This window comes from Canis lupus, chromosome X (genome assembly GCF_011100685.1).
Source record: "Canis lupus familiaris isolate Mischka breed German Shepherd chromosome X, alternate assembly UU_Cfam_GSD_1.0, whole genome shotgun sequence".
Lineage (NCBI taxonomy): Eukaryota > Metazoa > Chordata > Mammalia > Carnivora > Canidae > Canis > Canis lupus.
In genome coordinates this window covers 39,187,796-39,331,974 of record NC_049260.1, presented here as the reverse complement: position 1 = coordinate 39,331,974, position 144,179 = coordinate 39,187,796, and the positions used below count along the sequence as shown (strand labels likewise).

Below are 144,179 nucleotides of genomic sequence, written 5' to 3'. Positions count from 1 at the left end.
GAGGGCACCTGATGTAATGAGCACTAGGGGTTATACACAACTGATGAATCACTAAACTCTTTGTCTAAAACTAATAATACCCTATATGCTAATTAATGGATTTTAAGTAAAAAAAAATAAAATGATTAAGATCCTAGTTAAAAAGTTTTTTTTTTTTAAAAAAAAGAGTATTTGGGGGCAGCCCGGGTGGCTCATCTGTTTAGCGCCTGCCTTCGGCCCAGGGCCTGATTCTGGAGACCTGGGATCGAGTCCCACATCGGGCTCCCTGCATGGAGCCTGCTTCTCCCTCTGCCTGTGTCTCTGCTTCTCTCTGTGTGTCTCTCATGAATAAATAAATAAGATCTTTAAAAAAAAAAAAAGAGTATTTGGCACATAATAAGCCCTCTATGCAAATGTTAATGACCACTATTAAGAGCAGAGACATTGCCAATTTTATTCAATCCAATGTCATTAACAGTGCCTGGCACATATTAGTTGCTCAGTAAGTGTTTGTAGAGGGACTGAACATTTGACTCCAACAGATTAGTACTTTCTTCTACTAAGGTCTCTAACTAGAAGGTCCACTGTAGCTTTCCCATCATCCAGAGGCTCAGAAAATACACACTTAAAAAAAAAAGATTTTATTTATTTATTCATGAGAGACACAGAGAGAGAGAGAGGCAGAGACACAGGCAGAGGGAGAAGCAGGCTCCATGCCGGGAGCCCGACGCGGGACTCGATCCGGGGACTCCAGGATCGTGCCCTGGGCCAAAGGCAGATGCTAAACCGCTGAGCCACCCAGGGATCCCCAGGAAATACACACTTGATTCCTTTCATCAACATGTGTCAAGAATGATTCCAGAGACACATTTAGAACCTCCACTTCTCAAGATCCTCGACCTATAGCGTGCACCTTTCAGACTTGCAAAGGATCTCTTACTTATTGTTAAGACTAAAAATTTAGGTTGAGCAAGTAGAAAAGATGATGAATTCGTATTTATAGGTCCTCTAATTTGGGAGGGTCTAGAAAATGTTTTTTGTAAGCTACTTCATTTTTTTCAAATATTTACAATTTTGATGGCTGTCTTTTAGAAACACTGCTATTCAAATTTTCTTCAAATCAGCCTCAGTGTGCTTGAATATTTTTCTTCCAAAATTCCCAGCTGCGGTGTCATTCAGTTAATTATTTCCCATCAGAAGGGGTGGTATATAGGTAACTTGATTAACAAGTAAAAAAGTACACGTTATCTAGTAAGAGGGGAGAAAATGTAAAAGACAAAGAAAAATATCTAGTTTCATCAAATCTACCTATGTCCTTTTTCCCAGAACAAGCTGTGCAGAACCAGGCTGGAGCACCCTGAGCCAGTACACTTGTGAGAAGAGAAGTCTTATTCAAAGATCTAACTAGAAAAGCCTACTTTAGAGCAAACTGCTGGTTGGAGCTAAATTTATGATGGATTAAAGGTGTTCGCCAGACCTTCCCTCCTTTCCAAACACAGAATCATGCATAACCACAGACTGATAAAGAAAACATTTACACACACACACACAAACGCGAGCACAAATGGCCATTTCGACCCCTCGAATCACCTAGCCAAAAACAGATGATGTGGATGACTGCTAAAACAGCTCTTTCTGAAGATACTGATATTAAAATGGAAGTCATAACGAATGACCACTGAATTTTACACACTCTGGGTGTTCAGGATGCTCTCCGCATGCTGGGCATTAATTCCTGCTCAGCTCACTTCCCAAATCTCCACTGAAGCTAACATGCCAGCAGGCCCCTGAGCTGCTGAGGCAAGACCCTTGAGGAACTCAGAACTTACCCAGCAGATTGCACCATTTGCTCAGCTCTAAGGTGCCAAGGGTTGGAACACAGTGGTAAACTGAGGGAAGAAAGATGTGTGCCAGACAAGTTAGGGAGATTGCCAGATCCTCTAACTGCTCCCAAGCAAAGGGTTTGAGTGAGGAGGATAGGGAATCAGCCAGGGAGGCTGAAATAGGAACGCAGAGTTACAGAAACTAAAACCCTGAAAATGGGACTTCTCTGCAGGGCTGCAAAGTAGGTCCCTTGTTATCACTCTAAAAGTCCTGCATTTCTTTTTTTTTTTAAGTCCTGCATTTCTGAGGGGGTCACACTGATGTGCACATGCTGTTACCTTTGACTCCGTCTTGGTCTTTTGAGTCCTAGACCTCTCTATGAGAGACAAATCACCCTGAAATTGCTTCCTAAGGGCAAGCCATGAAGAGATGGGAGGAGGATGGCCTGCATGCAGGTAGTAGCAAAGGGATAGGTGGGAGCACCCAGGAAAGGTGAAGTGATATTTTAGATTAATGCAGCCACCAAGACAGTGGCTCAGGGTATGAGAATGGAACTAATATTTATGGGGGCACCTAAAAATTTTAAACACTCTCCTCCATGGAATGAGGTGATAGCCACTGTGGGATCTGAGCAACCATCTTTCCACTTCTTCTTTCTTCCCAGAATTCTACTGAAGGAAACTCAGATTTCCCCCACAGCCATATCCCATAAAACTCCCCCAGTATCTCTCTGAAAACTAGGGAAGGAGAGGGCAAGGTATATTTCCAGACTCCAGGCTTTTGACATCATCCAGAAGGAGAAAGAAGCCAGCATCCATCAACCCCACTTGTGTTTTCAATTACACATAACAACTCCTGGCTCTGGTCTGCATCTCCTTCTCCTCACCTCCCCTGACACTATATATTGTGGTTTTATTAAGTCATCAATATCATGGCTTACTCTTTGTCAGAAATTATAGCCCAACTCCCTCTACTTCTTGTCCACTCTGGATGAAATTGGTTCTTACTCTGCAAAGAAACTTTCTGTGATTGAAAACTTCCCTTGCCCTATCTTGAGAAGTCAGCATTCACTGTCCAGAAACACCATTGTACCTTCTTTTAAATAAATGGGGATAATGGTGTAACAGGGTATGAAGTGGGGGGAATTAGCCCAAGTAGGGGAAGTGAAGACCCACTGGTAATTTAGATCTGTGTTTCCCCAACTCTAACACATGGAACAATCATCCAGAGATTTTGTAAAATGCAAATTCTGGTGAGGAGCCAGAGATACTGCCTTTCTCACAACTCCCAGGTGATGCTGATGCTTCTGGTCCACAGACCACACTAAGAGTGGCAAGGGTTTTGGGCATTGTTTTGCAAAGAGGAGTTAAACATCTGCCTTTGTCCCTGTTGCCAAACAGTAGGCTGTTGTGTCCAAAGAGGCTTGCAAAATAGGGTTTTGCTTTCTCTCAAATATGTGGGAATACATACAGTCCCTGTTCCCCCTACAATGGGATTTAGTGTTTGCCAGAACCTTTTAGGGCTTTGATTATTGTCCTGGGTAGAGCAGCCTCCCCAGAAGGAGGTCTGTGTTCATGGGGTCTGTGGCACCTTTGGGTCACCTTCCAGGGGCAAGCTCTGGCATTAGCAGCCCCTGGAGGTTACCACCTCCACAATGGAATGAGGGGCCCTGCTGTGTCGAGTTATGTTTCTGATGGGACCAAATGCATTTGGGCTCTAGAGGCCCTAGCAAGACAGTTGACAGCTGGCCCTGAAGCCATGGCCCAAGAGATAGGACCTGTGTGAGCCAAGACACCCCACCCTGAAGGCATTCCCAGCCTCCATCTCTGAGACACCTATCTAAGGTCATTCCCTCAACATTGTCCCCAACTCTGCCTTCTTCTCTGACAAAAACTTTGCCCAGAAGGACTATGTCCTGCAAATAATAAGAAAAGCTTTCACCCAGGGACACCTGGGTGAAATAAATAAATAAATAAATAAATAAATAAATAAATACATAAATAAAATCTTAAAAAAAAAAAAGAAAGCTTTCACCTAACAACATTCACACTGAGCTGGGCCCTGTTTCTAAGTGCTTTGTATATAATAACTCAATCTTCACAACTAACTCATGAGATAGTGTGACGACTTTATTTTATTTTTAATATTTATTTATTTATTCATGAGAGACACAGAGAGAGAGGCAGAGACACAGGCAGAGGGAGAAGCAGGCTCCTCGCGGGGAGCCCAATGTGGGACTCGATCCTGGATCCTGGGATCATGCCCTGAGCCAAAGGCAGACGCTCAACCGCTGAGCCACCCAGGCGTCCCAGTGTGACAATTTTAAAGCTGGATCCCCCACCCAAATTTTTGACAGCCCTGCTCGTCAAGAGGTGGAATCTATGTCCCCTCTCCTTGAATCTTGGTGAGCTTATGACTATTTCAACCAATAGAGTATATAGCACAGTGACACTACGTAACTCATTAAGTCATGCAAGGCCATGTAGCTTCTGTTTGGCTCTCATGGGACACTTACTTCCGGGTGTTATTTCTTGCCAAGCTGTGAGAAATCCAAGCCACATAGAGGTACTCTTCTCCACAATCCCATCCTTCCTTGAATATATCCCAGAAGTCAGACATGTAAGGAAAGAAGCCTGTAAATGATTCCACACTCCCCACCCCCATCCTTCAAATCACTCCCCAGCCGAGACCCCCAACGTCAGGGAACAGATCTGAATTGTCTTCATAATGCCTTGTTTGAATTCCTAACCCATAAAAGTCTGTGACTATGATAAAATGGTTGTTTTATACCACTAAATTTGAGGAGGCTTAATCTAGCACAGATAGGTACTATTGGTAGATCCATTTTACAGAGGAAAAAACTAAGGCACAGAAAGCTTTAGCAACTTTCCCCAGGTCACATAGCAGTGGGGACTTGAACCTAGTCAGTCTGGTATCAGAGTGTGTGTTCTTAACCTCTATGCTATACTGCAAACAATGGCTGATTCCTCTTCTCCCCCATAGATCCTTGTTTATCTTACCTCCACTAGCCAGCTTCAAGATCTCTTAACAAGGAACTCTGCTGACAAAGGCTGGTCCTGTTCTTAGCTCCATCCCCACAGCCTGAGGAGAAAAGCAGAATCCCAGGCAAATTCAGGCTTTCAAGCTTGGAGAAGTATGTCCTATGTCCTAAGACACCTCCCTCACCCTCTCACTGGGACACCAAGGCTATTTTCCCCTCTTCTGGAGGCTGGCTCCACAGAGAGGGCCTTGGGGCAAGAGACAAGGCCTTCATTCTAGCACAACTGAATGGGAGGGATCGTTTCCCTCCAATGATGTCCATGGGTGACTTGCCTGACCAGCAGGTGCCCAGCATCCTCCTGCCACACACTGAGAACAGGCCATTTCCTGGATGTGCTCCCCTGCTTTCCCTTCCTCCTAGACATACCATTAGTGACTCCATGGGTGTCCAGAAGCTTATAATTTGATATTTTTTAGGGCTTTTTATCCCCCCCAGGGAGTCACATGTCCACAGTAAGAGTTTTTTTTTTTTTCAGGAAGAAGGGAGACTGGGGTACACAGTGGAAGGAAGCTGAAAATCTGAGGAGACAGATCTACAGGAGAGGAAACAGTGATTGAGGAAGAAAGGACTTCCTGTTAGCCCAGGGCTTTGTGGTGCCTTAGACTTAAATGACTTGGGGTGGGGGGGGGAGTCCTTTAAGAAAAGACTACAAAGTTGCAAATACAAAATTTGGTTGAAAAGTGAATACTTATTAAGAATAAAAAATAAGTTGTTAGCAAATGACAAAATGTAAAAGGCTGGTAAGTACCACATATAAAATCCAAAATAATACCGTTGTATTTCTATCAATTACTCACTTGACATACCTCCTTACTATTTGCTTGCTTGTTTATTTTTATATATTTTGGGCTGTTAACCTGTATCAGTTATCTATTACTGCCAAAGAGCCTAAAAGCTTAGTTGTTTGAAACGACAATGATTTATGATTTCTCACGATTCTGTGGGTGGGTGTCCTGTGGGTCTGGACTGGGCTGACTCACGCAGTTATAGTCAAGAAAGGTAGGATGGTCCAAGATGGCCTCACCCATGTCTGAGGCCTTGAGGCCGGAAGTCAGCTCAGCTTCTTTCTCCCTACGGTTTCTCGTCATCTAGCATGGTCTTCCTTACCTTATTACAGGAGCATCCCAAGGGGGCAAACAGAAGCTGCGAGGCATAGGATACAGTGTCACTCCCACTGTAAAATCAAGTCACAAGCCCAGGGTAGATTCCCATAGATTCCACCTTGTCATGGAGGAGCTACAAAGTCACTGCTAAGAGATGTGACCACAAGGAGGCCTGATGCTTTGGGGCCCCTTATTCTAAAAATCAACCATGATGCCGTGGATCACTTTGCCAGACTACTAGGATTTTGCAAAATACTTTCCAATAGAAAGAATGAAAAGATAATTGTCATCCTTCTAGCTCAAGCAATTCAAATTTATTATTTTTTTTTATAATTGATAGTTTAGAAATGTTCCTTTCAGCTCCACAACTCATGTAGTATGTAAATTTTTAGGATAGTCATCAAATTTGGGAAAACCTCTATCACATTTCTTTCAGGGCGTTTCAAGTTTTCTTGTTCAGTTATTGAATGTTTAATATTCTTTGCATTGACAACACTCGTATGGTATGTTCGCACTGTCTTATTGTGTGTCGTGTGGGGAACTGTTTGTTATCTTCATGGATGTCAGGATTTCCTGTCAAGTCAACAAGGAATTTAAATTTTTTCCAATGTGTTCTTAGAACTCTTTTCTCTTCAGTAATTGGATTATCAACAATCCTATTCATTGCTTTTATTAGGAATTTATCTCCGCCTCTTAAAGAGCAGCCCTATATTTTCATATCAATCACAACACCTGGTTGATCAGTTCTGTGGGTAGTAGGATTCCTCCTAGAGGCCATTCCTACATTGGGATAGCTAGAAATAAATACATTCAAAAGTGGCAAAGTTGAATTTTACCTGAGCCCTGTGCTCCTGGAAAGTAGAGATGGTTAATAAATCTCACCACGCTTTTGTGTTAGGGGGACACAGCTTATCAGAAAGAATGCTCCTACCCCATATAACCGAGACTCATGGATGCCCTCCTTGTTTACCCATGACAAGGCCAGACACAGACCTTCCCAATTCCCATTCTTTGTCTCATAAATTATCAGCTGAACTGTTGTCCTCACTGATCAATCAGAACATAATGCCTGTTAACCAAACTTTGGGTAAGGTTTTTGCCTTCCTCCCAGCTTCTGAACTTCGGCTTACCACCAGCCTGAGACAGCATACAGCCACCCCTGGGTAAACCAGTAGAATATTCTCTGAGCTACCACGATCTGTTCAAGCCACCCTCCCATCCCTCTTCCCCAAACTCAGTTCTTTCTAGCTCAGTTCTTTCTTGTTTACTCCTCCCTGTGAAAGAAAGCCCTATTTGCTCAGCTGGGGTTTGTTTTTTATTTGACATAAATGACTGATAAACACATTACTATAGCCCACTAGACCCGAATTGTGTCCCCAATTCAACTTCCCTTTGCTGAATTCCTAACATTATCTATGACAAAGATTCCCTCCTTGAACAAACCTACTCAGGCTCCCTGAACTTTTCAACTGGGTCTCAGTCTTTTGACTTCTGTGTTTATCTCTGCATCGTCCACTTTTAGCAAGAATCCTGCTAAGTCACTTTAGCCAGAATCCCCCACCCTTCATATCCGATCGCCCTCAACGAATGATGAGGCTCCTTAAACCTCCACCAGCCCTCCCCAGGGCTGCAGAGCACCCCAGCCTGCCGGCAGCAAGAGTCCTGATAGGTCAGTTCAGCCGGAATCCCCCTGACCCCTGGCATTTCTTCTTAGCAATGTGCCATCCACAGATACACCCCGCTTCCTGCTCCTTGGCTACAAATGCCCACTTGCCCGAGCTATATTCAGAATTGAGCCTGGTTCTATATGGAAGTTTCTGTTCCTCTATTGTAGTAGTCCTGAATAAAATCTGTTTTCACCACTCTAACTACTGTCCAGCTCTGGTTTTTCTTTGACACCTGTTGCTTGCTATTCCAAAGCTACTGGACACAAGAAGTGGAACGGAGGAGTCAGAGTGGAAAGGGATAGCAATCATAACTAACTCAAGTTCAATCTCACAACCCTGAGATCATGACCTGAGCCGAAATCAACAGTGGAACGGCTCAACCAAATGACCCACCCAGGCACCCCACCAATTCAAATTTTAAAAGCCTGCATTTAAAAAACAAAAAACAAACAACAACAACAACAACAACAAAACAAACCAACACATGACTTAAGGGGGGGGTTGGAATCCAGGTATTATGGGGCCTAAAGCTTATACATTTGGAGGCCCTCTTTAAGAAACAGAACACAGGGGATCCCTGGGTGGCTCAGCAGTTTAGCGCCTGCCTTCGGCCCAGGGCGTGGTCCTGGAGTCTCGGGATCGAGTCCCACATCAGGCTCCCTGCATGGAGCCTGCTTCTCCCTCTGCCTGTGTCTCTCCCTCTCTCTCTTTCTCTCATGAATAAATAAATAAAATCTTTAAAAGAAAAAAGAAACAGAACACAGTATTACAAATACAAAATTAAATTTGAAAGTACATATCTATCTATCATCTATCTATCTATCTATCTATCTATTCATTAGAGACACAGAGAGAGAGAGAGACAGAGACACAGGCAGAGAGAGAAGCAGGCTCCTCATCAGGAGCCTGATGTGGGACTCGATCCCAGGACCCCGGTATCATGACCTGAACCAAAGGCAGATGCTCAACCGCTGAGCCACTCAGGTGCCCCTAAATATTTCTTTAGAATTAGGAACTAACTATATCCCATCAAATTACAAATGTAAAAGCATATACTTATTTTTTTATTTTATTTTTTTATTTCAGACAGAGAGTGAGAAAGAGAGTGAGCACAAGCAGGGGGAGCATCAGGCAGAGGGAAAGGGAGAAGCAGGTTCCCTGCTAAGGAGGGATTCAATCCCAGGACTTTGAGATCATGACCTAAGCCAAAGGCAGTCACTTAATCGACTAAGCCACCAAGGTACTCCACCATATAAATTTTAAAGCATGTAACATAAATATCACAACACTTGCTAAATAAATACATGGACTTAATTAATTAATGGACTGGCCCATTTCCAAAGCACATTAGTTGTATTATTGTATTTGCTGCATCATGAAGTACTTCCTAATAGGAGAAAGCTGTTTTGACTAGGCCTCAGTGAGAACCAAATCCTCCACTCAGAATTTCACACATCTGACTAGCTTCTGCCTTCATGCATTTCAAACTTTGCTTTCCTCATTACTGTTAAAAGACAGTTCTCCAAAAAAAGCTAAAATCATGACATATACTGCTATAAAAATGATCATGTGTGAAAGATTTATTTAACTTAGTCAGTAAGGATTCAGGCAGACATCACAGCTGATTCAAAGGTAAAGTAAAAAAGCACAAATGTAATAATATGGAGTAAAAGAATATTGACATGAATATGCAAACGAAGGCAGAACTGTTTTTTCTACAGCGGCGGAGTGGGGGAGATCAGTTGAACCTCTATAGGACAGGACAGATTTTACACATCAATGACCAATAATTATTTTGTATTGGAATCGGTTATTTACAACTTCAAGATTCATAAAATAGCTCTGATAGAATCTGAATCTCATAACCCTAGAGCGTGTCCTTTAGATGATGCGTAGTTTTCCACTGAGGCACACTTTTCGACTATGGTCTCCTCACTTGTCATCAAAAAATGATCTTAAAGAAAGAGTTTTCATGATCACAAAAATAACATCGGTCTCACTAGGTTTGGCCCGACTGTTTACATAGGTGCAGCAAGAGGGTTAATGTGCCATATAATAGGCCTTAAGTTTGCTGGAAACTTCATAAGGAATCTCAGACTAGACTTTTAAAAGCTTCTTATTATTTGCTGTGTGGAAGCTGGGAAACCACACCAAGAAAACTTTCACTGCAGGTTTCACCTGCAGTACCTATAAATTTGAGCAAATGCCTTTTTCTCAAGGTCCCTGGATTCATCCAGAGTTTCCTGGGGTTGCCAGGAAATGACCTTCCTCACCACCTATAAGGCGAGGTACCAGATACCAGGCCAGTTTTCCCCTGAGGACCTCATGAGCATTGGCTCCATAAAAACCAAATTAAGTTCCTTGTAATGGGCAGGTCACCCCTGATTAAATGAGCATCATTCTCAAGTACAATTTAAGGAAGGCCTTGGTTGCACAATTTTTTTTTCTAATTATATCCTTGTTAAAAAAAAAAAAGAAGAAGAAGACAACAACAGATTCTTACTGTATCTATGCAAATAATCATGTCACCATAAAAAGTAAGAGGACTAGGGACCCCAGGGTGGCTCAGGGGTTTAGCGCCGCCTTCGGCCCAGGGTGTGATCCTGGAGACCCCGAATCTAGTCCCACCTCGGGCTCCCTGCATGGAGCCTGCTTCTCCCTCTGCCTGTGTCTCTGCCTCTCTCTCTCTCTTTGTGCATCTCATGTATAAATAAATAAAATCTTAAAAAAAAAGTAAGAGGACTCAGTAATGGTTTTTGAATTCTGAAGGGAGTCAGGCAGAGAGGATTAAAGATCTTTCACAAATGTTTCATTTCAGTCTTTTGCAAAAGCAAAATCTGCCAAACTGTTATGGGTTTGTTAAAAAAAATTGAACTGAGTAAATTTTAAAGATCTTATTGGTTTTATTCAACAAATCATGAGCCTGGCAGCGTCGCATCCAGCAGACGGAACGGAGCTCCAAGGAGCTGTGCAAAATGAAAGGCTTTTATAGGCAGAAGGGAGCAGGGACAAGGAAGTTATACTAGCAAAAAGTGGATTGGTTGTGACAAGGTCACTTTTCTTTAGAGGATGGCAGGGACCTATCAGGCAGATGACCTTCCTTGTGCTGATCACATAGCTCCTGATTGACTGCTGTAAGATTCCATTTCTGGGAGATCTGAAACTGTATTTTCTCAGTTTGGTGGCATGGCGCCCATTTTGAGCCTACTGTATTGTTTTTAACAGGTTACAGATATCTTAAGAAGAAAAAAAGGGGCTTCCTTATAAATAGAAAATAGAATGCTGCCTCAGTCTCTTTGGGCTGTTATAACAAAATGCCAGAGACTGGGTAGCTTATAAACAATAGACATTTATTGCTCACAGTGATGGAGGCTGGGAAATCCAAGATCAAGTCACCACCAGATTCAGAATCCGGTGAGAGCCCACTTGCTTATAGATGGCCATCTCCTCACATGGCAGAAAGGGCAAAGTAGCTGTCCGGGTGCTCTTTTATAAGGGTAGTGATCCCATTCATGAGGGCTCTACCTCGTGACCTTACCACCTCCCAAAGGCCCACCTTCTTTTTTTTTTTTTTTTTTAATTTTTATTTATTTATGATAGTCACACACACAGAGAGAGAGAGAGAGATAGGCAGAGACACAGGCAGAGGGAGAAGCAGGCTCCATGCACCGGGAGCCTGACGTGGGATTCGATCCCGGGTCTCCAGGATCGCGCCCTGGGCCAAAGGCAGGCGCCAAACCACTGCGCCACCCAGGGATCCCAAAGGCCCACCTTCTAATACCACCAAATTGGGGGTTAAGTTTCAACACATGAATTTTGAGGGGACACAATATATTTGGACTATAGCAAACATTAAAATAGCATCAATAATATTCCAGACAAAACTATCATCATCCCTCATTGGTGCACTCAGTTGTATATAATAAATTCTTGATTCTCTGTGTCTTGAGTTAGAGTCTGTCTCCTGATTAACTCAGCCCACTGGCATGGTTTCAAAGTTTTCTAATTGATGCCACAGGCGACTTGTGCCTAAGAATCTATTCTTTGAAGTACTCTGTACAGTCCTTGTCCGTGGGGCTCTGAGATAGTACTTTTTTTTTAAAAGATTTATCTATTTATTTGAGAGAGAGAGAAAGAGAGTGTGAGACGGTGAGGGGCAGAGGGAGAGGGACGGAGTCTTTTAAGCAGACTCCATGCTGAGCATGGAGCCTGACACAGGATTCGATCTCATGACCCTAAGATCAGGACCTGAGCCAAAACCAAGAGTCAGACACTTAACTGACTGTGTCACCCAGATGCTCTTGAGACCGTCTGTCTATGTTAAAGTCAGGAACTTTGGCCTGTGCTGATTGCAGAGCCTTCAGAGAAGTATTAAAACAAAACAACTCCCCCAAAAAAGATCTGTAGATGATGCAGACCCAAAATGCATGAATTTATTATTTTTTCTGTTTTCATATTTTATTTTTTTAAAAATAATTTTAATAAGTTTATATTGCAAAGGGCATTGTTAGTAATAATACTTTTTGTCTTGTTTTATTATTTTTTTTATTTTTTTATTGGAGTTCAGTTTGCCAACATATAGCATAACACCCAGTGCTCATCCCATCAAGTGTCCCCCTCAGTGCCCATCACCCAGTCACCCCAACCTCCCCCCACCCACCTCCCTTTCCACTACCCCTTGTTCGTTTCCCAGAGTTAGGTGTCTCTCATGTTTTGTCACCCTCACTGATATTTTCACTCATTTTCTCTCCTTTCCCCTTTATTCCCTTTCACTATTTTTTATATTCCCTGTATGAATGAGACCATATAATGTTTGTCCTTCTCCAATTGACTTACTTCACTCAGCATAATACCTTCCAGGTCCATCCACGTCGAAGCAAATGGGGGTATTTGTCGTTTCTAATGGCTGAGGAATATTCCATTGTATACATAGACCACATCTTCTTTATCCATTCATCTTTCGATGGACACCTGAGGCTCCCTCCACAGTTTGGCTGTTGTGGACATCGCTGCTATAAACATTGGGGTGCAGGTGTCCCGGCGTTTCACTCCATCTGAATCTTTGGGGTAAATCCCCAACAGTGCAATTGCTGGGTCGTAGGGCAGGTCTATTTTTAACTCTTTGAGGAACCTCCACACAGTTTTCCAGAGTGGCTGCACCAGTTCACATTCCCACCAACAGGGCAAGAGGGTTCCCCTTTCTCCACATCCTCTCCAACATTTGTGGTTTCCTGTCTTGTTAGTTTTCCCCATTCTCACTGGTGTGAGGTGGTATCTCTTTGTGGTTTTGATTTGTATTTTCCTGATGGCCAGTGATGCGGAGCAAAATGCCTGAATTTAATTTACTACTGATAATTTTCAAAAGTGAGAGATCTGACAAAAGTTCATAACAAGAATAATGCAACTGACAAAGAAATGTGTTTATTTATGTGGCATAAAAAACAGAATAATAAGGCCAATCCAAAAAGTTTGCGACAGATGTTTATAAGCATTGTGATTAAGGCTGTTATTAAGGAAGATAATAAGCACTGTATCTGATTTATAAAATTGGATAAACATATTTTTAGAGAAAAATATGGAGGCAGAATCTATTATACAATGCCAATATAACATAAGTTGTATTAGGTCTATATTTTATATATATATAATATATATATATATATATTATATATATATATAATAATCCTGAAGCATAATACATAATGAATCCATCAAGCATATACCAAGAATATCAAGTAAAGCGAATCCATGAATCTGCAGCAGGTCCTAAACATCTGCCATATATATCACACTCTGTAAGTAATCCTATGGGCATCCCTACTTGAAAACTGCTCACCTAGATTCAAATGTAAAACTAAGGGCTGTGGCCACATAAGTATTTTAAATAACACTCAAAATGATGGCTGATAACACTCTACTGTTATTGCCTGATATCATCACCCAAAGCAACCTGGGAGCTGTAGGAAACAGAATCAGATTCCTAAAGAACAAGGGTTTTGACAAATCTCTAGAAACTTCCCAAACAATATCCAAATTCTAAAATACTTTTGTGGAAAAAAAATTACCTATGCATATTTAACCTAGAAAACGCTGTATGTTTCTTCTGCTTTGACAACTCCTCCATGCAACTAATCAATAGTAACGCATCAAATAAGCTTAATTATTTCTAAGACATTTTTTTCATAAGATGAAGAACAAATCTTTATAATTTTCCAGGGGCTATTAGAAATATCTGAGAGATAGTTTTAGGTATAGAAAGATATCCTGAGGGTTTTATTTTATTGTTTATTTAGGATTTGCTTAGGGAAGGCAAAAATCAAAAAAAAAAAAAGAAAGTTATCAAACTAGATTTACACACCTGATCACAATGGGATCATGGGTACCTAAGAAACCAGTTACTTATTTAACCAAAGTGACAACATTTTTTAAATGTATAGATTTTAGCATGCCTGTAAGACAACCAGCTAGTGCAGTCGGTAGAGCATGAGACTCTTAACATGCCTATAAAGAATTTTAGCTTTTCAGTAAGTGAGGAACTTTTATTTTAAGTGAACAAAAGCGTAGCAAACTGTTATCTAGGCAGAGTACAGAGAAAAAGTAGCTATTGATGCTATAGGTAAAGGCAAAAAGTAAATCAAAGAAGCAGTGAAAGCTGAGAAAACTTTGCTCAGAGTTTAATCCATTTCATAGCTTATCTGACTCAAGGATTATAAACTGAGGCAAATAAAATTCACTTTCCAAATTTTGTATTTTGTTAAGTTTGTTCATATTCTGGAATAAACCGACCTTTAATTTTAAGGCAGATCTCAGAGGGTTTATGGATCCGAACTAATTTAGTAACAATGCTACAATGCTGTTAAAATGTGATGTGTTCATCACTGGTGTCTTTAAGAATTTACACATTTAAACAATTTCTCAAGGGCACCTGGGTAGTGCAGTTGATTGAGCATTCGACTCTTGATTTTGGCTCAGGTCATGATCTCAGGATCCTAGGATTGAGCCTTGCATCAGGCTCCATGCTGGACATGGAGCCTGCTTAAGATTTTCTCTCTTTCCCTCTGCTTCCCCCCACCCATGCACTCGCTCTCTCTCTCTAAAAAAACAAACCAACAACAATTTCCCACTTTCAATTTCCAGCGCAGTAAATATCATTAATAATAACCCAGAAAAACAACAAATGACCTTCTGGGGGTCATTCTGGAGACTCTCCCTCTCCAAAAATACGAGCAAAAAACTAAAACTTTGAAAACTGCTGCTTTTAAGACAAAACTATTTTTCTTGAAACACAGAAGCACATATAAAAGTGTATTTTTCTGAAACTACTTCTCCTAAGTATAGTTTTAACCACCTATATTTATTAAAAATATGAGGGCTCACTTGGAAACCCAGAGTTGGTATAAATATTATTTTAAGCTAAAGACATCTGAGAGTCAATATGTTCAGGAAAAAAAATAAAAATAAAAAATAAAAACAAAAATTTTCTCAGAGCTTCCCTTATCTACCTAAAACAGGAACTTCTGGAAAATAAGACTGTCATAAATTCCTCTTCAGGTTGGATCTATTCCCAGAAGGGAGAATGCTGACAAGATCCACCCCAAATTCCTTCTCCAGAGGAGTTTTATAGCCCACAAGGGAAACTTTCATACCTGTGTAGACAAACATCACTACAAATTCTCTTACCTCCTTTTGTTCTGAAAATCCACTTCTCTTCCCAAAAATCATTTTTCTCATAAATGCCTTTGTCTCCCTCCCCTTCACCAATCAAGATGGCATATAAATCCCAAACTCTAACCACACCTTTGAGTTACTCATCACTGAGTTGTTCCACTTGCAAGTGTGTTGCATGCACAAATAAACTGTTTTTTCCTCTGTTAATCTATCCTTTGTCAATTTAATTTGCAGGTCCCAGCTGCAGAACATAGGAGAGTAGAAGAAACACTTTTTCCTCCCCTCTGTAACTATTAACCAAAGTAATTTCTATGTCACAGAGAAAACTGCAGGAGGAGTGGGAATAACTGGGAAATGCCATCACACACGAAGATTTTAATAGATGTGTAGAGCTCATGACTAATAACTTTCTATGGCCACACACATTCTTTTTTTAAAGATTTTATTTATTTATTCATGAGACACAGAGAGAGAGAGAAGCAGAGACACAGGCAGAGGGAGAAGCAAGCTCCTTGCAGGGAGCCCAACATGGGACTCGATCCCAGGACCCGGGATCATGCCCTGAACCGAAGGCAGATGCTCAACCACTAAGCCACCCAGACATCCCCACACACATTCTTTATACAAACTGAGTGTGGCAAAAATGAACACATTCCTTAACAGACTCAAAGACACGGCCTCTCTACAAGCATATAAAAAAATAAGAAGCAAAAGCATATAAACTAAAAGTTATGCTTCATAAGCAGTGTTTTAGCATTCTTACTTAGAAATAATCTAGGCATCCAGTAAATATCCATTATTTCAATTTACTATCAATCCAATTTTTGAGCACCCTAAAAATCTTCAAGTGGACATACTACAAAGCATAGTTTCTGTTGAAACAAAATTTGTGAGAATAATGACTCAATTTGGTCATACACAAATTTATGTTTTTATAAGCTTAAATATTAAGCAGAAGAAATGCTAGTTTATTTGGTTGTAAATCTCTATAAGTGAGAAAGAACATAAGCACATAGAATAAAGTGTGTACTTACATTCTACTTAACTCTGATAAATCAGAGAAGATGCAGCTGTTTTTATTAAACCAAAAATAGTAAGCTAATCTTATTTACCAAAGATTTACCTAAATTAAGAAATTGAGTTCCTAAACATTTTCTAGTTAGTTTCTGTAAGAATTTTTTTTATCTAGCACATTTAAAAATTAGAACTTCCATTTTCTCATTTTCTAGTAAATTAGAGAATATTCAATATACCGAAGTGCTTACTTACTTTAATAAAGCAATCAGAACAGAGGTCCTTTGAGAGACTTTATAATCCAGTTTTTCTACAGGGTTAGGTAAGTCAGTTAACCTTCTACCGGACAGGACAGAACTTGCATGTCGTTAGACAGGAATTATTTTGCATAGGTTGTCTACAATTTATCCAACAGAATCAGAAACTGATAATCCAGAGTGGTGTCTTCTAGACAATGTATAGTTTTCTATCAAAGTGCAAATGTTTTCTTACACTACCCATGTAATTCAGGTGCTGGATACCAGAATATGTTCACATATTTCGTTCTAAAACTTCTGTATCACCAAGGTGTCTACACAGTGGATGGTAGAGGCCATTTCTATGCCAGGATGACTAGCAATAACCATACACAGAAGTGACTTTATAGAATTTATCAATTTTTGGGCGCCTGGGTAGCTCAGTGGTTGAGCGTCTGGCTTTGGCTCAGGTTGTGGTCCCAGGGTCCCGGGGTCCTGGGATTGCGTCCCGCATCAGGCCCCCTGTGAGGAGCCTGCTTCTCCCTCTGCCTATGTCTCTGCCTCTGTCTTTCTGTGTCTCTCATGAATAAGCAAAATCTTAAAAAAAAAACTCATCAATTTTTATCTTACTAAACCCAAACTAAATCTAAGCCCAACTCAACTTGCTCTCAGTTGGATCCTCAGAATTCTGATTGATGTTGCTCGAACACTACCTGACAACACAACATGAGGGGAAATGTCAGGGAGTGACATTCGCAATGAGACAGACAGAAAGGTCTCTGATGTTTGGTATGATGCCTCAGCTTGACTGGCCCACAGGGTACCCAGAGATTTGGTCAAACATTATGCTTGGTGTGTCTGTGAGGATGCTTCTGGATGAGATTAACACTTGAATCCACAGACTGAGTAAAACAGATGGTCCTCCCTAATGTGAGTCGGCCTCACCAAATCAGCTGAAGACCTATAACACAAAAACTTTGAGTGAGACCCTCAGAGTGGAACTTACACCATCAGTTTTCCTGGCTCACAGGCTTAGGATCGGTACTGAAACTATACCACCAGCTCTCCTGGGTCTTGGGACTTTTCATTTCCATAATCATGTGAGCCAATTCCTGATAGATAGATGATAGATAGATAGATAGATAGATAGATAGATAGATAGATATTGTTTCTCTAGAGAACCTTGAATAATATACAAGGTCTTAACCAATTACAGTTAAAATATCTTTTTCAAATTTTACAAAAATATAGAACAATGTATTCCTAAGGCCCATCCAAGAGCATGTGCATGTGAGGGGCTCCTAGAGAGGGCCTCTATAGAGCACCTATAGTGAAATATTCATTAGCATCACAGTCAATCCCTCTTTATTTCTATTCATCCTTCAAAATTCTGACCCTCAAAGAAGGCTTACCTGACTCTCAGATGTCCCTTTTCCCCTTCCAAACAAAAGAAATGATTGTTGGGATGCCTGGGAGGCTCACTGGTTGAGCATCCACTTTTAGCTCAGGTGGTGATTCTGAGGTCCTGGGATGGAGTCCTGCATCTCCTTCCCTGTGGGCAGCCTGTTTCTCTCTTGGTCTGTGTCTCTGCCTCTCTCTGTCTCTCATGAAAAAATAAACACAATCTTTTAAATAAATAAATAAATAAATAAATAAATAAATAAATAAATAAATAAATAATAAAATGCTCACTTCCCATGCTACATGTATATCACATATGTAGAGGCCACTTTTATTTTTTTAGAAGATTTTATTTATTCATGAGAGACACAGAGAGGCAGAGAGAGAAGCAGGGTCCACACAGGGAGCCCAATGTGGGACTCGATCCCACACTGCAGGATCATGCCCTGGGCTGAAGGCAGGTGCCAAACCGCTGAGCCACCCAGGGAGGCAACATTTAGACAACAGGGGTGAGCAATGGAATGTAAAGAAAGGCAAAAGGGCCTGGCTAAATACACACAGACCCATCCAGCGACCCCCATCAAGATATCCATAGGCCCTAACTGACTAATGGGCTACTTACAACCAGGCACAGTTACCAAAAAAGGGAGAATTCAATATGTCCTCATACCTCCTCACCTTCCCCCTTGAAAAACTGCCGCATCCTCTGCCTGGTTGCCCACATCCTCTCCTTTGCTTTCCCGCCCACAGCTCCCTCCAGGTGGATTCAATAAACTTCCATCTCCTTTGTTCTGCCTTGGGTGAACGCTTTCCACCTGCCGTAGCACTGGCTTGCACCTGCTCGTGGCTCCACCTTCAGGGGCCCCCAAGCGATCAGGAGAGACCTCACATTGGGTGTCCCATGCCGGGAGACTTTACGGCTCCCTACATTTGGGGGAACCCCGCACGAGGCCCCATTGCCGGTCAGGGGCTCTCCCCAGATTCTCCAGGAACTTCCCAGGGCTTTCCCTGCGTGGACCGACTCTAGTGGTCCTGAGGAGCCCAGGCCGGCCGGGGGACTCTGGTGAGGATCCGCTGCTCGAGGGGTGTCCGGCTGTACCGGCCTGGCCCGCAATGGTGAGGGATTTCCCCTTTTGTCCTCCGGAGGGATCAACGCCTCCGTGTCCCTTGTCTTTCAGCCCTCAGGCAGCCTAACCCTGGCACCTTCCAGAGAATTGAAGGTCTCCGGCCAGGGCGGCTGCCTGGTGTGGCCTGAAGGGCTGAGGGCCAACACGTCAGACTGCCTACGCCTGTGAGGGCCAAGGACTCCTTTCGTCTGCTTTCTACCTGCGGGCCCAGGGCTCTGCTCCAGACCTGTGTCCCCCTGGCAGCAGAAACAAGCCCAGGGCGAATCCGCACACCTTATAGACTAGGTCGAGACACTTTCCCCGACGCTGGCTGCGTCTCTGCCTCTGTTTCCCGCCTTTTCCAGCCGCCATTTTGACCCGCGGCTGGGTAGTGCGTCCGCACCCTCCTCATCCTGGCCCAGTCGGGCCAAACTGGTGTCTGGCTCTACCTGTTGCCGGGGATGCCCCGGGGGGATGCCCCCGCCCAAGCTCAGCCATTTGCCGTCGCCATTCGCCCAGGCCCTCCTGGTGGGACGCCCACAAACACAGTCGCCTCATCTAAGGTCGGGTCCTTTTGCAGGTCAGCAGGAAGGCCTGACTGAAATGTCGACCGCAAGCCGGGACTCCATTCCCTTTGGCCGGACGCCCCTTCGGGAACGCGCAGCCAGTCTTTCCCACTATAGGACAGACCCCCTCTGTTCCTTGGACTCATCCTTGAGCTCTATTCTGAAAAGCTGGAACACATTTGACCCACGAGGGCTGAGGGAAAAAAAAGTCTCATCTTTTTATGTTTCCTGGCCTCATTACAAACACCGAGATCGAGAGTTACGGCCCTTCCACAGAACTTTCTTATCATACTATTTTCCAGCTTGACCTCCTCTGCTGGAACTCCTACAAATGGTCGGAAGTCCCAGATATGCAAACCTTTGTGGCATTGTCCCAAAACCCCAACCCCCACAATAACTGGAAACAGTGTCTTGCTCTGTTTCAGACCCCGACCTAAGGGCCTCTTGCAGAATATGTTTGGCCATGAACCAGGCTAATCAGCGCCCCTCCCTGACCTTTTGGATGACGATTGTCTAAATAGGCCTCCTCCTAATAAACCCAGGTTGCTGGAGGAAACACAGGCCATCGCTAATGAAGGGGATGCTGACTCTCTCTCTGATCCTCCTAACACACCCAGGTTACTTGTGATATGTGGGGGCTTCTCCATCATTCATTTCCTGGGTTAATGGCTAGGATAATTGGAGCCAACTGTCTCTGTTTGGTCTACCTCCAGAAGGACTTTAAGGAATAATCCTAAGCAACTGCCAAACCTCCTCTTGTTTCAGGGAAGTTTCCGACATGGACTTGTCTATTTCCACGTGGTGGTACAAAAACATGGCATCTGTTCATCTCCTGGAGCTGAGGAGCTTTGGAACCAGGAGTCCTCTTCCTCTGCCTCTGAGCTTTTAGGCACCTCACTTATTCTGCCTTCCGCTCCCGCTCCGGTTTCTGCACGTTTTGCGTGCTGCCTGCATAACTGGCTCCTTTTAACATCCTTGGTGCCTCCAGCACCATTGGCTCCTCCTACCCTCCCTGTCAAGGAGAGAGCACCCCCTTGGACTTACACCAGCTGATGTGCGAAACAAAGAGAAAATAAAAACTAAATCTCCTTACTACTGACAGCCCATTGACAAGTCCCTCAAACACGCAGAGTAACATTACTCTAGAAACTCAGCGGTGCTTTCTTTTTTATATTTTTTAATTGGAGTTCAATTTGCCAATGTTAATACTTTGTAAGGGCAAAAGGCAATCTTAGCTTGATAATACTTGACTGAGGGCAAAAGGCCATCTTGGCTTAACATTACCCCGACTGCCCAAGATCCTGTGAATCTACTTTAAAATATACAAATTCCTTTGGAAACTTCCTTTATCTCAACCCTCCCCCAAGTTGGCAATCATCCCCCAAGCATATGACCCACCGATAGACATCTGAAGGGTCTCATGACTCAGGCTTTATTAGGCAGTAATAAATGACCTTTTCCTAACAACAGCTAGCCCCCTCAAGGTCCTGAGAACCTTGTTTCCAAAATACCTCAGAGGCTTGTGCTTTCCCTAACCCCCTCCTAACTTGAAATTATATAATCAGTCACCCATCACAACCCCAGCAAAGTTCTTTCTGCCCACAGGTCCTGTCCCGGTGCTTTAATAAAACCACCTTTTTGCATGAAAACATCTCAAGAATTCTTGCTTGGCCTTGAGCTCTGAACCCCAACATTTTTCTGCATCACCACCCGCTTCAGATTTCCCCACCCGTGCCCCAGGTAAAAACTAACAATCAGAAACAAACTGATTGACTTTTAAGTGGACCCAGCTGAAATATAGTTCAGTATTTAAACTAATTTAAGTTTGCTGCTTTAATTAAGATAGATATGTCTTTGTAGAGTTATCAGAATTAAATAGGAAACTTTTATTCTACCAAGTATTACTGAAGGTCAAATAAGCTTGTATTATCTGTGGCAATTTGCTAGCAAAAAGATGATTTAAAATGATAGTTAAGGGATCCCTGGGTGGTGCAGCGGTTTGGCGCCTGCCTTTGGCCCAGGGCGCGATCCTGGAGACCGGGATCGAATCCCACGTCGGGCTCCCGGTGCATGGAGCCTGCTTCTCCCTCTGCCTGTGTCTCTGCCTCTCTCTCTCTCTGTGACTATCATAAAAAAATTTAAAAAAATAAAATGATAATTATTGGTGTCTCAAGGTTTTCATGGGTAATTGTTTAGATAGCTTTCAAAGTCTTTGATAATCTGACACTTTAAAGTTTTGCTTGGTTGACAAATTGGATTGAATTCTTTGGACATCTAAGTCCTTTCCAAATGAGACAAAATACTAAAGCGTTGATTACTGAACATAGGTTTGTGTTTTTGATTTTTTACTGCAGAGAAACTAAGGATACTTAGGTCTGTTGGAAAACATGCTTTGTGCCTTATTGATAAAATGTATTAATAGGGATCCCTGGGTGGCTCAGTGGTTTGGTGCCTGCCTTTGGCCCAGGGCACGATCCTGGAGTCCCGGGATTGAGTCCCGTGTCAGGTTCCCGGCACGGAGCCTGCTTCTCCCTCTGACTGTGTCTCTGCCTCTCTCTCTCTCTCTCTATCATGAATAAATAAAATCTTTAAAAAAATGTATTAATAAATTTGCCATCTGAAGAATTCTGGTGTAACAGACAATTCACAATTGGTTCCTACTTAGTTTTCACTGGAGACTAAAGTTTCTAAGAGTTAAAATTCTGCTAAACATAATTAAGACTGATGGAAATAAGGGAAGCAACTCTGTATGTGGGAAAGTAAGAGATGTGTAAGAAATAAGGAATGAGAATACATTTTTATTGGAGGAAAAAGGAAGTGATTTTGTCCTAAAAAGAGACTGGTTGTTTGCAGAGAAATGGCTTGGGACAAATTCTGAATGCAGGGGATCCCTGGGTGGCTCTGAGGTTTAGGACCTGCCTTTGGCTCCGAGTGTGGTCCTGGAGTCCTGGGATCAAGTCCCACGTCAGGCTCCCTGCATGGAGCCTGCTTCTCTCTCTGCCTGTGTCTCTGCCTCTCTCTCACTCTCTCTCTCTCTCTCTCTCTCTGTGTCTCTCATGAATAAATAAATAAAATATTAAAAAAAAACAAATTCTGAATGTAAAAAGAAAAAATTGTAGGCTTGTGAAGGGAACTCTTTGGAAAGGAATTATATCTGTGGTCAGGTCAGACTAAGATTGAAATGAATGAATTTTTAAAAAGATTTTATTTAGGGCAGCCCTGGTGGCTCAGCAGTTTAGCGCTGCCTTCAGCCCAGGGTGTGATCCTGGAGACCTGGGATCAAGTCCCACATCAGGCTCCTTGCATGGAGCCTGCTTCTCCCCCTGCCTGTGTCTCTGCTTTTCTCTCTCTCTCTGTATCTCTCATGAATAAATAAATTAAATCTTTTTATAAAAGATTTTATTTATTTATTTATTTATTTATTTATTTATTTACTTATTTATTTATTTGAGAAGGAGAGCATGTGTGAGAGAGCGTGCACGAGCATGGGAGAGGGGAAGGGCAGAGGGAGAGGGAGAAGCAGACTCCTCGCTGAATGAGGGGCCTCATGTAGGACTCAATCCCAGGACCCTGAGATTGTGACCTGAGCCAAAGGCGGACACTTAACTGGTTAAGCCACACAGGCACCCAAAATGAATGAATCTTAAAAATACACTATTACAGCATTGAAATTCTGCTTTTCTCTGTTAAAAACAGTTTTTTTGAATTGTTGGTCTACTCTTGATAAGAAAATATGAACAAAGGTTTTTTCTCTTTGCCCAGAAAGAGCTTCTATGTTTGTCTTTATCAGGTCTTTGATGATCTATAATCCTATTTAGGCATATGCTTTATAAAACTTTCTGAGATTTTAGCAAATTTCCAAGATTTGAATTGTAAATGAAGTCTCTTTTGACTAATTAGGCTTGTTTATTTTGGTATGTTGTGTTCTAGTATAAGGTCATCACTTGATATTCTAATTATTAAAATGTTATGTGTCACAGAAATAACTGAATTTCTTTGTCAATTGCATGATAATGAACTCTTATATCAGATCTTCAATCATGTCCATTTGTGAGTCTTTTGTCATTTATACTTATTGTTCTGATGCTCTTGCAAAACATGTTCCATCTTTAAGGAGATTCAAAAAAGGACTTTTAAAAAATGTATTTATTTGAGAGAGAGAGACCATCTGGGTGGAGAAGGGGCAGAAGGAGAGGGAGAAGCAGACTCCCCACTGACCAGGGAACCCAATGTAGGGATCGATCCCAGGATCCCAGGATCATGACTTGAGCTGAAGGCAGACTGAGCCACCCAGGCACCCTGAGGACTTTCAACAAATACAGGTTTTGATATCTTTAAAATCGTAAAACTAAAATGAGTAAGAATTTCCAGGAGTAACTAAAAGGGTGTATTCAAACTGAATAAGAATTAGTAACATAGGACTAAATGAATTGAGGAAGATGATTATAGTTATTATGACTCCAGTTTGAAACACTGCTGATTCTCTAATGTTTGCTCTTCCAGATTAAGGAAATTTACTCTTAAGATATCTATGACTTACAGAAATGTGATAAAGTATTCATTTGTGAACAAATGGAAGCATTGAACCTTTCTTTCTACCTGAACCCTCTGAAATTCAAAAAGTCTCAGTGAGTATTCTTTCTTCCATGGCAATCATAGTTATTTACATAAGTTCAATAAGAGTCTGTTCTCCTTGTAACAGGACACCATTGGAAACACTGGTTATTTTACCAAGGCTTTGGCTGGAATGTTGTATTTGAGAGACGTGCAGAGACTCAGATATGACCAGACAGCTTTAAGGAACTAAGATTGAATTTATCAAGCCAATAGAACCCCTTGGAAATGTTGGTCTGATCCCTTGCTTACAGAGTTCCCGGCAGCCTTACCAGGTGGGTGAAGAATGACACTTTCTGGAAGGTGCAGGAACCTCAGGATATTTTGGAGACTTCAAGAAGAGGAATTTTCCCAAATCTACAGGTAATGTGGGCATGCCTGATGGCAAGTATTTGGCTTGGCTCCTGGCCTTGAGAGACAACTGAAAGTTCAGTGAAGTTTCCTTATAAAAAGTTCCAGCAAAGCAGATTTTAAAAGATCTATATGATCAATCACTATTCTTGCCGAGCTTATGTAAATAATGAGGCCAAGCTTTTTAAAATTGGACTTGTTTTGCAAATGAATTAGTCTTGATTTGGCTATCTCTGGAAATAAGGATGATTTTATTATTTAAAAAAAATTTTTAGAGAGAGAGAGCAGGGGAGGAGAAGAGGGATAGAGTGAATCTCAAGCAGGTTCCACTCCCAGCACAGAGCCCAAAGCGGGGCTCAATCTCATGACCCCAAGACCATGACCTGAGCCAAAATTAAGCGTCAGATGCTCAACCAACTGAGCCACCCAGGCATCACCCTGGAAATAAGGGTGATTTTAAAGAGAAGAATTATGAGGGCGCCTGAGTGGCTCAAATGGTTAAGCATCTGACTCTTGATTTTGGCTCCGATCATGATCTTGGGGTTGTGAGATTGAGCCCCACATTGGGTTTTTTGCTCGGTGGGAATCCACTTGAAATTCTCTCCCTCTCCCTCTCCTTCTGCCCCTCCCCTTGTTCATGTTTTGTCTCTCTCTAAAAATGAATAAACAAATAAAACCTTAGAGAAAAATTGTTTCAATACATACCTTTGTGAATGTTAAATTCTAGTTTATCATGGTTGTCTTTGAATATTTATTGTTTGCCTAAGCTAAAAAACTTGAGGTAAACTTCAGAAAAATGGCCACAATAGATCATGTATAGGCAGTCTTCATACTTCTTATTCCGTGGCGATAACAACAGAACCCCATGGCATATGATTATTTAAACAGCTGGAAATTGGAATGGACTCCCCAACAATTGTATAACTCAACTAACACCTTGAATAATTCTGTGTGGCTGGGATGACAAAATCACTCCTTAAGAGCCAGGGTGCACCCCACTTCATGGGGTTAACTGCGGACTTGTGGAAATAATGGATGGCCCCACTTATGCTTGGATTGGATGATGCACTTGGGGATGCCCATATTCCCAGACAGGTCTTCTCCCACTTGCCAGTGATTCTTCATTATTATCATATTGTTAAGGCTAGTCCTCAAAGAGGGCTTCTCAATGGTTTTATCCCTTAGGTGGTTTGTCCTAGGAGCTGCCTCTACTGATGTAAAATTAGATAGAAGCTTTAGCCAAGTTTACAGCAGCTGCCTTAAACCAAATGCAACTCGTAGTCACCCATAAATTTAAACAAAATGGTCTTTTATACCATCCTGACGGCAACTCACGTCCATGCTTTATTAAAACAGAATATTATAGGGATGCCTGGGGGGCTCAGTGGATGAGCATCTGCCTTCTTCCCAGGGTGTGATCCCGGGGTCCTGGGATTGAGTCCCACATCGGGCTCCCCACAGGGAGCCTGCTGCTCCCTCTGCATATGTCTCTGCCTCTGTGTGTGTGTGTGTGTGTGTGTGTGTGTCTCATGAATGAATAAATGAAATCTTAAAAAAAAAAACAGAATGTTATGTATATACTCCAGATTACCACAGAATAGTGACAGTTACTAGAAGATGTAAATACTCATATTGGCACTTTAAAGGATCCCTCTCTTTCCTTTAATGATTGGTTCAACTCCAAGACTGGTGGAAGATTTCTGTCAACTACGAAAGGACTCTTATTTGGGCTTCTTTTTCTGTTATGCTAATTATATTTTGTTGTTTTCTCTCATGTCTCTCCACCTGGTGCCAAGACTCCTTCCCCCTCCCTAATGTAAGCCAATAGATGATCCTCTCTGCTCAAGAAGACTCCTGAATGTTATCAACCCTAGACACAACAGCCTCTGCCTTTTGTAATTCCTACATATAAATTCCCAACTGATTAGTGTTGACCCATGGGTAGGGACATCTCTATGCCCCTAGTTGTGCAGGAAAAAATTACAGAAGAGAAGACCTTCCATCCTCATCCACCTTCAAGATTTAAGGTCATAATTGTTCAGAGGAGAACATAGAGGCCACTTTTTTTCCCTCAGAGATGTCTGGGTGATTTCATTTTTTAAAAATGTAAATTCAGTTGGCCAACACAAAGTACATACTTAGTTTTAGATGTCCTGTTCAGTGATTTATCAGTTGTGTATAACACCCAGTGCATCACATCCCATGCCCTCCTTCATGCACATCCCTCCACCCACCTCCCCTCCTTCAACCCTCAAGCAACCCTTTGTTTCCTATAGTTAAGAGTCTCTCATGGTATTTCTCCCTCTCTGATGACTTCCTTTTTTTTAAGATTTTATTTATTTATTTCATGAGAGACACAGAGAGAAAGAGAGGCAGAGACACAGACAGAGGGAGAAGCAGGCTCCATGCAGGGGATGTGGGACTCGATCCCGGGACCCCAGGACCACACCCAGGCTGAAGGCGGGTGCTAAACCGCTGAGCCACCAGGGCTGCCTCTGATGACTTCCCATTCAGTTTTCCCTTCCTTACCCTATGATCCTCTGCACTGTTTCTTATATTCCACGTGTGAATGAGACCATGTGATAATTGTCTTTCTCTGATTATTTCACTCAGCATAATACTCAAGGCTGCTTTTAGATGACAGGCTTGAGCAATGCAATGAAGAGTAAGGCAGAAGGGCCCACAGTGACCCCCTGGCTGAATACACACAGGCCCATCAGGTGATCCCCCTTGTAATATCCATAGGCCCTAACTGACCAATGGGCCACTTACAACCAAACACAGTTACCAAAAAAGGGAAGATTCCATGTGTTGCCATACCTCCTCATCTTCCCTCTTTAAAAACAGCCCCCACCCACTGCCTCGGTGCTGACAGTCTCTGCTGTCCCACCCGCCACTCCCTTGTGATGTATTCAACCAACTTCTATCTTTGTTCTACCTTGGGTGAATCACTGCCCACACCACTGGCTGGCTTCCACCTGATGGTTGCCCCACATTTGGGCCCTCATCCAATCAGGAGAGACACCACAATGTACACCTTGGATTCTTGTGTTTATTACCCTCATTTACCTTATTAGATTGTAAGCACTTTTTTTTAAAGCTTTTATTTATTTATTCACGAGAGACACACACAGAGAGGCAGAGACATAGGCAGGGGGAGAAGCAGACTCCCTGCAGGGAGCCTGATGCGGGACTCCATCCCAGGATCCTGGGATCACACCCTGAGCTGAAGGCAGATGCTCAACCACCCAGGCGCCCCTAGATTATAAGCTTCTAAAGTGAAGGTACTGAGTCTTATTTCTGTCCATATCCTCAGTGTCTACTGAAGTGGGGCCTCAATAAACTTGAATAAATGAATAACAAATATGGCAAATTCCCATGGCCAACCAGAGCTCTCCAGCGGCAACTCCCCACCACTACATCCCACCATACCCTGCCACCCCTATAGTTCATTCATTCTCCTTCCCCTTTCACTGCACTGGTCATCGCCTAAATACACTCTTCTGTTCTAGTTATCTATTGCTGCATGACAGACTAACCCCAGACTTCGTGTAGAACACTCATGGCCATTTGTTATAACCTCTCCCAGTCTGGGGGTTGACTAAGCTTAGCTTGGTAATGTCTCACTCAGAGTCTGTGATGTAATCGCAGACCAATAATTGCTGGAGGTGAGAGCATCTCAGAGGCCTCTTGGCTCACAGGTCTTCATCTGGGCTGCAAACAAACAGCTGGGCCTCCTCAAACCTCATTCTCTATTTCCACGTGGTCTTTCCAATGTGGTGGCTTCAAGGTAACCAGTCTTCTTGTATGATGGCTCAGAGGTCCAAAGGTGTATCGAATTTTATGACTTAGATGAGGAAGTAACACTTCCGCATAACAGCAGAAATGATTACTGCAAAAGTGTCAATTAGAGTCCTGTTCCTTAGAAGCCAGTCTATATTCAAAGAGAAGGCAGTCAGACTCCACCTCTTGATGAGAGGAGAGCCATTGAATCTGTGGGCAAGTTTTCAAACCACCAGCCCATCCCCTTGCCCAGTCTCCCAGAGACCTCACTCCCTGATAGGAGGCAGGGGCCAATCAAATCATCTGACTCCTGAAAGCATCTTAGTACCTGACAGCCTCTTAGCTGACAACCTTCTCTCCCTGTAACCATTCGGCCAAATGAATGTACAACAGTCTTCAGAAAGCTTTTAAGGAAGAAGATGTCAGCACTTTCTAAGATTTTTCAGTTCAGCATAGCACAGGGAAACTCACACTCTTCCTATCACCTCATATGACAACCATTCCAAGCACACATGACTGGGGCTCAGCTATCTTGCAGATAGAACTCTTACTTTTTTCGTCATAGAAATGCACACTAATTTGCTTAAGCTAGGAAGGAGTAAATACTTGTACTGCCACATATCAATATATATTTCAATAAGAGTAAGTAGGTTTAAAGTGACCAGAGAACAGTCTAAGCCTGAAATGGCCTCCAAGAATAACTTCATTTGATGTTAATTCAGTTTGATTTTTGCTTCCATCTAAGGACACCTGCTCTGTCAGCCACATCCTGACAGGAGAGCCTGCTCTGTTCTTTAACCTTAAAGCACTTCAAAACATTCTTTCATTTAATACTCCCAAGGGCTCTGTAAGGAAGGTATATGTCTGCAATACAGAAATAAGGAAAATGAAGTTCAGAGAGTTTAGATAATCTCCAGTTTCCTCAACTCATACTGGCTGAGCTGAAGAAAGATTCATTTCTGTCTGACTCTATTTGTGTCCTACGGCTGCTGTAACAAATGACTATAAACTTGGTGACATAAAATAACAGAAAGGTATTGTCTTACGGTTCTGGAGGCCAGAAGTCTGAAAGCAAGGTGTCGGCAGGGCCATGCTCCCTTTGAAGGCTCTGGGGTGTGAGTGGGGAGGCCCTTCCTTGTCTTTTCCAGCTTCTGGTGACTGCAGGTATTCCTTGGCTTCTGGATGAATTGCTATAATCTCTGCCTCTGTCCTCAAATGGCCTTCTCCTCTGTGTCTGTCTTCTCTTCTGTCTCTTATCAGGACACTTATTGGATTTAGGGCCCACCTGTAGAATCCAAGATAACCTCCTCATCTTAAGATCCTTGACTTCAATTATATCTGCAAAGACCCTCCTTCCAAATAAGGTCACACCATGGGTTCTGGGGTTAGGACATGGGCATACGTTTTTGGAGACCATCATTCAGACTCTTCCCCACCCATAGGCCACACTCACGCAGGTGAAATCAAAAGAGATATCCAACCTTTAGCATGACTGCTGAGATCACTGGTGCCAGTGCTGGACAGACTTGGGTGCCAGGCCTCACTCTACCTCCTACCAATAGCTGAGTGATTCTGGGCAAGCTCATTAACCTTCCTGAGCCCTAGTTTACTTGTTTGTAAAATGGGAATAATAGGTACTTACCTCATCATGTTGTCGAGGGGGTTAGATGAGCAGATGCTGTGCTGGGTGCTACCTTCCAAATTTGCCTAGGATTCAGCCACTTCTCACCACCTTCTCAGCTACCACTCTGTTCCAAATCAGTATCATGTGTCACCTAGGTGTCTGTCACAGCCTCCCACCGGCCTCCCTGTTTCCCCCATCCCTTCCCTCAATCTAGTCCCCCACATAGCAGCCAGAGGGATCTTTTAAAAATGTAAGTCAAATCACACCACTCCTCTGCTCAGCTACCCCTCTCCATGATCAGCATCAGACTTTGTATAATCTAGCCCTCTGCTACATTTCTGGCCTTGCTTCCTACCACCCCACTCCCCTGCTTGCTCACTGTACTCTAGAAACACTAGCCTCCTTCATGCTCCAGGCCTCTACCAAGTCTACTCCTGCCGCAGACGATTTGCACTTACTGTTTCTCTTAATAGCTACATGGCTCACTCTGGCTCATTCTTTCACTCTGTCCAGGTCTCTGCTCACATGTCACATTATCAGAGAGGACACCTTGTTGTATAAAAAATAGCAGCTGTCGTGAGTTGAGTTGTGTCTTCCCAAAAGATTTCTTGATGTCCCATCTGTCAGTACCTGTGAGTGTGACCTTATTTGGAAATTACATCTTATAGATGTGATCAAATTAATATGAGGTCATATCTCATCACTGTAGGCCTTAATTCAATATGGCTGATATTCTTAGAAGAGAAGAGACATGAAGACACACAAGGGAGAACACCACGAGACAACAGAGCTAGTGATTAGAGTGATGTGTCTACAAGCCAAAGAACACTAAGGCTTGCCAGCAACACCAGAAGCTCAAAGAAAGGCCTGGAATAGATTTTCCTCTAGAGCCTTCAGGGAGCATGTGGCCCTGCCAATACTTTGGTTTCAGACATCCAGCCTACAGAACTGCAAGAAAATAAATTCTCATTGTTGTGAGCCACCCGGTTTGTGGTAGTCTATTATTAGAGCCCTAGGAAATGAATACACAGCCTCCCGCAGTCACTGCATTTCTTTACATTTTCTTTTTCTTTCGCATCATTTAACATATTATAACCCTGTTTGTCAGTCTCCCCCAAACTAGAGTGAATGCTCCAGGAGAGCAGGGACTTTGTTTTGTTTCCTTCTGTGACTGCTGGTACTTAGAACAGTGCCTAGTATATAGTAAGTGCTCAATAAAGTCTTTTTATGTAAACATATTACTGAATATGGGTCAGTAGAGCCCTTAGCATGTTTTTGGCACACAGCAAGTTCTCAGGAAATGATAATGACTATTGGTTGCTTTCATTATTCTCACTGAGGCCCTTTCCCTCAAATATAGTCTTCACATACAACTCCCTAACCTACTAGCCTTCAGTCCTTGGCTTGTCTCCACTATGCCTTCCTCAAGATGGCAGGATACACTCAGAATTTTCAAGGAACGATTACAATGATGTCTTTTTCACTCTATATCCTCCAATGCTAGTCCACAGAGCCCTAAAATCCGAAAGCTACAAGTCCCCAAAGTAACCATAACACTGTCACTGTCACTTACTGTTACCGTCTACCTTTTAAGCAAACCTTTTTTAAAAGAAGGGTCTCTCTCTGCCCCTGGCAGAGTACCCCGTGCTCTCGGCTATCTCAGGTCAGTGGCGCGTAGAAGCAGACCCTGAGATGAGGATTTGGGTACCAATGACTCATTAAGGAAGTGCTCCCAGGAGAAGCCAGGAAGGGAGTAGAAGAAGCAGGATGACAAAGGGGAGGAAACCAAGCAAAGGTACACTTTCATGGGAAGTCCCAGACTCAGCCAGATTTCCAGAAGGAGCTCTAGAGTGTTAGTTGCACCTCTGAGTTTGCTCTGTCTAGTGACAAGGGAGCTGGGTTTTGTTTGCCCTCACCAGCCCATCATAGCTGCCTGGCAGTGGACAGGGTGCAAGTGGAAACCCCAGGCCCTTCCAACTAGTGATGTGCTGGAACCAGTTTGCACTGGCTCCTGAGAGGCAATGATTCCCAACTCCAAATTCAGCAATGTCATGTCAGTAGCTCAAAATCAGCCACTGTGGGAGTATTTACACCATGGAAAATGGTAGATGATACAAACCAGGACTTTGTGTTTTTTTAGGGATTTTTTTTCCTTTGGCTGGTGGTGTTTTTACACAGAAAGTTGTTAAACATTTACCAACTCTGTACAAATGAGGTGACTCTTATGTCCAGGAACGATCCCCTGAAGGTCCCAGGTGCCAATCATTATCTACAAACCCTGCAGGTGCTGAGGAATGGGCACAGGGCATTAGTAAAAAGAATGGAGGGAGTCTGGTGGGGTGCCAACAGTGTTCAGTATACCAGCACAAATCTACTCTGCTTCAGTATGGGCCTGCCCTGACTTATTTCTTCCCTGAGGGGACAACTAGCCAAATAGCTAAGGCTCCATATCAAGCCACGGAGCACCTTTGTTACTGAGCCTCTAAGCTGGACTTGACGTTTTGGGGGACTGAGTCAAATCTGCCCCTGACCCCTATCAACTCCTCTGGTTGCATTTATTCCAAGGTTTGATGGCAATGAGTAGGAAGGGAGTCTTCTGAAAGCCTGTACATTCTTGGTGCCAATGATGACTCACTGTCTGATCCAAGGCTTTACAGTGACGGTACCTTGCCCATTGACAAAGGGGGCAAATAGAATCAAAATCGTGGAGGAGAGAACAAGGAACAATGTACAATAGTCACAGCCATTGACTTACACCCTTGGTGACTAGTTCTATTTCCATGGAAACAGAGAGCAGAACAGGAAAAAGAAAGACTTTTTAGAAGAATAGAGGGTTTTTGTGTTGTGAGTTGCTTCTTTAAAATAAAGCCAGCAAGGTAGCTCCATTCTCTCTCAGTGCAGCCCTGACCTCTGCACTGTTTTCCGGAGAAGCCAGTAGACAAGTGGGACAGAATGGCAAGAGGGCATCCGCCCACCCATAGGCCTCCCACCAGAGAGGCGGCTTGAGCTAGCAGGAGACCACACAATGTCAGCCCTGAAGAGGCAGGAATGTTCAGGAAAAAACAAAAACAATTACTACCGAGGAAAACAAAGCCTTATGCAAAGAGCTAGCAGCTTTGTATGGGTCCCTTTGACTTAAAAAAAAAAATTAAGTCGGGTGGGCGGTTATGCATCCAATTCCTGATTTCAGCTCAGATCATGATCTCACGGGATCCAACCTTGGGTAGGGCTCGGTGCTCAGCAGGGAGTCTGCTTGAGATTCTCTCCCTCTGCCCCTGCCCCCACGTGTGCCACAAGCTCTTTCTCTCTTTCAGGTAAATAAGCGAATCTGTTTTTTTTTTTTTTAATGGTGTATGTGCCTTAGAGAAAAAGCAACATCCCTCATTGAAACATCATTTCGAAATTATGTTTGAAGTCTGAAATTATAATTGCCAATTATTACCAATATATTATGGTAATAGTATTTTGAGGTGCTATTGTACCTGCCCTCTGCTGCATCCTTTTGCTGGGCACTCTGGGGGATACACTGGCAGAGCAGACTAGCCATGAGGCACTGGATTCTGTTTTACATGTTGGCCTCACTCCAGAGACCAACCGTATCTGTGGACATTCTATCCCTTGGTATCCAGCTGGCACATGGAGCTCTCTCCTGAGCCATCCAAGGGGCAGCCAAGCATCCACCTCTCCGCTCACATGTCTGATTCACTTCATCCAAGTTTCATTGAAAGAAACCATTTTAAGAGAAGTGAAGAACCCCACAGCCCACACACAACTGCCCTGGAGAAAAAAAAGTATGCTGGAGGAAGGAAAAAAAAAAAAACCCACCAAGAAAAGTGATGAGTGCCTTGTGCTCTTTTTTTTTTTTTTCAGAAAGTCTAGTTTGCCTTGGTAACCATGACTCATGGTTGCCATAGTGACGAGTCCAGTTGCTAAGGAAACCTAATTTTATAGGCAGAACCTGAAAAAAAAAAAAAGAGTTCTACAGGGCCTTTAAGTTGGGGCTCTTGAGTTTTACTTAGTGATGGAGTTCTTCCAGAAGCAGCCTCTGGGATGAGGACTCAGGCAGAAGTGATTCATGCAGGAGACAGGAGATGCTCCCAGTAGAAACTGCTAAGGGAATGGGAGAGGAGCCAAATACAGCTGTGGGTTTGAGAGTCACTCAGCCTCAGCAGATCCCCCAGGAAGTTTCCAGGCTAAAAAGCTCTTCAGGGTTTGGGAGAACTGGAGGCAAGTAAGCTGGACTTCTGTATCTCTCAGACATTGGTCAAGGATCGTTCCAGGGATGTAAATCTCCAGGCCCTCCTGGCCCTAGTAACCAAGGGGAGGATGTCTGTAGAAGGTGAAAGGCACAGGCCATGAACAGCAAAGCCCACCAAAGGGCTGAGTAAAGGGGTCTGAGGGCTTCAAGAGGCCCATTACCAGTGTCCAAGCAAAACAACATGAAAACCAGGTTAGGGGGAAACAGAACTAGGATCAGGCAAGTGAGGCACCTGCCTCAGGCACGGAATTTCAGGGCATGCCAAAATCTCAGCAATGAAGATAAATAATACTTCAATGTAATGTTTCCAAAAATCAAAATTATGTGGAAAAAAATCCATGAAGCAAAAACAGCAATATTTTGCACAAAGACAGAATCCACCTGTACCTCACTGCCTCAGCGTAATCCAGGCTCTCAGGCTTTATTGACACTGATAGGTGCCTGGCCTGTGGGCTGGAGTTTGCCGATTTGATTTTTTATATTTCAGCATTAAAATACCATACATCTTGATTGCTGAGTGTCTTTGGCACCCCCTTAAATTTTGCACCAACCTAGTCCCAGCCCCTCGCAGGTGAGACAACCTCCTGACAAGTGGGCAGCAGGCAAGGACTCCTATCCTGGGACACTTGCCCCCCTCAACACAGGTGCACAAATGCACCCTCAAATTCTCCCCTTTCCCAATCTCCAACCCTGATTCTTCATCCCAATGGAATAAAAAGTTTTTTTTTCTTTTTATTTCCTTTTTAAAAATTTTTATTGAAATTCAGTTAATTAACATATAATGTAATGTTGGTTTCAGAAGTAGAGTTCAGTGATTCATCAGTCACGTGACTGGTGTGATTCATGTCATATGTGATTCATGTGATCATTCAGCTCCTCACATCATGTGTCCTTCTTAATGCCCATCACCCAGTGACCCCACCTCTCCACCCACCTCCCCTCCAGTTTGTTTCTGGAGTTTGTAACTAAGAGTCTCTCATGGTTTGTCTCCCTCTCTGATTTCGTCTTGTTTTATTTTTTCCTCTCTTCTGCTATGATCTCTGTGGTAAAAATGTGTTTTTTAATGTTTTCCATTAAGCAAAGAAGACTTATAATGCATTTTTTGTGCATTTTTAAATCCTCCAGGGTGGGGAAAATGAGATGTTAGTCCGGGGGTACAAACTTCCAGTTATAAGAGGAACAAGTTCTGAAGCTGTGAGGAATAAATAGCGATTATAACTCACAATGCTGTATTGCATACTTGAAATTTCTATAAGAGCAGATCTGAAATGTTCTCACTGTAATGACAACAATAGCAAAATGATAATTATGTGAGGAGAAAAGCTGTAACCCTGCTGTAGTAAACACGTTTCAAATCATCACATGCACACCTTGAACTTTCAGTGTTTTATGTTAATTAGATCTCAATAAAGCAAAAAAAAAAATCCTCTAGGCTCTGGGAAATCCCATCTCCCTCACTGGTCATTCCTTCCTGGAGGGGCTTATCCTTCACTGAGGTGGCTGACGCCTCCTGGTTTGACTGGGACATTCTGGGATGTAATGCTGAACAGTCCCGAGTCCTGGGCAAACAGAAAGATTGCTCACCCTGCTTGTAATGCTGCTTCTCTAGAAGGCAATTGTGTCTTTTCTTCAGAATTTGGACCCCAGGAGAGGATCTCTGCTCCAGTCACTATTCCTGCATAACATACCTCCCCAAACATGGCGATGGAAACCAACATTGTATTCTGCTCAGAGAATCAGCAGGATTCTCTGTCTATTGTCAGGACTTACACAATAGACAACAGAGACAACTTTTCCCTGCTTCCCAGTCTCTGGAGTCCCCACTGGAAAGACTCAAAGGCTAGAGTGACTTGGCTCTTGGCTGGAACCTCAGCTGCCCTGAGCTCCTCCCCTGTACTCTCTGCATATGAGTTTGAGTTTCCTAAGAGCATGGCGCTGGTTCCAACAGTAAGCATGCCAAGGGACTAATGTGGAGGAAGTGCAGAGTAGTAGGGGCGCCTGGGTGGCTTAGTCAGTTGGGCGTCTGCCTTCAGCTCAGGTTATGATCCTAAGGTCCTGGGTTGGGCTTCCTGCTCAGTGGGGAGCCTGCTTTTCCCTCTCCTTCTGCCCCTCCTCCCTGCTCATGCTCTCTCTTTCAAATAAATAAAATAAAATCTAAAAAAAAAAAAAAAGAATTGCGGAGTAGTTTTATGATCACACCTCAGAAATCATGTAGCATTCCTTTCTCCACACTCTATTGATTGAGGCAGTGAAAAATGTCCACTAGGTTCAAGGGGAAGGGACAGAGACTCCACCTCTTAGGGGAGTAACACAGTGTGGAAGAATGTTGGGGTGGAAGTTACCATCTCAGCCATCTTTAGAAAATGCAATCTGGCACGGTCAGGTGAGTAACAGGGTGTCTCTAGAAGCAGTGAGGAGGAATATGAGGAGAGCCACCCCAAGGCTCCTGGGTGACTGTCCTGTGGAGGTGGGAAGGAGCACAGGGATAGAAACTCTGGGTAGTCCCTAGGGCCCTTAGGCTGCTCCTGGACACCTGAACGATGACTGAGAACTGGGAATGGGGAGCAAATTGTTGTATGTAGTGAGGATTCCCAGTCTCCAGGAGCTCTGATCTCTCCCTAGCCCATCCCCAGATAAACTCTTCTGTTACTAAATTGTGTCTCCTCACCCACAAATTCTGATGATGAAGCCCTGACCGCCAATATGGTGGTACTTGGAGGTGGGCCTTTAGCAGACGATTAGGTTTAGAGGAGGTCATGGGGATGGAGCCTCCATGATGGAATTAGTGCCTATATAAGAAAAGGAAGAGTGTTTTCTCTCCACACACTCATGCATCAGGGAAAGCCCATGTGAGTGTATGTTTTGGGGTCTTTTTTAGAGATTTTATTTATTTATTCATGAGAGACACAGAGAGAGAGGCAGAGACATAGGCAGAGAGAGAAGTAGGCTCCCCACAGGGAGCCTGATTCGGGACTTGATCCCAGGACAGAGGGATCATGACCTGAGCTGAAGACAGATGCCCAACTGACTGAGCCACCGAGGCACCCTGAATGTATGTTGAAAAGGTGGCCTCTTCAAGCAAGGAAGAGGATCCTCACCAGAACCTGACCGTGTTGGTTCTCTATTCTTGGGCTTCCATATTCCAGAATTGTGAGAAAAATAAATGTCTGTTGTTTAAGTGCCACCCCCCACCCCCATTCTATGGCGTTTTGTTATGGTGGCCATAGCCAACGAAACAACTCCTTCCACAGAGCTCCTGCTTATGGGAGTGAAGTAAAGGCATTTGTGAATCTTTCCCAAAGGGCCAACAGTCCTAAATTGGCTATATTGGTGAAGACCTCTACTTCAATATAGCCACCAACCCCTGGAAGGGACCCCAGAGCCACCAGTTACCAGCCACAGGAACTCCAGGCTTGGTTATCCAGGCCCCTGGGTGAAGAGCTCCCTGCTACGGTGCTTTCTGAGGGGCAGAAGCTAGGAGTCCTCCCTTTCCAGTGTTCATTCTCTGTGGCCTTCCGTTCCAAGGCCTAGTCAGTGCCTGATGCCTAAATGTTTCTAAGAACTAGATCACATGCTGTTGAATACACATAATTTGCAGGAAGAAGGAAAAGCAATCAGAGGCCTTACTGGAACTGAAAGACATATATATTTAAAGTTCATTGACAGTAAAAGTATCAAAATCCCATTGTGTGGGTGTTTTCAAGGCCAGATTAAGATCCTTGAGGGCAATTTTAGAAATGTGAAGTTCTGCTTCTTTAAACACAAATACTCAGGGGACAGCACATATCCCGTATGACTTTAATTCTTCTGTTAAAGCTGGGAAAAAAAGAAAGAAAAAAAGAAAAATGTTTTTGCCCTACATTTCAAGTCTGAATAGTGAGGAGAAAGAACAACCCACAATATGGTATAATAATAACCAACTAGAAGAAAGGAACAGGAAACAAACAGGCCTTATTAATAGTTTCTACAAATTAGGCTTGTCAGAAAGAGTTAAAAGAAATCCAGCGTGATCTGCTGGTACATCTACCGATTTTCCAATAAAATCTGTATTTTTATATTTGTTCCTATACTGGAAAGTAAAGCAACAGTTGTGCATATTCATTTCATGGTTGTCATTGTTGTCCAGCTATCCGTTCTGACCCCTTACAAATGAGCTGTTTGTTCTTTTTATATTAGATTCAGACTTCCATTAAATGACTCCATGTTCACAAAAGAATCAATGAACACTCAATCTTGTAATGGGTTGGAATTCCATCTAAAGATTAGGGGTAAGGGTAGGGGTGGGGGTAGGAGTAGGTTAGGGGTAGATTGCTACTGATCTGTTTCCCATAATGGAGTTCCAGTGAGTCAATAGTCTAGCCTGTACGTTAGAAAGAAGGCTACAGGGACACCTGGGTGGCTCAGCGGTTGAGCATCTGCCTTCACCCCAGGGCCTGATCCTGGAGACCCAGAATCGAGTCCCACGTCGGGCTTCCTGCATGGAGCCTGCTTCTCCCTCTGCCTGTGTCTCTGCCTCTCTCTCTCTCTCTCTCTCTCTGTCTCTCATGAATAAATAAATAAAATCTTTAAAAAGAAAGAAAGAAAGAAGATTACACATTTTTCTGCTCCCAGCACCTATGCCCCTGAAAGGTGCATCGCAGACCCTTGCATCCAGAGATGGGGTCAATTCAAAAGTATTTGTGCATCAGAGCCTGCTATCTCCTGCTTCCCCTAAAAACCTACCTGCCTCCATGTGAATAAGCCCAGGCCTCAGAGACACGTGACCTAGTCACCCCTGTTGCCACAGCCTCCACCATCCAACCTCTAGAAGCAGAGCCACCGGCTAATGGGAAGCCAAGTACAGATGCACAAGTGAACCCAACTGAGACCAACAGAAGGACTGCCTTAACCACCGTCCCCCAAGTCACTAACCCACAGACTTGTGAGGTAAATAAATAGTTGGTGTGTTAAGCCGCTATGTTTTGGAGTGGTTTGTTCTGCTAACCATCAGACTCTCAAGTTTTTATTAGTAAGAAGTAACAAAGGGCATGTGAAATCCAGTCCCATTCTTGTCACCTTAATCTCAGGATAAACATAATTGCCATCACTTTTGATTTTTAAAACTACCTTTCTCTTGCCTCTTCCCATAATGACACCGAGCATCGGTAGTTAGGTAGTTAGGTTCATTGAAAGGAGTGACTGGGGCACCTGGGTGGCTGTGGTTGAGCATCTGCCTTCGGCTCAGGTTGTGATCCTGGAGTCCCAGGATCGAGTCCCACATCGGGCTCCCTGCATGGAGCCTGCTTCTCCCTCTGCCTGTGTCTCTGCCTCTCTCTCTCTCTCTCTCTCTCTCTCTCATGAATAAATAAATAAAATCTTAAAAAATAAAATAAATAAAATAAAATAAAATAAAACTGGACAAGGCAGAGATGAACATGAAAGCCCCAAAGTCAAGGCCTTGTTGGGGACAAGATTCATTCAGAAGAACCTGCCCGACTGGAGTTTGGTCCAGGAGAGACTCTGGGTCAGTGGTTAAGGTGAAGAACGTGAAAATGGGTGCTTTCAGCTTCTGTTTTCCACCCAGCATGCACTGGGCCCCACGTTCCAGAAGGAAAGAATGAACCCATCAGGCCTAACTGCTTGTCCTTGGAAAGGCCTGGTTACAAGATGAGTCCTTGGCTGGCATCTGGACACTTGGATTTGGGAAGGTTTCTCACTATTCCCAGAACACATAAGGGCGGCGCACTGTGCCTCAACTGTACAAACAGTATTGTTTGTGCTGAACTGCTTTCCTTCCAGGAGGCTGGAATTCATATACTTGCCAGACGAGGGGTGCGTGCATGACCAGCTCCCAGTAAAAACCCCGGGCAAGCTCTAAAGAGCTTCTGAGGTTGGGACCATTTCACACGTGTTGTCATAATTCATTTGTGACTCCACTGGGAGAGGATTCTTAGAAAACTGCCCCTGGACTTGGCCCTGTGCATATTTTTGCTTTGTTGATTGTGCTTTGTATCTTCTCCCTGTGATCAATCAGAGAGGAATACAACTGTCTACTGAGTCCTGTGAATCCTCCCAGTGAAGCTTTTTTTTTCCTTTGAAGTGTAGTTGACATACAATATTACATTAGCTTCAGGTATCCAACATAGTGATTCTGTATGTGACCCCATGCTCGCCACAAGCATAGCTACGCTATCTGTCCCCATACAGCCTTATTACATTATCATTGACTAGATTCCCTGTGCTGGACCTTTCATCCCCTCATCCCAGTGACTCAATCATTCCACAACAACGCCTGTACTTCCCACTCTTCTTTACCTATTTTGCCCATCCCCCACCCACCCCCCCCTAGAAATCACCATCCCAGACAATCACTGGTGGTCTTGCTCCCCCCGCCAACCCCACACTTGGAATTTAATGCTCTGTGATCACCATCTTGACCTTCTTAATAATTTAATCTTTGCATTTGTATTTCCTAAGTGAAGTTAGGACAGTGGAACATGTTCCAGAGCTTTGGAGCCTCCCATCTCTCTGGGATGGTTCCCACCCCCACCCCACCTCCAGGATCCGTGCAGGACTTAGGAACCAGGTTGGGCACATGCACTCTTGGCTCTCCGGGCAGAGCATGGTGGCTCTGGTCCTTGCATGGACTAGTGGCATCTCTGAGCGTTTAGTGGTGACTCAGAGGACAAGCCTCTCATTCATCCCCAATCCAGATACTGAGCAGGGTCAGGCACAAAGGTCACAGTCCTTTGGGGATCACTCCTTTTCCTCTGCTCCGGATTGAAGCAGTGGGTCCGTTGGCAGGGGAACTGTGGAGGTGGACTTCCCCACCTGGCCCAGCTGCATGTCTGTTCCACAGCTAAAGGGAGAAGGCACCATAGGATTTGTGCCCAGGGGAGGAGGACTTTACATAGCAAATAAAAACAGCATGACAGGTGAAGAGAGACTATGAAAGAAAAGAAAAAACTTTATATTTTGGTATCTTTAGTGGCACTTTTTCCTGCTTTTTAAAAAGTTCATAAAAGGCTGCCTTTGCTATTATTATTATTATTATTATTATTATTATTATTATTATTATAGCTGACACACAATGTTACATTAGTTCCAGGAGTATGGCATATGATTTAACATCTCTATATATTATGCTATGTTCACCATGAGTGTAGCTACCATCTGTCACCATGCAACACTATTATAATACCTCTGACTATATTCCCTATGCTGGACCTTTTATTCCTGTGATTTATTTATTCCATAACCAGAAGCCAAATCTCCCACTCCTCCTTCGCCCATTTTGCCCAGCTCCCCACTCTCCCCCCCACCCCAGCAATCACCAGCTTGTTTTCTGTATTTATAGATCTGCTTAACACTAGTTTGAAAAGATTTATGTGCCCCTATGTTTACTGCAGCATTATTTACAATAGTCAAGATATGGAAGCAGCCAAAGTGTCCATGGATAGACAAATGGATAAGGAATATGTGGCATATGTGTATATATACATATTTATCTGTATATCCATAGTATGTGAAATATAATGGAATATAATGCAACCATTAAAAAGAATAAAATCTTGCCATTTGTGACAATATGGATGGATCTAGAGGGTATTACATTAAGTGAAATAAGTCAGACAAATACCATATGATTTTACTCATATGTGGAATCTAAAAAATCAATTCTTCCTGCTTTTTGAACAAGATGCCTCACATTTTCAATTTACACTGGGCCTCACAAATTCACTTTATCTGAATCATCTCCTCTCATCCTCCCAAGTGTCTCCCATGCTTTTGAACTGATAGTCTGCAACTGTTTTTCAACTTTTTCAACCATGACTCTAGTAAGAAGTATGTTTTACATCATGATCCATACGTATAAATGAATCAAATGTTTCACTAAATAATACTGTTACTACAAATCATAAAGTAAAAACCTAAAGTTAATATCACATATATTTTATGAACACTTAAATATCATACCAAAAAATGCCAATAAATAGTATAAAAAATCAAAACATGGAGGAAAATGTGTTTAATGAACTTGGCAGCCCAGATCATAAGGGGACAAGAATACATGCAGAGCAAGAGCACTGCTGAGCCAGTTTCTAACTAGCTTCTTTTTTAAGCTAATCATAACCTAAACTGATTCCCACATAATTAATGGGGCACTTTCTGCGATTTGAAAAACACTATGTTAAAGCAACACTTTCATATCTCTGACCCCAAAGTCACGTAAAATGTTATTAAGTGTTCCACAGTTAAAGGGTTCAATGGGCAATAAATGTAGGATATGCTGCATATTCATTACCTTCCTAGACATTCACAATGCATACTACCATATTGTGGCCTCTGAGAAATCCCATAGTGGTAAGAAATATGTATGATTTTTTAAATTCAGTCTTTACCAACCAGTAGCATATAATCCTTCCTATGTAATTATTGGGTCAAAGAGAAAATAAAACCACAGTATGTGGATATTCAAGAGTGAGAATGACACTGTATCTCAGATTTTATAGAATAGGGTGGAAATTATCCTCAGATGTAAATCCATAGCCTTAATAGATTCTGTTATTTAAAAGTGGATTTTACAGTATTAAAAATTTAATGCAAGAAATTTGTCAGGAGATAGCAAAAATGATCCTGGGGAAATCAAGATGATAGACATCATAGAAAATCATAAATAAGTTAATTGAAAATAAGGAAAATAGAATTGTTCTAAAAAAATTAGACAAAACTTTACAAAATACAACTTTAGGAAGAGACGAAATACAAATAAATAGAAGTATAGTGGACAAAAAAAGAACACAGATATGTGGGTTTAACAATCCTGATGACATGGAGAATTTTCTGGAAACATAAAAAAGAGAGAAAATACAAACAGACCAATAACTGATAAAGTTCACAAGGAAGCACCTTCAAAGGAAGGCCGGAGCACCAAATAGTTTTGATGTAGGAAAGATGTTAGGGTTCGAAGCCGATGGCCAAAAAGAATTCTTGGGACATCTTTGGTGCAAAAAGGTGGTTTTATTAAAGCACAGGGATGGGACCTGTGGTCAGAGAGAACTGCACTGAGGCCCTGAGGAGTGGCCCATTATATACTTTCAAGTTGGGAAGGGGTTAGGTATAGTGTAAGTCTCTAAGGAATTTGGAAGCAAGTTTACCAGGACCTTGAGGGGGCTTGCTATTTTTGGGAAAAGATCAAAGATCATTTATTACCCTCTAATAAAACATGAGTCATGAGACCCTTCAGATGTATATCAGTGAGTCATATGCTTGGGGGATAATTGCCAACATGTATGTTGGGGGAGGGCAGAGATAAAGGAAGTTTCCAAAGGAATTTTTATATGTTAAAGTAGACTGACAGGATCCTTGAGGGTGGGGCTAAGATCACCTTTTGCCTTTAGCAAGTATAACCATGGAGGCAGCTGAGTTCCTAAGAGGAATATCACTCTGCCTGTTTCAAGGATTTGTGTAAGGGCTGTTAAGTAGTAAGGAAATTTAATAATTTTTCTTTTGCTTTGTTTCCCACATCAGTTTCACCAGCGAGTCCTTTTAAACTCTCAATTAGCTAATTTCTAATGCTTCATAAATTGCTCCAGGAACTAAGAAACAAACAGAAACAGGAACCTATTCAGTTTGTCTCATATAACTAGAATAAATCTGACACTAAATCTGACAAATACAGCTAAAATTCTATAGATATAGACCATGAGCACTTTTTTTAAAAAGCCAAAATGCGTAAATACGTTAAAGGAAAACCAAACTCAAAATGGAGTCACTTGTCCCTCATGACAGCAAACCAAGATTTAACAAGTTTCAATCTCTCCCAGGAATGTGACCTTGTAACAATCAATCTGAAATTTCCTGGTCAGCATTAGGGAGGTAATTTGCATGATAAAAACCTTTCTGTCCCCCCCACCCACCAAAAGAAGCTATCCTTGCCTGAAACAATCCTTTCTCTTGCTGACAACTTCCTTGCCTCACCCTTCTGGCCTATAAAAAACTTCCATTTTGTGCAAATCTTCAGAGCATCTCTCTACTTGCTAAATAAGATGTTGCCTGATTCCTGAATTGCTTAATAAAGCCAATTAGATCTTTAACTTAGTTAAATTTTGTTCTTTTAACACATATAAAGTCAAATGCAACAGAGTATTAAAATAATAACCTAGCATATCTGTAGTTAATTAGAGTTTGTTCCAAGTCTACAGGATTTAATTTATAGTGGGAAGTCTATAAATAGCAAGTCCTATCAATAGGTTAAATAAGAAAGCTCACCACTAAAAATGTTTTTAAAGCATTTTAATTAAGTTCAAATCCAACTCATGATTTTAAATATCAAAACCCTTTAAGACTGAGAATCAAAGGATATTTCCTTGATATCAAAAGTTCTTAACTTAGGGTTCTAGGGGGCCCATGAATAGCTTAGGGGGGTGACCCCATGAAATCCTATGCAAAATTGTGCCTGTGTATCTGCAAGTATGTTTTAAATCATTTATTTATTTATTTATTTTTAAAGATTTTCTTTATTTATTCATGAGAGACACAGAGAGAGGCAGAGACATAGGCAGAGGGAGAAGCAGGCTTCCTGTAGGGAGCCGTATGTGGGACTCCATCCTGGGACTCCAGGATCATGCCCTCAGCAGACGGCAGACATTCAACCGCTGAGCCACCTAGGCATCCCTGCAAGTATTTTTTAGAAGTAAAATTCATAATGTTGTGCCCAAGATTGCGAATCCGAGAAGCCACCAAAAAGCCGACACCGATGCAAACACACGAGGGTTTATTTACAAGCTCGAGCTTGGGTCCAAGTATACCCGACACAGCAGAGCAGGGACTTGGACCCCGAGGTGGGTTTCAGCTTAGTTTTTATAGGCTGGTCTAGGGGACCTCCAGAAGGGGCGGAGCAATTCTTCAAGTTCTGTTTACATTTTGATATGGGGCCTTCAAGGGCTGTTTTCTTCCTGTAACTGAAGTAAGGTAAAGTTCAGCTCTTATTCACAGGGGCCTGGGGTGGCTGTACTTGTGATAACGCTGAACTCAAAGTGGAATGGCCTTAATTTTCTCGGCCTCCACATTTCCCCCTCTCAGAGGAACCTAAGGAAGGACCCAATCATGGGTCCAGGTTGCTCTCAGAGTGAGCCAGGGGGAATGATTAAACCAGGATTCGAACCAAGCTTGTTGCTGTTCTCGCTCCCATTTACATTTCAGGGAAGAAGCAACATCTTACTTTTAAGGCAGCACATAACCATCCCCACCCCACCCTTTGTTGTAAGAAGACTAAGTCTAATCCCCTTCTATTTTGAAAGACAACCTCAGACTAGGGAGCCTTGGAGGTGGGAAATAAGTGAGAACGGCGCAGTCTTAGCTTTAGGGGATGGTCCTTGTCTGGTTGGCTTTTCCATTCTGGAACAAAGTCCTTGAGAACGGCGTGTGCGTCAGCTGGCCGGACGTGGGTGTAGTGGACCCAGGGAGTAATCCTGTCGACCTTGAGAGCGGTGGGAGTGGTCAGGATCACGATGTAGGGTCCCTTCCAACGAGGCTGAAGGGTCTGGTGTTGGTATCTCCACACATATACCCAGTCACCTGGCCGATATCGATGGGGGTCCGGGGGTGGCCCAGTCTCGTAGAGGGCCCTCAGCTTAGGCCACACCTGCTCATGGGTTCGTTGTAACATTTGGAGGGAGAAAAGAAGTTGGTGATCATCAAATTCAGCAAGCACCTCAGGTTTTAAATTGGGGATAACAGGTGGAGGAAGACCGAACATGATCTCATGATCTCATAGGGAGTCAGTCCCATCTTATATGGGGAGTTCCTCACCCTATACAGGGCGAAGGGGAGGAGTCACCCAGTCCCCGCCAGTCTCCAGGGCTAATTTAGTTAAGGTCTCCTTTAATGTTCTGTTCATCCTCTCTACCTGTCCTGGGCTCTGGGGCCTATATGCACAATGTAATTTCCAATCTGCCCCAAGTACTAGTGCCACCCCCCGTGTTACCTAGAGACGAATCCTGGGCCATTTTCTGACCCAATCTTAACAGGAAAACCATACCTCGGTAAGAGGTCTTCCAGCAGTTTCTTGGTCACGGTCTGTGCTGTTTCATGTTTGGTGGGAAATGCCTCTGTCCATCTTGAAAAAGTATCTACAAACACTAGTAAATACCTGTATCCGTATTTTCCAGGTTTTACCTCAGTGAAGTCCACTTCCCAGTAGGCTCCTGGGCGGCACCCCCCCCCCCCCCGGAGCCGGGTGCCTGGGTTAAATCCATGGGCGGTGGCATTAGTTAACTGGCATGCGCGGCAGCTCGCCACAATCTGTTCGATCTTTGCTCGAGAGTCTTTAATAGTGATCTTTGCATGTGTATGAGGTCTCCCATCTTCCTCGTTCCCATGTGAGTGCTCCGATGCATTCTGGATAGGACTCGCCGTCCTAGTTCCTCTGGCAGGATGATGCTGGAGTCTGCGGCCCTCCACCAGCCAAGCAAGCACTGGGTCATGGGCAAGCGTTTGATCCAGTGTAAATCAGCATCAGTATAGTTGGGGGTGTCAGGCAGGGTCGGTGCCCCCGGAGCAGGTAGCGTGGTTGCTAAGACCTGGGTCACCAGAAGGGCTGCCTCCTTTGCTTTTAAATCGGCTCGCTGGTTTCCCCTGCTACTGGCGTGTCTGCCTTTTGGTGCCCCGGACAGTGGATGATGGCCAGGGCCTTGGGCAGCCGGAGGGCCTTTAGGAGTTCAAGAATCTTCCCTCTGCTGTCAGGAGCCCTCTCTCTCTGTAAAGGGCTCCGTGGATGTGAGCGGTGGCGAGGGCGGACCTGCTGTCGGCGTAGATGTTTATGCGTTTACCTTCCCCCATGGCCAGCGCCTTGGCCAGTGCGGTCAGTTCTGCCGGTTGAGCAGATGTTCCAGCTGCCAGTGGCCCCGCCCAGACGGTCTCCGTCTCCGTGGTTCCGGCTGCCCCCGCATGTCTGACTCCTTCTTGGACAAAACGGCTGCCGTCCGTGTACCAGGTGACGTCCCATTCGGCAGTGGCTGGTCCTGGAGATCAGCTCTGACTCCGTGCACCTGTGCCAAAATTTCTTGACAGTCATGCAGAGGGGGGGTCCCAGTCTGGGTTAGGGAGTAGCGTTGCCGGATTCAGGGTTGTTGGTGGCTTAAATAAAATTCTGGTGGGGTTTAGCAGCAGGTTCTGATAATGGGTCAGACGGGCATTGCTGATCCAGCGGTCTGGGGGCTGTTTGAGTACCCCTTCAATAGCATGTGGGGGGGGTAACATGAGTTCTTGCCCCATGGCCAGTTTGTCTGTATCCTTGACCATAGTGGCCACCGCAGCAATAATTTTTAAGCATGGGGGCCATCCAGCGGCCACCGTGTCCAGCTTTTTGGAGAGATAGGCTATGGGTCTCTTCCAGGGACCTAAGTACTGGACAAGGACCCCTTTTGCCACCCCATCTTTCTCGTCCACATACAGGTAGAAGGGCTTGGCTAGATCGGGCAACCCAAGAGCCAGGGCAGACAGTAAGGCCTGTTTAAGGTCATTGAAGGCTCTGTTCATGGCCTCTGTCCATTCAAAATTTTGCTGGTGCCTGGTGGCCGCTTGCACCCATGAAGTCTTGTTTGCCAATTTCCCTTGGGGTTGTAATACATCCGAATGTTGTGCCCCAGTGTCCACTAGGAATTCAACAGGTTGCCCCTCCACTTTAAGAGTTACCCTGGGCTCGGGGAGGGGTGCCGAACCCTGACTCCCCTAATTGTCCAGGTCCTCCATTTCCAAGATCTTGGCAGGGGCCTTAGATCTTTTGTTAGGGCAGCTTTTTACCCAGTGGCCCTCTTCTTCGCAATAAGCACATTGGTTTTTGTTCAGCTTAGGGTGCTCCCGAGGGGGACCAGGGCCATCCTCCTTACCGGTCCCTGAAGCCAGCTTCTTGAGGTGCCTCCGTCTTTCCTGTGGGCCGTCCATGGTTGTGGCCAGCAGGATCTTGGCCAGGTTTCGGGTCTGCCGGTCACTTAGTTTGGTTTGTTGTTCTTCCGGACTTTCTCTATTATTATAGACTCGTTCTGCCACTATCACTAAGTCCTGCAAGCTCTTCTCTCCCAGCCTCTCTACTCTTTGCAATTTCTTTTTAATGTCCGGAGCGGCCTGGTTAACAAAAGCCATGATAATTGCGGCCTTTGTTTCCGGGGCTTCTGGGTTCATAGGGGTGCACTGCCTAAAAGCGTCTATGACTCTCTCTAAGAAGGCTGCTGGACTCTCATCCTTACCCTGCCTCACATCATAGACCTTGGCCAGATTGGTAGGCTTGTGCGCGGCAGCCTGGAGACCTGCCCCTAGAGTCTGGCGGTGGACCCGGGGTCTCTCCTTACCTTCAGCTGAGTTGTAGTCCCAGGTGGGGCGGGATAAAGGGAAGGCAGCATTTATGAGGTCTGGGTTTTGAGTCGGCTGTCTGTCCTCTCCCAGGACAGACTTCCGGGCTTCCACCTGAATTCGTTCTCTCTCCTCGGTGGTGAAGAGAACCTGTAAGAGCTGTTGGCAGTCATCCCAAGTAGGCTGGTGGGTAAAGAGAACAGTATCTAAAAGCCCGATTAGATCTCTCGGATTATCAGAGACCTTTGCATTTGGGTTTTCCAATTATATAAATCACTGGTGGAGAACGGCCAATAGAACATTAGCTGTTTGCCAGTCTCATCGGGGGGCCCCATGGCGCGGAGAGGAAGGGCGGTGGAGTCGGCTGGCCCGGCATTCGGAGGTGGGGCCGTCCGGTGGGTCCGACTGCGTGTCCCCGCTGCTGGCCCGCGCACAGGGACTCCCTTGTCAGGGAGGGGTGGCGCCCCTTCTGCAGCCCCCGGTGTCTCCAATGGAGGGGCGGAGGCTGGAGGGGGTGCCCGGTAGGGCGGCGGGAGAATTAGGTCCTCCGGGGAGGAATCCTGGAAGACCGGATAAAGGGGCGCTTGGGGCGTAGAGTCGGTCTCCTTCTTGGCTTTCCGCAGGGCTAGAATCTCGGTGGGTCCTGCTTTGGGGGATAAAAATGGTTTTAGCCTAGGAGGGGGATTTTCGGTCATGTCCTGCCAGGCCAGGATGTAGGGCACCTGGTCAGGGTGGCCGTCCGGTTTGTCCCTGAAGATCACGGCCTTAACCTGGAAGATAATAGGTAGGTGGAAAGTTCCTTCTCGGGGCCGTCCCACGCCAAAGGTTGGCCATTCTGATATGCAATAGATTTGAAATCTCCATCTCCTTATGTAAACAGTTATGACAGTTAACAAAGACACAGTAACACAGACAAATGCACAGTTAACAAGGACATAGGAACACAGGCCAACGTTCCAGTGCGGCCGCAGAGACAAAACAGAAAGCAACCCGAAGGGCTGGCAGTCGGCCCTCCTTACAGATGAGGACCCCACCCTCCTTACAGGTGAGGACCCCGCCCTCCTTACAGGTGAGGACCCCCGTCCTCCTTACAGATGAGGACCCCGCCCTCCTTACAGGTGAGGACCCCGCCCTCCTTACAGGTGAGGACCCCGCCCTCCTTACAGGTGAGGACCCCCGTCCTCCTTACAGATGAGGACCCCGCCCTCCTTACAGGTGAGGACCCCGCCCTCCTTACAGATGAGGACCCCGCCCTCCTTACAGGTGAGGACCTCCGTCCTCCTGGTGGGGGCAAGGGACGTCTCCTCAAGACCCCCGGTCGACAGCCCGCCAGCGCGTCCGCCTAAGCCAATGCCGACCTAATACAGATTGGAAGTCCTTCAGGTTAGAGCTCTCAGAAATATGCGCGCAAAAGGTGGAAAAAGTTGAGGGCACTCACCACGCGTGAAACCCTCCGGATGGGGTCCTGGAGGTTTCTTGGATCCCGGACGAGCCCCCAAATGTTGTGCCCAAGATTGCGAATCCAAGAAACCACCAAGAAGCTGACACCGATGCAAACACACGAGGGTTTATTTACAAGCTCGAGCTTGGGTCCAAGTATACCCGACACAGCGGAGCAGGGACCTGGACCCCGAGGTGGGTTTCAGCTTAGTTTTTATAGGCTGGTCTAGGGGACCTCCAGAAGGGGCGGAGGAATTTCTCAAGTTCTGTTTACATTTTGATATGGGGCTTTCAAGGGCGTAGAGCTCTGTTCTTATTCTAATAGGGGCTTCCTGCCCTTGGCTTGGGCTCTGTTCTCATTCTAATAGGGGCTTTCTAGGACGTTAAGCTGCAAGCTGTTTTCTTCCTGTAACTGAAGTCAGGTCAAGTTCAACTCTTATTCACAGGGGCCTGGGATGGCTGTACTTGTGATAACGCTGAACTCAAAAGTGGAATGGCCTTAATTTTCTCGGCCTCCACACATAAAACTGTCATCAGACCCTCAAAGGTGACCCCAAAAAACAAACAACCATTACTTTCTAGGACACTTTTTTAATCTCAATCCAATTGACTTTATACTCAACTGAAATAATGGGAGACATTTGTATCAATAGCAGAAACAAAATAATGATGTTCACTACCCACTGTTAATTTTAACATTGTAGAGGCTGCTTTTAGGCAAACAGGCTTGAGCAATGGAATACAGAAAGGGCTGGCAGCGACCCCCTGGCTGAATATGGACAGGCCCATCAGGCGATTCCTCATCAAGATATCCATAGGCCTTAACTGACCAATGGGCTACTTACAACCAGGCACAGTTACCAAAAAATAGGGAAGATTCCATGTGTTGCCATACCTCCTCATCTTCCCCCTTTAAAAACAGCCCCCACCCACTGCCTCATGGCAGACAGCCTCTTTGCTGTCCTGCCTGTCTGTCCCTCCCTTGTGCTGTATTAAATAAACTTCTATCTCCTTTATTCTGCCTCAGGTGAATTCTTTTTGCCACCCACACCCCTGGCTTACACCCAATCATTGCCCCACATTTGGGGACTCTTAACTGATAATGTTGGAAACCCCACTTAGACACCACAAACATGACTCTAGGAGCTCTGACCAAGGCAATAAATAATATGTAAAACAGAAATAAGAGCTATAACTACTGAAAGGAAGACACCACTTTATCACTATATAATGGGCTACCTGGACTCTAAGAAAATCATTTAAAAAATATTGGCCACACTAATCCACAAATTATGCAGGGTAGATCATCACAAAATATCTAGTTATCAGTTTGAAAATAGAATTGGAGCATCCCAACATAATAGTTGTTAAAACTTAAAATAACCAGGAATAAACTTAACATAAGTCTAAGAAATTCTGTGGAAGATTCCCAAGCATTGTTGAGATAACATTTTAAGGGCCTGAAAAACATACCATTTTCCTAGATGACAGATGATGATGCCTCTGTAGTATATAGCTGTCAATTCTTCCCCAATTAATTTAAAAGTCAAACAAAATTCCAATTAAAGTCCCAATGGGATTTGGTTTTGAATTTTTCAAAAAGACTTTTAAAGAACACCTAAATTAATAATAGGGAAAAAAATATAAAAACTATAGGGAGGGCACCTGGGTGGCTCAGTGTTTGAGAATCTGCCTTTGGCTCAGGTCGTGATCCCCTGGGTCCTAGAATGGAGTCCTGCATCCAACTCCCTGCAGTGAACCTGCTTCTCCCTCTGTCTCTGTCTCTGCCTCTCTCTGTGTCTCTCATGAGTAAATAAACAAAATATTTAAAAATAAATAAATAAAAATAAAAACTATAGGGAAAAACTTTTAACGCTAATAAAAAAAAAACACAAAGAGAATTGATAAATTATTTACCCTTTCAGATATTAAGACATTATAAAACTATAACAATTAGAACACTATGTTAGTGATAAAAGTGCAGACACATTCATCACCAAAAATAAACAACTAATCCAGAAGTTTCCTAGTATAATATGCATAATGAAGGATCACATGTCAAGAGGAAGGAACCACTTATTGAAGAATCTGATAATATTCTCATTATTTTGAAATAATAAGATTTTTTACCACTATTGAATACAGCATGCTAGATACAAAATAGATATTGCTAGTCTCATTTTACAGTCAATGAAATCGAGGTATAGGTTATCAGACTGAGTCAGTGGTCAAGCAAAATTGCAAATCCAGGTTGGCATGAGTCCAATGCAAAGCCAAATATATTTCATATGTATGGAAGAGTTTTATTTCTTTTAAAATGATATAGGCATCTACATTTCTGGTAAGATGGAGTAGACACATTTTCCTTTATTCTCCTGCTAAGTATAACCATAAACCTGGGGCATTATTCATATATATATATATATATATATATATATATATATATATATATATAGTTTTTAGACACCAGAAGCTAGAGAGAAGACGAACCAGCTAGTGAACTTGGGACTCAAGGACCAACACAATAGAGAATTCCTTGAGTTTTCTTTTTGCCTTATATATCCCAATCTTCATACTGAACAGGCTCACAACAATAGATACAGACCCCCCCCAACCAAAAAAACCTGCATTCCCTACCCGAAGAACTAGGAAAGGAATAGCCAAGCAAGACAGAAAAGTTTTAGAGGATAACGTATCTACTCTAGGCAGACACTACAGAAAAATCTGCACCTCCGCTCCAACCCCCACCATTAAAAAAAAAAAACTAGAGGAGAGTCCAGACCTCCACCCCCACTAGACTATAAGGATGCACCCTAACTCCTATGGCAGATAGTGTCAGACAAAGCCTAGTGGAGGGTCAGAGCTTTCACCACCACTTGAGCAGAATGTTGGTAGAAGTATGGATGTTAGGGGCCCCTGGGTGGCTCAATGGTTGAGCATCTGCCTTTGGCTTATCCCAGGGTCCTGGGATCGAGTCCTGCATTGGACTCCCCACAGGGAGTCTACCTCTCCCTCTGCCTATGTCTCTGCCTCTCTTTGTCTCTCGTGAACAAATAAATAAATTCTTTTAAAAAAAGAAGTATGGTTGCTAAAGTTGCTGCGAGTGAGGACTGAGAAGGACATGAAACTTGAGAAAAGATGATTTTTGTTATATGGAGCAGAAAACTTAGCAAAGTTATACCAATGGTTGTGTGGAAAGTAGAACTTGGAAGTGATATTACAAGAACTTGCAAGGGATAGTAGAACTCAGACCTTTAGCTGAGGAGATTTCCCAACAAAATATTGAAGGTGTAGCCTGGTTTCTTCTTCTGTTTCCAGTAAAACGTAAGAGGAAAGAGATAAATTGAAGAAAGAACAGTTAAGCCAAAAGGACTCAGCACTTGATAATTCAGGAAATCCTCAGCTTTTCCAGATTGCAATGGATGTTAAAATTAGGAGATTCACTGTCAGGAAAGCATGCTCTGGAGAGGAGGCCAAAGGTGTGGCTGGAAGGGCTTTTACTAGTACTAGTACTTAAGAGATTGGGTGTGTAACTCCTGGATCCCCTCAACTATCTCAGCAGAAGCCAGGATATAGATGGATGATCCAGAAAATATCTGTGGATAACCTTCTTGTCTAAGGGTGTGAACCCCTGTGATGTGCCCAGGAAATTCACAAACTCTTTGAGAAGGTGACTGCTGCAGAAATACTACCAGCTTGGAATGAGTGTGGGAGAGACAGGACAAAATGAAAGAAAGCCATTGGACTCTCAAGACTCTACTACTCAACTGCAAAATGTACTATCCTTCAAGAAACAGTGAAGAAGGGATGCCTGGGTGGTTCAGTGCTTGAGCATCTGCCTTTGGCTCTGGATGTTATCCCGCATCGGGCATCCCTGGAGAGCCTGCTTCTCCCTATCCCTATATGTCTCTGTGTCTCTCATAAATAAATAAATAAAATTTTAAAAAGAAGAAGAAACAGTGAAGAAGAACTTCAAAGACAGACCCCTAAGTTCAGAGGGCAGAGCTTTGGGCCCAGATATCAGAGCTATAGCATAGTGAGACAAGAGCCACAGGCCCAGGGGACGATGCCTCAAACCACTGAAGATTATTCCCAGCCCTTAAAGCTTAATGAGATTTGTGCTGGCTGATTTTTGAAGTTCCTTGGGACCAGTGACCTCTTTCTTTCTTCCATCTCTTCTCTTATCTATAGGAATGGGACTATCTATAACTGTTGTCCTATGCCTATCCCACTATCGTACTTGGGGATCAGACAATTTGTTCTTTAGTTATACAGGTCCAGAGATGGAGAGGAATTTTGCCCCAGGATGAAGCATATCCAGAATCTCACTCATACCTGAATTAGATTATTTAGATAATGAGATTTGGGTTTTTTGAGCTGGTGATATTTATATGAGATTTTTCAATTTCAAGTGAATGCTATAATAGGTTGAGGCTTTTAGGAATGTTGATATGGGGTGAATGTATTTTGCACGTGGGATAGATATTAAACTTTGAAGGGTAGAGGGCAGGCTGTAGTGAATTGAATGGTGGCTCCCAGCAATCTTATAAATGTTAATCCCCAGAGTTTATAAATGTTACTTATGTAAAACAAAGACTTTGCAAGTGTGATTAAATTAAGGATTCTGAGATGGGGAGATTGTCCTAGATTATCTGGATGGGCCCTAAATGAAATCACATGTATCTTTAAAAAATGAAGGCAAAGAAAGACTTGATAAGACACACAGAAAAGAAGGTGATGTAATGATGGAGCAGAGAGAGAGATCTGAAGATGCTGGCTTTACAGATTGGAGCTATATGGCAACAAGCCAGGGAACACTTACAGCCACCAGAAACTGGAAGATTCTCCCCCAGGGCCTCCAGAGAGAGCACAGCCCTGCTAACATCTTGATTTCAGCTGAGTGAAAGTGATCTCCTACTTCTGACTTTCAGAACTGTGGGTGAATAGATTTCTATTGTTCTAAGCAACCAAGTTTGTGGTAATTTTTTCACAAATTTCACAAGAAACGAATACACTTGGTGAGAATGTGTGCTCTCACTACCCTTATTCAACATAGTGCTGAAAATCCAAGCCAGCACAATAGGGCAAGAAAAGGTAATAAAACGGACACAGAGGGGCACCTGGTGGCTCAGTGGTTGAGCATCTGCCTTCAGCTCAGCTCAGGTCATGATCCTGGGGTCCTAAGATTGAGTCCCGCATCAGGCTCCTGCAGGGTGCCTGCTTCTCCCTCTGCCTATGTCTTTGTCTCTCTGTGTCTCTCATGAATAAATAGATAAAATGTTTTTAAAAATAAAAAGCAAAAAAAGAATAAAAGGCATACAGATTGGAAAGGAAGAAATAAAACTCCCTATTTGCAGATGACATGGCAATCTATGTAGAAAATAAGGAATCTACAAAAAAAATCTAAGAATAAGTCAGTTCAACAAGGTCACAGGATACGTGATCAACATACAAAACTCAATTGTGTTTCCATATATTAGGAATGAACACATAGACACAAAATTTAAAACACAACACCATTTGCAATTGCCAAAAAAAATGAAATATTTAGGTGTAAATATAGATAAATAAGTACAGAACTTGGATACTGAAAACTACAAAATTTATTTAAAACAAAAATCTAAATATATGGAGACATACACTCTGTTTGTAAACTGAGAGACTCAGCATAGTAAAGAGGTCAATTCTCCCCAAGTTGGTAGGCAGGCTTAAAGCAATTTCTATCAAAAATCCAGCAAGATTTTTTTTTGTAGATATTGACAAGAATGGTCTAAAATGTGTATGGAAATACAAAAGATCCAGAATAGCTAAAGCAACTTTGAAAAGGAAGAATAAACTGGGAAATGTCACTCTAGCCAATTGCAAGACATTATATAGCTACAGTAGTCAAGACTGTGTGGTAGTAGCAGAGGGATAGACACATAGATCAATGGAGCAAGAGAAAATCTAGCCACATACAAGTAGAGAGATCTTGTGCACCCCTCATCTGTTTTTATCTGGGTGACAATTCATATCTAGAGTAAAGAACTCTCAAAACTCAACAGTTTAAAATTTTTATTCTTTTAAAGAATAAAGAAGGGGAAGAAGGCATGAGGAGACATTTCATCAAAGAAGATATATAGATGTTGAATAGACATGTGAAATGATATTCAACATCACTAGCCTTTCAGGAAGTGCAAAATAAGACCATGATGAGATATCACTGCAAACCTATTAGATACCTAAAATAAATAATAATGAAATGCCAAATGCTGGCAAAAATGTAGAGAAACTGTATCTCTCACACATTGTTGACAGGAATACAAAATGGCACAGCCACTATGGAAAACAGTTTGGCAGTTTCTTAAAAAATAAAAAAAAGGCGGGGGGGGGGATGCCTGGGTGGCTCAGTGGTTGAGCTTCTGCCTTTGGCTCAGGGATTGATCCCAGGAGTCCCACATCGGGCTTCCTGCATGGAGCCTGCTTCTCCCTCTGCCTGCATCTCTGCCTCTCTCTCTCTCTCTCTCTGTGTCCCTCATGAATAAATAAATAGAATCTTAACAAAAAAAAAAAAAAAAGAAGGAAGAAGCAAACACAACTACCATATAGTCCAGCAATTCACTCCTGGACATTTATCCCAGAGAAATGGAAATTTATATTCACACAAAAACCTGTACACAAATGTTTATAGCAGTTTTAATACTAATAAACAAAAACTGGAGACAACCCAAATATCTTTCAAGGGTGACCAATTAAACTGTAGCGCATTCATGCTATGGAGTACTACTCAGTAATGCAAAGGAACAAACTATTGATACATACAACAACTTGGATGGACTCTAGAGTGTTATGTTGAGTGAAAAAAGCCAATCTCAAAAGGTCTCATACTGTATGATGCCATTTACATAACATTCTCAAAATGATAAAATTATGGAGAAACAGATTAGTGGTTGCCAGGGTTAGGGACAGAAATATAACTATAAAGGAGTAGCAGGAGAGAGAGCGTTGTGGTGATGGAACAGTTTTGTATCTTGATTACAGTGGTGGTCACACAAAATCTACATATGATAAAATTACAGATCCATACACACATACATTGTACCAATGCCAATTCCCTGGTTTTCGTACTATACTGTAGTTACGTAAAATGTAACTATTGGAGGAAACTGGGTGAAGGGGGCACAGGATCTCTCTATGCCATCTTTGCGATTTTTTGTGAATTAAGAATTAATTCAAAATTAAAAGATTCTTAAAAAGGAAAAAACACAGAAATCAATGAAGAAACAATGTAGTATATCCATGCAATGGAATACTACTCAGTGATAAAATGGAATATACCAGTATGCACAACAGCATGTATGAATCTCAAAAACATCAGGCTAAATGAAATACACTTTACACAGAGGATTGTATTTTGCTTGATTCCATGTAAATGAAGTTCTAGAATAAGAAAAATTAGCCTATGGTGAAAAAAAAACAGAACAGTGGTATTTGGGAGGTGGAGATGCACTGGAAAGGGGCATGAAGAAGTTTTTGGAATTATAATAATAGTATTCTGTATCTTGATAAGGGTTTGGGTTACACAGGTGTATAAAACAAGAACTCAATAAATGATACTGAGATAATTCATGATTCTTACATAAAGATAAAAGTAGATCCCAACACAAAAATTATTTCCTGATGGAATAAATACCTAAATAAATCTTTTAACTTTTAGAAGTTAATATAGGAGAATATATTTATAAATTTGGGGCAAGGAGGAAGTTCTTGATAATGACATAAAAAAGAGAAACAAGAAAGAAAAACCAAGGGAGACTGGGTGGCTCAGTGGTTGAGCATCTGCCTTTGGTTCAGGTGGTGATCTCAGGGTTCTGGAATTGAGTCCCACATTGGGCTCCCTGCAGGGAGCCTGCTACTCCATCTGCCTGTGTCTCTGCCTCTCTCTGTGTGTCTCCCATGAACAAAGAAATAAAATCTTAAAAAAAAAATTTATGAAGTTTAAAGACTCACCATAAACACAGTGAAATATAAGCCACAGTTTGGTAGGAGATTTTTTTCAGCACACATATCTAACAAAAGATTAGTATCCAGAATACAGCTGATCCTTGAACAACATGGGGATTGGGGCACCAGCCCCCCCCCCCACACAGTTGAAAATCAGCATCTAACTTTTGATTCTCCAAAAACTTAACTACTCATAGCCTACTGCCTTCCTGATAGCATAAGCAGTAAATTAACACGTTTTGTATGTTCTGTGTATTATATACTGTACTCTCACAATAAAGTAAGCTAGAGAAAAGACAGTGTTTTTCAGAAAATCATTAAGAAAATAAACTTACTGTACTGTATTTATGGGGGGAAAAACCCACATATAAACGGACCCACACAGTTCAAGCCCATATTGTTTGAGGGACAACTGTATATATAAAGAACTCCTCAACCAATTAACCAGTGAAATAGAAAAATGGGCACAAGATATAAATAGATCATTTGAAGAGGAAGAAGCTGATATGGCTAACGAACATCTGAGACGATCCATCAAGACAATAGTATTGAGGACAATAAAAGCTAAAAAGAGTGAGACAGTGTTTCACACTCCTCATGTTGGAAAAAAAAATGTCCGATAACTTCAAGAGTTGTGAAGATGGAAGGGAAGGAAAACACAATTTTGTGCTTGTTAAGACAAGAAGCTCATACCTCATGACCTGACAATTCCACTTCCAAGTGTTTAACCTAGAGCAACTCATGTATGTGAATAGACAGAAATGAGAATGTTCTTTGCAGCAGTGCTTGAAGTAGCAAGAAATGAAAACCATCTGTTAGCATTTGACACAATCAATCATTCCCTCTTTCTAGAAACATTTCTCTCATTTGACTTCCAAATCTCTTGGCTTTCCTATTATCTCACTAGCTGCTCCTTTTCATTGCTGGATCCTCCTCTTCCTGACCTCTGCAGTTTAGAGTGTCCTAGAGGTTATTTGATACCTATTCTCTACTTGATCTTATAGATAATGTTGGCTATTTATTTATTTATTTATTTATTTTTATTTAAATATTCTACTTATTTATTCATGAGAGACACAGAGAGAGACAGAGACATAAGCAGAGGGAGAAGAAGGCTCCCTGCGGGGAGCCTGATGTGGGACTTGATCCCAGGACCCCGGGATCATGACCTGAGCCGAAGGCAGATGCTCAACCACTGAGCCACTCAGATGCCCCTTGGCTTTTCTTTTTTAAAAAAGAGTTATTGGGCAGCCCCGGTGGTGCAGCGGTTTAGTGCCGCCTGCAGCCCAGGGCGTGATCCTGGAGACCCTGGATCGAGCCCCACTTTAGGTTCTCTGCATGGAGCCTGCTTCTCCCTCTGCGTGTGTCTCTACCTCTCTCTCTCTCTCTCTGCATCTCTATGAATGAATAAATAAAAATCCTTAAAAATAATATTAAAAAAATAAAAAAGATTTATTTATTTATTTATTTATTTATTTATTTATTTATTTATTAGGAGAGAGAATGAAGGGAGAGGGGCAGAAGTAGAGGGAGAGAAAGCCTTAAGCAGATTCTGCACTGGGCATAAAGTCCGAGGTGAGGCTCAGTCTCACAACCCTGAGATCAGGACCTGAGCTGAAACCAAGAGTTGGATGCTTAACCTACTGAGCCTTGATAATTTTGGCTTTTAAACACAATCACCAATCACCAGCCTGGACTTCTCCCCTGACTTTGACTTGGATATCTCACTGCCAATACATCATCAATTAGCTATCAGATTGACAGTGTGACTTGTTAACATGTCCAGAACCAAAGTTATCATTTCCCTTCACTCTCCAGTCCTCCCCCAGGCTTTCCCATTTTAGTAAATGACATTCCCATTCACCCAGTTGCTCAGGATAAAATCTTGGAGTTAAACTTGAGTCTTCTCTTTTGCACACATCCTTGATATTTTTCTTCCCTTCACAATCTCCATTGAGTCCTGATTCAAACCATAATCGCCTCTTATCTGGACTGCTGTAACTACTTCCTTCCTGTCTCCTAATTTCTCCTCTAGCTCTCCTACAGTCTGTCCTCCCCTGGCAAGCATAGTGAACTCAGAAACATGTAGGCTCTCTGTGGCCAGGGAGGGCCTATGACTTCCTTATATGTGGTTCAAAATCCAAACTCTGCTGACCACTGAACTCTCTGAGTTCATCTCCTATGTAACACCCCACCCAAGGTCACAATGCTCCAGACACACCGGCTTTCTTGCTGTTCCCTGAATACGCCAAGATTATGCCTACCTTAGGGACTTTGCATTTGATGTCCCATCTGCCATGGATGTGGGTTATTGACTCCGTAGTACCCTGCTGAAAATCCTGGAATAATTCCCATGTGCTTCTACAGACTATGAGATCTCAATAGAGAAGGAATTTGGAGTGACAAGAGCCCTCCATAATGTTCTGAATCTTGCATCTAGAACAACACTCATCTTTGACTTAAAATGTGCTTCTGCATATGCATGTCCTAGAAAACTCATGGTTAGGGCAGGGAATGAATCCAAAGTCAAGATCAAACCCCAGGCATGGCCTCTGTATACGGAATGGAAATTCACACAATGCAGCATTAAAGAAGCTTTTCTTTCATCTATTTCAAGCTTTAATTTAAATTCCAGTTAGTATTAGTTTCAGGTATAGAATTTAGTGATCCATCACTTACATACAACAACCAGTGCTCCTCACAAGTGCCCTCCTGAGTACCCATCACCCATCTAGCCCTTCACCCACGCACCTCCCTTCCAGCATCCCTCATTTTGTTCTCTATAGTTAAAAGTCTGTTTTCTGGTTTGCCTCTCCCCCCCCCCCACGTTCATCTGTTTTGTTTCTTAAATTGCACATATAAGTGAAATCATATCATATTTGTCTTTCCCTGTCTGATGTATTTCACTTAGCAAAATACACTCTAGTTCCATCCATATTCTTGCAAAGCAAATGATTTCATTCTTTTTCATGGCTGAGTACTATTCCACTGTGTGTATATACCACATCTTCTTTCTCCATTCATCAGTTTATGGACATTTCAGCTCTTTTCACAATTTGAGTATTGTTGATAATGCTGCTATAAACATCGGGGTGCATGTGCCCCTTCAAATCTGTATTTTTGTATCCTTTGGGTAAACACCTAGTAGTATAATTGCTGGATCCTAGGGTAGTTCTATTTTTAACTTTTTAAGGAATATCCATACGGTTTTCCAGAGTGGTTGCACCAGTTTACATTCCCACCAACAGTGTAAGAGGGTTCCTCTTTCTCCACATCCTTGCCAACACCTATTGTTTCATGTGTTGTTAAATTTAATTATTCTGACAAGAGTGAGTTATATCTCATTGTAGTTTTGGTTTGTATTTTCCTGATGATGAGTGATGTTGAGCATCTTTTCATGTGTCTGTTGGTCATCTGGATGCCTTGTTTGGAAAAATGTCTATTCATGTCTTCTGCCCATTTCTTAACTGGATTATTTGTTTTTGGGGTGTTGAGTTTTATAAGTTCTTTATATATTTTGGATACTAATCCTTTATCAGATATGTCATTTACAAATATCTTCTTCCATTCTGAAGGTTACCTTTTAGTTTTGTTGATTGTTTCCTTTGCTGTGGAGGAGCTTTTCATCTTGATGACGTTCCAGTTGTTCATTTCTGCTTTTGTTTCCCTTGCTCCAGAGACCTGTCTAGTAAGAAGTTGCTGTGGCCAATGTCAAAGAGGTTACTGCCTGCATTCTCCTCTAGGATTTGGATGGCTAACTGTCTCAAATTTATGTTTTTCATCCATTTTGAATTTATTTTTGTGTATGGTGTAAGAAAGTGGTCCAGTTTCATTCTTTTACATGTGGCTATACAGTTTTCCCAACACCTTTGTTGAACAGACTGTCTTTTTTCCATTGGATATTCTTTCCTGCTCTGTTGAAGATTAGTTGACCATATAGTTGTGGGTTCATTTCTGGGTTTTCTGTTCTGTTCCATTGATCTGTCTGTTTTTGTCCCAGTACCATACTGTCTTGATCACTATGGCTTTGTAATATAACCAGAAGTATGATGTCTTCAGCTTTGTTTTGGTTTTTCAAAGGTGCTTTGGCTATTTGGGAGCTTTTGTGGTTCCGTACAAATTTTAGGATTGTTTGCTTTGGCTCTGTGAAAAATACTGGTGGTCTTTTAATAAGGATTGCATTAAATGTGTAGATTGCTTTGGGTAGTATAGACATTTTAACAATATTTGTTCTTCTAATCCCTGAGCATGGAATGTTTTTCCACTGTTTTGTTTCATCTTCAGTTTCCTTCATAAGTGTTTTATGGTTTCAGAGTACAGATCTTTTACCTCTTTGGCTAGCCTTATTCCTAGATATCTTATGGGTTTTGGTACAATTGTATATGGAGTCAATCCTTTGATTTCTCCTTTTTTTTTAAGGATACCTTTTTTTAAAAGAATTTATTTATTTATTTATTTATTTATTTATTTATTTATTTGAGGGAGAGAGCACAAGCAGGGGCAGCGGCAGAGGGAAAGGGAGAAGCAGATTCTCCACTGAGCACGGAGCCCGATGCAGGACTTAATCTCAGGGCCCCGGGATCATGACCTGAGCTGAAGGCAGATGCTCAACCACTGAGCCACCCAGGTGCCCCTACCCCCCTTATTTCTCTTTCTGAAGAAGCTTTTCTTTCAGAAAGACAGACCTGGCCGGGAATTGGACTATGTCCCTGTAGGTATAGGGCCAAGAATCAAGGTGTATCCCTATTTAAGAATTAAGGTGTCTCCCTATATCAGTTTGCTGGGGCTACCATAACTAAGTAGTACAGACTGGCTGGCTTAAAGAACAGACATTTATTTTCACACAGTTCTGGAGGCTGGAAGTCCAAGATCAAGGTACCGACAGGATTATTTCTTTTGTCTTCAGAGACCTCTCCATTTGGCTTGTAGATAGCCATTTTCTCCCTGTGTCTTCACATGTCTTCATTCCTCTGTGCCTGTGCCCTAATCTCTTTTTATACCCACACCAGGCATATTGGAATAGGGTCTACCCTACTGATCTCACTTAACCTAATTACCTCTTCAAAGACCTGATATATACATACAGTCACATTTTGAGGTACTGAGTATTAGAACTTGAACATATAAATTTTGGGGAACTCAAAGCCAAAGCACTTACCACATTTTCCTTTGCGCTGCAGAGAATCTGAAACATTCCAAAGAAAGTGTCCTTTTCCCCACATTCATGTCTTTGTTGACACTAAGAGGTAGGGAAACAGCAAATGATGAAGGAGACCATGTCCAGGAGCTCCTGCTCGGGGCCCACATGATGGGGTATGGGGAAATTCCCTTGGAGGAGCTGGAAGCCATGAGCAGGGGCAGGAACCCCAGTGCAGCGCGGCTGTGGAAACAACTCAGCCTTCAGCCATGTGAACCCAAGCCTCCCTCCCCACTATGTGCCAGAGCAAGGAGACCAGAAAGGAAGGGGGTCATGTGATCTAAATTCATTTATTCTTTTAAAATATTTATTGAACACCTATCATGTGCAGGACAGTGTACTGTTCTGGGATATTTAAGGAACAAAACAGACAAGATCCCTGCCTGGCCTGTGATGAAGAAGAGAGCCAATGATGAAATAAATATAAATGTGGGTAGTGGAAGAACAATGTAGAAAAAACAAACTCAAATAAGGGAATAAAGAGTGAATAAGGGATGATATTTAAGTCATAGTGATGAAAAGAAGTCTCCCTAAGGGGGTCACTTTGGGAGAGATCTGAATGAAGTGCCAGAGTAAGCCACCTAGGGGTCATAGGGAAGCTTCCTGACGCAGAGAGAGAGAGGCAGGGAGACGAGAAAGGATTTCCAAAAGATTTATATTCATCCTCAGAGAGTATCACCTAGGTTTTGTGTCAGACACAGAGATCGGCTCCTTAGACCCCCTTCAAGGAATAACTTGCTGTCCAGTTCTCAAGAATGTAGTTAACTTACAGCTTCCACCAGTTTGCTTCATCAAGGTTCACCTCGGCTTTCAAAGTGAGGTCATACCTTTCTCAGGGTATGACTGTCATTGTTCCCAGTCAGTGACTAAGGAGGTGGTAGCTGAGGGCACATTCTTCTTGGGCAGCCCCCAGCAACTGACCACAGCGCAAGGCGGTAGTAACAAGCCCTGCCATCTCCAACCAATGCAAGATTCCCAGAGTTGGCACTCTTTGCCCCCAGAGCTCTCCACTGGACTGAGAGAGGTCTCACCACAGTCTGATGGCTTCCCCTGCCCAATTCTGCTTCCTCCTTTCCCTTGCACAGGTGCTACTCCCCAGTGGAACATCTGCACTGCTAACTCAGTCTAACAAACTAGTCTCAGCATCTGTTTCCAGGCAACAGCAATCTGTGACAGCTTTAAAGTAGAACATTTTTCCCTAAATTCAGAGCAGTCTATGAGAGCAAGATGTTGACTGGAAATTTCATCCAAGACCATAAGGTGATAGCTACCATACTCAAAGCAAGTTGTGAGAACCTGTCAAATCACCACGTTGTGCTCTTGAAACTAAGATAATAATGTATATCAATTATACTTCAATTAAAAAAAAATGAGCTGTGGGATTTCAAGATAGGTTCTGAAGATCAGTTCAATGATTCACCTTCACTGAGGGCACAGGAGAGTTGGGTTGTTGGAGATTAAGAGAAGGAGGATTTTAGATAGGATTTTTCTAGAGGTAACTGTGTTCTGAGTACATCCCCAAAAGCAAAGTCGGGGATGCCTGTTCTTCACCTCAAGCCTGTGAAAGGTTTCAACAGGACCATGTAGAGTGTTTGAAATATGCCCCTGGAACTTGGAGAAGACACAATAGCCTGGTGTCCAATTCATGATAAAAAAGCTCTCGCAGGGGGCACGTGAAGGCATCTGCCTTTGGATCAGGTCGTGATCACAGGATCCTGGGATTGAGCCCCACATCAGGTTGCCTGCTCACAAGGGAGCCTGCTTCTCCCTCTCCATCTGCTCCTCCACCTGCCTGTGCTCTCCCTCACTCTCTCAAATAAATAAAATCTTAAAAAAAAAAAAAAAAACCTCTCACAGGAGAGAGATTTGGTAGGTGGGAAGAGTTTGCTGTGTTGGGGGTAGCCCACATTCCTAGAATTTGCAGACACAGAGAATGGCATTGGAGAAATTATGTGATCTGGAACTATTTAAATCTTGCCCACGAGGACCCCCAAGAGGGGCAATAAAACCTTTGCAGGGAGAATCTAACGTCACTGGATTGTAGAGTAGAAGGGGATGCAGACACAGGAAAATGTGTTACTCACATATGGAAAGTACCATTAAATGTCTTCATTGGGACCTCTAAAGAGCCCCCACCCCCACGGCGCAGAGGAGTCAGATTTTAAAGCCCACCAGCCAAGTTTGGAAGACCTTAGTTAAAAGCTCCAGTGATTTAGAGAGAGGCCAGCCTGGAGGGATGTTTACTTGCTTTTCCTATTTGCTGCCATGCCCGCACTCCACACTAGGTGGTATGTTTTTTATTAGGATCTCACCAATGCAGGATATACGCATTTAACGCACTTACTAAAATAAAGCCACATTTTCAAGTGATGACATTGCCTAGAACTCATCCTGTCTCATAAACACCTAGAAGGTAAGTAGAGGAGGTAAAGGGCCAGAAAACACAGACCATCACCAGACACCATTGACATCACTGCTTACCATCTTCCCAAACCAAGGCCTCATTAGTCAGGTCAGCAAATCTCTGGACAGTTGTAACTCTGAAAAATTACTATGCCTTGATGAAACCCAATTGCATTTTGATCACAGTTGGGGGTTTAGGGAAGTGTGAAAAGCATCTCATTTCTTCTCAAAGACACATATCCCCCTTTCTTTAACCGCAGCTGCTTTGGGAAATACTTTAAAAGCCTATTCATCCCTGGCTCTGAAAGCAGCACCCTTTCCAGACAACCACTCAGCTCTCCTTCTCCATCCCTCACTGATTTAACAAGCTAAGGATGTCTGAACTTGGCCTTACTACCAATGGGATCTGATGGTTTACCTCAAGGAGCAACAGCTGCCTTATGAAGTGCCACATCTCCTTTTCCTCACGTTGTGAAATCTTTTTGCCAAATCTATATGGCCCATGACTAATGGAAGTGACATAGAGTGCAAAGTTCTTTCCAATCACAAATTGTAGTTGGGCCAACCTTACAGGTGATAATAAGCCATGTTAGGAGCACGTACCTGTAACCATTAGCTAGGGGATCCCCACACAGTTTATGTATCTGATAGTTCAGGCCTTCAAGGACCTGGCTGAGGCAGCCCACTTCACTCCAACTCTTTCTCTTCCAAAAAGAGTCAAGGCACAGAACCCAGCTTTGCTCCTCCATGGCAAAAATCTGCCACTTTTGACTGTGTCCCAAGAAAGGAAAGGAAACAGCAGTTTGAAAATGTTTGGGGAATGAGAAGATTTCTGAAAAAAAAAAAAAAGTACTGAAGGCCCATCTGAGCCTGACTGACGGTCTGCTGCTAAGGATCACAACCCAGCCAACCTTGGCGACTTTGCAGGGCCTTGCAAATAGATGACTGATCTAATGCAGACCACAGAAGTCTTTTCTAAGACAGTTAGGGGACACAAATTAAAAGAAGCCAGAAGGATTGTTCCCAGTCCTAGGCTCTCAGGGGCTATTGACATTTGCTCCACTGATTGGAACATAACCTCTGTGGCTCATGTGATTTCACATTTTGCTTGGTGTTGGTCATCTGGTTTTGATCACAAGACAAGCAGAGTAAGCAGCTATAGCTGGATTGAAATAAGCCCTCCACCCCTCATGGAAAACTAAGCAAAATCATACTCTATGACAGCATCACTAATTACCACATCCTGCTGGGAAAGAAAACATAGCCTAGGCCTCAATTCCCCATTCAGAGCTTTTCTTATTACATGATGAATCAGGCAATCTAAGAAGTTCACAGGAAGACTGGTTAGGTGGAGACCATATTAGCATTTCCAAGGGGAGAGTGTGTGAGGAACACTAGCCTGTGAAAGTTTCTGCTATAATGCATCCCTTGTTCGAAAAATTGTAGGAAACAATGGAACAATGAGAGCACCACAAGTAAACCTACACATATATTGTCAATTAATTTACAACAAAGGAGCCAAGAATATACAACAGGGAAAGAACAGTCTCTTCAATAAATGGTGCTGGGAAAACTGGACAGCCACATGCAAAAGAATGGAACTGGATCACTTTCTTACATCATACACCAAAATAAACTCAAATTGGATTAAATACTTGAATGTAAGACCCGAAACCACAAAACTCCTGGAAGAAAACGTAGGTGGTAAGCCCTTTGACATAGGTCTTAGAGATGATTTTTTTTTAATCTGATACCAAAAGCAAAAATAAACAAATGGGACTATATCAAATTAAAGGCTTCTGCACAGAAAAAAAATCAAGAAAATGAAAAGGCAACTTACAGACTGGGAGAAGAGAATTGCAAATCATACATCTGATAAAGGGCTAATATCCAAAATATATAAAGAACTCATACAACTCAATAGCAAAAAATCAAATAATTTAATCAAAAATGGGCAGAGGATCTGAATAGACATTTTTCCAAGGAGGACATCCAGATGGTCCACAGGTACAAGAAAGGATGCTCAACATCATTAATCATCAAGGAAATGCAAATCAAAGCCCCAACAAGATACCACCTCATACCTGCCAGAATGACTAGTATCAAAAAGACAAGGAATAACAAGTGTTGGCAAGAATGTGGAGAAAAGGGAATTTTTGTACACTGTACTCTGTTGGTGAGGATGTAAATTGGTGCAATCAATATGAAAAACAGTATGGAATTTCCTCAAAAAATTAAAAATAGAACTATCATATAATTCTGCAATTCCACTTCTGGATATTTATCTAAAGAAAACGAAAACACTAACTTGAAAAGACACATACACTTTCATGTTCATTGCAGCATTATTTACAGTAGCCAAGATATGGAAACAACCCAAGTGTCTGTCCATTGATGGATGAAAGGATTGAGAAATTGATACAGATATAGATATAGATATAAATATAGGTAGATATAGATATAGGTAGATATAGATAGATATAGCTATAGATACAGATATAGGTATAGATAGCTCACAATATCTATATATCTAGATATCTATCTAAATATTATTCAGCCACAATAAAAAATGAAATCTTGCCAGTGGAACAACATGGATGAATCTCAAGGGCATTATGCTAAGTGAAATAAGTCAGACAAAGAAAGACAAATACTGTATGATCTCTCTTACATATGAAATCTTAAAAAATGAACAAACAAAATTAAAAAAACAAGAAACCAAGCTAATAGATACAAAGAACAGATTGGTGGTTGCAAGAGGTGGAGGTGGGGAGTGGGAGAAATGGTTAAACTGGGACTTTTTTAGTTTAAATAAACTAAACTTTTTAAAACTTTTTAAATTATAGGAAACACTTCATACTATTTTCTTCTCTTGGCATTTCATAAAACAGTTTGACATCTCAAGAGCTCTAAAAAGCCTTGCAGTTAAACACAACAGAAACAAAAAAACACACTTATGCAACCATAAAAGTCTTTATTCTGTTTTTAAAAAATTTTTATTTCAGTATAATTGACACACAATGTTACATTGGTTTCAGGTGTATGAAATGGCGGTTCAACATCTCTATATGTCATGCTTTGCTAACCACAAGTGTAGCTACCATCTGTCACCATACAACACTATATGTATTATGCTTGTAAAACCTACGAGCATTCTTGCTGATTTATTTCTACAGACCCCCCAAAAAAACCACTTCAAGAAACACTGAACCACATCCATGTGTGCCCCAAATACATGTTTAGTTAGGTTACTAGTCCTCCCAGCATTCCCATCCCAAGATCTGCATTCACTGACACCGAACTCATCGATTTACCTCTTTTGGCCTCAGTTAAAATGGCATAGGAAATTAACCTAGTCTAGATAATTACCAAAATTGCTTCCAAGTTATAGTTCTATGATTCCTTCTGCTATATTGAGTAGCCTTAGTCTTCAGCCTGACACTGAAGGATTAAAAGCTCTCCTTTAGCAATTCCCTAGGTGCCTACTGTGGTATACATTGTTGCCTTCTCATCTTAGCAGACACTGTGGACACCCAGCTCACACACCCTTGGCACCTCCTTCATTCCCATACTTGCTACTTAACTGATGGCTTCCAACTTCAAACACGGCAATGCTTTGCCCGAGGCCTTGCTTTGAAGATCACTGTCCACTCAACCTGTGTGGGGCAGGCTAGAAGTACCATGAAGCTCATATCCCTCAGAGCCCTCCATCAATCACTGATAAGAATGTGCCACATGTGCCATGTGTCCGGAAATACCCCCAACCCCTTGCTCTTCCATTGGAATAACTTGCGTGCAGTCCAGTGTCTCTCAGAATTCCCCAGGGGATTGAACCCCAGCTGTCCACAGTAGTAACTGACCTGATAAGGCCCTCTTTACTGACTTCTTTCATTTCCCTATTTTTCCAGCTCCTTCCTCCCCTACCAGTATTTCATGGGATCACCTCCCAAATAATCTACTTGCACTCAAATCCTCAGAGTTTATTTCTGGGGAACTCAAACCAAGACGCTTGTCAGCATTTATGCTGAATGCTCCAAGTTCTTCCTCCTCAATCATGCTTTCTTTCGGTTTACTGTCTACCCTGCCAGAAAATGTATTCCTATCTACATCTCTGAAGATCAAGCCAAGCCAACCATGGTAATCTCAGTCCTCTTCCCAGTGATGAAGTAGGATTTGATCTGATTCTAGCCAATGAGATCTGAAGGGAGAATTCTGAGAAATTGTTCTTTGCTCCAAAAAAGGAGACATCCCCTATTCTTTTTTTTTTTTTTTTTTGACAACCCCTATTCTTCCACAGGAAGTCGCCATGTCAGAATGTGATGCCCAAAACTGAAGCCAGCCTGAAAGGAAAACTGACTCCCCTAATACACAAAGTGGAGAGACGGCAAGATCCTGTCTCCTTGATGACATATTTGGGCAGCCAGAGCCCACTGAACCTCTGGACTTCTTACATGAGATAATAGATTTTGTAATATTTAGACCAATTTCAGTAGGAAAATTCTGTCACTTGCAGTTAAAGATACTCCTATCTGATATACCTCCCAAAGCTCTCAGGGAGCCAAACTAAAATGTCTTGTTTTGAAAACATGCCACTTGAAAAATCAAATCATGGATAATTTTTAGCAGATATCTTAATAATAGGGACTGGTTCAACAGCTTATGGCACATTCCATACACCCATGGAAAATCCTCTAAGAAAATTGTTTAATGACACAGAAAATTACTTCAGTGTATTTTTAAAGTGAAAAAGCAAGTATGGTATAAAAGCCCTGAAAAATATTAATGTTAATACTCAGAACTGTTAAGACTTACCTTATTTTTTTTTCATCTTTCAAGTTTTCTATTAAGAAGGTGCATTGTGGAGTGCCTGGGTGGCTCAGTCAGTTAGGTATCAGACTCTGGATTTCAGCTCAGGTCATGAGCTTGGTGTCATGGGGTCATGAGGTCGAGCCCCATGTCAGGCTCTGCACTGGGTGTGGAGCCTGCTTGGGATTCTCTGGCTTCCTCTGTCCCTCCCACTCCACTCACACGTGCCCCTCACTCGCTCTCACTCTCTCTCTTTCTTTCAAAAATACATAAATAAGTAAAAGAAGATGCATCGCTTTTATATTTGTTTAAAGATCTTATTTATTTGAGAGGGAACACAAGTGGGGGAGGGGCAAAGAGAAAGGGAGAATCAGACTTCCTGCTGAGCAGGGAACCTGATGTAAGGCTTGATCCCAGGACCCTGGGATTATGACCTCAGCTGAAGGCAGACACTTAACTGATATTTGTTTTTTTAAAGATGGTATTTGAAAAAAATAACCTAGGGTACTTCAAGTGTCCTTTTTTCTCTTTCTTTCTCTCAGGGAAAGGACCACTTTTCCATCATCAAAGGACATACCTAGAGGCAGGAAGTGGCCAGGACTATGTTTAAAAAAATCAGCTTCATGAACTGTTCAGGGCACAGTTGTCAAGGAGACCATAAAAGGTAACCATTTCTCTTGCTACAGAGTGTTATGGGCAATGTGAGAAGGCTTCCCCCGGCCTGATAGGCAAATCCAGGTTTGCCTTCCTGCCTAAGTCACTCACCACTGGGAACATGACAGGTACAAACCAGCCTCCTGACTTCAGAAGAAGTGGCAGTGTTTGAGGAACATCTTCTACAAGCTAACTTACTGGCGAGGAAATAAGGGTTTTTTGCAGGATGGAAAAAAAAATCCAAAAGGGAAGCCAGAATAAGAAAGCAGAAAGAAAGTAAAACCAGCATCACAAGGAGAAGAATAACATAGAATTAAGAGGGAAGCGAAATTAGAAGCCTGGTTGCTGGCAACCTCTCCTATGGTGAGTCCTGGACATCTGAAGTTGCTGACACTTCATGACAACATACGGGTCTTCGCAAGCATCGATAGCTCATCCAGTGGTGTCTGCTGTGTAGAGTGGGCAGGACATAGGCTAGTCCCACATGGCCAATTCAGAAGTATACCATGCTGCCATGTGTATGTTGCCAAAATATGTGGAAAACCTTGTGAGAACCCAACGCCACTTATGCACACCTGGGGATACAAATTAGACTCACTGAAACCACCAGTACAAACTCAAGCCACATCTTGAGAAGTTGTGTGGTAGAGTAGATGCTGCACTGTGTTATGCTTTGGAAGAGGGGAGTTCAAGTCTCAGGTCTGGTAGTACCAGCTATGTGACTGCTTGCCCATTAAACATCTCTAAACCCCTGTTTCCGTTTCCTCCATCTATAAAATTATTATTGTTATTATTACTATTATTATTAAATAGCTTTGCAGCCTACTTCACAAGTTGGTGATAAGAATCTAGTGGAATAATAAATGTGAAAGTGCTTTATAAAGCTACAGAAGTCTCCACAATGTAAAGTATTATTAGTGATGTGAAAGTCCTGGTTAGGAAAATTAGAAAGTAGAGAACTAGGGACTAGAAAGATGCTCAGGGGCAATTTTTTAACCATGTTCATCTAAAAAAGAACCACAAGAGAACAGATCTACCCCTTGGTGCAGATGGTGCTGACAAAAAAAAAAAAAAAGCTGAACCTTTTGGGGTTGCCATCTTTTATATCAAGGGGGACAATTTTCAAATATTAAAAAGTAGGGCTAATATTGTTGAGGAATAATGAAAACTCACATGATCTAAAGGAATTAGATCTTTTCCTTGGGACTTTATGCTGAACAAATTATTTCTGACCCAACTTAGATGTTGGATCCCAGGACCAATGTCAGGACAGCACAGAAAAATCACGTTTCTGTCAGTGGGGTCTTCTAGGAGGCAGACTCAGAGGTGCAGTTGGGAGTGCAAGAGATTTATTGATAGGAGATGCTTGGGAAAGATAAGGGGAGAGGAAGCAGTTTGGGGCAGGGAGAGCCTCAAACCGTGATGCAGATCTGACAAAGCCTCCACCAACCCAACAGGGAGCTCTGGAAGCAAGAGTCCCCATTAAAGGTGTCCATTGATGGGCAGAGATGGACAGACCCTACTGCCTCTGCCATTGGCTCCAGCCATTGGCTGGGGGTCCCCAGGAATAGCGTGGCCTCAGCTCAAAAGATGGGCCCTGAAATGCAAACACTTGGAAAGTATCAGCTAACTGCGCTCCTTGTGGTTGATGCACACTTTCTTTCATGAAATGTTATATATAAAGCAGCATCTTGAATGGTGGAGCTGTCAGGAGACCGAAGATGTTTAGACATACTGTGGATTTTTAAAGGTAGCCTCTGCAGAGTGTAGACTGGACTATTGAGAGAGACAATAGAGATCACTAGAGGCTAGTAGAGGTTTGCCAAGAAAATGCCATGATAGCTCATCTCACTTCCTATTTTTAGCATTATAAGTCTGGCACACCAGGAGAATGTTGATGATATAGCATCACTGGATTTCAGTAAGATATTTATCAAAATCGTTTTTATAGCCTTATCACTGATATAGAAGTATGGGCAATACTTCAGTTGGGCAAATTCTGTTATTTTAAAGCTATCATATCCACAGAGATCAATTGATAAGACCTGTTAGCAGCTAATATTTTAAATTCAAAGGTCCAAAACCAGGCCTTCTATCTTCTTCCAACACTAACTCTCCTTCCTGATTCCCAGTTTCTGTCAATAGTATTCTATTTTCCTAGACAGCCAGATTTGAAAGCTCTGAGCTTCCATGGATTCTTGCTACCCCTTCATTCTTTTCACTGACTCAGTTTCCAAGTCAGGCTGACTATACTTCTTCTTATCTCTTACATTCATCCCTTTGTTTTCATTCCTACTGCTATGTCCCCTGGCCCTGGGCAACATTTCGTCAAAGCGACCCCATGTCCTGTCCTGCTAAGTGTTCTCCACATATTAATCCATCATATGCCACCCACATTGACCTTTTCTGCCACTCAAAGCCATTGACTTGCTAGCCAAGGCTCCTTTGTCCATGCCCCTCCTCGAACCATTTATTTGCCCACATGTCCTACCCCTAAGATCAGACAAATCGAAGTTCTGCCCTTACTGTGCCTCTTCCTGTTTGTCAGCTGCCTCGCAGATTTCCTCAATGCTGAACTACACATTTAAAAAAAATCTTCCAATGCTTCTAAAATCAGGAAGTACCTTATATCTAAGATCAGAAGAAACTGTCTGCCTCAGAAGTAAAAGAGAGGCTACGAAAGGGCAACTGAGAATTCTGCAAAGTGTAGAAGGGACCAATTCTTCTAATTGTCATTGCAACTGTACTTTAACTTTGGATCACTAATTTTTACTCACAATGAGGCAGCATATGCTAGAAACTGCTCTTGATGCTTGAGGCAAAAGAGATAAAAATCTCTACCCTGGTGAAACATACATCACGAGGGACTGCTGCCAGGTTCTAAAAAATCTATCTGTCACTGGGTCTGGTTGAGTTTTAAGAAAAGCTCTTTAACTTCGAGTGACAAATAACTCAATTGGGGGGGGGGAATTAAACTAAGGTTCCAACCAAATAGTACATGTAGACAAAACCCATTATACTTCATGTGACAGAAAAAAGAAAAAAAAAACATTTGGAGATGGTAAACTGTGCTTTGGTACCCCTGGATTTCCCTCTTTCTGCCCCTCACCCCCCCCAATCAAAGAGTTAGTCCCTTTCTTATTTTCTCGGGAGGAGAATATGGCAGGTTAAAAAATAAACACAACCTAAGAAAGAGGGAATCTGGGCTCCACCTCTTGGTAGTGCCAGGAATGCAGGAGAAAGGGAGCAGCAGAACCCCAAAAAGGAAATGGCACTCGACATACATCTCCAGGTATGTGGTGGCTAGCCTTGTAGGCTGCAGCATGTGTCCCAAGTGGAGCTTGAAGGTCCCGAGAAAGAACTGGAACTGGACAGGAACAGGCCACGTGGAAAGGAAACACTGGCACCAAATATTCCCATCCAGTGGCTGCATGTTAAATAAATCTCCCAAAATGAATTTCCAGAACAGAAAACAAGAACTCAAGAAATAATCATGCTAAGATTTCTCACCACTCCAGGATGGAGGGCTCAAAATAGAAATGAAGTCATAAAAATGTAAAGTTACATGTCTTACACATCTAGATGTACAGACTGAAAACTTTACCTACTCTACTTGCCATGTCATGAAATTAAAGGTGCCAAAGAGACCAAGAATCATGAGAACAGGATGACAAGTAGCAAATCACTTGGAACACTTGAGGAGAAGAGCAAGTCAGGAAAATCTTCAGACTCGGAATGTGAAAAACACACTCAGAATTTGGTGATGATTCTAAAAAGGAAAGTAGCATATATTAAAAATTCCAGAGATAATTTAGATCACTTTTTAATGGATGCTTGACGTAGTGTTTCTTGTATTTTTTCCTGTAAAAGCTGCTATTTAAGTTTATGGTGGCTCTTACAATTCTTGGCATTTTGGAAATGAGAAAAAAATTGTTTTTCATCATTTTAAGGAGTTTCAGCTGTCAAAATCTTATCCATCAGCAACCGAAATGTCAAAAATAAGGGCTTTGTTAAATAAATCGTGCTACATCTATATAATGGAATGCAGTACTTATAAATGGTCTCATGGAAGAATATGTAATGGCATGAGAAAATGTTAACATTAAGTTCTTAAAAAAGAAAACTTTGTGCAGTGTCAGCCCTCTAACCCCAAAGGTTATGTTTTAATCTAATAGCCAAATGACACACCTGAGATCCCATCTCATACACCTCATATGGGAGGTCTACAAGTGCTACAGTGATCAACTGTCCAAGTTTTCCCAAGATTAAGGGGTTTCCTTGCATGCCCAGGGCTAACCCCAGGACAGTCCTCGGCATACTGAGAAAGCTGGTAACCCTAATCGGTGCTCTTCCTAATGTCTCAGGAGTTGAGTCAAGTCCTCTCTGCAACAACTCTCTGCTGCACTGGCCATGAGCAATTTCCCTGGGCTCTTGGCTCCCTCACTGCAGAGCCCACCTATAGGACGTAAAATAAGGCCATAAGGCAACAGGACCATAAATATTTTTGCTAAATCACATTGGACATGGAACACCATTCCCAATACTTTGTCCAAGGCTCTGTAGTTAGTCCTGCACATTTTTCAGCATTTCTATACTTTTTATGAACACAGTGGATAAAGACCTACTTGCAAATACTGTAAATGACAAGAAATGAGTATTAACCAACTCTCAAATCCACAATATCTCTAAGACTGAAACTAAAGCCAAGCCCAAGATACAGGGAGGGACCTCAGCTGAATAAGAAGTTTCCTGGTCATGTTCCCTTCATCGACAACAATTTGGTATCCACTCACAGACAGAAGTGCCTTTGTGGGAGCTATGGATTCCAGCACCAGACACCAAAAGACTCAGGAGAAGTGTCGCCCACCCACAGAACAGGCAAGAGGCATACAGACCTCAGTCCTGGCTATGGATCCTTCAGTAACCTGTGGACTGGCTTTCCAGGCCCTCTTGGCCACATCCCAAGATTCCCTAGAAAACACTGTCTGAGACATTCACCCACAGATGACAGAGATTTTGTGGAACTCCTGTTTTCCAGCTGAGAAGTTCCAGCATACTGGTAGACCAAAAAACAAGTTTGGAATCACTGCAGAGAGTAAGAGGAAGAGTTCTACTTTACCTGCATCACCCCTCTTCTGAGGCAATACAACATGGGCCAAAAGGATCTCAGCCTGTGACTTTTCCCACAGGGGAAAATAAGAGCATATGAGTGAGCATCCAGATTGCCCAGTTGTGTGAGACACTGCCGAAGAGGCTCTTTTCACCCTCACCCCATCCAGATTACTGAATAGTGAGCTGCATTATTGAGGGGTGGGGAAGGTTTAGGAGAGCAACAGATAGGACTCTTGGAGAGTATTAAAAGGATACAGATCCTACTAACTGCATCATTGACTCCATCAAGAAGCCTGCCTATGAGCCACTAGGGGCACCTCAACCTCAAATCTTTCCAATTGACCATGGTACCACCAGCACTCCTTGAATCTCACCCACACATGCCTCCACCCTGTGACTGGCTGCTTGTGCATGCTTCTGATGGTGACAAGAGCAAGATTTGGCAGGTGACCAGTGAGCACATGTAGAAAACTGACCCAAAACTGTGGGCCGGGAAAAGACCACAAACTTGAGGTTTAGTGCTGCCTTTGGGGGAAAAAAAGTGAGGCTGTCAACACTCTCTTTGGTGCTTTGCAAGATGAAAAGAAGACATACCAGTTTAAGAATTCTGCTACAAGAGGGAGCAAGGAGTGTGGAGAAGGTGTATCCATCCATACAAGCTTCAGAATCCCTAGCGAGGTTGACAGAAGGTATTTCTCTCCCAAAAGCAGTTAGTGAAGACTGGAGAAGAGGACTGCTACTCCAAATGCGAAGACAGTGATGCAAAACTTCAAGGAACATCAAAAATCAGGAAAGCATGACACCAACAAAGGATCACAAAATCTTCCAGTAACTCATCCCAAAGACATGGAGATCTGCAATTTACCCAGTGAAGAATTCAAAACAGCTGTATTAAGGAAACTCACTAAGGTACAAGAAAACCAGAATGACAACTCAATGAAATAAAAACAACACATGAACAAAACAAGAAATTTAACAAAGTGATAGAAATCATTAAAAAATTCTAAAGTTGAAGAACATAATGAATGAAATGAGGGAAAAATGGACTGGAGAGCATCAACAACAGAGTGGATTAAACAGAAGAAAAAAATAATTTAGAAGACAGGAACCTTGAGGGGTACCTAGATGGCTCAGTCGGTTAAGCATCTAACTCTAGATTTTGGCTCAGGTCATGATCCCAGGATCATAGGATTGAACCCTGAGTTGGGCTCTGACTCAGCAGGGAGTCTGCTTGAGATTCTCTCCCTCTCCTTCTGCCCCTCCCCTCGTTCTCTCTCTCCCTTTCTCTCTCTAAAATAAATAAATAAGTCTTTAAAAAAAGACAGAGGCCTTGAAATAATCCAGTTAGAGAAGAGCAAAGAACAAAGAATGAAAAACAGGATCTATGAGATATTATAAAAAGAAACCATTTGCAAATGATCATAGTTTCATAAAGAAGAGAGGGAGTGGGGGCCAGAAGGCTTATTTAAAGAAATAACATCCAAATCTGGGGAAGTTAATGAAGTTCATATGTCACCAAACAAACTCAGAGAGATCCTCTACAAGACATAATCAAATTTTGAAAAATCAGAGAAAAAGAATTTTAAAAACAGAATGAAAAAATACGTTTATAACCTAAAAAGAAACACCCAAAAAGCTATTAGTAGGTTTTGCAGCTATAAAAATATACAAACACTGGTAAAGGTAAGCATGCAGTCAAATTCAGAATACTCTAGTGCTGTAATATAATGGTGTATTAGCCAATTAACGAATATAAAGATTGAAAGACAGAGCACTAAAATAACTGTAACTAAGGCAAGGTGGCCCTCAGGACCTCAATACTGTGTGAGGTCTCATGATGACCATCATTCAGGCTCCCTGGACAGTGGCAGCATGAAGAAAGTTGCTGGCCTTAGGATGATGGCCTGGTGGGTGAAGATGGGCCCTGTTCAGCAGGCTGGGAAGGCTCCATGCCTGAGGGTAGGAGTGAGCTGTGCACATGACTGCTGCATGACTCGACATCCAGACTCCTTTGGATCAGTCCCTGAGTCAGGACCATGAAGGGATAGACCAAACCAAAATTTTAATTAATTAATTGATTAGTTAATTAATTAATTAATTATAGCCACAACAATTATTAATGGATAAATAACATAAAAAGATAAATTTTGACATCAAAAACATAAAAGGAGGGATGCCTGGGTTGCTCAGTCAGTTAAGCACCTGACTCTTGATTTTGGCTTAGGTTGTGATCTCAGGGTCTTGAAATCAAGCCCTGCCCCTCCTCTGCTCTCTCTCTCTCTCACTTTCTTTCTCAAATAAATAAATAAATATCTTTAAAAACATAAAAGGAGGGAGTAAAAGAGTAGTTTTTGAATGTGATCAAAGTTACATTGTTATTGGCATAAAATAGACTGTTATATCAATAAGATGTTTTATGCAAACCTCATAATAACCACAAAACAAAAACTCACATACAGTAGATTCACAAAACATAAAGAGAAAGAGAATCAAAGATACCACTACGGAAAATCATACATTTACAAAGGATGGCAGCAGGGGATCTCTGGGCAGCTCAGCGGTTTTGTGCCTGCCTTTGGCCCAGGGCGCCATCCTGGAGTCCCGGGATCAAGTCCCACATCAGGCTCCCAGCATGGAGCCTGCTTCTCCCTCCTCCTGTGTCTCTGCCTCTCTCTCTCTCTCTCTCTCTCTCTCTCTCTCTCTCTCTCATAAATAAATAAATAAATCTTTTAAAAAAGAACAAAGGATGGCAGCAAGAAGGGAAAAAAGAACATGGAAACTTCAAAACATCCAAAAGAAATGAATAAAGCAGCATCAATAACTCCTAACCTATAAATAATTATTCCAAATAAAAAGTGATTAAATTCTCCAACCGAAAGAAATAGGATGGCTGAAAGGGGGGGGGGGGACAAGAATCAACTATATGATGCAAACAGGTGACTATTCAGCCTTAAGGACACAAATAGGTTCAAAGTGAAGGGATGGAAAAAGAAATTCCATGCATGAGGAAAACAGACAGCAGAGTAGCTATACCTACATCAGACAAGTAAGTCGAAAATGGTAACAAGACTAAAGAAGGTCATTATATAATGATAGAGGGATCAATTCATCAATAAGATATAATGATCATAAATATGTATGCACCCAACATCAGAGTACCTAAATATATCAAGCAAATACTAACAGATCTGAAGGGAGAAATAGAAAACAATACAATAACTGTAGGGGACTTCAATGCCCCACTTTTTGCAATGGCTAGATTATACAGAGAAAATCAACAAGAAAATGTTGGATTTGAACCATATATCAGACCAAATGGACCTAACAGACATTTATAGAACATTCCATTCAACAGCAGCAGTATATGCATTCTTCTCAATAGCACATGGACCATTTTCCAAGATAAATCACATAATAGGACACAAAACAAGTCTTGGCAAATTTAAGAAGGTTGAAATCATACCAAGTATCTTCTTTAACCACATGGTAAAAAAGCTATAAATCAACAACAAAAGGAATGCTGGAAAATTTACAAGCATGCAGAAACTAAACAACACACTTCTTAAAAACCAATGGGTCCAAGAAGAAATCAAAAGGGAAATCCAAAAAAATTCAAAACAAATAAAAATGGAAATACAACATACCAAAACCTATGGGATACTGCAAAAGCAGTTTTGGGGGGACTTTTATAGCAATAAATGCATATAGATCTCAAATGAATAACCTAACTTTGCACCTCAAGGTACTAGAAAAAAGAAGAACAAAGTCCTAAGTTAGTAGAAGGGAGGAAACAACAAAGATCAGAGCAAAAATAAATGAAATAGACACTAGACAATAAATAAGATCAGTGAAACTAAGCTAAGTTTTTGAAAAGATAAAATTTACAAACCTTTAACAAGAAATGAGAAAAAAAGAGAGAAGACTCAAATAAATAAATCATAAACAAAGAGACATTTCATTGATACCACAGATATGCAGAGGATCAAAAGACAATACTTTGAACAATTATACACCAATATAGAAGAATTTGAACAACCCAGAAGAAATGGATAAATTCCTGGAAACAAAAAGAAAAAGAGAGAGAGAGAAACTATAAGAGACTCTTGGGGGCACCTGGGTGGCTCAGCTGGTTAAGCATCTGCCTTCAGCTCAGGTCATGATCCTGGAGTCCTGGGATTGAGCCCTGTGTCGGGGTCCCTGCTCAATGGGGAGTCTGCTTCTCCCTCTCCCTCTGCCCTTCTGCCCCACCCCTGTTCATCATTGATGCTATCTTTCTCTCTCTCTCAAATAAGTAAACTCTTTTTAAAAAAAAACATAAAAGACTCTTAACAAGAGAGAATAAACTAAGGGTTGATGGAGGGAAGTGGGTGGGGTATGGGCTAGATGGGTAATGGGTATTAAAGAGGGCACTTGTGATGTGAGTAGAATTTAAATAAAAATTTGAGAAGAAAAAAAAATTCCTACACACATACAACCTACCAAGCCTCAAACAGGAAGAAATAGAAAATGTGAACAGACCAATAACAAGTAAAGATACTGAATCAGTAATCAAAAACCTCCCAACCCAGGAAAAATCAGGAGCAGATGGCTGGTGAATTCTGCCAAACATTTCAAAGAGAATTAATACCAACCCTTCTCAAACTCTTCCAAAAACTTGAAGAGAAAGAAATGCTCCCAAACTCATTTCATGAGGCCCTCAGGATTGATTCCAAAGCCAGATAAGGACACTACAAGAAAAGAAAACTACAGGTCAATATCACTGATGAATATGGATGCAAAATCTCTCAGCAAAATATTAGCAAACCAAATTTAACAACATATTATAAGGGTCACATATCATGATAAAGTGGGATTTATCCCTGGGATGCAAGCATGTTTCAACATACACAGATCAGTAAATGTCATACACAACACTAACAGATGAAAGATAAAAATCACGATGATCACCATAGATGCAGAAAAAGCATTTGACATAATACTGCATCATTTCATGATAAATATGTTCAACAATTTGAATATATAAGGAACATACTTCAATATAATAAAGGTCACATATGACAAGCTAACAGCTAACATCATACTCAACAAGTGTGAAAGTTTGAAAGCTTTCCCTTTAAGATCAAGAATAGCACAAGGGTACTCATTCTCACCACTCCTATTCAGCATAATACTGGAAGTCCTAGCCAGAGCAATCAGGCAAGAAAAAGAAATAAAAAGTATCCTAAGTTGAAAAAAAAAAGTAAAATTATCTTTGTTTGCAGATGATATGATCTTACATATAGAAAATTCTAAAGGCTCCAACAACAACAGGAAAAAAACATTTGAACTAATCAACAAATTCAGTAGAATTACAGGATTCAAAACCAACATACAAAAACCAGTTGCATTTCTATACATTAACAATGAAATAACTGAAAAAGAAATAAAGAAAACAACCCCATTCACAATGGTATCAAAAGCAAAATTAATACAGTATATGTTAATTAAATTCAATTTAAATTTAAAAATTTTTAAAGAAGAAATATAAAAATAATAAATTTAACTGAGGAAGTAAAAGATCTGTATGCTGAAAACTGTAAGACTTTCTCTGAAAAATATTGAAGAATACACAAATAGATGGAAGATATCCCATGTTTATGGATTGGAAGAATTAATAGGGTTAAAATGTCCAGACTACCCAAAGCCATCTATGATTCAATGCAATCCCTATCAAAATTCCAATGCATTTTTCATCAAAAATTAAAAGAAAATCCTAGTATTAGTATGGAACCAAAAAAAAAAAAAAAAAAAAGACTCCAAATAGCCCAAAACAATCCTGAGAAAGAACAAAGCTAGAGGCATCACACTTCCTGATTTCAAACTATACTGCAAAACTATAGTAATCAGAAGAATATGGTTCTGGCATAAAGACAGACAATAGAACAGAATCAAGAGCCCAGAAATAAACCCATGCATATAAGATCAATTAATTTACCACAAAGAGCCAAGAATATGCAATGAGGAAAGGACAGTCCCTTTAATATATGGTGTTGAAAAAACTGGACAGTCATGTGCAAAAGCATGAAGATGGATCACTGTCTTATACCACACACAGAAATCAACTCAAAATGGATTAAAGACATTAGCATAAGAGTGAAACCATAAAACTTCTAGAAGAAAACATAGGTGGTAAGCTCCTTTAGATCAGTTGTCAATGATTTGTTGGATTGACACCAAACACAAAGGCAACAAAAGCAAAAATAAACAAGTGGAACTACATCAAACCAAAAAGCTTTGGTTTGCCAAACAGCAAAGGAAACCACTAACAAAATAAAAAGACAACCTATGGAATGGGAAAAAATATTTTCAGATCATATATCTGATAAAGGGTCAATATGCAAAATATACAAAGAATTCACACAGCTCAGTAGCAAAAAAACAAAATCTGAATAAAAAATGGGCAGAGTATCTGAATGGACACTTTTCCAAAAAAGCCATAAAGATGGCCAGCAGATACATGAAAAGGTGCTCGACATCACTCATCATTAGGAAAATGCAAATCAAAATCACAATGAGATCTTAAAATGGAGATCAATTAAGTATATCATTGGTTCTCAGCATGCATCAGAATCACTAAAGCACAGATTATGGGGCCCCACCACACAGTTTAAGCTCAGTAGGTCTAGGGTAAGGCCCAAGAATTTCCATTTCTAGTAAGTCCCCAGATAAAGCTTGTCTTAAGACCATACTTTGATAACCACTGAGTAAGAACATTGTCGGAGGGTATACCTAATGGAAAGGCAAATGTTCTGGAAGCATTATGATAGGAGAAAATGTTCAAAGAACTGGATACATTTAGCTTAATATGAGTTATATGGTAACTTGCTACCCATATTTGAAGGCTTATGTGGCAGGACAAGTGGACTTGTGATAGTTTGAGAGGCAAAAGTGAAGCAAAAACTAATTAGAAATTACGAAGAGGCAAATTTGAGCTCAATACAAGGACATGCTTTCTGTTAGAATCATTCAAAAATAGAATTGGTAAGTTTCAAAAAAAATCAGAAAATTGATTTGTATGTATGGATATCTTTATGACTGTATGTATCCTTTATTAAAACCTGTAATATTAATATATACCAAAAGTTTAGCAGTGCTTATCTTTTGGTGGAGGTAGGACAGATTTTTTCTTTTGGTTATTTGTATTATCTAATTTTACCACAATAAATATGGATTATTTATGTCATAAAATACTAAGAGCTAAAAAATGAAATAGACTGTTTTGCAGGATAGTTAGGTGGCTCCCTGTTACCTAAAGTAATAAGGCAGAAGCTAGTGAAAAATCTTATTAAGTACTTAGAGAAGTGATTCTCAAACTTTAAAAATACATCAGAATCTCCTGCAGGGCTTTTTAAAATACAGAGTCCTAGGCCCCACTCTCAGGGTTTCTGATTCAGTGGGTCTGGGTTTGAGCCAGAGAATTTGCTTTTCTAACAAGGTTTCAGTCATGTGGTTGCTGCTGGTCTGGAGGCCATAATTTGAGTAGCTCTGGTGTGGCAGGCATTCTTCTAAAATGGCTCCCAATGATTCCCATCTTCTGGTATCCATGCCCTTAAATAATCCTCTTCTTTTATGTGTGAGCTGGACCTAATGACTTGCTTCTAACAAATAAAATGCAACAATAGTGATGGAACATCACTACTGAGATTAGGCTATAAAAGACTGTGAGGGACTTCTGCTTCCAGAATGATGTATAGAAGTGCATTTCCCTATCACTCCTACTAAGTGCAACTAAAAATTCTAGACATCATAAGTAAATCAAACATAAGAAGACACTTTAAAGTGGAAAGGAGAAGACAGGAAGACCCATTAGCTAGGAAGTTGGGACCTGAAGAATGACATGGTGGTGAGCTCCCTGTATTTTCTTATTGCTTCATACATTCAAGACTTGGTACCAGAGAAGCCAATGACCTAGAAAGGCCAATTGAAAGAGATTTTTTTTAAGCCCCAACAGATCAATATCTCTTAGCCAAAGGACTAGGAAAAGGCAACCTAGAAAGACAGAAAAAACTGTGACCTTATCCCCACCAGCAAGGCCAAGAGGAGAACCTACATTTCCACTCTTGCCAGTCTATAATGGGGTACCCCAACTTCCCTCCTCCATTGGGGTGATGTCATAGAAGGTCAAGTGGGGAGCCAAGACTTTCATGCCCAGCAGGCAATAACAAGGCATACTCACTCTCCCTTCACCATCAGTGGAGACCATGTGGGGAATCTGGACTTCAATCCACACCCAGTGGTAATGAAGTACCTACTTTGTCTCCCTGACAGGGCTGTATCAGAGGGCTTAGTAAAGAATCAGGACTTTTACCACCATCCAGTGGTAATAAGGCCATCATCCCCCTGTAGTATCAGTGGAGACCACAATAGAGAGTAATAATGGGGCACTTGTGACTCCCAGCCAGGGTGAAATTAGTAGAGGCCTAGTGGAGATCAGGAGCTCCCATAGCTCCTCAGAAGCAAAAGGAGATCCTCCTTCCCAGGTGTCAACAACGGCTGAGTGGGAGCTTGAACTTCCCTCTGGAAGTAATGAGGTGGCTCTCTCCCCACTAGTCCCTTTCCGATGCTATGTCAGAATGTCAGCTAAAACATAAGATTTTTTTTTTTTATTTATGATAGTCACAGAGAGAGAGAGAGGGAGAGAGAGAGAGAGAGGCAGAGACACAGGCAGAGGGAGAAGCAGGCTCCATGCACTGGGAGCCCGACGTGGGATTCGATCCCGGGTCTCCAGGATCGCGCCCTGGGCCAAAGGCAGGCGCCAAACCGCTGCGCCACCCAGGGATCCCCCATAAGATTTAAATAAGATCTTGACTCTCATAACATAATGTCAAAAATGTTCAGATTTCAGTTGAAAATCACTCATCATACCAAAAACTAGGAAAAGTTCAACTTGAATGAAAAAAGATAATCAACAGATGCCAACACCAATATGACAAAGATGTTGAAATTATCTAACCAAGATTTTAAAGCGGCCATCATAAAAATACTTCAGTGATCAATTACTAAAACATCTGGCACAAATTCAAAAAATAGACTGAGTAAAGAAATATAAACCCCGATAAAAAGAAATAAGATACAAAGAACAAATGGAAATTTTAAACTGAAAAATAGACTGAAATTAAGACTTAACAGAATGGAGAAGTCAAAGAAAATAATTGGTAAACTTGAAGAAACACAAAACATAATAAAAATTACCCAATCTGACAAGAGAGAAAATATGCTAAAAGAAAAATAAACTTGGCCTCAGTGACCTATGGAAATACAACAAAATATCTAACATATGTGTCATCAGATTGTTGGTAGGAGAAGAGAAGAAGGGAGGGGTTGAAAAAAATATTTAAATAAATAATGGCTGAAAAGTTTTTAAATTTCACAAGAGACGTAAACATACACATTCAAGAACTTGAGTGAATTACGAACAGAATAAACCCAAAGAAATTCACCCCAAGAGACAAAAGTTCCCAAAACTAAACACGAAGAAAAAATACTGAAAGCAGCCAGAGACTAACCTATAGGCAAAAAAATAATGAGTCAAAGTGGATCTCTCTATTAGAAATGATATGAGCCAAAAGGAAATGGAACATTTTCAAAGTGCTAAAAGAAAAAGAATTGTCATCTCAGAATTATATATCTACAGAAAATATCCTGCAAGAACAAAGGGCAAATAAAACATTTTCAGATGAAGGAAAACTAAGAGAATTTGTCACTAGCAGACTCACCCTAAAAGAATAACTGAAGGAAATGCTCTAAGCAGAAAGGAAATGACAAAAGATGGGGGCACCTGGGAGGCTCAGTGGTTGAGCATCTGCCTTCAGCTCAGGTCATGATCTCAGGGTTCTAGGATTGAGTCCCACATCAGGCCCCTCACAGGGAACCTGCTTCTCCCTCTGCCTATGTCTCTGCCTCTCTCTGGGTCTCTCATGAATAAATAAATAAAATCTTTTTTAAAAAAGGAAATGACAAAAGAAATCTTATATCATCAAGAAGGAAGAAAAAGCAATGGAAACAGGGAAACAGTAACAGTATGGGTGAATACAACATACTTTCCTTTTCCTCTTAAGTTGTCTAAAATACGATTTTTTATAAATTTTGTTTTAAGTTTTATTTATTTATGATAGTCACAGAGAGAGAGAGAGAGAGGCAGAGACACAGGCAGAGGGAGAAGCAGGCTCCATGCACCGGGAGCCCGATGTGGGATTCGATCCCAGGTCTCCGGGATCGCGCCCTGGGCCAAAGGCAGGCCAAACCGCTGTGCCACCCAGGGATCCCAAAAATACGATTTTTTAAATGAAAATTATACCACCATCTGGTGGGGCCCTAAATGTATATAGAGGGAATATTTAAGACAATATAAGTGGGAGAGACTAAAGAGTTAAGATTTCTACGCTTCTACACTTACATTTCTACACTTTATTTATTTATTTTTAAAGATTTTATTTATTTATTCATGAGAGACAGAGAAAGAGAGAGAGAGAGAGAGAGGCAGAGACAGGCAGAGGGAGAAATAGGCTCCATGCAAGGAGCCTGACATAGGACTCGATCCCGGGTCTCTAGGATCAGGCCCTGGGCCCAAGGCAGTGCTAAACCGCTGAGCCACCTGGGCTGCCCGTCTACACTTCATTTAAACTCGTCAGCTGTTGACACTACTAAACTGGGATAAGTGGCGCATATATAATGTAATACCTGGAACAACTACTACTAATAAAGCTATGAAAGAGATACACTTTAAAAATACTACAGATAACTCAAAGTGGGAGTCTAAAGTGTTCAAGTGGTAGGACAAACAAAACAGAGAGAACAAATAAAAGTAACATTGAATGGCACACTTAAGCCCTAACTTTTCAATATTTGCATTAAACGTTATAGATCTAAAAGTACTAATTAAAAGACAGGGATTGGCATATGTATTAAAAATAAAACAAAACGTAATCCAACAATACTGTCTACAAGAAACACATTTAAAATATAACAATAGAATTAGGTTGGAAGTAAAGGATGGAAAAACATATACCATAGAAACATTAATCAAAAGAAAATGGGAATAGCTGTATTAATATCATATTAAGTAGACTTCAGGGCAAGGAAAATTATCAAGGACATAGAGGGACATTACATAGTGATAAAAGGGTCAATTCATCATAAAGACATAAATGTGTCCACCAAACAAGATGGCTATAAAATATGTGAAGCAAAAACTGATAAAATGGAAAGAAAAAATTTTTTTAATTCACAATTATAGTCAATCCACAACTGATAAGCAACTAAATAGAAAATCACCAAAGATATAGAAGAACCAACAACACTGTCAACCAGCAAGACCCAGTCAACATTTATACAACACTCTGCCCATCAAGAGCAAAGTGCACATTCTTTGCAAGAGCTCATGAAACATACACCAAGACAGACTACATCCTGGACCATAAACAAACCTATACAAATTTGAAATAAAAAAATTGATACCAAGGACACCTGGGTGGATCAGTCAGTTAAACCTCTGACTTCTACTGAGGTCATGGTCTCTGGGTCCTGGGATCGAGCTCCGAGTTGGGCCCCTTGCTCAGCAGGGGAGTCTGCTTGTCCTTCTCCCTCTCCTTGTGCCCCTCCCCCTTCGTGTGTACATAAAAAAATCTTTAAAAAATACTAAAATCATATGGAATGTGTTTTCAGACTGCAGTGGAATCAAACTAAAAGTCAATTTCAGAAAGAAAAACATCGAAACACTTAGAAACTAAGCAACACACATTGAAATAATTCATGTGTCAGAGAAGAAGCCTCAAGGAAAAAATTTTAAAGTACATCGAACTGACTGCAAATAAAAATACAACGTATCAAATTTTGTGGGATACAGTTAATAAAGTGTCAAAAGATAAATTCATAATGTAAAATGCTTACATTAAAATGAGGAAAGTTGTCAAATCATCTAAGATCCTGTCTCAAGAAACTAAAAAATGAAGAGCACCATAAATCCAAAGCCAGCAGAAGGAAAGAAATAATAAAGATAAGACCAGGAATCAATGAAATTGAAAATAGAAAAACAAAAAAGCAACTCACAGTAAACATGTAAAACCCAAATCTTAAAATATAATACCATTTATAGGACTCGAATCTTGGAATATACAAAATACTGATGAAAGGAAGAAATAAAACTCCCTATTTGAGGATGACATGATAATCTACATAGAAAATACCAAGGAATCTACAAATAATCTCTTAGAACTAATAAATAGTTTCAACACGGTCATAGGATATAAGATCAACATACAAAACTCAATTATATTTCTATATAATTGCAATGAACACCTAGGCACCAAAATTTAAAACACAGCACCATTTACAAATGTTCCTTCAAAACTACAATACTTAAGCATAAGTCTAAAATAATGTACCAGACTTAGATCTGAAAACTACAAAATGCTGATGAAAGAAATAAAAGATTCAAATAAATAGACATAAATGTTTACGCAACTGAAGACCCAGCTTAATAAAGATGTCAATTCTCCCCAAACTAACATACAGATTTAACTCAACCCCTATCAAAATTGCAGCAAGTTTTTTGTAGATATAGATTATTCTAAAATTTATATAGAAAGACAAGTGAACTAAAATAGCTAGAATAATTTTTTAAAAAGAAGAAAAAAGTTGTGGGTATCAGTCTACCCAATTTCAAGACGTAGTCTATAGCTACTGTTATCAAGATTGTGTAATACTGACAGAGAAACACATAGGTCAATAGAATGGAATTGAGAATCCAGACAGAGCTGCTTACAATTACAGATAAGTGATTTTTGACAAAGGTACAAGAGCAATTCGATGGAAGAAGGGTAGTCTTTTTAATAAATGGTGCTGGAGCAGTTGGATATCCATTGGTAAAAATATGAACCTTGCTTGACCTAACCACATCTTACACAAAAACTGATTCAAAATGGGCCATAGGCTTAAATGTAAGATATAAAACTTTTATAAGAAATCATAGAAGAAGGGCACCTGAGTGGCTCAGTCAGTTGAGTGTCTGTCTTTGGCTCCGGTCATGATCTTAGCGTTCTGAGATAGAGCCCCACGTGGAGCTCCCTGCTCAGTGGGGAGTCTGCTTCTCCCTCTCCCTCTACCCCTTGCCCCTGCTTATGCTCTCTCTTAAATAAATAAATAAATAAATAAATAAATAAATAAATAAATAAATCCTTTTTTTAAAAAAAAAAAGGAAATTATAGGAGAAAAGTCTCTGGGATCTAGGTTTGGGTGAAGAGTTCTTATACTTGACACTAAAAGCATGATTCATAAAAGGAAAAATTGACAACAGGGCAGCATCAAAATTAAAAATGTTGGGCAGCCCGGGTGGCTCAGTGGTTTAGTGCCGCCTGCAGCCCAGGGCCTGATCCTGGAGACCCAGGATCGAGTCCCATGTCGGGCTCCCTGCATGGAGCCTGCTCCTCCCTCTGCCTGTGTCTCTGCCTCTCTCAGTCACTCTCTCCCTCTCTCTCTCTCCCTCTCTCTCTCTCTCTCTCACCCTGTCTCTCATGAATAAATAAATAAAATCTTTAAAAAAAATTAAAAATGTTGACTCTGTGAAAGACCCTGTTCAGAAGATGAAAGACAAGTCACCACTTGGGAGAAAATATTTGCAAGCCACATATACAACACAGAACTAGTATCTAGAATATATGAGGAATTCCTGCAACTCTAGAATCAAAAACAAACAACCAAACATTTCCCTGAGAAGGACAGACAGTGAGCTTAAAAGCACTCGTTTAGTCATCAGAGAATTGTCATTAGTCCACTCTTCCTGCCAATCTTTAACAAAATTCCCCAATTCTCCCTAGACCATCCTGGCCCCCTCTTATCTGGTTCCCCCTCCCCCCGGCCACACACACACCCCTCTCTTATCCCAAGCCTGCCTGCCCCAACTTGGTCCTCATTTGCTCTCTCTATTCCTAAATTAGCACACCCTTCCACTTGGTGCTGTGGCTCTTATCTTGCTGTCAGGATGAAGGCAACTGTGTGGCAGTAAATGCCACCAGGTCAGGCTGGCCATGGAGAAGTGCGGCGGGGTGCTAAAGGAAAGAGGGACTTGCGGGCAGAGGAGGTAGAGACAGACACAGCTGTGGGCACGCAGAAGAATCTTTCTGGTGCTCCCTCAGCACCTCAGAGGCCACCAGATTCTTTCCCCTCCCTTCTCTGGTCTGTAAGAGGAGCTGAGATACGAACTAACTTACATTTTTTCTATACCCGAAGCAGTCAAAAGGTTTTGCTCTTCGAATCAGTGTTCAGTGTGCCACCTAATAGCCAGCAAACTGACCTTGAGTTATTTCCCAGCCAAATGGAATCAAAGTGGGGCTGGTATGGTTAGTCAAGAGGCAGGCCAAAGTATCCACTGCAGAGGGGGGAGGTTGGTGTGTGTGTGTGTGTGTGTGTGTGTGTGTGTGTGTGTGTGAGATCCATAAGGACAGATGTGCCCAGAGCTGAAACAGTAGAGGGTGGAGGACTTCAGGATCCTTTGAAACTCCCAGGTGGAATCCAGGTTGGACACACATCCTGCATGGACCTTTCCTGCCCAGCCAGGATATCCTGTGTTTGTCGAAAGGACTGCGCAGGGAAGCCCTGACCATTGTCCTTCCCGAAATCTGCCAGTCAGCCCTTCCCCAGCGTGTGGCAGCCGCCCCAGACAGAGGAAGAGTAACTCTGGAAACGGTGTTATCAGCATCCTCCATGGACTTCCTCACCTCCTCTCCAGCCCCATTAGCCCCAAGCTCCTTAGCATCCTCAAACAGAAAGTGGGGAAGCTGGGATGGGGTCAGCGCCCTGAAGCCGGCCCCCTCTCTTTTGCCAAGACCTACCTCTGCGCAGCCCTGAGTGGGCAGCTGAAGGCTGCAGCTGGAATCCCGAGCGAGAGATGGAGCCCCAGCTGGGGCCTAAGGCTGCCAGCCTCTGGCCAGGCCGGCCTGGCCTGCTGCTGTGGGTCTCAGCCCTGAGCTGTTCTTTCTCCTCGCTGGCTTCTCCCTCTCCTTCTCTGGTGCCCCGAATCAGAACCAGCTACAATTCTGGAAGGACTTTCCTCGGTCTTGATAAATGCAATGCCTGCATCGGGACATCAATTTGCAAGAAGTTCTTTAAAGAAGAAATCAGGTCAGAATCTCCATTAGATAACTCGGAGGGGCAAAATCCGGTTCCCTTCACGTGAGGATGTCCAGGAGTTTGATGAAAATGAATCGGGATGTAATTAATGGGTGGGAGCTGATGCAAAGTCATTTAATCATAGTGGTGATGGGTTGAGGTTGGGGTGGGGAGGGGTTGAGGTATGAAGCCGAATTCTAACCCTAAATGCTAAATCCAAAGTTTTCTTTTGAAGTGGGAGCTGAAAGTGTTCTTTTCTATGAATGGAGTAGCCCAGGATTATTGAGGTTACCAAGTTCATTTCTCATAAAAAGAGGGAAATAAAATTAATTAGAAGGCCTACCAAGTGCCCGACATTTTACTCTTTTTATTCACTCTGCATCACCATCCTGGAGTTAATGTTATACACTCATTACTCAGACAGTGAACATGACAAGATTAAGTGACTTGTCCCAGGTCACCACCTAGTAAGTGGCAGATCCGGGACTCAAACCAGGGCAGTTTGCTCCAAAGTTTCTGAACAAATTTTCTGATCAGAGGAAAACCTAACTTTGGTAAATGGTGATTCACATGGATCTCACCAAAGGATGGTATCGCAGTCTGGAATTAAACCTGTCAACACATAGTCAATGAGTCTTGACCACAGCCAAGACCTGGCAGGTGCTCTAGTGACATTGTTATAACTCTGGCCATTGCCCTCGAGGAGTTCGGGAGGAGGGAGCCATGTTAACAATAATAAGATAATTTGTTTATATAACAATAATAAGACCTGGTCTGATGCAGGCCAGAAGTGAAATGTAAAGGACCTCCAGGAGCTCCACGGAGGGGAATATTAATTCCAAATGGGGACCAGCGAAGGCATTCAGAGCAATGCCTTTAAAGAATGACCTGAAATTTGGGAGAAGGGCTTAAGGTAGAAGGACCAGCTAAAGCAATGGCCCAGAGTGCGGAAAGAGGCAAAAAGCACTTAGTGGCTAGAGCATGGGGCCCATGTGGAGGCGTGGCAGAAGGAGGAGATTGGAAGAGGCAGATGGGGCAGGCGTCTTGAAAGCCATGCCAAGGATTTGAGACCCTCACCTGTGGGCCAGTGGTTCCACACCTCTTTGATACCAAAGACCCTTTGTAATAGGCTGTTTCTCCTCAGCCTTCCTCAGGGACCTATCTTAGGCATGTAAGATTTGGTGACCAAGCAAACAGCATTAATTTACAATAATTGATTTCCAATCTGTATTAACCTAAGATGTATTTGATTATCCAACTAAGTTTCTAAACAGATATAATGAATAGAAAGTATGAGTCAAAAATGTGGAACTTTTGCTAGATGGTAGATATCGTATTGATGTGGACTTTCCTCGTTAGACGTTTTTTTAAGTATTTCAAATGGTGAAAAGTTGAAAGACCTTCTCAACTGGGGAACCTCTATTTCAGGCAATGGTGAAGGAGTTTGGTGGGGTAGAGACACGATGAAATTTGTGTTTTGGAAGGATCTCCTGGAAAGTAGTGTGTAGGAAGGGGCGCCTGGGTGGTTCAGTCCATTAAGCATCTGCCTTCCGCTCAGGTCATGATCTTAGATGATCTCAGGATCCTGGGATCAAGCCCTGCATTGGGATCCCTGCTCAGTGGGGAATCTACTTCTTCCTTTCTTTCTGCCCCTCCCTCTGCTCATACTCTTTCTCAAATGAATGAATAAAACATTTTTTTAAATAATAATAATTTTTAAAAAGGAAATCAGTGTGGCAGGATGGACTGGTTGATGCTGGCAGGGGCGGCCAGATCATCCTTCCTAGTCCAGGAGAAAGGTCAGTGGGAGCAAAGCAGGGCAGGAAGGATGCCAGTCAGTTCAGCTAGAGAGTCGTTTTGCTGACCAACTCAACCCGACGGAAAGTAAAGATGGAAATGTTGAAAGTGAACGCAAGATTTCCCGCCTAAGAAATGGGGTGGAGAGGACCAAGAACATGGGTGAAATGGGGCGGATTCCTCAGAGAAAGGAAGCAGGGAGAATATGGACATATTTTCCAAGGAGGGTGAACATTATGGAATTCGACAGAAGGAGAGTTCTGGGTTCACATCCTCCTCGAGGTAACTAAACAAGAGTGTATGGATCTTACATTTGACTCTTCGCCAAGTGGCAATAAATGAAGGTTTTTCTCACCAGGCAGGTATTGGCCAAATCCAGGAAACATTTCCCCAAATAGGTTTGTGTTCCCATTCGAGTTCAGGATATTACCTCAGCTCCCTCAGAATTTATTTTCCATGTGCGCCTGAAAGGGACGTGTGCAGATACAAGCAGGAAAGCACCGGGAGGGCCAGGTTGGGGTTTAGGGCTCTCCCTGTTGAGAACGCACATTCCTGAAGCTCAAAGCAGCAGAGAGAGGCAGTGAGTGGGTCTGGGAACCTGCACTTGTTTATAGTTCTTTACAGAGTCAGCAACTGTTTCCTTATTTCAAAAGTCCTATCTGTTTATTTTAGAATTTTCAAGAAATACCAGAGAAAGCACAAAATGAAAATCATGTATAATTCCTCCACCAAGAGACACCTTGGTGTATATCCTCACCACCTTTTTCCTAAGTATGGATTTAAAATTTTTTTCAACAAAAATGTGATCATAGTGTGTATACTTTCCTGTACATTTTCATGTAACAATATGTCAGGAACACCTTTCCACATTAGTAACTGTTCTTTGACATCAGCCATAGAAACGTTTTTCTACATATGTCTCCTTTGGCAAGGGAAACAAAAGTAAAATTAAACTACTGGGACTGCACCAAAATAAAAGGCCTTTGCCCAGCGAAGGAAGCCATCAACAAAACAAAAAGGCAACCCACCAAATGGGAGAAGACAGTTGCAAATGACACATCCACAATTTTATTTCTAATGGCTTTGTGGTATTAGATTGCATTGATCAGCCACAATTTATAAAACTAATCCACTACTGTGAGACAACTAGGTTTTTTCTTCTTTTCAGTATTATAAGCAGTGTTATGTTTGAACATCCTTGTTGCTAGATTTTTGTGTGCATCAATCATAAATTCCTATGACAAACTCCCAAAAGTGGAATTTCTGGGTCACAAAATGTAGCACAGTTTTAGAAGATTTTATATATGTACATATCTCCAAATGGAGACTTCTTCTTTTTTTTTTAAGATTTTATCTATTTATTCATGAGAGACACAGAAAGAGAGAGACAGAGACAGAGACACAGGCAGAGGGAGAAGCAGGCTCCATGCACCAGGAGCCCGATGTGGGATTAGATCCCGAGACTCCAGGATCACGCCCTGGGCCGAAGGCAGGCGCTAAACCACTGGGCCGCCCAGGGATCCCCCCAAATGGAGATGTCTACCCATAGTGCTCACTTCTTGCACACTCACAAATATTTCATATTACTACTATTTTTAATTTGTATTTCTTCTGAATTGAAGACTTTTTTCAAGCTTATTGGCCATTTCTATTTCTTGTTTGCTAAACTATCCACAAGTTCATATCCGTTGCCTAAGAGTTTGTTCATCTTGTTCACCACCAAATATTTTCTCACTTCTACAAATGACTGTGATGATACCTTAGGGAAAAGCCCAGCCCAAACTCTCAGATGTTTGGCCAAAATGCTATAACCAGGGAAACATTAGCATTCCAGGAGAGGACCTCAGTAAGGATTGGACAATACTTGTTTGTCTGGCAGCAGAGAGGGAGTCTGGGAAGCTGAAGACACGTAATTGGTAGATGAATGTCATCTTTCCTTCTATCCTTTATCTTCTCTGGCAAGAATGCTAAAGATAAACTGATGCTTCCCATACCCAGCCTATAACCTTTAAACATTTCAGTGTTTTCAGTACCAGTTTTCCCATGCATTCCTTGTTGACTTTCAAATCCTGAATGAAAAAGTTAAGGGAAACCAGAGAAAAAGAGTAAACCTGATTGACATAGTCTTCCTACTAAAAACATACCTAACTGTGAAATCCTAAGTGATCACACCAACTGGCAAGATCTACCAGGAACTTATTGATCGGTATTTGTGTATGTGAAGGTAACAGGTTGGGGAGAAAGGTGGAGGTGGGGGTTATTCTGATCAGAGTCACTCCTAGGGATACCTGGGTTCTCACCAAGACAGGTGCTTTACCTCACCTTCTGTACTGTATTCACTTGACCTTACATCCCCACCTCCTACTCCCAAAGTCTTAAAGGATGTTTATTTTTTTAACGGCACTTAATTTTTATTTTTTCAAAATTTTATTTAAATTAAATTAATTAAGATATAATGTATTACTGGTTTCAGAGGTAGAGGTCAGTGATTCATTCATCAGTCTTACATAATACCCAGGATTCTAGGCACCTGGGTGGCTCAGTGGTTGAGCATCTACCGTTGGCTCAGGTCATGGTCCTGGGGTCCTGGAATCGAGTCCCACATCAGGCTCCCCTTGAAGAGCTTGCTTCTTCCTCTGCCTATGTCTCTACCTCTCTCTCTGGGTCTCTCATGAATAATAATAATAATAATAATAAAAAACCCAGTGCTCATTATATCACATGCCCTCCTTAATGTCTACCACCCAGTACCCCATGCCCCCACCCCATCCCCTCCAGCAAAAATCAGTTTGATTCCTATTATGAAGAGTCTCTTATGGTTTGCTTCCCTCTCTGATTCAGTCTAGTTCTATCCACGTCGTTGCAAATGGCAAGATTTCTTTCTTTGATGGCTGAGTAATATTCCATTGTGCATATATATATATATATATATATATATATATATATACTGCATCTTCTTTATCCATTCATCAGTTGTTGGACATCTGAGTTCTTTCCGTATTTTGGCAATTATGGACATTGCTGCTATAAACATTGGGGTGCGTTGCCCCTTCAAATCATTATTTTTGTATCCTTTCGATAAATACCTAGTAGTGCAATTGCTAAGTCATAGGGTAGTTCTGTTTTTAACTTTTTTGAGGAAACTCCATACTGTTTTCCAGAGTGGCTGCATCAGCTTGCATTCCCATCAACAGTGTAAAAGTTTCCCTTAAAGGATGTTTAAATACTTCTGAGTAGTAGAGGGCTCACAGTAAAATAAGTAAATCATTAGACCTGATTTTGCCTTCTCTTCTCCCTTGCCCTTGTCTGTCTCTTTCATTTCAGAATATGATAGTAAGTATTGCTTTAACTCACATCCTTGAATCAATTCAGAGGCCTCAAGATCTGTAGGGCCCCAGAGCTAATGGCAAAAGCATCCACGTACACATTCAATCATCCACACATGCACCCATCCATCCATTTACCAATTCATTCAGGCATCCATCCGTGCATTCTTCACTCTGCAGCCAGCCAGCCAGCCCTCCATGTATCCCTCCACTCACTTATCATTCATCTATACATCCAAATAACCATCCATCCATCCGTCTATTCATCCATCCAACTAAAATGCATCGAGCACTAACTTGGCACCAAGCAAGCTGCTAAGCACTGAGTGATCATGTTGAAGGAAGCCCAGTCCCAGCCTTGAGGAGTTTACTTTCCACTGGGAAAACAGTGATTACACTGGGAAGGTGGAAGGAAGTATCTCAGACAAAGGGATGGGCACATGACAAGGTGAGTGGAGGTTCAGAGGCCCAAAACGATGTGGCTTTAGCCGAGAATGATCAGTGGTTTGGTGAGAACAAAGCAAGATTATAAGGGGAGCAGCAGGAGATTGGCCCAGAAAGGACGCTGTGAACTGCTCTAAGTAGTGAGAGCTTTGGGGAAGACGCTAGATATTTTAAGGGTCTTGGCAGAGCTGAGGAATGGAGAAGAGGAAAGAGAGGTGAGAAATATTTAGGAAGGCATGTCTACAGACTGTTTGGATGTAAGCATGAGGAGCATGCATGAACAAAGAGTGTTCCATTCTCATTGCGACACTGTCACTCCCCCCACACCTCCACTCTGTCCTTCATGTTGAGGGGCTGTGGCCAATTGGACCACATGACCTTTTTGCTTGCTTCCACCTCTGGAAACTATGATACTTATTGTTCATCTCTCGAACTAACAAGGAGTTTGGCCAGCCTCACTTTGAACATGCCCATGATCTCAGTTCAGAAGGAATATTAGAATACTCTGTTTGGCAATTTTCCAAATTCTAGGATTTTAACATTTTAGTGAAAAAAGAGCAGGGTTCATTTTCTCACCGACACCTTTCTGCTCGATAAAGTAGGTAATCAAAGTTGTCAGCACACACATTTTTTTCCATTCAATACCATAAATTTATTACCACTTTGAGTCGGGGAGAAGTGGCCTGTAAATCTGTGTATTTGTGCTCAGTCAGTTTTTATGGGATGCCTTGAGCCACCTCTGAATGTGCACCAGGCATCCGTTACAGGTCACCTCTCATTTCAGACCCTGTTAGCAACCCCTAATAATGTTATCTGTTCCCCAAAATGAAGTCATAAAAAGGATGTCAGGGGACCAGGAAATGGCAAAGTGCTTGAAATTGCAAGCTCTGGAGACTTGAATGCCACTTCCTCCAATCTCTGGTTGTATGACTTTGGACAAATTACTTAACTTCTCTGTGCCTCAGTTTCCTCACCTGTATGGTTACGAATAGTACTGACTTCACCAGTTTGCTGCCAGGTTTAACTGAATACTACCCACGAAGCCTCGAGCAAAGTGACTGGTGTGCTTAAGTGTTTCATACACTCGTTGCTACGATCAGTATCTAAGAGAGCTACCTATTATAAATTCTCAGTCACAGGCCTTCCAGGGGGTTGAACCCCCATGAGCAAGAGCAGTTATAAGAAACAAGCAGACAGGTCTGCCTCAGGGTCCTCTGCCCTTCCTTAACCCCTCAGAGGGGAGGATCATTTCCATGAAAATGCCCTGAAATGGACTCACTGCTAGTTTATAATGATTCATCTTTTTAAATAGATTTGTGGCAATGTCTTTGAACAGAATTCTTTGGGCCTACTTCTACTGCACTTTGAATAGTACTGCTGCATTCTGGAAGGTGCTAATTGACAGTTTCTGCTGGAGTACCTTCTCTGAGAAGCTTGCAGTCTCTTAGAGTGAAGTGGTGTCATTTAAGTGAGAAAACAAACCAGTGGAGCCTTCAGGGCCAATCCAAATGCTAATTCTTCCAAAAGTCATGATCATGAGGTGGTCCCATAATGCCCAACAATAAGAAGTTAAAGATTCTTCCTTAAATATAGAACACATCTTACTTAGAAGCTGAATTTTATTCATCAGGAAAGTAAACGTTACCTTACCAATCTTTCATACATAAATCAGAAGACTCCCCATTCTTCCCTAATGGAAATGTTGGCACGCAGCCAGAAGAATGGAGAAAAGGCTCAAGGTGGCGCCCAGAAGACCAGCAAGTGGTCATAGACCAGTGCTGCTCCCCTGGGGAGGATTAAGGACCAAGCAGGCTGTTGTGTGGAATTATACACCTCTTGGATCCCAGGGGGCTTTGAATTTGGTGACCATTTAGCAGCCACTGTTCCCTGTGACTTGGTTGGTACAGATGTCTTAAATCTTTGGACAGAAAGGAAAATTGATGGGGCTGTGTAGGGTGAAGTATGGAGAGGCAGAGCTCCGCCAGAAGCCTCTTCTCGAACTATGGTTCCAAGACCCAGCCATTTGAGGGTGGGCTGTTTCTAGAACCAGGGTAGAGAAGGGGAAAGATCATGGGCTCTGTTGACATAGGGCTCTGCGTTTGCCTCTCTGCTTGGCAACATATTGTTGGAGCTTAGGCAAGGTCCTTAAGCTTTATAGGCCTCAGTTTCTCCATCTGTAAAGTGGGGACAGGGTATGAGGAGAATCTAAGGTACCAGCATGTGTAAAGCTGCTGTCTGTACAAGGAGAAGAAGCCAGAAAGCCATGGCTAGCCCTGCTGTGCCAGCTGCATGACAAGGATCAAGTTTGTGTCTGGCTTGTATCTCCCTCACCTTTTGTGACATCAAAGGTTTACTTCCCTGAGTTTGGGGAAACAAAAATTGTCTTCTCTCCGAAAGAGTCTGGAACGCCCCAGGCTAAGGAGGAGAAATGGGACAGACGGGATGCTGTCCCCTGTCTCCTTGTCCCTCAAGGCTCTGCTGGCTCTGGCAGTACAGCTGGTCCCTCCTTGTCCGCCCCCCACACACACACACCCAGACTTCATCCCTCCAGCTCCAGCCAGATCCTAAAAGGGTTCTTCTTCCAGGTTTGACAGCTGGCTGGCCTCCCACCTCGAACTGCCTCCCGACTACTTGCCTTCTTACCCTGCAAATTACTCAGATGATTCCAAAACCTGGCGCCCTGTGGAGGTCTCCAGGCTGGTGAGCAAACAGCAAAGCGACATCTCAGACAGGAGAATCTGCGCCTCTGCGGCAGCCCCGAAGACCTGCAGCATCGAGCGCATCCTGCGGAAAACCGGGAGGTTCCAGAAGTGGCTGCAGGCCAAGCGCCTCACACCGGACCTGGTGCAGGTGAGTGTGCGGCCCAGGGCCGGAGACAAGGAGGCGGGGGTGGAGGGAGGTGTCTCTTCTCGTCTCACCAGCTCCAAGTAGGGAAAAACAGTCACCGTTTGTCTGCAGTGGGACCAAACAATGTCACGGAGCAGGGTGGCTTGTGACAAGACGGTAACTAGACGGCTTCGATGATAGGGACCCTTCCCCTTGTCACCCATCGGTCTCGGCAGCTATTCGGGAAACAGGTTCCTGCTGCTCCCTCTGTTCTCAGGAACTGATGGGAGGACCCTCCCCAACCCTCCCCCTGCCGGGGTTTTGGTTCACCTGCGGCCTTCTCGGGGGACCCTTGCCAACCTCCCAACTGTGTCCTCTCTTGGAAGCTCTCACATACACCCCGCGTCACCATCCAGAGAGCCCACTTGGAAAATCAGCTCCCTCATCAGTTTCCCAGCACGGAGAAGAACCAATCCTGAGTCATGGGAGAGGCGGCCTCTGATAATACAGCCCCCCCCTTCCCACCTGAGGGCTCCTACTCCCTCCCACGAGGAGGCGGCCTCCTGGAACTTGAGCACATCACTGGTGCATCGTATCCTGCATTCATCCCCACTACCCCGGCTTCTTCCTCCAGACCAGCACAACCACCTACCTCCACACACACACCCCCGCTGGGCCCCTTCTGCTGAAGACGCCCCCTCAGAGGACTGGGGAGTGACTCATCTGCAACAGAAGTGGGAAGGAGAGGCTCACCCAGCCTCCCTGCCGTGACAAGGTTGGAGGGCTTGAACTGGCCCTCTGGGTGGGTGGGGGTGCTGAGGCTGCTTCTTGCACTCCCCAGGCCACAAGCCCCCTGCGCATGGACTTCTGAGCGCCCAGACCTTCCCTGGGCCTCTGCAAGATGAGGGGCACAGAGCAAAGATATCTCATCCATGTCACAGGGCCATCTGGCTTTGCTCTCAGGTGATGGGAAACTGCTTTGCCATCAGGAGGAATTGAGCTGCCGGTAACAGGGCTGCCATCTGACACCGAGCCTTCCAGTGGGAACCCTTTGCACTCTACCCTCTATGAATGTCTCGGCCATGGCGTGGGAGAGAATGAGCCAGGGGAAGTCACGCTGGGCCCAGGCCGGGGAGGTGGTGGCAGGATCCAACATACGGGTCTTGGAGTTGGTGCAGGAGACCTGAAGTGGAGGCCCAGGTGGAAAGAACCCCAGTGGGGGCTGCTCAACACTTGGCAGTGTCCAACAACACAGGGCAGATAACAAAGCCCTCGCCATGGTCCACACCGTAGGTGTGATCCCTCTGTCACCTCTCTTTGTGCATCTGCAGAATGACCCTCTGCACACTGGCCTCGGTACCTGCCACAGGCCATTTGCAGGCTGGCCGCAGCACAGGAAGAACCAATATGAGACCTTTTCTGCTTTGCCTCAAATATGTGCTCAGCAACAAATAGAAGTCCGCAGGAAGAGCAAAACAAGATACACAAGGAATTGTTTCAGAACCGCTTGAAAATCCCATCACCTCTTTCCGCCCCCATCATTATCAGGTCCCATGCCGAAGGACACAGTTCCCTGCAGACACTGGTTCTAGACGAGCTCTACTTGAGAGCTGGACAACATACCAAAGGACATCCTGGTGTTCAGGATATCCTTGAGATCCCACAGAAAGTGGCCGGCCTGACATGAGGCTTTGAAATCAGGAAGGCTCCCTCTTTCCTTCAGCTTCTAGAGATTTCCATAATAACAACACAGTGGGGATTATCCCAGCGGGCCTGGCAAGGCCAATGGCAACCTGCTCCATACATCTAGTGTCACCTACCATGATGAGTGGTACAGACCAAAGATCTCTGGGACCTGCCTAGACACTATGCCTGAGTCCCGGCTCCACCACTAAATTCTGTGGCAACACGAGGAAGAGCAGAGACCCAGGAAGACCCTCTGGTCAACAAGTTTCAACATTGTGCTTTATCTTGGGGACACAGAGATAAATCTGACACAAGCTCCACTTCCAAGAGCCTGTGGCCCACTAGCGAGGACAGGTCAGAGCACAAACCACCACAACGCAACATAGTGCATGTTATGATGACACTCGGTAAGGGAAGAAAGGACAACCTATTGATTGGGTCCTTCACTCATTAACCAGTTGACCCTGCATGCAAGCCCAGGACTTTCTCACTCTGCCCCGACGTCCCTCCACCCAAACTGGGTTGTGGGGAAGAGGGCTTGTGAACCATCCATAAGAGCCTCCCGGCTCTCCTATTCTTTGACGTGGTATGACTGCTTCACTTATTATCGAACAAATCCTGATGGGTGCCTACTATCAGCAGGTGTTGTGCCGTGTGCCTTGATGTCCTATTTCTCCAAGGGTGGCAAATAGTGCCTGCTCTACCTGAGTCAGGCATCCTCACGATCTTACACAGAGGAAGATGCTTTAGAAGAAGCCCATCGCCACAGACATGCATGGCAACGTTATTGTAACAAGAGGAGCCCTTTCGTCGGTGTGTTGTGCTAAAATTTGCTCAACCGAATTTGTCCTCTCGCATGAACATGCAGCCAAAAAAGCTATCTTTCTTTCTGCCAGAAACAGATCCATTAACAACACCCCGTTAAGACACATCCAAAGCCACAACAATTTCACTTTTCTGCTGACTCAGCTTTTCATCCCCACCAGAGGTTTTTCCTTTCCTTATAAAACAAACAAACAAAAAACAACCGCAGAAAAATTTCAGCATTTTATAAATGCTGAACAAACCCCATGTTTTCTCTATCTACCAAAGCCCAAGGTTATTGGCATCCCATTTGGCACCACCTCCTCCCTCTCTTATCCTCCTTTCCAGAGACACTTTGCCCTTAGGATTCCACAGAATGCCCTCGGTGTTCTGCAGCCTTTCCCTCCAAGGCCTCATCCCTCATCCAGGCAGCACCCAAACTCCTGCACTTCTCTTCTTAGCGAAAACTCGCCTCCCAGACAGTTTCAAATGGATCCATCATCACCAAAGGTGGTGGGGTTGGGGATAGGGGGTGGCGGCTAGGAACTCACCTACTCTTCCCAAGAGACTTGAAAAATGAGCGTTCAGGGACACCTGGGCAGCTCAGTGGTTGAGCGTCTGCCTTCGGCTCAGGTCATGATCCCAGGGTCTGGGATCAAGCCCCACATTGGGCTCCCCGCGGGAAGCCTGCTTCTCCCTCTGCCTGAGTCTCTGCCGCCCTCTCCATGTCTCTCCTGAATAAATAAATAAAATCTTAAAAAGAAAGAAAGAAAGAAAAGTGAGTGTTCAGGCAAAAACTTGAACCTTCACAGCAGCACTCTTCACAAGAGCCAATAGGTGGAAGCGACCCACACATCCCTCAACTGAGGCATGAATAAACAAAACATGTTATATCCATACAGTGGAATATTATTTGACCGTAAAAAAGAATGAGGTACTGCCTACTACAACATGGATGAGCCTGAGAACCATTAAGCTAAGTGAGGGGAGCCAGGTGTTAAAAGACAAATATTGGAGGATTCCATTTATAGGAAATATCTAGAAGAGGTAAATCCATAGATACGGAAAGCAGATTAGCGGTTGCCAGGAGCTGAGGGGGAGAATTAAGAGTGAATGTTTAATGGGTACCGGGTTTTTCTTTTGGGGGTGATGGAAAAATTCTGGAGTTAGAGAGTAGTGACAGTTGTACAACCTTGTGAGTATACAAAAAGCCATTGAATTACATAACCTTAAAATGGTTAGAATGGTCAATTGTATGGTATGTGAATTTCACCTCAACTTAAAAAATAAAAAAGGAAGAATAAGCCCCAAAGAAATTGCACCAATCCTGTGATTTCATTCCCTAGAAGACCCGAGACATGATGGGCAGCTAATCCAATAATTTAATTCATGCCAAGATGTGAACAGCTAATAGCATTTCACTGTTAGCCCTCCAAGAAACCATTTGTGTGTAAAGCCGATATGGTAATACTCGTACTCCTCCAGCCCCTGACTATCTTGCACCTTCCTGATACATCCCTGCATTCTTCTCCCCTGCCCACAAAATCCAGATGTGCCCCCCCGCCCCCCGACCAGAATCCTTCTTGGTGATGTTCTGAGCAAGTAGCCCATTTCTGGGTGATGGTTCATGATATCTGCCCGCCCCGGGAATTCTCTAGATCATGACTTGAATGGTGTTCTCTGATTTTCTCAAAAGCCACTTTCCGACAGGGATGTGAGCCAAGACCCTCCAGAGTGTGCGTCTGTGTGTGTGTGTGCTGGTGCATGTGTGGGGAAAGAGAGAGGGGCCATGAGAAACACAGATTCGCTCAGAGAACTGGCAAGGGAGAGAGAGAAACAGTCAAAGAAATGAAAGAAAATTTAAGACAGGGGACATGTGAACAGCATGGGGCCCTCAGAACCTTGACTATGAGTTCTGCTTCTGAATAAATAAAGTCAGCTTGGATGAAAAGCCCCAGTGGCCACCATCAGAGGCTGAGCCAGGGAGTCCGTGGCTTCCTCTCCTGCAGGACCAAGTGCTGCTTTGTATTAAGGACACTCTCGAAATAAGTCAGTCAGAGAAGGACAAACATTATATGGTCTCATTCATTTGGGGAATATAAAAAATAGTGAAAGGGAATAAAGGGTAAAGGAGAGAAAATGGGTGGGAAATATCAGAGAGGGTGACAGAACATGAGAGACTCCTAACTCTGGGAAACGAAGAAGGGGTGGTAGAAGGGGAGGTGGAAGGGGGATTGGGGTGACTGGGTGACGGGCACTGAGGGGGACACTTGACAGGATGACCACTGGATGATATGCTATATGTTGGCAAATCGAAATCAGAAGAAGAAGAAGAAGAAGAAGAAGAAGAAGAAGAAGACGACACTCTCTTGAGCCAGGGAGGCAGCGAGGGACCAGAAATCAGCCAGAGGGTGAAACAATGCAGTGTGTGTGTGTGTGTGTGTGTGTGTGTGTGTGTGTGTGTGTGACTTATGCTAATAAAACCCTGACTTTCCTCCTAAAAACTACATTATTCTGATGGGAATACCCTACAGCCTAAATTACTAGCCCACAGATAGAAGCAGAGCCAAGAACACCACCCAGTTTATTACGATTGCTTGTTCGAAAAACCACAAAGAAGGCTTCCTCTGCTATTATGCCAAACGCAAAGAGGCAGCAACCCTCGGCGGTGCGTGGCTAATCGGAGGAAAACACATATCCCCCATCCCCTCAACTACCAGCTGCTTCTGACAATGTTCTAAACACAGACCCTATTTTTCCCTGGCGTGGGAACGGATTCCATGGACGGAAGGCCTTTTATCCCACTAGATGGCAGTAGAGAGTGTTCAGGCAGCTTCCTTCAAACAAGGATGGCTGGCAATTTTACTTCCTCTGCTTCGGTTTTGTTTTTGTTTTTAAGAAAGAATTTTAAAAATACAAATAAAAATAAATAAAATGAAGAAAAGAGAGAGATAATGAAAGGCAATAAACAAATTAAGCAAAATGCACGTTGACCATTTAACCAGGATAGGGTTGTAGAGGTAAATACTTAACTAAATTTCATTTTTGCTTGAATTTAATTCAATAATACTTAAGAGGGTGTTTGCAGGACCTATGCTAGGCCCCAGGCCCACACCTAAGGGTGTGGAGACAAGGTCCCTGCACTCTGGGAGATGACACCCCGCTGGGGCAGGGACCCATTGTGATAGGAGACAGGGTATGATAATGTGTATGCATGAAGATGAAAATCTTGTATGAGAGTCACAGCTAGTTTTCAGACAATAAATATTTTAACCTCTCACAAGCTACCAGGTCAAGGACCCTTCTTCCAAAAAGCTACATTTGTTTTTAGTTTTTTTTGTGTGTTTTTTTTAAGAACATGTCCAGCTTGATGCTGGAAAAAGAAAAGCAGCTAATGGGTGGCCATTCCATTTTCATATTGATCTAATATGGGAGTCAACGAAGAAATGAGCATTAATGGAAAAGGAAATGTGAGCTACGGAAAGTGCCTGGCCAGTCCCACATAGGCCAGCTATTCCCAGAACATCAGCACACACCCTCTGGCTAAACCGTCTTTGGAGATAAGAGGTCCTTCTAGGGTACACTGTGATCGTGAGTCCCTGCTCCCCATGACCCTTGGGAAGTAGTCACGGCGCTTTGTTCGTTGCCCATGGGAGTTTCAGGAGCCAACTGGAGCGAGATCACAGCCTGGATCTGAGCCCCGCCCAATCCACTTTCTCCTTCCAGTCACGGAAATTGGCAGTTGAAACAACGAGGACTTTGAATCATGGTATTTGTTGACGGTTACAACCACGAAGACTTCATCATCTCTGCATGTATGGCGAACACGAATTGTGATAGAGACTAAGCTATTAATTTCCAGGCCTCTGTTTCATCAGAGGCTCATAGAAAAGGGACGAACAGATTGCTCAGCCTGTCTCCTAAAATGAATCCTAAATTATTCCTGATGGACCATGAGTGAAAAGAAGACAGTGAGAGGTGTTCCCCACCGTGGTTGGGCAATTAAAGAGGCAAGAAAAGACTCCGGAAAGGTAGACGTGAGATGAGTCCCCAGAGGTTCCTTCCTGATGAGCTCAAATGCAGAATAGAGAAAGCCTGCAGCCCAGGCATAGCTGAAGGCTGGGCAGCCGTCAAGAGGGACCAGCCAAAGCAGGCTCTGCTATCACACGTGCTGAGCTTTCCCTGAACTTGGATGTTGGCCAGCCAAACCCGTTCTTAAATAAACCAAGCCTCCTTTGTTCTTGCTATGATTTCTTCCTTTGCTATTTCAGTATCCCTATTTTGTAATCTGCTGGAACAAATGCTTTTGCTTGGTTCAGAGGCCTGAGCATTGGCTGTGCCTCTGCATACATCCACATAATATGAAGTCCACAGAGGTTAAACTATATAGTCTATAACAGACATCTATAAGGACATTCATTCGAAAAAAAAAAAGAATGATGAAACTTATATATTGCTTGTGTTCTAGAAACAGTTTCTTGGACCACAAAACCTCTCACCAAATTTTAAAAAGTAGAAATACCACAGACCACTTTCTCTGATTAAAAGGCAATAGCATTAGACAGTAACGGTAATCAAACAAGAGAGGAGAAAAAAGAACCCTACCAAAGTCTGGAATTTGCTTTTGAGCCACAAAGCAAATAACTGAAATTGTAATTGTATCAAGAAAAGAACAATAACAAGAACTCTGTATACCCCCAATCTATGATTTAACCTTTGCCAAATCACTACTCGGAGGGAAACTGGAAGCCAGTCCAGTGTCGTATTAGGCGGCTGTCAGTACAAGTCTGGTCATTGATATGGAGAAATAATACACAAAAAGGTATAAAAGTGAGGAATGAATGTCACTGCGGTCCTGACTCAGGGCCACCTATTGTTTCACCTAACAATAAAAAAATGTCCAGTTTTGCTAGCCCTTTTCCCTAAGGGTCTTCCATTCTATGGAAGACTTGATTTGTAAGCCTTTTCAGTGAATTAAGTGCAAAATAAATGTATTTATCCCTGATTTATATATTATACAGCAAACCACAGAGCAATGTAGCAACCTGTGAAACATCAAGATAGATTTCTACCCACTGAACCATACATGTGTCATAGACTCTTGGAGTTGAATAAACTTGAAAGCTTACCAATGGAAACTCTCGAAATATTTGCATCCTTCATCTTACCATACAAAAAGGGGAACTCACCACCTTCAGAAGATAGCCTATTCCTTCTTTGAACAGAAAAAATCATCAGAAAGTTCATCTCAAATCTGGCTTCTTGTAGCTTTCACTCATTTAAATTATTAAATTCTTTTTACTCCTTGGCATTGCGTATGACATTTCCCCCTCCCATATGTTTGCCCCCTCGATTCTGGCTTCCTAGTCTAGGTAATCCCCAATTCCCTTTTCCATCCAGGTCATTCCTCTCAAATCAATGCATATTAAACATTGTGGCAGCTAAAACCCTTGCTACAGCCAGATTTTAGTTTTCAAGAACAGAGCCTTTTATTTATCCTGTTAAATATGATCTTCTTTTAAATCCATTACTCTAAGAGCCTGTCATCTTGATTCTGTTCCTTATTGTAGTCACTATCTTCCCAACTACATATCACCATCTTGTGTTGATGAACACAATTTTTATCTAGGTCCTAGTCATAAATAAAAATGTTAAACAGAACAGGGAGAAAGAGAAAGTATTCTTTCTCTATGGGGATTAATCTGTTAAGTCTCATTACTGTTGAATGCCTCACTAAAGTCTATATATTCCATTTCTCAAATTAAAAATCAAATAATCAAGTCAGAGAAAAAAAGTGAAGTTAGTTTAAAATGATTTGATTAAATCAATCTTATATCGTAAAAGATAGCTATTTTCAAAGGTTTTAAATCAAAGGAGAAATTATATACTTAAATGCAAAGATCTTAAGTGTACAGCTAGGTAAAGTTTCGCATGTGTTCACCCATGTAACCATGATCCACATCAAGATCGTGAACATTTCCAACCCCTCAGAAGGCTCTTTCATGTCACCTCCCTAAAAAGAGCCCCCGCCAAAGGTAACCAACGGTACTATTTTCTTGAGACTTTCCCGGGTTTAGCACTGAAAGACCCACATCCCAGGAAACCTCTCAATCCCAAGCAAAGTGGAACCATTGATCACCCTATCCGCTCCAATGGTAGCCACAGTTCTGACTTAAATCACCATGAATTAGTTTTGCCTGGTTTTAAACTTCATTTAAATGAAATAGCACGGTATATACTCAGCATGGTGTCATGCTAATTATCCATGTTGTTGCATGAATCAGTAGTTGGGGGGTTTTTCATCACAGTATAATATTCCGCTGTGTGATGATGTCACTATTCATTCCACTGTTGATGAACATTTGGGTTGTATTTATCTTGGGCGATTGCAAATGAAAGCTGCTACAAACATTCTTATATATGTCAATTGGCGAACATAAACAGACTTATGGAAGTAAAGTATCATGCTGATGATAGCATGTACATAGGGACTCATTTTAGTAGATATTGCCGGTTTTCCAAAGTAGTTGTACTGATTTCCTCCTATAAGCAAAGAAAGAAGGAGTTCCATTGTTCCACATTTCCATCAACACTTAAAATCATTAGCTTTTCTTTTCTTGTCCTCCTGGTGGATGTCTGGCAGTAATTCATTGTATGATTTGAATTGGTATTTTTCTCAAGACTAATAATATAGAGACTCTCTTCACATACTTTTTGGCTGCTTTGGTTTCATCTTTTGTAAAATGCTGAGTTAACTTGTCCATTTTTTTACTGGGTCATCTGCCTTTCTTACTGTTTGTAAAAGTTACATTTATATTCTAAGTTAAGAGCTCTTTGTTGGATATATGTCATATTACAAATGTCTTTTCCCAATCCACACCTTGGCATTTCACTTTTCACTCTCTTGTTTTTTTAAAGAATTTTATTTATTTATTTATTCATTCATTCATTCATTCATTCATGAAAGACACACAGAGAGAGAAGCAGAGACCTAGGCAGAGAGAGAAGCAGGCTCCATGCAGGAAGCCTGATGTGGGACTCGATCCCGGGACTCCAGGATCACACCCTGGGCCAAAGGCAGGCGCACAACCACTAAGCCACCCAGGTGCCCCCCTTTTCACTCTCTTAATAGTATCTTTTGATGAACTGAAATTCTTCATTTCAATGTAGTCCATTTATTCACTGTTTAAGATTAATGGCTTTAGTGTCCTGATTATCCCATGGTCATAAAAATATTCCTTTGTTTACTTCTAGAAGCTTCCATGAATTATCTCTCATACATAGCCCACTAATCATATGCTCTGATGTGCCCAGTTTGGTGTTAAATCCAATCAGTAAGTTCTTAATTTCAGATACTGTCTTTTGTATTTCTAAATGTAATCTGTTTTTTTTAAATAGATTCCAATTCTCTGTTGAAATTCTCTCTTAATTTTTCCTCTTTTCCCTTAAAAATCTTAATCCAAGTTACTTTGACTTCCATACTTGCTAACTCTGGATTATCTCTTCTTCTCCTTCTGCTTCTGCTGGTTGTTTTCCTTTTTCTTGATAGCCAATTAGTTTTTCTTGCTTCTTCACATTTTTTTGGTTAATTTTTTATTGTACACTGGATTTTAAGGATAATACATGGTAGAGGTTCTGAAATACATTATCTTCCTCTAAAGATTGCTTTCATTCTACCAGCCAATTACATTGCTCACAGATTACCAAAATCCAGCGTTTCCCAATCTCAGAGCTATGAACATTTTGGGTCAGATTATTCTTTGTTGGGAGGATGAAGGTGAGGCTGTCCTGTGCATTGTAAGATGGTTAGCGGCATCCTTGGGCCCCACCCACTAAACACCAGTAGCATCACAACCTCCAATTGTGACAATTCAAAATGTCTCCGGCTGTTGCAAATCATCTCGTATGGAGCAAAATTGCCCCCCCCCCCCGCCCCAGTTGAGAACCACTGCCTTAATCCTGTTGAGGCTTGGTATTAGACTTTGTTCATGTAGATCTTCAGTGCTGCTCTTACTCCTGGGACATGGTCCTTGCTGGTAGGACATGATCCTTACTACTGGAGTGTGGACTTTCTGAGGTCCCATTCAAAGCCCAGCGTGCTAAGATGTCTGGCTCAGGCTCCGGCCTCCATCTTGCCAGCAGTATGCAGCCTCTGAAATCTCTTTTCAGGAATACAGCCTTCTACTGTGGGTCTCTGCTACGCCTGGAGTCCCACTTGCTTCCATGCAGCTTAGGAGTTGGCAAAAGACTTGACAGGCACTTTTACATGTATTTGAGGGGCTCCTTCTCTGTAGCTCTCTCCTTGATAGGACCCTGCCTCCAAATACCAGCTACTCTGGAAGCCCCATAGTGTTTCCTTTACCCAGCAAGACTTTGCGCTGCAGCTTGGAAAATGCCCTTGAGGGATAAATAGTATGAATATGGGGCTTGGCTCATGTGCATTCTTTTTCTCAACAACCATTGCCCTGTGCTGGTCGTGGTCCAATGCCCACAAACCGTAATTCTATGTATTTCATCCAGGTTTTAGAGCTATTTTATGACAGAGAGATAAATCTGATAGCAATTGCTCTGCCATGGCCAGAACTAGGAATCTCAGAATAATCTACTTTCCAGGAGACAAAAAAAAACTGGTCCCGTTGCACTCATATTATCCAAATACTAAATACAGCTATTAAAGCCATCTTTCCGGCTTTTGAGAATCTCACCTTACTCTTAAAGGATTCGGCATTTTGGATACTATTTCAAGGCTGAAGGAAGTGCAGGGAATTCCTGTGGCTCACAGCCTGGTAAAAATGCGAGGAACCAAGCCTGGTGTGAGAGACAGAGAAGAACGCGACTTAATAACACACTTACAGCAGAGCAGAAAGACACTTTCTCCAGAGTACATGGCCTTGGTTTCTGTTCTTCTGGTCTTTGCCTCTCCGATCAGCAAGGTGCTGCTTGAGGGCAGGGACTGCTTCTTATTCATCAGTGTCTTCCCTCACAGGTGTCTGACATGGAGTAAACACCTCACAAATATTTGGGAAATGAAGAAGTGATAGAATGAGTGCAAGGATGGGACATCATTCATCACTCACTGTTCATGGCTTCTGGGTGACTCTCAATCCCTACCAGTGCTAACTACCTGGGCAGCTCTGGAGGCCATTGGATTTCAGAGTCTCTGAAAGTCCTGACTTTCCCCAAAAGAACATTGTTACTGGCTTGACCCAGGTGTTAACAAGTCTGAAAGCATCATGGTTCCCGCTCCTTGGAATATGACTCTTTTCTTTAAAAAAAAAAAATTTATTTACTCATGAGAGACACAGAGAGACAGAGACATAGGCAGAGGGAGAAGCAGGCTCCCCAAGGGGAGCCTAATGCAGGACTCGATCCCAGGACCCTGGGATCACGACCTGATCTGAAAGCAAATGCTCAACCATGAGCTACTCAGGTGCCCCCGAATATGACTCTTGATACAAAAGATATCTAACGGATTCGAGTGAGGAGGGATGGTGACGCAGTCATCCATTAACATTCTCTAGAGCTTTATCTCGCCACTGTTACCTTGGAAAAGAGACAACTAAAGCATTTTGATCCAGGGCAGGGGAGGAAGAAGTAGATGGAGAGCCTCTTGCTCAGAAGAAGAAGGGGTGACTCCTCCAAGGGGGTTGCCTGATAAACTGGGCCAAGCACTTCTGAGGACCGTACTTCAAAGGGAAAGTGAGGCACCAAAAGACCAATTGCCCTCCCATCACTATTTCTCCTGGGGTCAGCAGTGCCTCTCTATCGAGAGGTTCTGGGAAGGTCAGTGGTCCAGGGTGACCTTGCATCTAGGGGCCCCCAAAATGGCACTGGATGTGGTAGAGACCTTTTGCCCACCATCATTCAGATTCAGCAGGTGCTCATTTACATGTGGTACTTTCCAATTCTGGTGACGAGACAGCAGAAGCACATATGCTTTTGGTAGGGAGTGGAGTTTCTAAAACATAAATGACTTTTTTGTATTAACCAACAAATACAACTACCTTCTAGTATTTTGAAATTGGTGTCTTCTTTTCATCCTAAAACGACAGTCCTTTGCGAGGGCTCTGGGTCTAGGGAACTCTATATATGAAGCCACCTGATTTTTATATGGCCACATGGCTGCAGTGATATGGGAAAAGTCACAGGGCTCACCCCATTCTTAACATTCATTGTTTTGGGGTCCATCTGATCTCTCTGTCCTCCCTGAAGTCCCTGTAGTGAACAATCTGTGGCCTCCCCTTTTAGTTACATGTTTAAACTTAATACCTCAAGCCCTCGAGGCTCTGGAGGCCATCTTGCCTGAGCACATTTTCCCACAGGAAGTCCCCGTGACAGATCTTCCCTCTGCGTAGACCTCCCAGCTGTGCACAGAGAAGTCTTCCAACCAAGTCCTTCTACACAGAACCCTCGGCACTTCCCCGTCCACTGATGTGGCAGGGCACCACTTCTGGCCTGCTTCAGAGAGCCCTGTGACCTGCCTCCTCTTCCCCACCTGTGCTTTCCGAGACACATCCTCACCCTGGCCACCTGCCACCACCAATCCACTCCTCCCCCGCCCCCTCCAAAAAAAACCCAGGTCCCCTTCCTGTTCCATTTTTAAATTTTATTTTTAACCATCAAAGTAACATATATTCATTATAAAAAAAATGTCTAAAGTCTCTATATTTGAAAACCCATAAGCCCCTCCCCGCCTCTGGTTATCTCTCAAATAAAAATGTCTTTAAAAAATAATAAAAGAATTAAACCCATAAGGAGATAAAGGGGGAAAAAAATCACTTACGACCTACTGCCCTCCCGGAGGCAACCACGGCAAACACATTAGAGCTCTTCCTTCTAGTCTCTTTTCTAGCCGTATTAACTTAATTAAAAATAAGTTGGGGTGACAAAACATGAGAGACACTTAACTCTGGGAAATGAACAAGGGGTAGTGGAAGGGGAGGTGGGCAGGGGGTTGGGGTGACTGGGTGATAGGCACTGAGGGGGACATTTGGCGGGATGAACACTGGGTGTTATGCTATATGTTGGCAAATTGAACTCTAATAAAAAAATAAGTTGGAAGAATTATAAGGTGAATAAGTCGAATTTAACCATATGAAAAATTCAATATATGTAATGTTGCTCGTTCCTCTGTCACTTAGTATAGCATCACGTATTCTCCCCTATGTCATTAGCGAAGAGAAAAGTTGCCATGAGAGACACAAAGAAAGGCCAAGGTGACAAGGCAGCTTTGTCAGGTGTCACTTTGGCTGGGCTGAGCTACATTTCCCAGAATTCCCTTTCCTGTTAGCTTCCATTTCCAGGAGGCTACAGAAAGATTTCACTGGGAGTTACGGAGGGCAGAAGGGAAGCAGCGACCACGTTGTAGCTCCCACACAGCGTGCCCTCTGCTGGCTCCCCTTGCCCAGGTGAGGCTGCAGCTGGGCCTGTGGCTGTTCTCTCTTCCTCCCTGGAGCCTCGTTCAGCTTCTCTGACTCCTGGGCTACCTTTCACTCCACACCAAAGGACCCGGGCTTCTGCAGGTCACCATAACATCAAGCTCAAGGGCAATAAGATCTGACAAGGGTTGCAGTCCATCCTCGTGGGCTCCAGTCTGTGCCTGTGGGTACAGCCTTGTCCTTGGTCTTCCCTCGCCTTGCCTTCCCTGTTCTTGTCTGCCCTCCCAACAGCCTGCCTGTGGACTTCATCACAGAGGGGCTGGTGAGAAGAAGCCTGGCAGCCCCTCCCCCCAGGCAAGCACAAGGCTACTTTGAAGGTTTTCCTGACAACCTGGACTCTGTCTGACCTTCCCTGGACCACAGGACCTTTGCACAGCAGCTCCTACGGAAGGTTCTGCAAGCTTACGTGCACAACTGAGTTGTCAGAAGCACTGGCGTCCTTCTTCTGATTAAACAAGAAAGGTGGGGGTTGGGGAGCCCAGCAGCCCATAACATGAAATGGCCCAGTGGAGAATTATGACCGGCCTTGGCATACCTGATTCAAAATGACAGACCTTGAAATCACGTGTCCCGTCCCTCCCAACTATCGGCTCAATTGCCTGCCACAAAGATTATTCCATCTGCCACAGTGAAAATCTTGGAGTAGCTCACAAATTCCGCAATGGCAAGGCTGGGCGCCCCAGAATGGCAGAAGATGGAGGAGAAGGTGGGAAGAGAGAAAGAAAGAGACTCCAGCAGGAGGACGAAACGAGCCACCCCTCCCATAGGCACGGTCATCCAAGACGTTGGCTACCCCCATGGGAGAGAGGCCGTGACTGCTACCCAGTGAGCTCTGGCTGCCGGAGTTTTGACAGCAAGGAGCACAGGGTGGCAAGGAAAGGAGTGGCCCTGACCACAGCTTCTGCTCACACAGCTCCCATAAGTGACACTGTGGGGGATTCAGCGAAGGTGGTCACCTGCGCAACCACAGCAGATGCACGTCTTCTGAAAGCAAACAGCCACTTGGAACTTATTCAGGGATCAGAAGTTTCAGGGATCAGAAACCACGTGGCAACAATGAAAGTTAAAGGGGGGATGGTGTGGTGCTGGAAGTCCATCCATCTGGACCTTATGGAAACCAGGAGGTCCTAAGGCACCTACTCAGCCCATCTCCGCCTGCGGGGCGGCATTGTTGCTCAGCCCTGTTTTTTTCTGGATGTCTGCCCCATCACAGTCTCGGCGGGCCGGATCTCCCTGTGCGGTCATGCTCCCGGCTCCTCCCCAATGCGACAGGACATTACCCTTCCTGGACGGGCCACCAGCTGCCCGGCTCAGCCTCCTGGGAGTGGGGGTCGGAGCAGACACCCCGAGTGAGTGCGCTGAGCAAGGACTTGCTTGTTAAGGACCTCCTGGACGCCCACACCGGACTGGGAGCTGAGGAGGTTACAGAAGTGTTGTTATTCAACGTCCCTGTCCACAAGGTACCAGAGAGCTGAGGAGGGATCCAGCACACACAGCGCGAGGACCAGACTCCAGGAGAGGGAAGGAAACGAGGGCATGGAGAGGCCAGGAGAGCTGCTTAGAGGACGCGTGAGCTGAGCGGGACACGAAGGATGGGCTGGGGGAAATGTCCCTGGCAGATCCTCCGAAGAATAAAAGAAAAGCATGCCGGGCAAGGATGGAGAAGTGAGAATAAGGTGTAAGTGTAGAAAGTAGTAAGTGTCAAGTCCCACGACCACGGTCTGTGTCCACAGCAGTGGGTGGCACTGCAATGGCAGGCCCAGGAGGCAGGAGTTCTCAAACCTGAGCCCGCATAGGAATCTTCTGGAGGGCTCGTTAACACAGGCATGGCTGGGCCCCAGGTTCCAGGGGTTCTGATTCAGCAGGTCTGGCGCAGGGACTAAGAATTTGCGTTTCTTTTTTTTTTAAGATATTATTTATTCATGAGAGACACACAGAGAGGCAGAGACACAGGCAGAGGGAGAAGCAGGCTCCCTGCGAGGAGCCCAATGTGGGACTCGATCCCAGGACCCCAGGACCATCACCCAAGCCGAAGGCAGACGCTCAACCACTGAGCCACCCAGGCCTCCCAAAATTTGCATTTCTAAAAGAAAAGTGACTTGAGAATGGGGGATCTATCCACAAATGGGCTTAAAAGTAGCAGGCAGGGGAGATGGACAGGGATACACAGTGGGGCCCTGGGGGGGCTGTATAGCAAAAGTGAGGCAGGGCTGTACACACACCACACCTGCTGGTGAAGAGAGGGGGGACAGGACACAACCAAAAGGCTCTGCACCTGCTACAGGGGGGAAGGCAGTTCTTGGGGAAGCGAGGACGCCTGGGATCCAGGCCCTGTACTTGAGGCCCAGGACGACCAAGGAGCGAAAGCAAACAGAAGCCCTGCCCAAGGAAAGGACGTCACCCAGAGTTTGAGGCCCTGCTTTACATGGAAGCCAGAGCTCTGCCAGAACCGGGCCTTCCTGTGCCGGGGAAACATCTGATAGCCGTCACCCTGCTCCGTGCCACCAAACCTGTTTCTTTCCTTTTCTTTCTTTTTTTTTTTTTTCAATTGAATGTTGTGTTCCTGTCTACACAACCTTCCCGGGTATGTTACCCACTCAGAGGTGATCCAAAGCAAACCAAATTCTGGACCTGCTCCTGGCTCATTTCCTGTCCCTGCTTCTCCCCTTCAAGCAAACGGTAGCAGAGACAAACCTCCTACTGGGGGGATGGGGTGTACAATAAATCCACCACCTCATGGATTTCAAAGCCAAAATGAAATGATGAGAGGGCCAACTATACTGTGCGAAGTTCCCTCCATTCTCTGTGCCAATTACAGTGAGTGGCTGAGGATGAGCTGTGCCTGTAAAGGAACATAACTGAGAATTATGAGGACATTTTTAAATGTCTAAAATTTGGAGCCCAACATAGGGCTTGAACTCATGACCCTGAGATCAAGACCGAAGCTGAGGATCATGAGTCGGACACTTAACTGACTGAGCCTCCCAGGCACCCCTAGATGCCTAAACTTTTTGAGTCATCCAAATGGTTTCTCCCAAATAATCACTGCGGCAACCAGCACTTGCAGAATGAAAAGTTAACAAACCAAGAAGCCTCTAGTTGGGTCCGGCTTCCAGGTGAAAAAACAATCAGAAAGCATTTCAGTAAAAGGGGGTGGTGGTGGAAATCCGTGTACTGGAGGAGGAAAGAACTGCGAGCTATGTCTCATCATAACAAAAACCAAATGGATTTTCCTGGTTTTGAATACAATGCAGCTTGAAGAAACATTCTGTAACTTTGGACTTAATTATCCAGAACAACCAGCACAGTCAGTGAGTCATCATTGTTTTAATTACGACACACTGATTAACTCTGATACATAATTAACCTAAACCCTGCTTCGTAAGCATATTTAACAACTGAATCATGTAACAGGTGTTGGGATGTGTAACCAGAAAGTCAACTCGGAGGTTTATTAGCACTCAAACTTTCTCTTTCTCCCTGGGTGCCAGGAGGGCTTGATGACAGTAAATTCACTAAGAGTGACACTCATTTGTTCAAGATTTCCCTCAGCCCTCCAAATCCAGCCGGTCAGGGCAACTTTCTCACTGGAAAAGCTGACTTCCATCCATCCTTCCCCCTAGTACATACGCCTATTCATGCATCCCCACACAGAACCCTGGCAGTAGCCTCTGTGGGCAGTAACAGGAGCTTGTATTCACTTTCACACTGTACGACTCTATATTGTTTGAATGTCTGACAGTGAACATGCACAGAGTGCACAGGATGGCCCACTTTGGAAGCCTCTTCCTCCAAGTGCATGGAAAAAAGTGCACCGGTTAACCCTTCTGTATGAACAGTGCGGGCCCGATCCGTTGATGGGAAAGATAGTGGTGATCCTTGAAAAGGTTAAAAGGGGAAATAAATGGGGACCCCTGAGTGGTTCAGCAGTGGAGCATCTGCCTTCCGCTCAGGTCATGATCCCAGGGTCCTGGGACTGAGCCCAGCATCAGGCTCTCTGCTCAGAGGGGACTCTGCTTTTCCCTCTCCCTCTGCCCCTCCTCTCTCTCTCTCTCTCTCTCTCGAACAAATAAAATCTTTAAAAAGGGGGAGAATAAATAAAAAGGGGGGGATAAAGTGACTTGAGTTAGCACGTCTGCTGTATTTAGCACGTGTGTCATAATTTGTGAACATAAAATATTTGTTTGCCTTATTTTAATATCTGTAAAGCCTTCGAAGAACAGATTCTGAGAAGTGAAAACTAATTCTCATTTCAGTGTGAAGCTCTCCATTGGCCAGTTGACTATGCCCTTGGCAAGAGAGGTGAGCCCTGAATCCAACTGTGCCTTCAGCGATCTTCACAACCTCAGATTGCTGACTTCTAATCTTTAAGAGAAGAGCCACCCTTCTTGCCCTTAGATTGTCTTTCTGAGAGAAGTTAGGGTTCTTTCTTCTCCACATTTATTTCCATTGGAGCAAGTGCTCAGATATGTTCAGTCATGGTAAATCTTTGTCTTCTGAGCAATATTTGCTCTTGGGCAACAGCCCAAGTCATCCAGAAACAAGTGGGACGATTAATATGGGAAATGAGCTCGGGGCTAGGATGGCTCTAAGGGGCCCCGGCATTGAGGACTTAAAAGAGATCCACGTGCACACACACATTGTCTTCCTGAATCCTCCTGCCATTCCTGTGAGGTAGAAGAGGCACCATCACCTCCTTTTACAAGAGGAAGAAACTAAGTCTCAGTGGGGCCCAGATTCCAATCCAAACTCTTTGCCCTTCCCTGGTGCCTCAAGGAGGTCACCTTTCTGTGGGTTGCTGGGCTGCTTGGCTTCCCTGGGGTTCAGGAGCAAAGACTCAGCAAACCCACTCTCTCTGGCCTACAGCTGGGCCTGGAAGCTCCTGGAACCTGAGGCAACTCTGCCATCCAGCAACCATGCATTTAGCACTTCAGTCTCTCCTGGCCCCCATTCACCCTGGCTCGTGGCATCTCTGCTTCTTTCCACAGCTCTGCCCCATCTCCTCTTTCTCAGATGGATCCCACATCTAAACTCCAAAAGAAAGAAAAATCGGCTTAATTCTTCACTGATACCCCATTTGCACCAGGCCCCCTATCCCATTAAAGATGGCCTCGCCCTGTTTGGCTAAGCCATGGAAGGGGAGGCCTCAGCTACACAGGGATATAGGGCATGGAGAGTACCATGTTGCTTAGAAGACAAATCTATAGCATGGCAGTGATGACGCTAATACTGATGACAATGATTTGTGCCATTTACTGAATGCAAAACACACGCCTCTCACCATGCCAAGCCTTTTGCACGCACATTCTGCAAGGCTTGTAAACTGGCTCTGTGCTCCATTCTCACAGAGATGGCGGAACAGGCAGTAGTGCGGAATCTAAACAATTTCTTCAGTCTTTCTACCATGTGAAGAAGGACAACATAGCAGCGTGACTTCTGGCACTATTTCCCGGCCAAAATAAACAAAGGGTCAATCCTAGTATCTTCACCCAACTCTGACCCAACACAAGAAGCATAAAAGTGGAGGCATCTAGAAGTCCAGTTCTCCTTCTGGTCCTGTTCCCCTGGGTTACAGCTTGAAGCCTCTTCTTGCTCCACCTAGGCATGAACACTCTTATCTCTAGCTTCTAGAAAAGAACAAGCATCTAACTCTTTTACATTGTAAGTCCCTGCAACGGAGTCACAAAATCGTTTGTCTAGACAATTTACCATCGATGCTTCTGTTCTGGTAAGAACCCTTTGTGTGAGGACACTGTTGGTGGCTGGTGATGTTTTTTGAGCCAACACACTCGAGAATGTGGGTAAAAAGCCAACCGAAGGTCAAACAGCACATTGGGGAAGTTACGGTCTTGTGTATTCCGCTTTCACTAGAAGCTTCAAAAGTAAAAGCAGGGATCCCTGGGTGGCGCAGCGGTTTATCGCCTGCCTTTGGCCCAGGGCGTGATCCTGGAGACCCAGGATCGAATCCCACATCGGGCTCCCGGTGCATGGAGCCTGCTCCTCCCTCTGCCTGTGTCTCTGCCTCTCTCTCTCTCTGTGTGTGACTATCATAAATAAATAAAAATTTAAAAAAATTAGAAAAAAAAGTGAAAGCAAATCTAGATTTTGATCTCGATTGCTGTCATTTCCGCAATGAACGAGTGCTTGTCCTTTAGCGCCAGTTTACAATCTGTGTGTAACGTATCTTATGTGTTATATTAATATATTAAATACAATGTTAATAATTTATCAGTTAATATTAGTTAATGGGATGTAAACATTAATATGTAAATATTTTGCATAATGTATAATTATATATAACATAATATTTTATATGTGTATATATATACATATATAGGTGTATGCGTATATATACATACATATAAGCAGCTTTATTTCAAGGAATTGGCTTATGCGATCATGGAGGCTGCCAAGACCCAGATCCAGGGACTTCCAGGCAGGCCGGGAAGTGGAGTCCCCTGGGAGGGAACTGACGGTACAATCCACAGGCAGAATTTCTTCCTCCTCAGGGAAACCTTAGCTTTGCTCTTAAGGCCCTTCAACTGGTTGGATGAGGCCCACCCACTTTATCAAGGATCATCTCCTTTCCCTTATGTCACCTGACTGTAGTTGTTAACCACATCTACAAAATATCTTCACAGCAACACCTGGATTTTTTTTTTAAGATTTTATTTATTTATTCATGAGAGACACACAGAGAGAGGCAGAGACACAGGCAGAGGGAGAAGCAGGCTCCCTGCAGGGAGGCTGATGTGGGACTTGATCCCAGGAGCCCAGGATCACGCCCTGAGCCAAAGGCAGATGCTTAACCACTGAGCCAGCCAGGTGCCCCAACACCTGGACTCATGTTTGACTGAATAACTGGGCGCTATAGCCTGGCCAAATTGACACACAAAACATCATCCTACCCATTAAATTTTGTTGACTGATGTACAAATTGTTAGGGATCGTGGAGGAGGAGTGTGACCATCGCTCTCTGTACCCGCCTGCCACAGAAAGGCCCCTGTCGGGTGGCAGTAGAGCAGAGCAAAAGCCCAGTCGCTAGCACCATACTGTGAAGACTCTGATCTGCTGGCTGGTTCCCCAAGAGATTGGGAAATTAGAAGGATGAGGAATCCCGGCCGGCGTGGGAGGGGAGGGGAAACAGGGGACCAGGATTTGGTTTTCCTTCTGCCTCTTGTTGGAAGGTGCTGATTTAAGCTTGCTGCCCATGTTTGCAGAAGGGAGTAGTGACTTAGAAGCTCCAGAGCAGTGGGCCATTCCCAAAAAGGGTGTTATTTGGCTTCGGAATGAATCATGATTTTATTGAACAAATGTTTACTGTCCCAGTTCTGTTTGCCATTGGCCAGTATAACTGTGGGCTTGCCCTTGGCCAGCACACACCAAACAGAACGAGATGGAGTCCCACTGTGTGAGCGGGACCTTGAGCAGCAGCTGCCTCCAGCATAAAGGGGGTGGGGGTACAAGGCAGTTTTAAAGCCTTTTCTGACTATAGTTCAAGAGGTGGCCCAGAACCCTCTCTGCAAGTATATCAGTTACCGATTGCTGTGTAACAAACAGCTTCAAAACTCAGCGGCTTAAAACAACAACAATCATTGGCTTTGCTCATAAATATGCAATTTGGGCAGGGCTCAGAGGGGAAGGCTCACCAAGTTCCACGAGGCATCAGCTGGGGTGGCTCACTGCAGCACCAGAGGAGCCATATTTCCAAGATGGCTCTGTCACGTGGCTGGCAAGTTGGGGCTGGCTGTCAGCCAGGCTCTCCACTGGGGTGAGGATTGGGGATCTTGCTATCTCTCCATGTGGCTTCCTTATGGCATGGTGGCTGGATACAAGAGAGAGCCAAGGAGAAACTGAATCATCTTTCATGGCCAAGACTCACGGGTCATGTAGCACCACTCCTAGAAACGTGCCAGTCCCTAGACTCAAGTCACCAAGGCCAGTCCGTATTCCAGGGGAGGGGAATTAGACTTCACTCCTTGATGGGAGGAGTGTCAAAGAGTTGTAAACACATTTTAAAACCACCTCATGAAAATAAATAAATAAATAAATAAATAAATAAATAAATAAATAAATAAAACCACCTCATGGGGTGCCTGGGTAGCTTAGTCAGTTAAGCATCTGCCTTTGGCTCAAGTCATGATCTCAGGGTCCTGGGATTGAACCTCACATCAGGCTCCCTCTGCACCCCTCTCCCGCTAGTGCTCACTCTCAAATAAATGAATAAATAAATGTTTAAAAAATAAAATAAAGCCACTTCAGCAAATGATACCTCTGGTGTCCACCTTCATATGGGGTACTACATCTGACACCTCCGTTTTCCTTGCCCCCATCCCTCATCCAGCCAATCACCAAGGCTTACAAATTCTACCACCAACAAATATATTTTTTTTAATTGTTATTTATTTATGATAGTCACACAGAGAGTGAGAGAGAGAGGCAGAGATACAGGCAGAGGGAGAAGCAGGCTCCATGCACCGGGACCCCGACGTGGGACTCGATCCCGGGTCTCCAGGATCGCGCCCTGGGCCAAAGGCAGGCGCCAAACTGCTGCGCCACCCAGGGATCCCATACCACCAACAAATATCTTTAAATCTTTTCACTCTCTCATCTCACACCAGGATCACTGCATCTTCCCAACTTTCCTGCCTCCATTCTTTTCTTCCTGTGACATGTAGGATTAGGTTCAGTTGCATATGACAAAAAAAATCCAAATAACAGTAGCTTAAACAAGATCAAAATATATGTCTCTTTTACATAAAAGAACTGATACATAGCTGTCCAGGGCTGATGTAGTGGCTCTGTGATTCCCGGGAATCCAGGCTACTTTCATTTTGCTGCTCTACAACACTTAGTGTGCCCTGGTCCAAAATAGCTGCCTAAGCACCAGCCATTGTTTCCACATTCCAGCCAGGGGAGGGGGGAAAAAGAATGAAGATAGATACATCCTCTCCCTTTTAAGGATCCTTCTAAAAAATTTCTACTTATATTTCATTGATCATACCTAGTCACATTATGACACCTAGCTGCAAAAGAAGCTGAGAATGTCATCTTTATTCTGGGCAGCCATATGCCTCACTAACATCCAGGAGTCTGGAACTAGCAGTCTTGGACACATTCCCCTGAATCCATACACTGTGCTGCACCCAGAATCATTTTCCTAAAATGCGTATGAATATAGCACTCTCCTGTTCAAGGCCTTCAGTGGCTCCCCATCCCTTCTGGATAAAATTAAAATTCCTTAAAATGACTCCACTGTTCCGGCTATCTGGGCTTCTTCTCTGTCAGCTATTATAAGCGATATTTCACCTTTAAGCAGTACTAAGCTATTTGCAGTCTAGCATAGTCTCTCTCATCTCAAGGTTTACACAAGGTGTCCCTTCTGTATAGCATCCTCTCCCACCCTCTTTACGGGCTCACTCTGCCCACGCTTCAGACCTCAGCCTGGACATCACTCTCCTCCAAGAAGATTCGGAGGGGCCCGTGGACACGTTGTCATTTCATTTAGAATCAGAAGGATAAAGTGAACTCCTAGGTCCAAGAAAATGTTGGGATTTATCAATATCAATAGTACCTACCTCACTAGGTTCTTGTAAGAGGTGAACAAAAGAAGACGCTACATTTGAGGGGGCTTAGAAGAGTTCCTGTCGAATAATAAGTGCTCAGTAATTATCACCTATTATTGTTGTTGTCGTTATGGCCAGTTGGAATCCTGCCTCTTCCAGAGGTATTGTCACTTGAGAGTTGGTTCTCACAGAAGAGAAAAGATTACTTACCTCCCTCGGTCCCCAATGATTATCTGTAATGGTGGCATTTCAACCTGCCTGGGAAAGACTATCAGAAGCAAAGAGCTGTTCTTGAAGCTTCAAATCACCTTCTATGGTCTCCACCTGGGTAGTCTATGCGGCCAGAGGTATAAAGGGGCAGGACTTATTACAGGGGAAACTGCGTGGACATTCACATCTAATGGATCAACATCCAAGTCTAACTGTCCTAGCTCGGGCTCCTATAACAGAGAACCACAGACTAAGCGGGTTAAAGAAGAGAAGACTATTTCTCACTCTCCTGGAGGCTGGGAAGTTCAAGATCAAGGTGCCAGCCAGTTGGTTCCTAGGGAAGCTCTCTTCCTGGTTTGCAGACAGCTGCCTTCTCATTGTATCCTCACGTGGTGCTCTCATGTTTCTTCCCATAAAGGCACTCATCCCATCGTGAGGGCTCCACCCTCCTGGTCCAGCTACTTCCCCAAGGCCCCACCTCCTGAAACCATCGCCCTGGGGATTGCGGTTTTCAACATACGAATGGAGGGGGGCAGGGGAACAAACACGCAGTCCATACCAGGTTCAAATCCCGAATCCAACCCTTACCTACACTCCGCAGACTTCCAATTCCTCGGTTGCAAAAGGAGGCTCATAATGGCACCTACATCGTGGGTGCCCAGGAGGATTAAATGAGCTACTGCATGGGAAATCCACAGCCCAGTGCCTGGCACATGGTGGGTTCGTGCCCTCTCCTCCCATCTATATGCACTCCCAAAGGATGGAGCACACATGAATTGGACACTCACAGACTCAGAGGTGCAAGCATGGAATGTTCTTTAATTTTCTCTCCCTGAGCTCAGCTCCTATGCCCTCACCCCTCTGGGGAGTACGAAGTGCCATCCAAACACTTCCAGGCCACCTTGGCCACATTTCATCACTTCAGAATTTGGACCAGCCCCCTCCCTACCTGGGGCTCCCTGGGTACCCCGGCCATGGTGGTTCAACAAGCATCCACACTGGCTTCTGCCAGTTGGTTCCGATCCTTGTCTGGGAGCGTATGTGGCCATGGTCTAGCTGTGACCCTGTGGTAGAGTGGCCAGCTCTCTCGGGTTCCCGATTGTAGCTCCAAAAACTCCATGTCCCAGGAAACCCTCAGTCCCGGGCAAAGCGGGATGGTTGAGCATCCTACCCCGAGAGCCTATGCATGCCCTCGGCGACCTCCACGACGCTCAAGACTTCTCAAGGCGCCCAGTGGCCCTTCCACACTCTGGGGTTCTGGCTGGGGAGATGGACGGCGCCAGGCTCGGGGGTCCAGGGCTCTGGAGACTAGCCCTCGCCACCTACCCCAGGCTCGCAAACACCATCTCCAGATACCTTCGGGCACACTTTCTGCCCTGGGTCTTGTGTTCTTGGAAGCCAGGCTCTAGAACTGCGAAACCCTCTTCTCATCCACAAAGCCTGACTCCTGCTGTCAGGGCGATTACTGGCTGTCACCACCATTCTCTGAGCTGGGACTTGAAACTTTGTCAATTTAATAAGAGTGGGTAGCATTGCTTACGCCTTGCCAGACACCCTTCTAGTATTTTACATCTAGTAGCTTTTGAGATCCCTGTGATCTTTTAGTGTGCTGTTACTGGCACCCTCGCTTTAAACTGTAACCCTCAAGGGATCCCTGGGTGGCTCAGCAGTTGAGGGTCTGCCTTTGGCCCAGTGCGTGATCCCAGGGTCCTGGAATCAAGTCCTGCATCGGGCTCCCCGCGGGAGCCTGCTTCTCCCTCTGCCTGTGTCTCTGCCAATATCTCTGTCTCTCTCATGAATAAATAAATAAAACATTTAAAAATAAGTAAATAAACTGTAACCCCAAGTTCAGAGAGACTCGTAAGAAACTTTTCCAAGTTCACACGGCTAGCTGGTAGGGATGGAGCTGGGGCTGAATTCTGGCTCACTGGGGCCCAGGGCCCTATGTTTAATCATGTTTCTTTTATTCTATTAGTAAGTTGGGTTCATTGTCTTCATTCAGTGTGCAGAGAAAGGTACAGGGGCGGGATGGAAGGTCGTGGAAAATAAACATAGGTTCATACCTCCCGATTTTATCCCGAGAAGAACAAAGCGGCACACATGAAGATGCTCAGGTGTAGCATCCCAACTGCGATGACGGTGTCGTGATGTGGTGGGAGGTGCCGAAAAGGTCAGTGGCAGAGGGCTGATCTGATTGATTCGGCCCGAGCCTGGCTCTCGGTGGAGAGGCAGAGTGGGGGTGCGAGGGTGGTGGAGACGCAGGTGCTCCAATGCTTTGAGTGCTTGCTGGGCTGCACCACCTGCCCAGTGCCCGCTTATCCTGCCCCTAGGATGGCTCAGTCCATTCCCCTTGGCCCTTGGGATCTCGTCCCGAGCCCCCAGCTCGTGCCTGCACAGCCTTACACTCCACCCTCGGATTGTGCTCAGAATCCCCCTTCCTGGCCTGAGGTCTCTTCCCAACAAGGTCCATCTTGTTCGCCAACCCTGGTGTCCCCCCCGCCAGCAGGGGCTGCTTGTGTCCCGTCCTGACACCCCCCGCAAGAGCTCAGCCTCCTCTCCCGCTCCGGGGTCTCTCCCCGCCCCCCTGCAGGGCCTGCCCAGCCCCTTCCTGCGCTGCCCGTCGCAGCGACTCCTGGACCGCGTGGTCCGGCGCTACGCCGAGGTGGCCGACGCTGGCAGCATCTTCATGGACCACTTCACTGACCGCGACAAGCTCCGTCTGCTCTACACGCTGGCTGTCAACGCTCATCCCATCCTCCTGCAGGTACGGAGCGACCCTCGCCCAGGGAGGGGGGCTCATGTCGGGCTCCAGGGGCGCCTTCCCCTTTCCACAAGCCTCGGGGCCACCACCTGGAGATGGGCACTGCAGCCATCCCTAGAAAGGAGAAAAAGATGGAAGTAACCTAGATGTCCATCGGGAGGGGAATGGTCAAACAAATGAGGATGCACCAGAACCTGGGGATGCACTGGTCAACGAGGCCATCATGATGGGATTTTTTTCCCCCACATCCTAAGGGTCAGGGAGCTCCCAGTGTGGGCTCAAAGGAAACTAGAAAATGGGAGGAAAGATCGGGTAAAGGAGGAGGGCAAGAGAGGAGAGAGAAAGAGGAGGAGGAGAAGGAGGAATAACGGGAGGGGGAAGAAAAGAGAAGGAAAGGGGAGAGAGAAAGTGCAAGTAGAGGAGGAAGATGCCACAAGGAAGACACTTAGTATTTACTATCACAAGTCATCATGTGATTATTAATTTCATCATTTCAATTTAATTTTAAATATCATTATATATGTAATATACATAATCACTAATCTTTGATATACGGGATGTCTGGGTGGCTCAGCGATTGAGCATCTGCCTTTAGCTCAAGGAGTCATCCTAGAGTCCTGAGATCGAGTCCCACATTGGACTTTCTGCATGGAGCCTGCTTCTCCCTCTCCTCTGCCTGTGTCTCTGCCTCTCCCTCTCTCTCTCATGAATAAATAAATAAAATCCTTAAAAATAATAATAATCATCGATATACTAATTGTTATGTTACATATTTTATTCTATATTATTAATTAACTGATATAACTATCTTATATATAATTTCATTATTCACTAGATATAATTATATGATGTTTAATTATATAATTATATATAATTAATTATATATTATCAGTTGTTATATATAACTATATAATATATAATCAATATATATTAATTATTATATAGAACATATGTAATATATAATATAATATATCAAATGATATATAATAATCAGATTATAATATATTATAGTAATCAGATTATAATATATCATAAATATAGTGTATATACTACATAGCATATATTAAAGATTATAAATAATTAATATCATCAATAATTATATATACTGTCATATATTAATATGTATTATTACATATAATAATATAATGACTATATTATATACTATAATACCATTATATATTTAATAATATATTAATAATATGATGTGATCTATAATTATTGATGCATTAATATATAACTTCTGTGTGATTAATGCATATTTATTAGTATATGAGTAATTAATATATATTGATATATAATCAACGAGGTGCTCTTACTTATTGAGCACCTGCTATGTACTGGGTGTTGTGTTGAATGTTTTACATCTCGACAACCCCACAGAAATATTATTATGTCCCCTTTTCCAGATGAGGTCCGTGGGGCTCAGAGACGTGAGGTGACTTGAGCACAGTCATATAGCTCATGTCAGCAATGGGACCCAAACCCCGAGGTGTCCGAATGCAAGGTCCACACTCCAAAACGTGCCTCGTAACCACGGCATTTTAAACCCTAGAGAAGGAGAAGGAATTGCTGGGGGGGGGGGGGCGGCGGGGGTTCCCATCTCCGTTTCCCAATCCATTCTCCGTTTCCCATTGTTTCCCATCGCTCTGAGCTCAGTGGTGGCAGCAGAGTCCCCAGAGGCCCGGGCCAGAACCCTCCACCCATCCTGGGCCCCACCCGGGGGGAGCCTGGATCTGCCACCGTCCTGCATCCAGGGCACTTCATGGGAGAGGTCCCCGGTGGGCAGGGGAAGCAAGGGAAGGTTCTTCCCAGCAGGCGGGTGGGTTAAAAAGGGCAGAAGACCAGAGCAAATTGTTAGAGAGGGGGATAACTTCTTTTAAAAAAAAAAAAAAAAATAGAAGGAACGTAAGGAAAAAACAGTGGCATTTCTAGTTTCTGTCGTTTCCCCCGGTCCAAGGACACAGCGTGCTAGATACCGCTGCTTCAAGAAGCCGTCAAGGGAGGAGCAGCCAGGTTCCGACCCTCCTCTCGCGGTCACGAATCCTCGCGCGCCGCGCTCCCAGGAGGAGCCGGAGGGGCCGGAGGGGCCGGAGGGGCGCCGGCAGCGCGGCGGGGCCTCCCTAGATCAGGGCTGGGTAGGCAGCGGCCCATCCCCTGGTCCTACCCTCAGGGCCTCTTCTAGGCGGGGGGGGGGGGGGGGGGGGGCGCTGTGGAATCCCAAATACCAGTCATATTTGTTGGACTCTTCAACTCTTACGATAAACACATTCCCCCGAATCCTGAATCCCGTGGAAAATCACCCTCGCTCCAGATGCGCTGCATGGAATTGGGAGCTTCCTTTAATGAACCCCTTCATGAACCGTGGCATGAGGGGCGCCCGGGGGGCTCAGCGGCTGAGAGTCTGCCTTCGGCCCAGGGCGTGAGCCCGGAGATCCGGGCGAGTCCCGCATGCGGCTCCCTGCGAGTGCCTCTGCCTCTGCCTCTGCCTCTGCCTCTGCCTCTGCCTCTGTCTCTCTCTCTCATGAATAAATAAATCAGATCTTAAAAAGGTGGACAAACGATGGCATGAAGGGGGCGCGGGGCACCGGCGGAGCCCAAGAGGTCAAGAGAGCCGGAGAGGCCGAGGCTAAGGCAGCGGGGGCAGCAGGGGGCGCCGGCGGGCCTCCCGGCTCACCGTCTGCCACGGCCGTCGCCGCCCCAGGTCTTCCCGGGGGCCGAGGGCTGGCCGCTGCCCAAGTACCTGGGCTCCTGCGGCCGGCTCGTGGTCAGCGCCGGCACCAGCCCGCTGCGCGACTTCTACGCGGCGGCCCCGGACCAGGCGGCCGACCTGGCCTACCAGCTGCTCGGGGTCCTGGAGTCCCTGCGGAGCAACGACCTCAACTACTTCTTCTACTTCACCCACGTCCACGCGGCCACGTTTGGCATCTTTGACAACGGGCATCTGTTCATCCGGGACGCCAGCGCGTTGGGCGTCATCGACAAGCAGGAAGGTACCAGGGGAGGTCAGGGCGACAGGAGCCAGGGAGGGGGTGACCGGGCGGGCGTGGGGGGTGGGCCTTGGCGGTCTGCGCGTGTCACCGTGGGAGCCGCCCAAGTTCCGGCGTCAGCCGTCACGTAAAACGTCCCCCTCGCTCTTTGGAGTCTGTGCTCCGGGGCAGCGTCCGAAGGGGAAGTGGACTCGGCCTTGCCCGGGGGGCCTCAGGGCGCTGCCGTGCTCAGTGCAGTCCGCGGGCCCGGACACCCGCTCCCGGTGCTCCTCCTCCGAGCCTTCCCGACGCTTCTAGCCTTCATCTGAAACTTCCAGAACTGGCTGCCGTCCATTTTGGCACCTTTGCTTTCTCTAGCGTCGTCAAACTAAAAACGGGTGGCATCGAATGTGGTATATGAGGGAAATCAGGGTTGGCGCCGCGCGCACTGGCTCGGCGGGTTCTAGAACCCTTTGAGCATCCCACCGCCTCTAGCGGTGACAAACTTTCTGAGCCCAATCACGGGACACAGGGTTTTCTTCTCTGATCCCCAATTTTGCTGACATGACAAGGCCTCTAGTTAAATCACACTGGCTGGTTTCCAGAGTTGCCTTGATTAAGAAGAATCCAGTCAGAAGGAACGAGGCTGATTCCAGAATATCGGGGCTACGGAGACCACTGCACCTGAGAGCCCCACTGCACCCCGCTGAATGCATATTCTGCAGCGCCTGTTGTTTCTCCCAACTTTGTAGTCCAGGAGGGCAAATGAGACCGGCAATTTCCTGCCCTCACTCACTCCCTAATAATAAATGACAGAGGGCAGCCCGGGTGGCTCAGCGGTTTAGCGCCGCCTTCAGCCCAGGGTGTGATCCTGGAGACCCGGGATCAAGTCCCACGTCGGGCTCCCGGTGCATGGGGCCTGCTTCTCCCTCTGCCTATGGCTCTGCCTGCCTGGTTCTCTCTCTCTCTCTCTTTCTGTCTCTCATGGATAATAACATCTTTTAAAAATATAAAAATAAAAAAATAAATGAGAGAATCACGGTGTGGATGAGAGCCCTACAATTACAAGGCCGACTCCGGCAGTGATCCGTGTATTTTCCATGCCCGAGCTTCTCCTTCCATAGCACAGAGTCCCTCCCATGTTGTTCCCGGCGGGGACTACTGTGTCCCCAAGCTCTGAATCTCCTGATGAGGGCACCCGGGTAGCTCACTCAGTTGGGCCCCTTCTGCCTTTGGCTTAGGTCATGATCTCAGGATCCTGGAATGGAGCCCCAGGTGGGGTTCCCTGCTCAGCGGAGACTCTGCTTCTCCCTCTCCCTCTGCCCCTCCTCCTGTTCATGCTCACTCGCTCTCTCTCACTCTCTCTCTCTCTCTGTCATGTAAATAAAAATCTTTCTTAAAAATCAAAAAAATTATAATAAATCTCTTGGTGATCAGAGATGCTAGGACACCAAACATTCACCCCGCAATTCTAATTAGTGGTCCACCCCCGACCCCCACCCCCGGCAAGAAGCCCAGGTTGTAGGGCACGTAACATTGTCCATCTCTCTCCCAGGTAGCCCAGCGGCCGCCGGGGCAGCAGAGACTGAAGACGTCTTTAGCTGCCTGGTCTCCGGCTGCCAGGCCGAGCTGCCCTCCTGCTACACCGTCCCGGAGAAGCAGAGCCTGGTGCTCGTTTGCCGGCAGCTGCTGCCTCAACTTCTCCAGGGGAAGTTCCCCTCCCCGGTGCAGGACGAGATAGACGCTGCGCTGGCACAGTGTGGGGACGATGCCCGCCCAGACTCCGAAGTCCTGGGGGCCGCCCGCCGGCTGAAGGACCTCTTGAGGCCCCTGAGAACCTGTGACCCCAGATTCGCCTATCGCTACCCAGACTGCAAGTATAATGATAAGTTCTGAGGGGCTGGAGCCTTGCGGGCCTCCGGGGACAGCATCCTTGGCCCTCCCTGGCCGAGGCGGGTCGCTGCAAGGTTGACAGGAGCAGCTCTGTGCTTAGACATTCGGAGAACTGCCCCTTCATCTTCCCCGGGGAACTGAGCGACACCCCGACAAACAGGGGAGCCGTGGCGGCCCCTGCGGCCACAGCGTCACCGAGAAGAGGCTGGACGCTCGATGGGCCTCCCTGAGCCTCGGGGTCCTCTGTCCTCCACCGGACTCTCGAGTTAGTGAAAGAAGACAGGGCTGTGAAGGGCCAGGACGCGTGCAGGTGGTTACGAAGAGTGTTCCAGAAGTCTGCACAGACAGGACTAATGGGACAGAGCCGTGGCGGTGGAGGCTGGCGTGGAGGGAAGGGAGTGGGGAGGTGAGGCCTCTGGCCAGGACGCTGTCACACTCAAACCCAAGGGTCTGCCTTCCGGCCCCCTGCGCCCTAGCACTAGCCCTCCTGCCCTGCTCCCCACAGCGCAGGGGTGCAGGAGACCGAAGGCCGAGGAAGTGCATGGACAGGTCCACACTCTGGGTGCCCGGCGTCCCATGCGCTCGTGTGAGGCACCCCGTGGTGTGGTTAGAGAAGAGACCAGCGGTGGGCTGGGGGCCAGTGTGTTCGTCCGGGACCTCCGAGAAGCAGGCGTTACGACAGGGTGAGACGGGCAAGGATCGTATTAAAGAAGATGCCTGCATGCAATGGGGGAAGGAGGTGCTGCCGGTCTGAGGCCCGGTGAGGGAGAGCAGGTCAGTGGGAGCATTCTAAGACTGGCGTCTGCGCTACCTACAGGAAGCTTCTACAGGCCTGTCAGGGTGTCCTGGAGGCCAGGCCAGCCACCAGAGGAACCCCGAGCCTTCCAAGGCTGGATGGCCTGGTGCACTCAGTGGTTGGCAGGGAACGCCCACGGGAAGCACCGCTCCGGCCTCATGGCACAGATGGATTTCAGAGTGGGGTGCAGGGCCTGCAGCCAGCTCTGCTCTCCCGTGCAGGACATGGCAGCCGCAGCCAGGGCCCCAGGCCAGCCCTGTCCTCCCTGCCGCCTCCACTGCAGGAGTGGAAGGAGTCTGAGAATTTTCATTCAAACTTGGCCTTACAGGTCATTATGTCGGTATTTTGTCAAGGTCAGCCAACAGAACGGATTTTATTCAACAGTTTGCTAGTTGTTTGGTATCAAAGGTACCTTGATTCCTTATTTAGCCATATGAGATGTGGGCCTCCATGTGGATTCTTGCCATGGCCCATCAAGTCATAGTGGGGGGAGAGGGTTGTGGACCTTTGTCCAGCCTCCCTGTCAGCCCTCTCCCCTTAGGGACCTCCCAGGTGGCCTCCTCTCTTCTCCCTCAGAATCACCACTTTTAGGTCAGAATGCCTGACTTAACAGGCCTCATATTGCAGACGGGGTAACTGAGACCCAGGAGGAAGAACGACTTGCTGAGAGAGCCCACGATCCTCTTGCCTTGCCCTTTGGCTACTGATTCGCACCCTGTCCTACCCAGTTTGAGTCCCTTCACTCACATTTAAAGAGGGGCCCAGAAGAGTCCTATTCCCTTGTCCACTAGGTTGCTTGTCTTTGGGGTTTGCCTTTTGACTGCTCCAGACACTACCCCTGGGCCAACCATGATAGTGAGGATGGCAGGCCAAGATTCTGGAAGGGCGGGCTTGGGCTGCCTGAGAGTCTTTGAGACTGTTGCCTTCTGGCTGGGTCTGGAGAGGCGAGGATTGACCAACCTTTCCCAACACCTTGCTTTCAGCCCAGTGAAACTGATTTTTGACTTCCGGCCTTCAGAACGATGGGAGGAAACATTTTTAGTGGTTTAAGCCACCCATCTTGTAGTAATTTGTTATGGCAGCCCCAAGAAACTGACACACACCCCCAACCCCCAACTCCGTCTTAGTGTCTGCTTCGAGAGAACCCAACCAGCAATATTCCCCAACTTCAAGCTATAGTGATGGCTTCAAAGGCCAGACCCAACCGTGAGGGAGTGTGTTTTGCCTCTGTACCCAGGGCTGCGGCTCAGATGATTCCATTTCTCCACTTACTAAGTCCCACGCCTCATTTAAGATCCTGTCTGAGTCCTACTTTGACCTAGAGCGTTTCCTGACAGGCTGGCCTCAGTGAGCCCTTTCTGAATCCCATCTCTGTACCCCTGAATCATAGGTTTGTGCTCATTTAAGGCTAATCCTAACGGTATTCCAGAGAGATCTGTGTCCCATCCTGCCATCCAGCCTCGGGCAGCCTCAGGATGGTGGTGGAGTGGGCCCTTTGGGTTTCTCCACAACAACCTGACTGGGCACAGAGCAAGTGCTCAAAAAGTGTTCTTGCTATGATGAGTACATCCTTTAGCCCTTTTTGCTTGGTGTTTGTCACATACCATGTGCTCTAGGCTCAATGTTTGTGTCTCCCCAGAATTCTTTCGTAGGGGATCCTAACCCACTGTGTGATGCTATTAGGAGCTGGGGCCTTTGGGAGGTGATTGGCTTGTGAAGGTGGAGTCCTCATATATGGGATTAGTGCTCTTCTAATCCCAGAGAGTCTCCTTGCTCCTTCTGCCACGTGAGGACACAGGGAGCAGATGGCCATCTATGAGCCGGCAAGAGGGCTCTCTCTCAACACCAAATCTGCCGGCGCCTTGATCTCAGACTTTCGGGCCCTCAGAACTGTGAGAAATAAATGTCTGTTGCGTATAAGCCCCCCCGTCTATGGTATTTTGTTATAACAGCCCCAACAGACTGAGACATTTTGCTGGCCATATGCAGGACAGAGCTGCTTCCTTGAGAGTTTTGCTAGCTACTGCCTTTTTACCTGCAGAACCAGCGACATCTTTTGCAGGGTCTCGTGCAAAATGAAAATGTGGAGCCTCCTGTTCTTAAGATTCGCCAGACAACAGAGCATAAAATGAAGCACAAGCCCCGTGAGACTGTGCAGCTTGCATGCCGGTGAAGCCGGCCTTGGGTGCCTGAGAAGTCCAATTTTTAACCTTGGCAGAGAGTGTTCCTGGGGTTTGCTGGGGTCTCCTTTGACCTCCACCACTAAGGGGATTGGGTGTGGGACCAGAGGTGATATACAAAGCCCTTAACAACCACCATGGCAAAGGAACCAATTTACAAGAACGCACTCCACCCACTGCAGCCATGATGTGGGCATAACCAGAGCCTGGAGGCCAAGTCTAACTCTTGGAATGAGGAAACTGGTTCAAGCAATTCTCTCAAAGTGACAATTTTTAGGTCTCTGGCTTCCCAGTCCTTCCCTGTAGCATCTGACTTCCTCTCGTCAGTGGTTCCATGAGCCTAAACATCTCCTCTAGGGTTAAAAAGTAAAGTTTGTTAAATAAATAAATGAATTTTGTTGGATTTGTATTCTTTTTGGAAAGATCTACATACAGCCCTGGAATCAGACAGACCTAGTGTCAAGTAATGATTCTGCTGATTCCTCTGCAACCTGGGCAAGTTGCTTAACCTCTTTGAGCCTCCCTAAAATGGAAAGGAAAGGATTTACCCTTGCAGAGTTACTGTCCTATTTCAATAATACAATGTCTCTCAAGAGCCTGGCACATAGAGGCATTCCGTATTCAAAGGCAAATACAGGGCAAGAACAGAGGGTCTCCTGGCAAAAAGCGTTCTTCACACAGCCCAGGAGAGTGCCACAGCCCCTGGGAGGCCCTCTGATCCCTGTCCCAAGACTCTACTCCAGCCCAGAGGACCTGTAAGGATGCTGCAGGCTGGTAGACAGTCTGACTGGGGCCAGTGTTAATCCCCTCCTGCTAACCAGACTCCGGGTTGATCATGAATGACAGTTGGGCAGCCACGATATTCACCTCCCCCAGCCCAGCCTTCCACTACACTCAGAAGGGAATCCTCCTCAAGCAGGTAATGTTGGGAGCCTTGGGAAGTCCATCCATGCTCAGTATTAAAGAGAAATGTGGACGCCATCGTGGTCCATTGAAAGCTGTTGTTCCTTTGCCTATGTACAGTGATGTGGCTTTTCTGGCCACTTCAGGCCTGTTGCCCACAGATACTGGTGCAGCTGGGCCCAGGTGCACACAAGTATACTCCTCGTCTGTCTGCAGCTCTTCACGGCACTAAGAACAGTTGCAGTTGCAAGACATATGGGAGGGTCAACGGCCAGGCAGGGGGCCGTGAATTTGCAGATACAATGACCCTCCAAAAGGCAACTTAGAGGAGCAGGCCAGCAGAGGGGAGCTGGGCAACCAGTTCAAGTGGCCTGCCCAGTGTAGGTCTTTGTAGGAGCAGACAAGGAGAGGGAGCATTCCCATCCCACTAGGGTGTCAGATCCTGCACCAGCCCCTCTCGCAAAAGTCAGCACATCAAAGTTACTTATTGCAGTGTTGTTTGTGATTAAAAATACTGGAAACAACTTTAGTGTCCGTACATGGAAGACTGGTTGAGTAAACCGTGGTATCTCCACACAATGGAGTGCTCTGCAGCTTTGCAAACGAATGAGTAAAATTTCTCTGAACTGATATGGAATGATCTGCAAGATATACAGCTAAATGAGAAAAAATAAAAGCAAAACACACACACATTTAGAGGATGCTAAAGAAAGAAAGAGTATAGGGATGCCTGGGTGGCTCAGCGGTTGAGCACCTGCCTTCAGCTCAGGGCGTGATCCCTCGGTCCCGGGATCGAGTCCCACATTGGGCTCCCTGCACGGAGCCTGCTTCTCCCTCTGCCTGTGTCTCTGCCTCTCTCTGTGTCTCTCATGAATAAATAAATAAAATCTTTTTAAAAAAGAAAGAGTATAAGAAACATTTATGCATCTGCTCATTTGTAATACAAATATACATTACGTAAATATGTGTGTGTGTGTGTGTGTGTGTGTGTGTGTGTGTGTGTGTATGTGTATTCACGGAGAGACAGAGAATAAACCAGAAGCTAATAAGATTGGTTACCTACAGGGAGTAGTGGCAATGGGGCAGAAAGAAGGGAGGAATGGGAATGGAGGTAGGGATAGGTAGAGGATGAACCCTCTCCGAGTATACCTTTTTGTATAAATGTGACTCTTAGGGGGACACCTGGGTGGCTCAGTTGGTTAAAGATCTGACTCTTGATTTCTGCTCAGGTCATGATCTCAGGGTTGTGAGATGGAGTCCCACATTGGGTTCCTCGCTCAGCATGGAGTCTCCTTAGATTCTCTCTCTCTCTGCCTCTGTCTCTCCCTCAGCTCCTTCTTTCTCTCAAAATAAATAAAATATTTTTAAAAATATGGCCCTTAGAACCATGGGGATTCTTCACACAAACCACAAATAAATAATTAAAATCCACCAGGATGTGGGTTGCACTAAGATATAATACAAATGACAACGAGTGGACTTAACTGTGTTACAAATGAATAAGATAACCACACCGAAGAACTAGAGTAAGTAACTTGAAAAGTAAGCATTTTGACTACAACAGTACAAAGCAGTATAAGGCTAAAGACAAAAAGAACTGCACACACAACTTAAAATGGTTCATTTTGTGCTATAGAATTTAACTTCCATTTAGAAAAAGAGAAGAGACAAAGAACCAAGCACAAAAAAATTGTGCTCTGGTTAGTAAATATTTTTCCCATGGGGATGTGGGTTAGCTATTCCAAAATTATTTTAACTGTTAACCAAATAAGTAAATACATTGTGGATAATGAGAGACAGGCTCTTACCATTGGAGAAAGGAGTTACAAGCAAGGAAAGAGGGAAGGCAAACTTGAACCCTTCAAGGGTTCAATTCCAGTTCTGGAGTGGGAGGTATCACTAAAAACACGGGATTTTTGCTATATATACACAAATGGATAGATATAGAAACAACAATGTGAGTGTTAGAAATATATTTCCCAGCTCTGTCTCTGAGAAGGCCTATAAGCAGTGACACCCCCACTACTTGGTGTCCAGGTCTTGGTTTTTTCCAGTAAAAGAAACAAGAGCTCTTTAGAGAAATGGCTGATTCCAAAACTAAGAAAGCAAAAAATGAGTCTGGAATAATCTTGTGTTGCCAAAAAGAAAAGAAAAGCTCAAAATGGGGGCAGCCCCGGTGGCCCAGCGGTTTAGCACCACCTTCAGCCCCAGGGTGTGATCCTGGAGACCCAGGATCGAGTCCCATGTCAGGCTCCCTACGTGGAGCCTGTTTCTCCCTCTGCCTGTGTCTCTGCCTCTCTCTCTCTCTCTCTCTCATGAATAAATAAATAAAATCTTTAATAAATAAATAACAGAAATGCTCAAAACGTTGGGGGCATGTCAAAGGGACACAGAAGCCAACTTCAATCAGGTTCAGCCTTAGCAGTGATAGGTCACATAGACATCGTGTGCCCCCAACATGATGCCCTGAGAAGGGCACAGCAACACATCTGCAGTATTCTTGCCCAAAATACAAAACCTCAATGGGATCATGAGATAAGATCCAACAAATTGAAGGATATCTTGCAACTGACCATGAAAGACGAGGAAGGACCAGAGAATTATCACAGATTGGAGGAACCTAAGGGAACATGAGCACTACACGTAATGTGGGATCCCCGATTGGATCATGGCTCAGAAAAAGGACATCAGTGGTGTTAATACCCACCAGCCAAGAGTTACCAGGAATGTACTCACAAGTTGAGCACATTGGGTTTATGGCTTATGGCAATGAAGAGGGACGGAATGCACACCATGGACCAACATAAGGTGTCTCAGTAAGAGGGGGTCAGAAAGGACTTGGGGGATTAGAGCTTGTTCAGAGTTTGGGGAGGGTTCAAGGAAGTGGGGCTTTCCTCTGGGTTGGATGCTGTCAAGCAGTGGTGGTAAATCCATGACTGTACACCTCCATCAATCTTATCTCTAGGGCAGGGGGAATGAAGCAGGCTAACACTGTAGTTAGTAAAGCAGCGGTCACTCATCGTAGCCAGGATGGGCGGGGAGGGGGGGTTGTTCCGTTATTTTTGGTTAAACAAAGCTCATGTTGTTTTTTTGTGTTCAGACGTGAGTACAGAGTGGCCTTGTTTTATCTGATTCATTGTGGGCACAGAGTGGCCTTGTTTGACGTTCGTGGTCTGAGCAATTGTTTCTGTTCAAGGAGAACGTGGAGGCCCAGGGATGAGGGCCAGGCCAGCTCTGAACACCACCAAGGGGAAAGTCTGACAAAGCCAGACCAGTTCCCAGCTAGCGGGGGCTTCCCCTCTCTTTCTCGGTGGAATGTTCAGTAACATCCCGGGTAGGTCTCTTCCATTAGCACATAGGATTTCATCAATGTTAATTTCTTAGTTTTAATAATTACACTATGATTGGTAAGATGGTAACATTGGGGGAAATCAGATGGGAATTCTATATACTTGTTTGGATCTTTCACAGAAGTCGAAAATAATTCTAACATAAAATGTAAAAAAAAAAGCAACTCTGTGAATGAAGCAGAAATTGGTTTGGCACCTGGTGAGGAAGCTGGCTTGCCTATTGGAGCTGTGCTGTATAAAACAAAAGAAATATCTCGAAACATGAAAGCGTTACCTGTGTGGTAAGATGGTCCTGACTATGAAAAACACAACACGGAAACTGAGTTGGATTAAAAGGAAGACTCAGATCTCCCATTTGGGGCTTACTCTAGGGCAATGCTCATGGAGTAGAAGCATTCTCATGGCTACTGCTCTTTCTCTGCTCTTAGCTCTCTCTCTTAGCCAATTTGCCCAAGCGAATGTGCCCATACTCGAGCCAGGGCTGCCCCTGCCACACTGGAAGCAGTAGAGACCTGGGTCTCACGTACTCACTTCTGATCCCCTCTCTCCTACACACACACCACAGTGTCTCATGTAGAGAGAGCATGTAGCAGAAGTTAAAAACCCCCCTTCACCCGCTTGTACTCCTTTCTATTTAGTTGAATCCACCTTTCTGCTTCACCCCCCTATCTGGAGCTTTTCTCTGAAAACTCATTCTCAAGGGGGAATATGTGCTGAAAATGAGTTCACATTCCCCTTGTTAAAACAACACGTATTTTTAACATTTTTTTTATTTATGATATTCACACACAGAGAGAGAGAGAAAGAGAGGCAGAGACACAGGCAGAGGGAGAAGCCGGCTCCATGCACCGGGAGCCCGACGTGGGACTCGATCCCAGGTATCCAGGATCAGGCCCTGGGTGAAGGCAGGCGCTAAACCGCTGCGCCACCCAGGGATCCCAACAACACGTATTTTTATATTTTATTTGTTTTCATAATCCAACCCAAGGCAGAGAAAAATTCAAGTCATGGAAAGTAGGTGAAAATATCATCTTATTGAAAATTAATTTGGCAACATTCATCAAGAGCCTCCAAAAGGATTGTGTACTCGATCCAAGAATTTCACTTCGGGGATGCTACCCAAAGGAAGTAATCAAGAATGCAGAGAAATTTATGCACAGACTGTTAAAAATCACAATTGAATACTCGTAACCTCTACAAAAATGACAGTAAGTCGAACTTTTAATAAGTATAGACTATCACCCAGGAAGAAATGAGAGGAGAAAAATAGAAACAAAATTTGGAAAGCTGGAAAGCAAATAACTTCACAGGACCAAAAGAACAGAATCCTAAACTGGCAGCAAAGAATACTGGGAACCACCACCATTTACACCACAAAATCTCTCAAGAAGTTGAGGAATCCGTGGCACTAGATCCTTCAGTAAGTGAGGGGGAAGGCTGAGATAAGGATGAGTCCTAAAGGCCATTTGAAGAAGCAAATGGTCAGTCAGAGGAAGACAAGTACCATGTGATCTCACTCATATGTGGAATTTAAGAAACAAAACAATTGGACATAAGGTAAAGGAAGAAAAAATAAAAGATGAAAAGAGAGAGGGAGGCAAACCATAAGGGACTATTAACTGTAGGAAACAAACTGAGGGTCACTGGAGGGGAAGGGAGGTAAATGGGGGGCAGGGTCCCCGGGTGATGGGCATTAAAGGGGCACGTGATGTAATGAGCACTGGGCTGGGCGTTATATGCAACTCATGAGTCATTGAATTCTACCCTTGAAACTAATCATACACTGTATGTTAACTAAATTGAATTTAAATAAAAAAAAAAAAGAAGTAGCAAATGGAACCTGATCCCTCTGCCCACCCCACCCCCACCCCAGGCATGACCTTCAGAGTCAGGTAATGGCCAGGTGACAGCCCTCCAAGATCCAACAAAAGATCAGAAACTCCTTCCCCAGAGAGAGTAAGTCAAAGAGTCTTCAGGGACAGCACAGAGATTAGAACAGGAGGTCACAGTGAAGACTGGGGAATCCAGGGCACATGTGCACAACGGATGCTCCGTGCCCTGCCCTGTACTGGCAACCTGTCCTTCCACCCCCCACCTCAGGCAGGAGATCAGACCAATGAGCCCCCAGGGAAAAAGCTAAAAAATCCTGATGTCGGAAGCTCCTCAACCACCTCACTCAGGTCTCTGAAAGGAAGATCACAGCCAGCAATCCCCACTGGGTGTCCAGAGCACCTGGTTATCTCTTTAGTTTCCCACTCCCTTTCTTTTTCCTTTTTTTAAAAATATTTTTTAAAAGAGGGATCCCTCTTTTTCCTTTTTTTTTCTAATATTGTTTTGAGATAATTTCAGGTTTTCAGAAAAGATGAAAGAAAAGTACAAATAATTTCCATATACCCTATATCAGTATTCTCAATTGGTTACTTCTTTCCATGTTTGCTTTATCATTTTCTCCCTCTTCATTTCTCTCTCCTTCCCTCCCTCCCTGTCTCTCCTCTTGCATCTCTCTCTCTGTCTCTCTCCCCCTTCCCCACTCCCCAACCATCTTTTTTCTGAACCTTTGTAGGATAAGTTGCAGATATGCTCCTAAAAACTTCAGAGTTTATATCCTAAAAGTAAAATAAAGGCTTACATAACCACAGTACAATTCTCAAAATCAGGAGATTAACATTGATACAACATTGTTATCTGACTGCAGCCATTATTCAAATTTTTCTAATTTCTCCAGTGATGTCCTTCATAGAAATTTTTTTCTGGCCCAGGATACAATTCAGAATCATATATTGCATTTAGTTGGCATGTCTCTCATCTCCTGAATTATCTGGAACAATCCTCAGCCTGTGTGTGTGTGTGTGTGTGTGTTTCATCAGCTTGTCATCTTTGAAGAGGAGAGGATGATTATTTTGTAGAATTTCCCTCAACTTGAGTTTGTTGTTCTCTATCAGAAAGCACATGAGGTCAGTTTGTCCCATTATTCGTGATGTTCACTTGGTCAACTTGAGGCCTACCAGGTCTCAGCACTGTAAATTTAATCTGTAATTGGAGAATAAATTCCTTGAGATTGTGTAAATATCCTGTACTCTCCAAAATTCCTCCCACTTGTTTTAGCATCCATTGATGATTTTGCCTAAATCAAGTGTTACTATGGTGGTTGCCAAATGCTGACTTTTTAAAAAATTCTATTATTCCTTTTACATGTATTAGTAGGCATTCTATTGTAAAACAAAGGAACTTTTCTTCTTCCCTACTAACTTATTAATACATTTATATAAATATGGACTCATAGATTCTTATTTTCTTTTTTTTTAAAGATTTTATTTATTTATCCATGAGAGACACAGAGAGAGAGAGAGAGGCAGAGACACAGGCAGAGGGAGAAACCAGGCTCCATGCAGGGAACCTGACATGGGACTCGATCCTGGGTCTCCAGGATCACACTCTAGGCCGAAGGCAGCACTAAACCACTGAGCCACCCGGGCTGCCTGGATTCTTTTTTTTTTTTTTGCTTTCATATCTCCATTATGCCCAGAATAATACTGGAAGGATTTATATTTTGTTCAATGGGTTATAATTTATTATTATCACATATTTTGGTGCTCCAAATTTTCCCAGGGTTGAGCAGTAGAAAAATTCCTAGGAAGTAGAGCAAAAAGTCAGACTAAAAATGAGGGAAAAAATTAATTATGGAATTAGTCCAGGAGATCCAATATCCAACAAGAGTTCCAAAGAGAACACACCCACACACAGACACAGATACATATGTAAACATAGACACCACACAGCGACATAAACACAGACACAAAGACGCATACAGACACAGACACACATAACCAAACAGATACTGATATAGACATGGAGATATATATGTGCACACAGTCACATAGACACACAAACAGAAACACACAAATAGACGCACATTTATCAACAAGACAATTAAATTTCCCAGAATGAAACATCATTAGTGTTTACATTGGAAGGACTTCGGGAGGGCCCATTACCATGCACGAGTGTTTAAAGCCCTAGGGACAAAGGAAAGACAGTACAAGTTTCAGGAGGCTGGGGCTGGGGCAAATGGTCACATAAAAAGGGTCAGAAGTTAGAATAGCCTCAAATTTCTCACAAGCTTAGAAGCCAGAAGATAAAAACTTCAAAATTCTGAAAGAAAATTATTTTCCACCTTCAAGTCTCTGCCCAAAATTATCAATTAGTCCTATATCCAAACTATGAATTTCAGACATTCAAATTCTAGAAGTTTCTATTTTCAAGCCTCCTGTCTTAAGAAGCTATGGGAGGATGTGTTCTACCAAAGAGTGCAATAGACCAAGATAAAGGAGACCTGAAGTGTAGGAAACAAGGGCTCCAGCATAGGAGATTGGGGGAAAAGAGTCTCTGATGCCAGGAGACAGCTGTGCACCAGGCATGGGACCACCCAATCCACAGGGGAGCAGGCCAGAAGGCTTCAGCCATTCTGTCAGAAAGATGCAACTCCTGCTAATCTGAAGCACCTGAGTGTTTGGAGAGAAGATTTAGACCACTGGTGAAGACTCTGAATTTGAGTTAACAATAAATACATAGAGAAACAAGCAAAAGAATGAACAGAATTAAGAACTTCTGAGAAAATTGTAAGTTATTCGGGAAAGGAAAAGTGAGCATTGTATACTTGTGGCTCATCTTTGAATGGCATTTACATAGATATAGTTACCTAAACACTGGTAAGGTCATCAGATTAGGTGCAAGATGGAGTCACTCATGCTAAGCCCTGTGTCAGCAAATCAAAATTTAACTAAATTTCTATGCTTAACTCTCCTGGGAATCAAAGGCCTAGATCAACCAAACAGCCCTTAGCCTCTCAGCATAAGCTTCAAGACTTCCTTTTTTTGGGGCGCCTGGGTGGCTCAGTTGGATAAGCACCCAACTCTTGATTTTGGCTCAGGTCATGACCTCAGTGCTGTGAGATGGAGCCCTGTGTTGGGCTGCACACTGCCCATGGAGCCTGCTTAAGATTCTCTCTCTCCTGAGGTGTCTGGGTGGCTCAGTTGGTTAAGCACCTGACTCTTGGTTTCAGCTCAGGTCATGATCTCAGGTCCTAGGATCGAGTCCCATGTCCAGGTCCCTGCTCAATGGGGAGTCCTCTTCTCTCCCTTTCCCTCTGGCCCTCCCCCTACTTTTCTCTCTCTCTCTCAAATAAATAAATCTTTAAAAATATATATATATTTTCTCTCCTTCTCCCTCTGTCCCTACCCCCCAGTTGCATAAGCGCTCTCTCTCTCTCTCTAAAACAAAACAAAAAACAAAACAAAACAAAAACCCTAAAACCAACTTCCCTTTTCGCTGTATATCTAAGCAGCAAATGCTCAGTATAACTCCCTTTTTCCTGGTCACTTTGGTTTTTAAAAATATCTTGCTTTGTACAGTTCTTTGGAGATCCTTTCTATCTGCTAGATGGATACTGCCTAATTCATGAATCACTGAATAAAGCCTACCAGACCAGTAAATTGTCTGTGGAATATTTTCTTTTAGCAACACTAAATATTGATTTAATGAGAATGATGGCATATCTACATTGGGAGTATGGGAAGAGAGTGCATGGGAAGAGGGGGCCAGGGAGAAGAAAAATAAAGCTAAAAAATAAATCTTCATCTTCCACAGTGCAGATTCAATGATGCTTACAACAGAAAAATCAAGAGCATCTATTCAAACCTGTTATTTAGAGAAGTTATAGCAGGCAAAAGAACTAGCTAAAAGATGTTGTTGCCTGTGGGCAAGGCAAATAGAGGGAAAAGGGTGAGGGCAGCTGGTTTTTATAACAAACCCTGCAGCACTATATGACTCTCTGAACTATATAAATCTATAACTTCTCCCAAAGTTTTTAAAAATATTTTATTTCTTTATTTGAGAGACCAAGAGAGAC

At 43.8% G+C, this 144,179-nt stretch overlaps 2 protein-coding genes across 2 annotated transcripts; one reads left to right on the top strand and one right to left on the bottom strand.

The window, feature by feature from the left end:
* Window positions 1-46,092: 46,092 nt before the first annotated feature.
* LOC119868278 lies at window positions 46,093-49,281 on the bottom strand. The gene is given in 6 exon segments (XM_038588788.1): window positions 46,093-46,889; window positions 46,892-46,963; window positions 46,966-47,238; window positions 47,241-47,334; window positions 47,336-48,852; window positions 48,900-49,281. Coding segments are annotated over 6 exon segments (2,718 nt in total). The 3' UTR covers window positions 46,093-46,509.
* A 41,553-nt stretch (window positions 49,282-90,834) lies between these two features.
* DIPK2B (divergent protein kinase domain 2B) lies at window positions 90,835-133,758 on the top strand. Its single transcript, XM_038587231.1, has 5 exons — window positions 90,835-91,337; window positions 99,478-99,742; window positions 126,013-126,186; window positions 128,885-129,173; window positions 130,705-133,758. The coding sequence occupies exons 1-5, from the start codon at window positions 91,105-91,107 to the stop codon at window positions 131,043-131,045; spliced, it is 1,302 nt and encodes a 433-aa protein (XP_038443159.1). The 5' UTR covers window positions 90,835-91,104; the 3' UTR covers window positions 131,046-133,758.
* Window positions 133,759-144,179: the final 10,421 nt, after the last annotated feature.

Excerpts from the sequence above, each read along its gene's own strand:
- DIPK2B (XM_038587231.1), top strand. The coding sequence starts at position 91,105 with ATGGAGCCCCAGCTGGGGCCTAAGGCTGCCAGCCTCTGGCCAGGCCGG. Across the intron at positions 91,338-99,477 it reads TTCTTTAAAGAAGAAATCAG|GTTTGACAGCTGGCTGGCCT; the intron begins GTCAGAATCTCC and ends TTCTTCTTCCAG. Across the intron at positions 129,174-130,704 it reads CGTCATCGACAAGCAGGAAG|GTAGCCCAGCGGCCGCCGGG; the intron begins GTACCAGGGGAG and ends TCTCTCTCCCAG.